This window comes from Atheta coriaria, unplaced genomic scaffold, assembly GCF_025399875.1.
Source record: "Atheta coriaria isolate IRGN ID8LTWV9N9 unplaced genomic scaffold, Caltech_Dcor_3.1 hic_scaffold_10_pilon, whole genome shotgun sequence".
Classification (NCBI taxonomy): domain Eukaryota; kingdom Metazoa; phylum Arthropoda; class Insecta; order Coleoptera; family Staphylinidae; genus Dalotia; species Dalotia coriaria.
In genome coordinates, this window is record NW_027045452.1 from 6,996,029 (window position 1) to 7,140,207 (window position 144,179).

The 144,179-nt window shown below is 35.4% G+C and overlaps 11 protein-coding genes and 4 long non-coding RNA genes across 20 annotated transcripts; 4 read left to right on the top strand and 11 right to left on the bottom strand.

Annotated features, from left to right (window-relative positions):
• Positions 1-10,088: 10,088 nt before the first annotated feature.
• Positions 10,089-13,349, bottom strand: LOC135800471 (protein ovarian tumor locus-like). Of its 2 annotated transcripts, none has more exons than XM_065313713.1 (9): positions 13,094-13,349; positions 12,760-12,947; positions 12,538-12,692; positions 12,102-12,470; positions 11,777-11,999; positions 11,531-11,720; positions 11,228-11,468; positions 10,940-11,166; positions 10,089-10,868 (listed from the first exon to the last, which is right to left on the bottom strand). In XM_065313713.1, exons 1-9 carry the CDS (start codon positions 13,217-13,219, stop codon positions 10,569-10,571), a joined length of 2,019 nt encoding a protein of 672 aa, XP_065169785.1. In that variant the 5' UTR covers positions 13,220-13,349; the 3' UTR covers positions 10,089-10,568. The 2 variants fall into 2 exon arrangements, with proteins under 2 accessions (XP_065169785.1, XP_065169784.1); XM_065313712.1 differs by having other exon boundaries at positions 11,777-12,011.
• Positions 13,350-13,571: 222 nt separating this feature from the next.
• On the bottom strand, positions 13,572-22,639 carry cib (thymosin beta cib). 4 transcript variants are annotated; one of them, XM_065314623.1, is made up of 6 exons: positions 22,451-22,638; positions 16,631-16,766; positions 15,786-15,899; positions 14,945-15,058; positions 14,627-14,740; positions 13,572-14,508 (listed from the first exon to the last, which is right to left on the bottom strand). In XM_065314623.1, the coding sequence occupies exons 2-6, from the start codon at positions 16,764-16,766 to the stop codon at positions 14,369-14,371; spliced, it is 618 nt and encodes a 205-aa protein (XP_065170695.1). In that variant the 5' UTR covers positions 22,451-22,638; the 3' UTR covers positions 13,572-14,368. The 4 variants fall into 4 exon arrangements, with proteins under 4 accessions (XP_065170695.1, XP_065170697.1, XP_065170696.1 ...); XM_065314625.1 differs by lacking the exon at positions 14,627-14,740 and having other exon boundaries at positions 22,451-22,639; XM_065314624.1 differs by lacking the exon at positions 15,786-15,899 and having other exon boundaries at positions 22,451-22,629.
• A 1,425-nt stretch (positions 22,640-24,064) lies between these two features.
• On the bottom strand, positions 24,065-27,575 carry LOC135800826 (uncharacterized). Its single transcript, XM_065314156.1, has 4 exons — positions 27,212-27,575; positions 26,574-26,738; positions 25,804-25,885; positions 24,065-25,383 (listed from the first exon to the last, which is right to left on the bottom strand). Exons 1-4 carry the CDS (start codon positions 27,249-27,251, stop codon positions 24,675-24,677), a joined length of 996 nt encoding a protein of 331 aa, XP_065170228.1. The 5' UTR covers positions 27,252-27,575; the 3' UTR covers positions 24,065-24,674.
• A 293-nt stretch (positions 27,576-27,868) lies between these two features.
• S6kII (Ribosomal protein S6 kinase II) lies at positions 27,869-36,253 on the top strand. Of its 2 annotated transcripts, XM_065314621.1 has the most exons (6): positions 27,870-28,107; positions 31,730-31,764; positions 32,267-32,341; positions 32,402-32,725; positions 32,894-33,097; positions 33,150-36,253. In XM_065314621.1, the coding sequence occupies exons 1-6, from the start codon at positions 28,080-28,082 to the stop codon at positions 34,713-34,715; spliced, it is 2,232 nt and encodes a 743-aa protein (XP_065170693.1). In that variant the 5' UTR covers positions 27,870-28,079; the 3' UTR covers positions 34,716-36,253. The 2 variants fall into 2 exon arrangements, with proteins under 2 accessions (XP_065170694.1, XP_065170693.1); XM_065314622.1 differs by lacking the exon at positions 31,730-31,764 and having other exon boundaries at positions 27,869-28,107.
• On the bottom strand, positions 29,536-45,167 carry LOC135801233 (uncharacterized). The gene is made up of 3 exons (XR_010550336.1): positions 44,679-45,167; positions 29,814-30,812; positions 29,536-29,762 (listed from the first exon to the last, which is right to left on the bottom strand). It is a non-coding gene; the product is annotated as an uncharacterized lncRNA (long non-coding RNA).
• LOC135800468 (uncharacterized) lies at positions 41,860-42,567 on the top strand. The gene is made up of 2 exons (XR_010550163.1): positions 41,860-42,141; positions 42,257-42,567. It is a non-coding gene; the product is annotated as an uncharacterized lncRNA (long non-coding RNA).
• An 11,094-nt stretch (positions 45,168-56,261) lies between the features above and the next one.
• Positions 56,262-57,209, bottom strand: LOC135801101 (uncharacterized). The gene is made up of 2 exons (XM_065314469.1): positions 56,814-57,209; positions 56,262-56,615 (listed from the first exon to the last, which is right to left on the bottom strand). Exons 1-2 carry the CDS (start codon positions 57,123-57,125, stop codon positions 56,376-56,378), a joined length of 552 nt encoding a protein of 183 aa, XP_065170541.1. The 5' UTR covers positions 57,126-57,209; the 3' UTR covers positions 56,262-56,375.
• A 1,883-nt stretch (positions 57,210-59,092) lies between these two features.
• Positions 59,093-59,470, bottom strand: LOC135800764 (uncharacterized). Its single transcript, XR_010550218.1, has 2 exons — positions 59,270-59,470; positions 59,093-59,216 (listed from the first exon to the last, which is right to left on the bottom strand). It is a non-coding gene; the product is annotated as an uncharacterized lncRNA (long non-coding RNA).
• Positions 59,471-66,647: 7,177 nt separating this feature from the next.
• LOC135800521 (venom allergen 5.01-like) lies at positions 66,648-67,614 on the bottom strand. Its single transcript, XM_065313780.1, has 5 exons — positions 67,487-67,614; positions 67,228-67,425; positions 66,999-67,159; positions 66,825-66,934; positions 66,648-66,757 (listed from the first exon to the last, which is right to left on the bottom strand). Exons 2-5 carry the CDS (start codon positions 67,361-67,363, stop codon positions 66,718-66,720), a joined length of 447 nt encoding a protein of 148 aa, XP_065169852.1. The 5' UTR covers positions 67,364-67,425; positions 67,487-67,614; the 3' UTR covers positions 66,648-66,717.
• Positions 67,615-90,070: 22,456 nt separating this feature from the next.
• Positions 90,071-91,044, top strand: LOC135801380 (CRISP/Allergen/PR-1-like). Its single transcript, XM_065314849.1, has 5 exons — positions 90,071-90,210; positions 90,273-90,470; positions 90,539-90,699; positions 90,764-90,873; positions 90,941-91,044. Exons 1-5 carry the CDS (start codon positions 90,123-90,125, stop codon positions 90,978-90,980), a joined length of 597 nt encoding a protein of 198 aa, XP_065170921.1. The 5' UTR covers positions 90,071-90,122; the 3' UTR covers positions 90,981-91,044.
• A 675-nt stretch (positions 91,045-91,719) lies between these two features.
• Positions 91,720-96,525, bottom strand: LOC135800828 (CLIP domain-containing serine protease HP8-like). The gene is made up of 6 exons (XM_065314158.1): positions 95,692-96,525; positions 95,343-95,641; positions 92,808-92,877; positions 92,526-92,757; positions 92,263-92,462; positions 91,720-92,208 (listed from the first exon to the last, which is right to left on the bottom strand). The coding sequence occupies exons 1-6, from the start codon at positions 96,476-96,478 to the stop codon at positions 91,805-91,807; spliced, it is 1,992 nt and encodes a 663-aa protein (XP_065170230.1). The 5' UTR covers positions 96,479-96,525; the 3' UTR covers positions 91,720-91,804.
• On the bottom strand, positions 93,095-95,343 carry LOC135801379 (tubulin polyglutamylase TTLL6-like). The gene has a single exon (XM_065314848.1). It carries the CDS (start codon positions 95,135-95,137, stop codon positions 93,155-93,157), a length of 1,983 nt encoding a protein of 660 aa, XP_065170920.1. The 5' UTR covers positions 95,138-95,343; the 3' UTR covers positions 93,095-93,154.
• Positions 96,526-96,611: 86 nt separating the features above from the next.
• On the bottom strand, positions 96,612-100,555 carry LOC135800829 (uncharacterized). The gene is made up of 10 exons (XM_065314159.1): positions 100,343-100,555; positions 100,087-100,287; positions 99,763-100,033; positions 99,301-99,497; positions 98,793-99,241; positions 98,080-98,296; positions 97,621-97,970; positions 97,372-97,559; positions 97,108-97,307; positions 96,612-97,045 (listed from the first exon to the last, which is right to left on the bottom strand). Exons 1-10 carry the CDS (start codon positions 100,446-100,448, stop codon positions 96,648-96,650), a joined length of 2,577 nt encoding a protein of 858 aa, XP_065170231.1. The 5' UTR covers positions 100,449-100,555; the 3' UTR covers positions 96,612-96,647.
• Positions 100,556-112,878: 12,323 nt separating this feature from the next.
• Positions 112,879-113,254, bottom strand: LOC135801249 (uncharacterized). Its single transcript, XR_010550340.1, has 3 exons — positions 113,205-113,254; positions 113,039-113,094; positions 112,879-112,928 (listed from the first exon to the last, which is right to left on the bottom strand). It is a non-coding gene; the product is annotated as an uncharacterized lncRNA (long non-coding RNA).
• A 7,557-nt stretch (positions 113,255-120,811) lies between these two features.
• Positions 120,812-121,670, top strand: LOC135800830 (dehydrogenase/reductase SDR family member 13-like). Its single transcript, XM_065314160.1, has 4 exons — positions 120,812-120,874; positions 120,929-121,130; positions 121,192-121,261; positions 121,598-121,670. The coding sequence occupies exons 1-4, from the start codon at positions 120,812-120,814 to the stop codon at positions 121,668-121,670; spliced, it is 408 nt and encodes a 135-aa protein (XP_065170232.1).
• The last annotated feature ends 22,509 nt before the right edge of the window (positions 121,671-144,179 follow it).

Consider the following 144,179-nt stretch of genomic DNA (forward strand, 5'->3'; position numbering starts at 1 on the left):
CACTTGTACAAAGCGTACGTGTTTTGTTCGGCAGTCGTTCATCGTGGCAACTTCTCGCTTCTCTTGAGATGTGAATTCGATATTTAGTATTAGAGTTGGTAGGTCGTCTAAGATATTTGGTTATTACAAGTGATTGCGTCGTTCAGTTAATAATTTATCGCGAGTTAACACATAATGGAGTGGATACATACAGTGCACGGGCGTTTTCCGTCGGCAGGCGGATTTCGTTTATGTATTTTATATATAATTGTTTACACAAGGAAATAAAACCTTGTATGTTTACCGTGTTGATTGCAGATCACCCGCGTAGTAGGAATATGGTGAGAACTTTTATTATACGTTCAACTGACAAGTTTTAAGTCTTATGCATAAACCCTCTTCGTTGTAGTTATATCAAAATAAAATATTAATTAATATAACAATTATAAGAATGTTATTGTTTGTATCCTCCTTGCCGTTTCCAGAAATAGTAACAATATTTCATATATTTCGCTGCAGGTGTTTGTATGATGGCTATATAGTGTTGTTGTTTTTAAAAAGGTGAGAAAAACAACAACATTTATACCTGAAACGAATATGTTTAGATAAGTGAGCGTTGTGGCTCAGGTGGCATGTGCATATCCTAGCATGCTGAAGGTTCGTGGATCGAATCTCAGTTGTAGAAGGCAATTTTATTAAATAATAAGAAATTTACGAAATGTGGGTTGCATGCCATAAAAATTCAAGATTCAAATGTTAGAAATAACTTGAAAAGCAGAGTACGACGAAGCAACAGTAAGAATAGTAGAAGAGATGGTGGAGGAGTAAGGAAAAACGAGTAAGTAGAGAGAGCAGCAGCAGGAGAGAATGGGAGAAACAAGAAGAGAAGAGAGAGAGTACAGGAAGAAAAGAGATAGGAGTGACAGAATTTTTAAATTTTTTGGCACGTGTCGTTATAAGACAGTCACAGGTCCACAGGCCCACTGCTTCAGTCCGTCCATTGCTCCCGGCCCATCCTACAGCTACGATGTCTCTGCGCTTCATCCCCGGAATTATCAGGCATATCAACAATTTTTATGGTGGGGGATCATCCCCAGAGAGGGGGAACTCCTTATAAGGACATCCTTTTAAGGACTTGTAAAAATATTTCTAATTTTTAAGTCGCCTCAAGAGAGGGGACCCTTAAAAATATTCTTACAAGTTCTGACCTGTAGCTGAAATGAAAGATGGAGTACACAAATCACACAGGATACCTTAACAATTTTTATAGTGGGGATCATCCCCTGAGAGAGGGAACTCTCTTAGAGACCTGTTCCTGAAATGATAGAAAGGAGGGATGCACAAGTCATAAGACACAGCCATTGCCTTTAACATTTCTTTATTAACAAACTAAATACAATATAACTTTAGAATTTGCAATTTCTATACCTACAAAACACGTGACGTCATTTTAAAACATGTTTATGACCTGCATAGCCGTGCTATGCTAACGGTTGCGAAATTTCAAAAGATAACACTGGAAAAAAGCAAATTGCGTCCTGTTTTCGCGTGACATTAGTGGAAAATTATATACAGGGTGTTACCAAAAGAAAATTTTCAATTCAAAAAGAAAATCACCCCAAAACAATAAATATTGTCAATTTTTGGCTGCGCATAAAGGAAAATTTACATACTGGGTGTTGTCAAAAGAAAATCTTCACTTGAAAAAGAAAATCGCCCCAAAACAATATAATTATGCTCATTTTTCACAGAGCATTAAGAAAATTTATATACAGGGTGATACAAAATCAAAATTAAAAGTGAATGTTTTATTACCTGTTTTCTACTGTTTATCTAGGGGAAGTGATAAGTACGTGAATAGAAACATAATAAATATTACAACAACTAATAATTATAAATTTATTAAACACATTTTAAAGAAATACTAAATTCAGATCTCTTAAACACACAAAATAGCACAGACAGAATTATGAATACAAAAGCAAAAAGAAGGCACGACAAAGTCTCGAATGCGCAGCCGACGGAACGCGACAATATTCCAATACTTGTATTACAAAGGTTATTATATGCAACCATGTGACGACTATGCTATGTATTAAAGTGTTAACTAATTTTTCTGATCGTTTTTCCTTATAAGGTTGGTAATTGTAATAGAATATAGTTTTTATGTTACATACTTTTTACGTTTTCGCAGATGAAATATTCCATACGATGCACAAATGATGTATATTCAAATTAATAATTAAATGGATACACGAAACAAGCCTGAGTATTTCTTAGCCGACGGAAGATATCCGACGGCCGACAGAAAACACGTGGTGCGTACGTTGTAAAACCACGAAATCCTTGGTTCCACGCGCGATAACTCATTAACTTTAGACCGCACTTGTCTGTTAATTCTAAATCTTTTCTTTTGTAACTGATTATAATTCAAGTAACGACTTAAAATCACAAGAAACGCGACAAGTCGCCATGAAGACCGCCGCGCAAGTAAACGAGTGCACACTACGCCGCAGCGCACGATCGACTAAATAAGAAATGGCACAAACACTGCTGAGCGCATCGGATGCGAATCGGATTGCAACGCAATAAAAACAAGTTGTTTGTGCACTAACACCGATAAGAGCCAAGATTGCGAACTACGAGTATAAACTATTCATGTTGTGGATACAGTTCAATGCAATGGATTTTATATTCTGAACGTACCCTCTTATTCACATAAACAATGTATCCTACAATCCGGAATTGAATGCAGTCTATATGAAAAGGCAGTTTAGGAGATAATTGCAATTGAAAAATCTGGGAACAACAAGGCAAATCTCTTATATTAGCTCCTTTAACAACTATTATTGAACTTTTACTTCAGGTAATTAATATATTTCATTATCCCGTGCTATAAAGAATTTTTGGAAGTTTTATAATCTTCAATCACGTGACGAGGGTGACGGTAAAAGTGACTCCCATTCAGGGCATCGAACGAGGGTAGCGGTAGAAGTGACTCGTGTTCAGGGCACCGTACGAGGCTAGCGGTAGCAGTGACTCGATTTAGGGTACCTTACGAGGCTAGCGGTAAAAGTGACTAAACTACAATTCCTAGCACAACGAGTACGGGTGCGTATACACAAAACTTTCAATATAACTCGTGTTACGGAAGTTTCTCGTAATATATTTAAATACAGGGAGATGCAGAATTAAATTCGGCATCTGGAAAAATTATTTCAAACTAATTATGACACCGCCTTCGCGTGTTATAACATAAAAACTGCAATTCCTAGCGCAACGAGTACTACGGCATACACACACAACTTTCAATATAACTCGCGTCACGGAATTGTTTTGCAATAAATGTCAATACAGGGAGATACAGAATTAAATTCTGCACCTGGGAAGAGTATTTCAACCTAATTGTGATACCGCGTTCGCGTGTTCTAACAAGAAAACTACAATTCTTAGCGCTACGAGTACTAGTTAGTGCGTATACACACAACATTCAACATAACTCGTGTCACGGAATTTTCTTGCAATAAATTTCAATACAGGAAGTTACAGAATTAAATTCCGCATCAGAAAAAATGATTTCGAACTTATTTTGAGAACGCGTTCGCGTGTTATAACAAAAAAAACTAGCGCAACAAGTACTACGGCACACAGACACCACTTTCAATATAACTCGCGTCACGAAATTTTCTTGCAATAAATTTCAATACAGGGACATATAGAATTAAATTCTGCACCTGGGAAAATTATTTCAACCTAATTGTGACACCGCGTTCGTGTGTTAAAACATAAGAACTACAATTCCTAGCGCAACGAGTACTACGGCACACACACACAACTTTCAATATAACTCGCGTCACGGAATTTTCCTGCAATAAATTTCTATACAGGAAGATATAGAATTAAATTCTGCACTTGAGAAAATTATTTTAACCTAATTGTGACACCGCGTTCGCGTGTTATAACATAAAAACTACAATTCCTAGCGCAACTAGTACTAGTGCGTATACACATATTCAAAATAACTCGCGTCACGGAATTTTCTTGCAAAAACTTTTAATACAGGGAGATACAGAATCAAATTCCGCATCAGGGAAAACTATTTCAAACTAATTGAGATACCGCGTTCGCGTGTTACGCTAAAAAAACTACAATTCCTAGCGCAACGAGTACTACGGCGCACACACAAAACTTTCAATATAACTCGCGTTACAGAATTTTCTTGCAATTAATTTCTGTACAGGGCGATGCAGAATTAAATTCCGCATCTAGGAAAATTATTCCGAACTTATTGTGACACCGAGTTCGCGTGTTACACTAAAAAAACTACAATTCCTAGCGCAACTAGTACTAGTGCGCACACACAAAACTTTCCATATAACTCGCGTTACGGAGTTTTCTTGCAATAAATTTCTATACAGGAAGATGCAGAATTAAATTCCGCATCAGGGAAAATTATTCCGAACTTATTGTGACACCGCGTTCGCGTGTTACACTAAAAAAACTACAATTCCTAGCGCAACGAGTAGTACGGCGCACACACACAACTTTCAATATAACTCGCGTTACGGAATTTTATTGCAATAAATTTCTATACCAGAAGATGCAGAATTAAATTTCGCATCTGGAAAAATTATTCCGAACTTATTGTGACACCGCGTTCGCGTGTTACACTAAAAAACTACAATTCCTAGCGCAACGTGTACTACAACGCACACACACAACTTTCAATATAACTCGCGTTACGGAATTTTATTGCAATAAATTTCTATACCAGAAGATGCAGAATTAAATTCTGCATCTGGGAAAATTATTCCGAACTTATTGTGACACCGCGTTCGCGTGCTACACTAAAAAAACTACAAGTCCTTGCGCAACGAGTAATACGGCACACACCGTAACCTAATTGTGACACCGCGTTCGCGTGTTACACTAAAAAAACTACAATTCCTAGCGCAACGAGTAGTACGGCGCACACACACAACTTTCAATATAACTCGCGTTACGGAATTTTATTGCAATAAATTTCTATACCAGAAGATGCAGAATTAAATTTCGCATCTGGAAAAATTATTCCGAACTTATTGTGACACCGCGTTCGCGTGTTACACTAAAAAACTACAATTCCTAGCGCAACGTGTACTACAACGCACACACACAACTTTCAATATAACTCGCGTTACGGAATTTTATTGCAATAAATTTCTATACCAGAAGATGCAGAATTAAATTCTGCATCTGGGAAAATTATTCCGAACTTATTGTGACCCCGCGTTCGCGTGCTACACTAAAAAAACTACAAGTCCTTGCGCAACGAGTAATACGGCACACACCGTAACTTAATTGTGACACCGCGTTCGCGTGTTATAACATAAAAACTACAATTCCTAGCGCAACTAGTACTAGTGCTTATACACACAACATTCAAAATAACTCACGTCACGGAATTTTCTTGCAAAAACTTTTAATACAGGAAGATACAGAATTAAATTCCGCATCAGGGAAAATTATTTCAAACTAATTGAGATACCGCGTTAGCGTGTTACGCTAAAAAAACTACAATTCCTAGCGCAACGAGTATTACGGCGCAACGAGTACCATGGCGCACATACACAACTTTCAATATAAGTCGCGTTACAGAATTTTTTTGCAATAAATTTCTATACAGGGAGATGCAGAATTAAATTCCGCATCTGGGAAAATTATTCCGATCTAATTGTGTGTGACACCGCGTTCGCGTCTTATAACAATAAAACTACAATTCCTAGCGCAACGAGTATTACGGCGCAACGAGTACCATGGCGCACACACACAACTTTCAATATAACTCGCGTTACAGAATTTTTTTGCAATAAATTTCTATACAAGGAGATTCAGAATTAAATTTCGCATCTGGACAAATTATTTCAATCTAATGGTGACACCGCGTTCGCGTGTTATACTGAAAAAACTACAATTCCTAGCGGAACGAGTACTACGACGCACACACACAAGTTTCAATATAACTTGCGTTACGGAATTTTCTTGCAATAAAATTCTATACAGGGAGATGCAGAATTAAATTTCGCATCTGGACAAATTATTTCAATCTTATAGTGACACCGCGTTCGCGTGTTACACTGAAAAAACTACAATTCCTAGCGCAACTAGTACTAGTGCGCACACACAAAACTTTCAATATAACTCGCGTTACGGAGTTTTCTTGCAATAAATTTCGATACAGGAAGATGCAGAATTAAATTCCGCATCAGGGAAAATTATTCCGAACTTATTGTGACACCGCGTTCGCGTCTTATAACAATAAAACTACAATTCCGAGCGCAACGAGTACTAGGGCGCACACTCACAACTTTCAATATAATTTGCGTTACGGAATTTTCTTGCAATAAATTTAGAAGTATTCCCAAAATATGTCCCGTTTTCCACCGCATGTTTACGCGATAAAAAGTTTTCTATATACAAACAAATGCGTAACGCGTAAGTGTTAAGGAAATATATAATTGAATTATAAACATACTAATGCAGAATTCATCAGACACCAAAACTGGAAAATTCTCTATCAGATAAAAATATAAAATAATTATATTTCCTACAGTGAAAGGTCGAAAAACGCGACTAAAAGTGCTAAAAAGTGACATTTTTCAATTTTTGCCCATTTTATTCAATCGCGAATATCTCGTAAACTACAAGAGATAAATAGGTACAAATTGCAGAGACTATTCTACGTACTATTCTCTATAAGATAGACTAGTTAAAACCAAAATCTGACCGATGAAATTTTAATTCATAAGAAAAAATTGCCAAGGGGGGGTGCTGATAATTTTTATCGAGGATTTTCGATAATTAATATCTCTTAAACTAAAAGCGATAGCAACCGACGAAATGCTGATTATAAAAGATTGGAAAATTTTCTATCAGATAAAAATATAAAATAATTATATTTCTTACAGAAAAATTAAATTCCGAAAGGTCAAAAAATGCGACTAAAAGTTTCAGTTTGTGAAAGACAAACTATAGTAAAACAAATAAGTTCAAGTCGGTGAGTTGTTTGTATTGGCGGTGCACTTTTGACTGCCAGACAAGACAAAATAAATTTGCGTTGAGGCGAAGGTAAACGTATACTATTGAAACTAAATGCAATACAATGATAAACAAACATACATGCTAAATTCGACACTATGAAATCCATAAATACAAACTTCAATTCGCGAATATTAGTGAAAATTTTTAACACAATTAAAATTAATGATAACTAATTTGATCGAAGCAACGAAGAAACGGGGAATAATAAAATAAATGTAATATGTTTCAAAAGATTTCAAAAATTATTCAGTCATAAATCAATTGTCATTCAATAAATTAGGCTTCATTATTTTAATACTCGACTGTTGCGGTATTTAATACGAATAAAACTATGTAACTACCAAGAAACAAACGCACTGATAAAAATACGGCGGAGCTTGTTGCCGGACGAGCTCACACGGACAAGAGTGTACTCACTACTACATACAAGCAGATAACCGATTGCAACAAAACATGTTTGAACATGTTCCGTGCCGAATTAATCTTAATTTTATATGATAATTAATCAAATCTTAAAGATATATTTAAATTAAATGCATGCTAAGCCTAAGCTCTCATTTATGTTAAAAACAATTATTCAATAATTATATGAATTTACAAATTGCAAAATTACATTAAATCAATTAATTAACAACTGTTTATAATTGATTTAAATTAAATCAAATTGGTCTATTCTTGCGTTTGCACGATATTGTGTTTTCGACTTGATTTTGCTCTTTTTTCACGATAATCAATATGAAAATATTAAATAAAGGGGTAAAACGACCGTTCAGCAAATACCCGATTTCCGAATTATCCGTCGGCAAGTATTCGTCGCCGTACCAAAGTATGGTGTCATTGAAGCGGGATCCATTGTCAATAAAATACAAAATACTTAACATGAATTACCTGCGATTTTACTAATGTAATTAAAATTTTTGGTCATCAGAATGCGAGTACGCATAATGTGCACCATCACATCACACACTAAATAACACCGATTGATTGAATATATACACAATTCACGAAATTTAAAACGGCAAGGAACGTCGCGCGCGGCGAGATGCGCTCGCGTACCCACCGGCGATAAGACTGGAATGTAAGAAACGTAAACAACGCGCTGGCCACCTCTAACAACCAGCGCGCGCAGGCAGGTACCGCACAATAGCACGCAGAAATGCCTCGAAGTATGTGCTAGGCATCACTCGAGAAATGTCACAAAAATGTTGTTTAAACACAAATACTGATAAGCGCATCGCGTATTTGCAGCACTAGAATATTCGATTTTTACTACATTCATTGGAACAAAGTATTTAGGCCTGTTACAGTACAATTTTTAATATTTTAAGGAAAGTAATTGAAATATGTCTTAATCTGAAAAATTGTTTAAACATATTAAATCCCAAAATGACAGACTTTTAGTTAAAAAGAGGGAAGCCGTAGAAGTGACTCGCATTCAGGGCACCGTACAAGGGTAGCGGTAGAAGTGACTCATGTTCAGGGCACCGTACGTTGGTGAATGTATAACTGACTCTCATTCGCCTATTTTTTTAAAAATTATTTTTTAATCTCTTCGATTTTCAATTTTAACTGGCTTATTTTCTAGAGAATTTTTTCGTAGATTAGGAGTTTGAAATCCGGCTTTGTCTATCACTGTAACATTGAAATGAAAGTAAATATAACTTTACTGACATTTAAACATGTTTTATAAAATGTAAAATACGCTTTACACACTTCGTGTGTAAAAAAGTACAAAAAAGTACATCCTATACGACAATTAATAAATCAAGCAAAAATTCGACCAGATTAACTGCAATAAATATGAAATTTTAAATAAATCTAAAAATAAATAAATATTTGTAAGAATTAACCATGAAATCATATTACATGATGTCAAAAGTGCGATTGCAAGTATAAACTTATATGGAGACAATTCGACTTACGCCAGACAAGATAAAATAAACTTGCTTTATACAAACGCAGGTAAATTTGTATTATTGAAGCTAAACCCAATTCAATGATAAACAAACGTACCTACATGCTGAATTCTGCAATATGAAATCAATAAATACAAACTTCAATTCACGAATATTTTTAACACAATTTAAATTAATGTATACTAATTTCACCGAAATTAAAACATGTTAAAACATGGCAAAATAAAAAAAATTTCAATATGTTTCAAGCAGATTTTAAAAATCATTCAATCGGAAATTGTGGTTACTTTATAAATCAGGCTTCATTATATTAATAATCGAATGTGTTGATTTTTAATACGAATAAAACTATGTACTAAGAAACAACTTTTTTAATAATTAAATTTAGTTAGTATTTTCATAACATATAATTTATATCTGCTAAAAAGAAAATAATAAATATAAATAGTCCCTTTGCTTCAGATATACTGTTTATGAAGAATGTTTTTGCACGACATTTAAATTAGTTTTCGACTCGGTTTTGCTCTTTTTTCACGATAATCAAAATATTAAATAATGCGTGAAAACGATCGTTTGCAACTACCCGATCTCCGAGTTGTCCGTCGGCAAATGTCCGTCACGTTATAGTCAAGTACCGAATATGGTGACACGAAATATGGATCCGTCGGCAAGAAAAAAAACAAAATACTAAACAAAGATTACCTGTGATTTTATTTCGGGTAATGTAATTAAACTTGTTGGTCATCTGAATAGGAGGACACATAATGAACACCATCACATCACTCAGTAGATAACACCGATTTTTGATTGAATATATGTACACAATTCCCGAAATTAAAAACGGCAAGGAAAGTCGCGTTCGGCGAGATGCGCTCGCCTACCCACCGGCGATAAGACTGGAATGTAAGAAGTAAGAACGTAAACAACGCGCTAGCCACCTCTAAAAAACCGGCGCGCAACAGGTACCGCAAGAATAGCACGCAGAAATGCCGCTAAGTATGTGTGTGCTAGGCATCACTCCAGAAAGTTGTTTATACACAAATACTGATAAGCCCATCGCGCCGTATACATTTGCAGTACTAGAATATTTTAATTTTACTGCATATACCAATGTTTAGTAGTCAATTATTTATTATTCATCTAGTTAATTCTTTGGCAATAGTTCAACAATATAAAAAGTAATAATAATAACTGGCTTTTGAGTGTCAGCCAAACAAAAAAGTACATTCGATACGACAATTAATATCCAACTCAAGTAGAAATTCGAACAGTTTAAATGAAATAAATATGGAATTCTAAATAAATCTAAGGATAAATAAATATTTGCAAGAATTAACTATGAAAACATATTACATGATGTCAAAAGTGCGATCGCAAGTATAAAACAGCTGCTTGTGGAGACAATCCGACTAATGACAACGCATAACCCATTAAATCTCTTCAGATAATCAACAAGTATTTAACAACAATTAACTAATAATGAAATATTAACTTTAACCATCAATTTTATCTACTTAAACCTACTTGCACGTAAATTGAGATCAGGTAACCAAAGGTTGGTTATGTTGAGATCCTATAAATTTTAAATTGCTATTATTGCGCCACGGGGGCAGGCGATGTTGGCGTTACATTGATAGTGGGAAAAATAAAACCTTGTGAATTTACAGGCGGTGCTTGATACCAGGTGGGTTGTGTAGGCGTAGGCGGAAACATGAACGGACTTGGTGGAGGATAATAAGAGCAAGGCATTTCAATCGCAGGGCTGTACATGGTCACGTGTGATACGTGAGGAAGCGGCGATGGCGTCGGTATAATCTCGGTGGTTGTTGGAGCGATTATCACCGGCGTGCCGATTGTGGACTGATAAACTGGTTGTGGATGGAAAATTTCAAGCTGTAATAAGAAAACATGCTATATTAGCCTGAAATAAAATATATTTTATAAGCATAGATTATACTCTTTACCTGTGGACTATTCAAAGCAGTTTGATATCCTCGATTGTTCGGATAATAATTCGGAGAGTAGTTGCTGCCATCACTGAAGACATAGCTAAAACCATCTGGGGTGATAGGGATCTCAGTTTGGGGACTTTGCGCAATTTGGTTTTGTGTAGGTAATGGCGGCAGGAATTCACCATTTGGCCAGATGTTATATGCTTGGTATTCATTTGGATAATAAGTACCTTGGTGGTCTTTGGAATAATTTAAAATTTAAGTAAATTTAAAAAAAAACTTAAAAAATGTTATACTTACCATGATGATAGACATCCGGTGATGTTGGCACCATTGTATTGTAAGTGAAGACATTTTGAGTGACAGGTGGCGTTGGGGGCCATACAATCGTTTCGTTTCGTTGCCATCCATTTTCATACGTCACCTGGTTTGTTTCCGGAGGCGGTGCTGGTGAATTTTCAACCAATGGCATTGATACTGGAGCTTCGGCAATCTCCAATTTTGGCGTAAGAAGTTGTTGTGGTGGTTGCATTTGTTGATGCTAGGAATGAAACGCACAATATTAAAGCCCAAAGTAGCAAAATATAAAAAAAAATGAGTTACCAGAGGCGCTCCTTCAAAAGTATGCACATTCAGATTATTATTACTCTGATCAGATATGGACACTTCAATGGCAACCTCCGAAGTACTGCTACACTTCGAAATCGTTCGTTTTTTCTCGCGTCGTTTACGAAAACCTTTCCTTTCAGGCAATTCCAACTTCGGTATAGAGATTACAAGATGCTTAGAGAATCTAAATACAGGTAAACATTAAAAATTCCATAAAACAATAAATTACAGATGGCTGACCTGTATGGTAACGGCCACGGCTTGGCGTCAACTTCCGGTCGAAGATCACTTAACCTCACACGTCGTTTCTCACCCATTTTAGTAAGGAAAACAATAGCTGCGTTTTCGTTCTTTAAAATTTCTTGGATATAACAATGATTTTCACTACCGTGTTCGTTCAGAATACATCCTGATCCTTCAATAAGATTGTTATCACCGTAATACCAATCTCCAAGTCGCATTTCTATTAAAACAACTTTAACATTCGTAAAAATAATTTAAACGCAAAACATAAACACTTTATTACTTTAACAAAACACGTAATTAACTTTAATTTAAAACATACCTTTGCGCATCTCTGTCCAGGTATCATACTCAATGTTCCTGTAAATCGAAGGATCCAACGCTTTAGCCACTTTAAACGGAAAAGGCGCGAGATTTGTTTTGAGCATGTACTCATAGTCATTCAACTGTTGTTCTTTATTATCTGCACCTAGGCACTTTTTAAATTCAATTGTACCGTCATATCTGAGCACATTTTCGTTTTGCCTGTAGTAATCTCGTTTGGAACAGCGTTCTTTATTCCCGTTCACATCTTCGGTGTATCCTTTCCCGTTGTAGGTAAGCATTGGTTTGTGATACAACATTGTCTCAACAATTTCGACTATTTTGGGGATGTGGAAGACGTTTTCATATAGTACATTGTAGACAATTGCTATATAAACATTAAAAATCAATAAGAATTAATTAATTATTACTAATTTCAAAAAATCAATACTAACATTGACAAAATCCAGCATCCTGAATATAAGATTTATAGTACACAGCATCATAATGATCCTCACCCATATGACAAATAAATAAGTTCTCTTCAAACTCATTTCCAGTCAACTCTTTGATTTGCAAGTTAACACCATCAAAAAGTACAATTCCTTTACTAATAAAAGCATTGAAATAATCAATTATTAATACTAATTGAATTTAAAATATTTATTTAAACTTACTTGTAAGTTTTTGAAATCAAACTAATTTCGACCCGCCCACAAATAGCCATATGTTTCTCAAGTCGATTCATTCTCACTTCCCAATCCTCTTTACCAGAAATATACTTCGTAAATTCATTGTGATGAGCTCTACCGTACGCAATGCACTCCTTTCTTATCTTTTCGTGAAATAATTGACTAGAAAACAACTGAAAATCATACCGGGTTAGTTCAGTTAGTCCGTTAAAAGTCAAACTGACCGTTAAACTACAGTCATGACAAAAGTAATAAAACAAAGAAAGAACTATAATATATAACAATATTGAAGACTTTATTTAACGTGAATGAGACTTACTTGCTCGCTGATAGATCTAAACAAACACGTTTCGTCGTACGCAACGTTTTTTCTGTAGTATCCCAGCGTCTCCAGCCACTCATCCACAGGGCCAGGATTTCTTCCCTTGCGTGTGAATGGAGCCATCTCGTAGTCGAAACCAAATTACTTGTAGGTGTTAATAATCACAGTAATTACTAAGGCGCCCGCGCCCCTGATGAACGTGCAACGTGGTGAGCACGTTTCGCGAGAATTGTGCACGAAAACAACGCGCACGTGCTCTTCGCGAATGAGAATTTTTTACTCGCCGCAGCGAAGAGGATTCAAAGTTTGATAAGTTTTGTATTCGCGCATGCGCCCCCAATACTTCTTTCCACAAATAATTTTGTGTGCAGGGAGTTAACATAGGCAACCAATATTGCGTTTTAGTTTCGCATTAGTTTTAATTCTAACAGAGAAAATTATACTAAAACTGACTTATAACTAATTAAAACAGGAGTTTTACGCTTTGATACGTTTATTTTAAGCACCGTATTCATGCAAACTCATTAAATAATTCAATAAACATGTTATTTCATAGTATAATAGCTAATAAACGCATAGATTTCTTAAAATAAGTACAAACTATGTATATAAAAATGAAGTGCACTGAAACACTGAAAATAATCTGAACAAACAAACATCCGAAGCGCAAAACTCAAAACGAATCAGACCAAGCAGTTAGATAAGCATTTATTGCCGATTAAGTAAATAAGAAAGTAATCGCACGGTAAAGATTAGACGAGGATAGTGTTGACAAACGTAAAACATCCATACATTGCTAATACTGGATAAGAGAGTTAAAGTAAATTTCAAATTAAATGACATCAGCGCGACACTACAAATACGCATTTATCGACATTTAAGATATCAAGTTATATTCATATCAAAAGTGTAAAGCAATGTTTTCTAAGAAAATTCATTGGCATTTTGTTATCTCAAAGTATCAAAAAGTTGGTAGATTTCTATAAAATGCAAAATTTCTAGTATCAAAATCTCATCCTCCTTAAAATCCCTAAATTTTAGTTTTAAATAATGATGAATGGTAATTCTAATTGTTTTAAATGAGCGTTGTCATATGTTTTCGTTAGTTGACTCCTGGATTGTTTGATTTTGGACATTCGTTGATTCGTTTACATATTTTTCAATGATTTCCCCTGTATATGTAGTCGGTCTACATCTTTACATTTCCACCGATTTGGATTAATAATAAATGCAAGTATTGAAAATTAGAGAGAAATAGACGTGTGGAATGACTTAGGCGGTCTTCTCTTGGTCGATGACTTCTTTCGTCGGCAATGTGTTCTTCTCCTGAGTTTCGGTGTGCTTCAGCTGGTTGGTGTCGAAGTTTTCAATGCCAGAGATCAACTTTTGTTCTCTTTGCTCTTGTTTGATCACTAGAAACACATTCACAGTCAAAATCTAGACATTTTCACACTTATTTTGCACTAAATCAATAAAATAAGTTATATTATATTGGCTAAAGCTCTTTGTGCGCATGCCATACATAAATACCTTGAGGATCAGGCAGGATGACTTTTTCCTGCGTCTCAGCATGTCGCATCGTGGACTTATCGAAGTGCTCCACACCGTTTATCAGGTTCTGGTGGGTTTTTTCATGCTCCAACACTGTTGTCGTTTATATTTACAGCGTTCGAATCATGCAGCGCGCGCATTTTGTCGAGTGCATTTGATTGGCAAGCAAACGGTGGCAAATGCATAGAAAAAATAAAGAACACACATGAATAATCATGCGAATTAATAAACTCAAAGAAATTCAAAGCATATCAAGCGAGATTAAAACACACCAAAATGCAGTATACAAGTACAAACCTTCTTTGTCGGGCAGAGGGTTCTTCTCCTGCGTTTCGGTGTGCTTCAACTTGGTTGCATCAAAGGTCTCGATGCTGTCAATCATCGCTTTCTCTTTCTTCTCAGCGGCAACATCTAAAAATAATGAAAAACACATTAATTTATGCGTAAATAATTAAATTTCAAGTGTAGACACACAATTTTATACTTTTAATCGGTTTAATATTAAAATATCGATTGTTAGATGAAAATAAATTCCCATGCAAATTTATATTTATATTCTGTGGATGATAAACTTTCATGAGCTATTAAGTACGCAACCTGGCAGTTTCGAATTTAACAGTTCATGACTCAACCAGTCCGGATGACATTGTTCATTGTTAGTGGAGAGTAAAGTAAAAGCATTTCGCCGGCGAGACAATGCACGCACAAGCCACCATTAACGTTTCGGTGTGCCTACAATCGCATCGTTAGTCTGCGCCTCTCATAAGTCTAGTAATTTTCGTTTCATTACATTTCATCATTAAATTTAAATACTTTCCTTTCTCATACAACTATGTAGAGTATACACCGAGCATAATTTGAGAAAATGCTGTCATTACACACATAGTAAAAGTAAATGATGTGGTAAATATCCAAGTTCATTATAAATTGTTAAAAGTTTAATGATGCAGCCATGGAGTGAAAGTAACAACCTCACACAACACATCACTCCACACCTGATTATTGCAGTTTATTTGTTATGGAGGGTTAATCATTTAAATGATTAGGTAAATCGTTATTTTTTGGGTTTAAAAAATTAATAAATTGATGTTTTGCATTTTGATTAGCGCGCCCAATGAGTTTATACTCCTAGAACTACCTTGGGCATTGGGCAATACAATCTTCTCTTTTGTGTCGGTGCGTTTTAACGAGGATGGTTTGAAGTTTTCCACGCCAGCAATGAGCGCATTGTGTGTACGCTCCTGTTCTACATCTAAATACACAAACACATAAGAAAGAAAAAAGAAAAACACAAAATACACAAATTACAAATAGAATAAGATTATTTGCAATAAATTCTAATCAACGTAAAGATTAGCATAATTCATAGATTGAACTTAGCATAATATTTTCCTGCACTTGTTCGAGAAGCAAAGAGATCCGTCTCGCGTTCTATGCAAATTCAACATGCTCTACTTTTCATTACGTTAGTTGCGATTATTTCTTCCGATCCTTTTTTGTCTGCTGAACTAATTTACACCTCGATACACTTTTCTAGATTTTCAAGATTTCTACTCAAACTCAATTTAATATTTTATTCTACAGTAGCAGGTAAATGATTACACAAGAAGAAACATTTAAACATTTAAACATTAATCAATTCGCTGCATGTGTTACAAACACAATAAACGGCGGTTAAATGTTTCGTAATATCATAACTTTAATACCTATTGAAGAATCCAAGCGCAGTAATAACTACACAAAGATAATTAGAAATTCAATTGCTTGGAACAACGCTTGAAGAAAAGTTGATGTGTTAATCAGAAATCATATTTACAATTTGAATTGTTTAAGATTTAACGATTCGTCCTACATCTGAATATAATTTCGTAGGAATCAAAGACATAAATTTCACCAATTTGCAAGAAATTAATTTGATTGACTCCCACGTACAAAATTTTTAAAAATAATTTTAAATTAGATTTTTGATTGTGAAATATTTACCTTCGGCAGATGGAAGAATAATTTTCTCCATGGTGTCTGCGTTCTTCAAATTGTCGGTCTTGAAACCCTCCAGTTCAGTCTTGAAATCAACGGCGACGCGTGGCAAATCTTTCAAGGACGGCGCTGGGCAAGACATCTGCAAACAACATTATCACAAGATGAGCATAATTTCGCATCGAGTGCAATTCACACACAAAAAATATATGAGAATAGGAATGATTCAGGCGTAAATTTTGATTAATCACTCATTATTATTTGTCACATGGCCCCGAATTAATCATTTTGTAAACACAATCAGCTTTGTTTCATAAATTATTGATAAGGTAAATATTTTGGTGCGTTCGTTACAATCACAATGTTGCAGAGTTGAAATTCGTGGATGGCGCTTGTGGTATCTTAATTAGGTAATAATAGATTGGTCTGATGACCACGGACGCTAATTAGGTTTAAGTTTTACAGTTTCAAAGTTCCGGACGCTCGCGCGCGTTAGTTACTCTTCGTGGGCGCCGAGTTTAGCATCAGGCGAACGCGTAAACCACCCAACTCTATTGTTTTGTTCTTTATTTAATTATAGAGGTTAATTAAACAACGAAAAAATACAAATTAATGCGTGGACATTAGAAATATCTAAAAATATACTCAGAATTTAATTGTAGCTTGCTAAATAACTTAAATAACTCATCAATCCAATTAAAATTGTTAACAGGTTAAAATCACATCTGACACCTGTGGTAATTGAATCTGTTTTATATTATTATTCAAGAATAATATCGCAAAGTTCAAATGCGTTGGAGATGTTGAACTCAACCTTTTCTTCAAATGCAATCCCGATTTGAAAGTTTCTACTCGGAATTAAACTTTCAGCTGAAAGTTCGCAAACTTTCTGCAAACGCATTCATCAACCTGAATGTAGAATGTGAATCGCAAATTCTCGCCAAAAGTTTCAAAACACGCCGAGAAGAAGAAACTGCTTTGAATGAACATTACTCACAAGTACTTTTCCCTTTTTAAAGTTTCTCTTTCATTCCGCTACAAAACAATAACACTTTGCTATAAAACACCGAAATACCAACAAAAATTAATAAAACGTCTGCTTAAAACCTTTTGAAGTAAAGAAAGTAAAGAACACCCAAGTTATTGCTCCCGTTTATTGCACCCTGGATGGAAATAACTCGAAATATCTTAAAATGAGTATTTCCAAGGGAATGAAGGAATGCAGTTTGCAACGTGCGCGAAAGTGTCAGGCGAGTATGTGCACAGCAGCCATGTGTGCAAGGCGCCTGCGGTAAAAAACTTGTTTTCGTGCTGCTTCCACAACAAAATACGAAAGATGAAAAGTAACGAATAAAAATACGCTGATGCAGATGTGATGTGATCATCATCAGCTACCAAAGCAACCACAAAACAAATTTATGCAGGAAATAAAACCAAACATTGCAAATATTGTTTAAAATTGTAAAATATTTTGCTTATTGAAGGCGTGAGTTGAGTTTTACATACATGCAAAGAACCGTTAGGCCACTAATTAGTTACTCATACGTTAGTTTTCCGAAACAAACTAACGGCGCGCGCGAACAAACGACGCAACGGGCGTAATTACCGAAGCGTCTGTGTACAACAAACCGCAAGTGATAAGAAAACCGCGATTAGCGAACTCAACTAACTAAATATCGGACTTGAACACCATAAAACACTGCAAACTACAACGGTTCGTGGATATTATTTATAATTGTAGTTCAAGACCTCTTAATTTCCGAAAATTTTAGTCATCAACAAAAATATCATGTTGAATTTGTCGACAGACAATTTACACACAATTTAATTACGCTACACGATGTTGTTGGGCGGGGTATGTCTAGCATTAATGTGTAATATCCGCAATTAAATAATTATGGTATGTAATTCCGATATTAATTGCTATCACATGCATAAACGAAGAGTGAATTCCGACTAGCTTGCAATGCTAATGCATTATAGAGTATTTGTGCATCGCCGGCGACCGTCGACAACGAGTTGTGTGTTAAAGTCGGTTCAATGACTTCCTCCATGTTGAATCGTTCTTAATCGTACAAACAGAATGTTTTATAGTATAAAAATCGAGATTTTAAAAGCTACACATCCGTACAATTACAAAAAAATATTTTGCATCAGATTTATGAAAATAAGAGATCAATGATAAATAAACATGATATTTTTATCATCGATACAGATTGACATCAATCTGACTAATGCACCCGTAGGTACTTCAATGGTGATTCATCTAATATATCAGGTGATCATATATGTATTTATTAAATTTCAAAGTAAATAGAAAAAATATTAACTTAATTTTTAAATCAGTGTTCGTATTGATATTTATATGGCTGGTTTAATATTAGTCACGATTAACGGTAACTGTAAACGTAAAATCCAAACTCATGTGAGAATAAAAATAAAAAACCAACTCTGATAAAAGTAAAAACGAGTGCGTCGCATCATCGCATGACCGTATGAAATATAACAACTTTACTGGTCTACCAGCAGCAGCTCATGTCGCGGAATGAAATTAAATTAGTGAAAGTTGATTGAATCAGGATGGTGATGGTACAACATGGTGATGCACTCGTTGTTTTTTAAAATATGCAAATATATTGTATATATTTGTTACTATATCGTAGAAATTGATGTTTTAAAAGAACTTCACATCGTCTCTCGCATGCAGTGGTCCCGGGGCCGTTTGCTAATGCCATTTAAGGGCAATCACCGATCGTCCGATATTGCCATCGACGTCCGTGCGAAGGTAAACGAATGCATAATGCGTAATGCGAATGAATTTCAAATCGCGTCGAATCGAAACCATACCATGAGACGAAGTCGACCATATGTTCGTCAAATATTTTTCTGTTACACCGACTACTTACGTCAACTCAAACCAACTTAGTATTGTTACATGTTCCAACGATATAATCACATTTCTAATTGATTCACTCATGCCACATGGTCTTAATCATAAAAATATAACAAGAGTAGCGAATCAATGTTCTGATTTATTTGATTATTTGATCTGATTTACGCTGTCATATTGCTCCGATATTTTCACGAAAGTAAAAGAGAAATGTAATGCTATAAAAGGTAAAACTTGTTGTTAAGATGGATTAATATTAATAATTCGATAAAAATGTTTCACACTTTTTTGTCATTATTATCGATTGCAATGAGTCACACTCAAATGTTTACGAAAAAAGCATGCAATTAACATTTTTATGGAAGCGTATAATCAACATGTACCTACTACGTGAGCGAAGTTACACACAATTTGAACTATTCATGTTTCTACCAAATAAAAAACAAAAAATTCAAAAATTTACATTTAAAACGTTTTTTATAAAAATTTATTATTTCATTAATTACCTCCATGCATACGCTTACATAGTTAACCACCACGTTAAATTCTAAACTAGTCTCTTGGTATTTGCCTCTTCTGCTTGCGTTTCCTCTGCTTCAATAAACGCCGAATTAACGCTTCGTTTGTCTCGATAATTAAGCATCGCTTCTTTTATTCATTTTGTGGTTGAAACTTCTTCACGTCACGATGAATCACAATCAAACAAGTTCAACTGATTCAACGCGAATGGTAAACACGTTAAATTGCTTAGTCTATACGCAATCAAATTCGCAATTTTTAATTAATCTGCATTATTAATTAGAACACGAGTGTTTTGCATTTGTATCACGAAACAATGCTGGAAAGTTCAATTGTTGGCAGTGCCAGCAGCAAAACAATTTCATTTTTGCATTGTAATCAATCAATCAATCATTGAAATAATACAATTTTTGGTTGAACTAAGCAATAAATATGTTATTGAAATAAAATTTACAAAAAATACACTACAATACATCATGTTAACGCACCGTAAACTCGATGGCAACGCCCACGAATCACACGTACGAGTATATAATCGCATGGTCTACAGGTTCATGCACGACACTTTATTCATATTAACTTCGCGTGATACCACAGGTAGAAACAAAATTGAATGTTTTATGAAGGTATTCAAGCCTGCAGATATATTTTAGCCCCGCCCACCTAAGTCATCTGCAACACGTGCATGCATCTTAAGTGCACGCATGCGCAATAGCTCACACATCACACGACAAGTGAATAAATCGTTAATAGAATTTATTTGTTTACAGGAATTAAATATAGATAAATAGCGACTAGACAGTCCGTATTATATCTGGTTGATGGCTTTATCGTCTCAGTTCCCGAACGCACTCCATGGCCCCAGAAAACATTTCCATGAGTCATTCGTACTCTGCCGGCCCTCTCAAACAACTCATGCACATTCCCGGACAGTGATACTGTGACTTGCACGCAGAGAAAAACAGTTTTTCACGGAGATTTCTGATACATTCTTGGATACTGCAACACTTACTATTTCTTTTTATAGCTTGTAGTACTCATGTAGTACTCTTTTAGTACTACTCAATATATCTAAGTATTTGTGTGTTATGTCTGGTTTTCGGTCGACTGCAAAGTAGCAAATTCCAGCGCGTGAGTTTCGTGTAAACTGCGTAAAGCAAAGAAGAATGCGATTGGCTCTTGCTGTTTTCGCAAAGTGTAAAAACACGAAACGGCAATTGAGACTGTTGACACGTCGCATACGATACGTAGATATTCACGAGACACCCTTTCCCCCCCTATGCACATGTGTGACTTTGACTTTGTCTGCTCCTTGACTCCACTCGAGACACGCCTAATTTCATTCCCTATGTTGCACTTGGTAACAAAATTTTGCAAACAGTAACACATCAAAAAATACAATTTAAAATTTAAGCTCATAAGCTTGGTATATTTTATTTTACGCAGTATGTACCCACACAGAAGCAACGATAAACGGTGATATCACTTAAGTTAAGTCTGATGCATTGTTTTGATGTAGCTGTAACTGTAACAAAACACTACTGTTGTAAGCGATCCCGACTAGAGGATGCCTCACATTATCATTCAGGAATGTCATAAACACATTTTCAACTCAACAAAAAATATTTTCATTCATTTGATGACAATGTGGGCAAACAATTTGAAACTCACGCACCGAAACCTCGCCGATTTTGTGCGTCACATTGTCAAATCTAGGTTGCACGATTCTCAGGCAAAAACTCATTCAAAAGATTCGCAATGTTTCATTGTTCTCCTACTATTTTAATTTGAAAAAATATTTTTGTTTGAATTAAATTTTATATCAACTTGAACTTAACTCAAAGAAGCTCTTGAGTCAAGTGTTGGTCACACAATGCACTAATTTATATGCAGCACCTGTGCATGCTTCATGTTTCCGTTTCCTGTTGTGCTTTTCGTGCGTTTTTGCTTGATGCGCAATATTTTAGCAATTAATTAAATGCGATTCATTGATAAAGAAGCAACAATAACGGGATTGTATCCTTTTCTTTCTAGAAATAATGTGGGCGCAGCGATTGCCCCTCAACTTGACATTCCTATGAATTTCACGACCGGCGTGCAAAATAAACAAAAGTTATTGATTTTATTTTGCCCAGCTGCTGGTGCTGCTGCAAGCACTGCAGTTTGAGGGCAACTGCAACTGCGTCGCCTCTCCGGAGATAATCAAAAAGAAATATTTTTAGTGCACCATGAATGCGCGTATTTAAATATAGGTTGTATTAAGTGCCGCACCCCATATGCAATCGTTCGAAAAAACCGGATGGTACCATCCTTTACAGTTTACATCATGCAAACATTGTTTCAAAATATTTAAATACACATTTAATAAAAATATAAAAGATTTACTAAGGTTTTGAATTTTAAAATGGCGGACGTACCTTGAATTTGTTGTGTTTGTTTGGTTTAAAACAAATGAATCCTCACGAAATGGAATGCCGGCTTAGTGGTTGGCTTGTGTGTGTGTGAGGTAAGTCTTGTGAGAAGAGTGAGTTAACTGCGGATATATTCCGTGTGCGTTAGTTGACGGCGAACGACTGACTGTGCGAGTGTGCACGACTCGCGCAACCAGCAGGCTGAACGTAACCCCCGCTCGGTGCGGTTCGTTCGCCGCTCGGCTGGCATACGTGCCACGCGTACGCAGCTCGTGCAGACTTTCAGACATACTTACTCTTTCCCTCACACTTGATTTCCATAGTTTGTTTCTTTGTTGAGAGCTAGGGGATACGCAACGTAGGCCTTACGTGCCGAGGGAGTTGGTTGTCGGCGTGTCGGTCTTCCCATCGTCGGCGGCCGGCGAGTTTGCGAAGGACGTGAGTCATAGTCATCCACTCGGCCGCAACTGCAAATACAACCAATGCTACACGACTTACCAAAAAATTATTACTTCCAAATAGAAAAAACAAAAGCATCGCAAACCGTTGCCTAGCAACCAGTAAACAACCGATGTTTTTCTCTGACGTTGACTTGATCTAATAGTAGTTTGTTAAAACAAGTCAAGGGGATTGAAACGTGAATTCACGTATTGGATGCTAAAACCCAACCCGAAAAGGGATTGTGTATGCAAATGTGTTTGATTACGTGCGTATATCACGAGTGTTGTGCTCGACTGCGCGGAGGATTAATTTCATTAATTAAACGCAAAGCGGATGGATGAATGAATGGAATGGCTGCCGACATGCGCCATTTTGTTTGCATTATCCCATTCGATTGCCATTGTTTCGCGCAAGCAGGCGGACACGTGTACATCATCGTGAATAAAACCGAGAGGAAATCGATATTTCATGTGCACAAGTACTCTCTATGCTCTCGGTAATTCAATAACTCCATATAAAATTAACATTCGCAGTCCTAAACTTGAAATATTTCGATGCGCGTTCATGCACCTATGATTTAATTACCACAACATATTATACAACAGGTTACGCGAGCAATTAATACAAATCAGTGGTTAAAATTCAAACACATTCGATTTTTAGCTCGATTTTTCGTGTTTGAGCATCGTTTGAGCGTAATAATTGCGCGTGTTCTTCGGGACATTGAACTAATTAATGCAATTAATTCTAAACAACGCGTTAATTAATTTGATTTGCATTTTTGATGGGCAAATATTAATTTAATAGTTTCAAGTCACAAAATTATTTGGTGTAACAAAATAATTGGAATAATTTGAACAGTTGAGCAAATTTAAATATGCACGCGTAATTTAATACGTTTTTCAGAATTTTGTGACTTGAAATTACATAATTTAATATAAATTGTTAATTATTTCAAAATATTTTAAAATATTGCAATGAAATGTGAAGAATATTTGTAAAGTATTATAGGCAACCCGCACGTCAAGAAAATTTCACATTTTTCTACTTTCCTACCACGTGGCTAAACATGTTCCTCGTAATACAATCACAACAAAAATGTTAATTTAATGTGCAATGAATGGACTAGGATGAATATTTGAAAATCTACTGGATAAATATTTACAAAATGCGTCGAAATTTGTGTGAACCTAAGAATTATGTTTATTTTTACGAAAAATATATTAAATTGCACCTTTTTCTTTCGTTTATCTTTTTTAACTGACTTCTTTCTTACCATTTATTAATTCTCTTTGAATCTGCATTTTTAGTTGAAGTATCTTTTCGAAAATCAGTATTATAAATTCACAAGCGAAATTAAAATGTTTCGAAACAAAGTGTTAACAAATAAAAAGCATAAAATAATTCGAATATCCAGAAAATGAACACAAATTCCCTTCGAATCTTAGAAAACTGCAGTTATTGATCAACTCTAAACTTGATATTTAGACGACAAAACTACAAAGCTTTCATCAAAGCAAATAAAATAACTAATTACTGTCAGATGTAATCAGAACTATTTGAAATTAACTAGAGTGATTGTGACTTAGCTTTCCGTCGCTTGCTAATTTTTAAAATTAACAATTCAAAGTCCTGTATATATAAATGAAGTTCCTTAGAATGTACAAACTACGAAATCGTTGCATTTACATTTACAAACGAAAATAAATAACTTTTTCAATTGTTTCTTGTATGTACACCTATTAAACACTAACTAAAAATAGTTTTACCCCCAAAAATTCAACTCGATTCAACTCGTAAAAAGTTTGACGACATTCTTAACCTTGCAGTTGCACACCGGACACCGCTTGCAATTCCTCCAGACGCGCATCGCGCATTTATAGCAGCAACACATGTGCCCGATGCTGCCGTGCAGAAAAATGCCGTTCTTCGGCGCGGTCATACACATGATGCACATATCATCGCGAGTTGCGCGCTGTTCGAATTCCCGATCGAATGCCGCCGCCGCCTCCTCGGTGTGACGCTTTAAATTACTCGCGTTCAACACCAGCGGCTCGCTCTCCGCGCACGAAATACTAGCTTGACTCGCCTGGCTATCGGTCAATTCTTGACTGGATGACATCTTCACAGCGATACCGCTGACCTGACTACTGCTGCACTCGGGCTCGATGGGGATTAAATTATTCTTACTTGTTTCGTCCACGGTATCGATCTTGCAGCGCTTTTTCCGCCGCGATTCAGCGCGCTCATCCTCGTCGAAGATATCATCCGAGTCGCTCACATCATGAATCCTCGTCGAGCCGACATCACGCGTCGACTTGAGATGTTTCTGCGGGACGACAATGTCCTCAAAATTCAAGTTGGGGATGCGTGAGTTGGTCGTGCCTGGTTCGTGTGTGTTGCTAGTCGGTTTGTCCTTCAGCTCCTTGAGGCAACTCTGCAGCGTGTCCAGCTTGACGCGACGGCTTAGGTCTGGGTGGGAAGAAAGTTTTCCGCACCTACAATACAGTATAAAAGTGTTGAGTGCAAAGTGTTCCGGACGAGGTGTTTATACACATCAGCAAGTGCTGCATTAAGTGCAAATGGACGGAGAGGCAGATGATTGGGCAAGTCGCAAAAACTTGTGATCGAAACACAAAGTCTTGAGACGCTGAAGCTAAGTTTTGATTAATGTTGTCGCATACAGAACGAATATGTAATGGTTGTAAACGGTGAATAAAATACAGGATGTGCAATTGTTAAACGTGTGAGTCCCACAACTCACCCATGTGATTTACATGAATATAATTTCATTAAAAAAATAAATATCTAGTAGATTTCTTTGTAAATTTTTAATAAAAATTCACTAGATATTTATTTTGCAATGATGTAAGTTAATTTTGAAGCAAATTTTGTTTCGCATCTGAAATTTTACGCACCTTATAACAACCAATACATAGTGGAAAACCTTTGAACGTCTTCTTCGTCTTTTGCCATTGCCAACATTTCTGCCATTATCAAAACAAATATTAAGTTATTATCAAAACGAAACAGAAACCTGTGCGTGTTTACCTGGACTTTTGACGTATAAGTAAAGAAAAATTGTAAAAGTCTTACCATCCAATGCGAACCAGTTCACATTTTGATTGGATTACCAAACATAAACATTCTTCATAAGAAAGTATTGCTACTTTTAACAACAAAGAGTTCCCTATGATGCCTACATACGTCAACCTTTTGCACTTTACTTTCCGTCATGTTAATTCACTTGTTTTTTTGTTCTACTCAAGTCCAGACAATCAAGTTCATGTGACACACAATGGAAGTGGATGCTGAGTTTCATGTTAATTGAATTGCGGTAGAAAGCACGTACAATAAAAAAATTTAATAAAATATTGCGCAATATTGAAAATTCAAACATGTTCGTTCATGTTCAGATAAGTTCTGAAAAACCGCATGAATCATACTACTATAATCCGCTTAAAAGGGCTTGAGAGGGAGGAATTCTTGGAAGGTTCGATGGAAGGTTTAAGAAAACAGGTGCTTCCTGTTTGATTTGATGCCTCACATCTGCTATCCCCCACTATACGAAGGGCTATAATAAAATATAACCTATGCGTGAAAATCGCCTCTTGAAATCTTCTCGCGTCAACGTGTGTGCAATGTTGGCTGCGGACGATCGAGAGGTGTGTGAAATTATGTGTCCTACCAGTTTCTTTATCCTGTATGCTGTACACGCTCTCGGTGTCGTCTTGTGAGTCCAGGGAACTCTCCGACTCCAAGCGGAAATAGACGCTGACACGCGGACGTTTCGACTCGAGCGTTTGCCCGATCGTTTCTTCTTCGGATATTCTACGTTTTCTTCTTTCTAATCCTGTAATTTAATATTCGAAGTTAACACCAGGGGAATAAACAACTTTTGTTTTTGACGCGCGCAGTAAAGATGGATTCAAATCTGCGGTCACGGCGCGCATGCGTATAGCGTACATCAATGAAGTCGCACTTGTGCATGGAATACTTTTACTTTATTGCTTACACAGCGATTTGTGGACTTAATAAACATTCAATATAGTGATTGTATTTTAAAATTATTCCTACTTGAACAGAAATATTTTCAGACATGCGCAACAAGTGATTATAACGGATGCAAACGACTTTGTTCAAAGATAACGGCCGGTTTTAAAATAAACAAAGATATAAGCCTACTAGATATAAACATAAAAATTATTTTCTTTAGTTTTACTGCAATTCAAAGCAGATGCTTTGCTGCACTAGTCGACTACAACCTAATTACAATATCTACATGCCCATATGCCGCTTGGCTTTTAATGGCCTTCCGAAACTTACCTCGTTCCATGGCGGATGGATACACACTAATTTCGTTCATAATAATCGAAGAAATCACGCGCACTACTGGAAAACTTCACTGTTCCAACAACTACGCTCTTAAAAACGTAAAAACAATCAGAATAGTGACACCGCCTAGGAATAGATAGCGTGCTGACGCCGCACACTACCGCGCGAATTGGCTACACGTACGCACACCGACACCGCACACACCCGCAGCGCTCTGAGCATGCAGCGACTTGCTCAGTTTGCTGATGACGCGCCGCTACGTAGAACGAGCAAGGTTGGTGTGTAGATTGCTTGTAGTGGTGGTGTAGCGAGCTGCGTGCGGCGTGTGCGGGTCGCAACTGACGACGGAAGTATGCGCCGCCATTGGCACGCTGTATATTCGGTAAACGTCGGGCGTCATCGCCAGTAAAGAATGCTACAAGTGTCATATCGACTCGTTTTTAAACCTGCAAGCTGAAACAATGTAAAAATTAATGCTTTCTTGTTTAATTTATTAAAAATATTATATGTATTGGTATTAAAGTGTTTTTAAGTTTATTTTTTATAGATAATGTTTAAATTTTTGTTAATTTTTTCCTAGGCAACCGATTATACTTGCATGTTGTTTGGTCTGACATTTGACAGCGCGCGCGCATCGACCGCCATCTTTGAATCATCCGTCATGATGACAAGGATGACAATTCGCCTCCACAAGTGAAAAACTCATCGCGCTCGCAGTTGCGATCGCCGACGCAGACGCGAAACGTCTCGAGTGTCTGCCCCCGAGCGTGCCCAGTGCGGATCTCGGTGCTTCAGCGAGTGAATGTCTTCTTGTGGCCGCCGCCGTCGACTGTAATATGCCATTAGCCAACTCGGAACTATGGCAAATCCCGCACGCCGTGTTAGAGGTAAACCACACACCGAGCAAACAAACGCCTCACGCATCCAATCAACATTTTGCCATACACACCTCATCCTATGCGTTATTCATTTGTTTCGGATCGAATATCGCGATTATATCGCCTCGCATGTTCAAGTACAAAAGTATAGGATACACAGAGAGACAACGGCGGGCGTGTTGCATTCTGACTCGCGACCACCACGTGCTGATGTCAATTGCTGACGAATTGATTGACGAATCATTAATTATTTACCTTTAATTAACGCAAGAGTCACTTGTCATTCGGCGAGCATAGATACAGACATAGACGTAAATGCAAATTAGTCCACGACATCCAGACAATCCCCAGAGAGGAGCTCTGCGTGCTTTTATTATTTTACGTGCGTATGGTGTATGTATGAAATCGATAATTTAATTTTGTCTCGGTTCGTTAAAAGGGACAAAAACACCCTGGCTCAGGTGGCAGACGAATCAAATAAGTGAACAATGTAAAATTATTTGTTTGAACTTTTCTCTCCGGGTCACAGAAAGACTAATAAACTAATAAAGTATCTTTTTTTAAAAGTCATCTTATTCATAATTTGAATTTTGCCCTTGGAAAACGGTAATTACACAAGTTGTTTGTGTCGACTTTGGAAATTAATTTATTTCAGTCGCGCAGAGTGATTGTGTGCAGTTTAAATATTGTATCAGCGTTTGAAAACGCCCGAAAACAGTTTATAAGTTAAACAAAAGTTCATTGATAACTTGTGGTTTACACAAATTCGCGTTGTGGTTGGCTTTATCGTTTATCGTACCTCCATTCACAACAATATTTGTGTATTTAATACGTATTTATCAAGTTTCTGCTTCAGTTGACTGCATATTTTGTCCGGAATGTCTTTGAATGTGTTATTTTCATTTGTATATTGACTATTTTTTGATTCAACGTCATTTTATAGTATAACTAGGTAAATTTTCTATTAGATAAGTGATTATCTTATCAAAATCAAATATTTTGACGAGTTTAAATCAGGAAATACCTTTCACAGTCATTTTTCCTAACAAAAAACAGAAAATTATCAAGTTTCTGCGCTCCATTTCACCCAATATTTTGTCAGAAATGTCTTTAAATGTGTTAATTTCATCTGTTTCTTGATTGATTGATTGTTATTTCTTGATTTGATGCCATTTTGTAGAAGAATTCAATAAATTTTGAAGAGTTTCAATCAGGAAAAACATTTAAAGCACTTTTTTATATTTAAAATTAAAAATTATCAAGTTTCTGCTCCAGTTGACTAAATATTTTGTCAGAAATATGTTATTTTTGTCTGTATATTGTCTATTTTATGATTTGACGCCATTTTGTAGTAAAACTTAATAAAATTTTGTTGAATTTCAATCAGGAAATCTCTTAAAAAGTAATTTTTCCCACCTTAAACTTAAAAACTCATAATTTAAAAATACAAACGAGTATATTTATCGCAGTTTCAGTATGTTTCTTCCTGTGTGCTAATAAAAATTGCAGCTGTAGTAGACGACGAGTATAAAACAGATTACCCAGCACAAGCCGTTGATGCGATTGATCCACGGAAAGGTATACCTCGGGTTCTCGATAAACCTGCGCAGTTTGCTGAGTTTTTTCGTTGTTTGCCCATTGGGAAGCGTCGACGGCGTATAACCCTACGCAAAACCTCGATTAAAACACAATATTTACACAAAACACAGCCATACCTCGAGATATAGAATATCTCTGATCGGTGCGCGACACAGAGAACACCTTAAAATCCCACCGCAGTGCTGCATATGTCGACAGTAATCAGTAATACACTTCAAACAGTTGACATGCCCGCAGGGCAGGCGTATCGGATCACAAAAGTCCTGGAAACAAATCGGGCACTCCTCCAGGTTGTAGATGTAGTCGCGTCCTTTGAATATCTGCCACCATTCGGGCCAGCGGAGCAAAAAGATGGTCACTAGGTGACGCAGAATCATATAAATGCAGTATACCAGTATATTTACGGCTAGCAGCCAGATGAAAAGACGCGAGAAGAGGGTACCATCATGAAACCATTGTAAAATGATGGTTTGACACCGGGTGTAGAAATGTATGATGAAAGTCATGATGAAAAATAAGATAAAGTCTACCACACTGCATTGAAAAACCGAAAAACTTCAAAAATCTTACTCAGAGGTTGACATTTTCAACCAAAAAAGTCATGATTTTTGCAGTTGCTAGGTGATTTTAATTGGGATATGTGAAAGTTGCTTTTATCTTTTGAGTTTAATGTGACTAGGAACGAATGTATAAAGCAATATACGGGTTCTACTAGTTTTAGCATAATTACCTGTAAAAGTAATTTTATCTTTAATAGGAGAAGACGTTAAGCAGACATCAAAGCAAACATTAAACATGAATCTTTTACTACGTCTTGACTTTGAAGCTGCTTAATTTTATTTTTTATTTTTTGTGTGTTTAAATTGCGTAATTCATTGAATATTCAATATTCGCCGTGTGTTGTTAATCAATATCTGGCAATTTACACAATTCGCACACATGATACATTTATGCAAGTGACAATGGACTCGCTGAAATATAATACAGTACATAATCTCCAGTGACGCACGACGCTCTTCACCATCGCCGCCGCCAGGCAGACAGACATGATCGCCGATGTGGTGTCGACGGCGTCGTTACAAGCCTCGGAAGCTGGTGGCTCTGTATTTTCATCGCTGAAAATAAATACGTGGGCGACGTCCGCCCACAGAATAAATAATTGAGTTGCATAAAAAGTCGTCACAAGGGTCGGATTACTTTCCACCCTCTTCATTATTCATTAAGATTTTTATTTTATCATCATTATTTTCGAGAAAATCCAAAGATTAAATTACAATTATAAACATAAACAAAACAAAAATCTTGTGATTGATGTGATTTTCACTTTGTAATCACGTGATTTGTTGAGAAATCCTGCAAACACTTTGATTAATTGCACAAGTTGACTTTACAAGTCGACAAAAAGCGATTAAAACCTAATTTTCGCGTATTGTTTGTGGTCGAGTTAAATCGATATTGAGGAATTATAAGTAAGCGCGTGTGCGGTACAAATGACCCAAGGATTTGTTTGTGGCGCAGCGCAAATCCGATATCCAATTAATCGAATGCAAATATATCTGCGCACAATTGTGAATATATATTGATTTCGAATCGAATTACGCCGCGAAATATAAATTTTAGTTTATTGGCAATCGTGAAATTGCTCTGCAGTACGTGACCGCCAAGAAGCGCCCGCGAGGCCAGGGTCAGACGCGCGTCAGGAGTGTCGGGACCTTCGCACGCGAAAAACATGAAAACTTGTCGTCGGGCGCCTCCACCAAACAACTTACGAGATTTGTTTTTATAGGCGATTAAACGTGATTATCTCCAAACTTTTCATACTTTTCGAACTTATTTTTTATAATTATTATATTCTCATTTGAGTGTGTAACTTGGCGATGTTTTTTGTTCTTCAATTCTTTGATTCTTCAAATTTTTGGCGTGTTTATTGACTTAATATACATTTACTGCATAATTTGGCGCATTTCTCTAGCTGTTGGTTTATTTGTACTGAGTTGTTTTTACTGTAATCGGTTTGTTATTCATTTTGCAGCCATTGGATTGTCCAGGTCCCTAAGAATAGTGTCTGTACGTAAATCATATTTTTTATTGCATTCACTTCTCTAAGATAAGATTTTTTAAACAAATTAAATAAATTTTGAGCATAAAATACAGTTTGTATGCATTATCATCAGTTTGCACGTTTAGATAATTTAGTTTTAGATAGTTTTCTGCATGTGAATAACAATAATTGATCAGAATATTATGCAAGTGTTGATTTTTGATATTTACTTATAATTACTATAAACTAATAGATAGAAAAAGGGGCACAATCACATGACTTAGCTGCAAATTTAATTAAAATTGACGCTTTTGTATTGCCTTTACTTAAAACTGCTAATTAATAGCTAAGTTAACTTCTAGTTTGGTTATTGTAGCGAATTAGACTAGACAATGGTTCACAAAGGACGCACCAATAAAATAAACGTACACGTGTGTACACGTATGTGACTAATGCTTGTCGATTAGTGTGAATGCACCTTGGAAAGTGACTTAACCTTGCTTGGCTAACCTTTAAAATTGTTTACAGTCTGACAATGGCGATGACAATGCCGGATTGGACGAAGGGCCAGCCGAAGGTGATCATGAAATTGAGCTTGGAGAGGTTAGAAACTTTAAAAAACGCCATTTTGTTTTTTTATGTGCTAATGTCTTAAATTTTTAGGTTGTTAGAGATGGACATGATAAAGCCGACCCATCACAATTCGAACTACTCAAAGTTCTCGGCGAGGGATCCTTTGGCAAGGTATTCCTCGTCCGAAAAGTGGTGGGTAATGATGGCGGCACGCTGTACGCGATGAAGGTGCTGAAGAAAGCGACGCTCAAGGTGCGTGACCGCCATCGCACGAAAATGGAGCGCAATATTCTGGTTGATGTTGAACATCCGTTCATCGTTAAGTTACACTACGCCTTCCAGACGACTGGAAAACTCTACCTCATTCTTGATTTCCTACGCGGTGGGGATTTATTTTCGCGTCTCAGCAAAGAGGTAAAAAACATGTTTATACGCGCCGTAGTATATTTTTCCAGTAAAATGTCATGTTGTTGATGTAAAGTGCACGCGGCGTAATTCAAGCCATGCGTTTACAATAGCCAGTGTGTATACTAAGTGCTCGATTGTTTAATGTTTTCATAATTTGTTATTGTTTGAAACTAGGTTATGTTCACCGAGGAGGACGTGAAGTTCTACTTGGCTGAGTTGGCCTTGGCGCTCAACCATCTGCATTCGCTGGGGATAATCTATCGCGATTTGAAGCCGGAGAATGTTTTGCTTGATTCGGATGGACATATCGCCCTCACTGACTTTGGCCTCTCGAAATTACCTCTTGAAGAAGACAAAGCCTACAGTTTTTGTGGCACTGTAAGTCAATTTTCACATTTTCATAAAAAAAATAAAATATTTATCTTTTAAGATTGAATATATGGCACCGGAAGTAGTCTCCCGCAAAGGCCACTCCTTCGCAGCGGATTGGTGGTCGTTTGGTGTGCTCATGTTCGAAATGCTCACCGGAGGCCTTCCATTCCAAGGCTCCGACCGCAAAGACACCATGACTCAGATCCTCAAAGCCAAACTCGGAATGCCCGCGAATCTTAGCTCGGAAGCTCAAAGTCTCCTCCGAGCGTTATTCAAACGCAATCCTGCGAATCGCCTAGGCGCAGGCCAGGGTGGTGTGGATGATATGAAATCGCATGAGTTCTTCGCTACAATTGATTGGAACGCTCTACTTCAGAAACGAATACGACCTCCGTTCAAACCAGCAGTCTCAGGTCCTGATGACGCATACTTCGATTCAGAATTCACGTGTAAAACTCCCCGAGATTCACCAGGGGTGCCCGCATCTGCGAACGCGCATGAATTGTTCAGAGGGTTCAGTTTCATCGCGCCTTGTTTACTCGAAGGGCCAAACTGTAAACCATCACAGAAACGAGACGAGGTACCAATTCGACCTATGCGGACAAACGCGGCGAATTTCCTGGATGAATATGAAGTCCTCGGGGATGTGGGCCAAGGGAGTTATAGTGTTTGCAAACTGTGCAAACACAAATCCACTGGGCAGCAGTTTGCAGTAAAGATAATCCGAAAAACTAATAATTGCGATTGGCGAGAGGAAGTCGAAGTCCTCTTGAGATACGGACATCATCCGAATATTGTTTCCCTGAAAGGAGTCTATGAAGATTCCACGAAGGTTTACCTAGTTACTGAATACCTCAAAGGCGGTGACTTGATCGATTACATTTTCGCTAAAGTACACGTCAAAGAATCCGAAGCAGCTGCTATTTTACAAACCCTGGCGTTAACTCTGGCATTCCTGCATGAAAACGGCGTGGTTCATCGCGATTTAAAACCCGAGAATATTCTATTCTCATCCGAGGATAGAACACCGGCTAGTATGACCATTTGTGATATGGGATTCGCGAAACAATTGCGTGCGGACAATGGTTTGTTAATGACGCCGTGCTATACAGCGAACTACGTCGCGCCTGAAGTCCTCAAAAGACAAGGATATGACGCTGCGTGTGACATTTGGTCATTAGGCATCATCCTCTACATCCTGCTCTCGGGCAAAAGTCCGTTTAGCACGAAACCCAATGACACGCCGACGCAAATCCTACAACGCATCAGTTGTGGCAAACTCAACTTCAACGATCGAGTTTGGTCAGGTATCTCGCAAGCGGCGAAAGATTTAGTCTCGGATATGTTGCACATATCTCCCCAACGCCGCCCCACGGCCATGCAACTCACTAACAATCCATGGGTGAAAGGTAAACTTTACCATATTCAAGATGCGACTGCGCTTGCCTATCAAAACAACAACGGTAACAGCACGAAAGCTGAATTAAAACAGGCAGTGGCAGCGACTTTCCACGCGATTGCAACATCACCGAAAGTCGCCAATCTTGGACCAGTCGCTGGGTCGGATCTTGCGAAGCGCCGGTTCAAGGACAAAGCGTTGAAACGCGTACAAATTTCATCCTAACACTGGCCGGTCAGGATTTAATCTCTTGATTGCACTGTTGCGGCGTGGACACATTGAGACAGTGTTCATGTCGATGCTGTTGTTTGTTGCATTCAGTCGAGGGGATGTTTGACGCTTTGAAAAACGGAGATGATTGAGTATTGCGAGCATTGCGACGAGTCTAAACTGATATAGTCAATCGTGTAATCCCAGAAATAAATAAAATAACTAACAAACCCGCAAGACAACACAACACAGGTCAATTAATTCTAAACAAATTGTAACAATGGAATTGTAAACAGGTTATTTTGCGTAGTGTGCAATAATTCGTTGAGTTAGCCAGTCTAGAGTCAAATCTTCCATGAAATAGAAGTAGAATCAGTTATTTTACACAGAAAACTTAATTTATTCGTGTTAATCTTGCCAGGAATTCATTTAGATAGTCAATATTTATCACTCCGCACAAAAACAAACACAAAATACAGTAATTAATGCAAGTTGAATGTTAATATTGTTTATAGCGCATATTTTTGTATATATCTTTTTCTAATCGATACTTTTGTTTGAATAATTGAATTAATTATGTGATAAAATTTAAATTTATACGAAAAATGATTCACTTTTATTTGTGTTACTATTTATATTTAGACATGTACGAAATTATGATTAATTTAGTGTAGTTATTATATTATAGTTGCCATTCAATTCCTTCGTGTATGATGGAAGTTAAAAGGGAGTAAAAAATGGGAGAACTGCCTCAAAACATGTGTAAAATGTAAACGGATTTTATGCCAATGTAAATGTACTTGCAATTGCTTTTAATGTGGAGATGTGGAAACGAATTTTAATCAAAACGCTCCGCACAGCTGTGAATTGTGAAGTTGTGAACGTTCGGAGATGCGAAACTTAATGGCCTACAACCAATATTCGAACGCAATCGTTCGAAGTTTGAAATATTACAACCTAAAAAACGATTTATAACAGATAGTAAACTGAAATAGTATTAATTCTAAGCAGCCTTGTTACTACAATTAACTGTTATTGAATATGTAGAGCTCTACAAAGCGTATATATAATATATTTTCCCAATTTTAGATGATGAAGAAGCAGGAGATCAAGTTGAAGTTGATATTCGTAAAAAATGTTCCGTGAGTGAGACAAATGAGATGTTTTAATAATGATGTAATATTGTAAATTCACAAAGAGCGATTTTCCCAGTTGTAGTGTGTAGTTCATGTAAAAAAAAGTATCAATGTGCCATTGTTATACATATAAATTATAAAATTATGAAAGAAATTATCGAAAATCAGGTACAAGAAGTACAAGAAAAGCAGAAAAATGTCACAGAAGCATCATTGCTTTTTGTAAATTGTAATTATCACACTTCCTTGTATTACAAAACAAATGTAATCGATATGTTGTTGAAAATTGAAAGAAAAAAAAACGTGCAAATTATATATAAATATTTAAAATGCACTCTAAAGACAAAAAAAACTGTTATAATATTATGAGAGTATAATATGCAGATGATTATTACAATTATATGTATTTCCATACAAGTAATCGTTGTATTTAAGCACACAAAATGTCCGCCAGGGTGATTTCATCAACGTAATCCCACAGCGAAAGTAAATTTTATGTCCTTGACCGTCAGGTTGATTGCTTAAGCCGACGCGGGCGCAATTAATCTTCTAAATACGAACCATAAAACGATTTTTACGCGCTGGGCTTTCGCTTTTATTTTTATTTCCCCAACATTAAAACCGAAATATTTTGTGCATCGGAAGCATGCTGGTTATTATGTGGCGCGTGACTTGAACAATGCGAGCGTAAAATAAAACTTAGCACCTTTCGCTTGTTGGCAGTAAGATGGCGGCCAACATGGCGCTGTAAACGTGTGGGCGATACACGAACGGAAGCTGAATTATTCTGTCTGGACCCATAAAACCGAGCACGCCGCGCTCGTATAATATAAAATCATGCAGGGAGAGGAGGAGGAGGAGGGTATAAAGGTGGTATGTGCGCTTCGAATCGGCTTAAATCAGGCATAATGCCCGTCTTATAACGTCGCGAGCGTAACGTTTTTATTACGAACGAATAACCCGATCCGATGAAGGCAAACTTTGCGCACAAGAAACCTTCACATACATACAGGAATATACTCGTATATGTATATAGTCACGGTAGTCGTATCGTTATACGACAATAATAACGTTTGACGTTTTTGCGCGAAATCAAATCGTCGAATCGCGACATCTCGTGCAGTTAAACTCGCCGCAGAACGAGCGCATAAATAATATGAAATGTCGTAAAGCACATTCGCAAGCTTTTGCGGACGTGCACGCCGATGGATGCGCCGAATGGCGGAAATGTGATTGGAATTTTTAAACCGCCGAAAATTCAAACTACACTCAAGAATAAAATCAAACAGTTGTGATAAATGTGATTAAAATGTAATTTCACGCTTAGGTGCTCACATGGACAATAAATGTAACTCATCGTTAATGCATCGGTTGCAATTCATTGAATTTCATTTCGTGCTCCGATCGAAGAACAATAAACTTGGCGTCGGGAAAGCAATACAGACAATGAGACAATGTGAATATTTTTCGAAAATTGCGCAGTGGAAGCCGGAAAATGTAGATTTTCCAACGCCTTGCGAGATTCTAACGGCTTTAGAGGAGTACGAGTACATTATTATCTCTGGATATCTTGAAAGTGCTTACGATTGCAGTTTGCAGTCTTAAGCTCACGCTAGTTCAAGCGAAACATAAAGGGTTAAACCAAAAAACCGGCAAAAATGTTTTTAAACGCAAAACTAACGCCATCTACACAAAAAAATAAAATTTATAGGTTATATTAGGATAATATAGGTTATAAAAACATATTTTAATTTTATTATTTGTGAAATAGTGAAAATTCATGTTTATTCCGACAGAAAGAGAAGAGGATTGTTTGTGTGGTCGAGGGACTCGTGGTTGGTGCAGTGCGACATCGTAAACCATACGAGAAGACAAAACCCTTCTTACTTATCACAGCCATAGTGGTAGTGGCTAGTAATTCATACGTATACAGAGTGTTCCCGAAACAAAACTTGGAATAAACACACTTTTAACGCATAAGATCTTCTAAAGTTTGTGTTTCTAACGGTTTACTTGTTCCGCATCTTTATTTAACGCCTTTGGGGATTTTGTCTCGCGTAACTTTCCAACCCTTCGCCGGGCGCGCGTGACTGTGACTGTGTTTCTACGATTCCTCTACTCGCGCCCGAAGTGTGTGCGGATTGAGAGGATGAATGAGAGCGGCGAGAGAAACTTGTTGCTAAGTTGCATTTTCATTTGGGCGTCGCGACGCCGCCACTAAGGAAATTGCTTTTAACTATTTATTATGAGGCGCGCGTCGCGCGATAAGCAAATTGTGGAGACCTGCCAGATGCAAATGGGGAACGCGCGGCGCGATGCCAACATTTGCATATGTTTGTACAAATTGCTTTCATACGTGGCAAGCGACAGAATGCGGAGAGCTGTAAATTTTGGGCGACAAAGTTTAATCTTGAAAGAAAATTTAAAATAAATAAATAAAGTAAAAGGTAAAGTAGTATTATTAGTTTTAGGAGGTGTAAAAGTATTATTAAAACATGCAGCAAGTTTTCAGATATAAATTTACGAAAATAGAACTAAATTTGAACAGAAAAGACAGGAGATACAGGGTGTTTTAAAAATTATACTTTAAAATTACTTTTAAGGGATTTTTTGATGAAATTATGAAAAAATACTAAATTTTGATGAAAAAAGAGCAGAAGATACAGAGTGTTATGCAAAATATACTTAAATTTGCTTAAAATTAATAAAAACATTATTTTAAGTAGTTTCAGAGGGTTTAAAATGACATTTACAGATAAAACACCTTTTTAGCTATAAAATTATGAAAATCCCAGCAAATTTTAACAAAGAAAGAGCAGGAGATACAAGGCGTTTCCCAAAATTAGCCTAAAATTTACTTTTGAGAAGTTTTTAGTCAAAAACTATCTGAAAACTTTTCCTGTGAATATAATTCCTGATAAAACCTAAAACTCATAATCTACAGAGTGTTTTGCTTCAAAAACTATAAAAATTTTATCCTAAATGTTCAAAAATAAACTCTTAATATCCCCACGACGTAATGTACACAGATTAAGGTCATGACAGCGTGACACATGCACGCCCAGGATGAAATCGACGAAATTGTGGAATCATCAATCATTTCAATGATTGTGCTACACTGCTACACGTCCTCCATCTCTCCTATCCTTCGATATGTGACGCCTGCAACGTAACAGTTGTTTGAGCTCAATAGCTCAACCGGCTCAACTGTCAAACACACACATACACTATGTCCACAACCCTCAATCACCACAATTTCCCAGAATAAAAACACAATATTACCCCGATGAAAATGACAAACACACTGTATATGTATAAACATATGATATGTATAGCCTGTTGGTGCGTCGTTGTTTCAATGTGATTTATGACCGATTTATGGCGAGTCCATCAGCGAGTGCGCCATGCATATAATGAGCGTTTAATGCGCACCCACCCCGGGGTGGCGCATGACAGGATGCATTCTAGATTTTACAGTCTAAATATTTATGCATTACTCATACACCCCTATGGATACTTGAGACAAGTTCATTTGTCATGATATTAGAAATATTGCAAGAATTTAATTTTTAATATTTCAAATAGTGACATCTAGCGGTGATTATATTCAACTTGAGTAGGCTAGTATAAAATTTAATATTCTGAGCATACTCGTGAGGAAATCTTCTCGTACGTGACGCGCGTTATATTATTATAGATGATGTGCTTTTAACACTTTTCCGGCCGCCAGTTAGGCGCCCCCATGCGCTTAATTAAATTACACCTCATCGCAATCCGATTAATAAAAACTGCACATCGGGAAAAACCCGGTGTTTTACAATTCCGCGCACGTTTCGCTTCGTTCGTCTTTTTGCGTTTTTGCGTCGTCAGGAACACTTGTAACTACGAAAATAGAAATAAAACTTCAGTCGAAATCAGTGGTGTACACGTTAAAAATACTAATTAATTTCGATGCGCAAATATTCTGTTTTGTAGGTAGAAGTGATTTATATTCGCAGACAATTTTCATTGTTTCATGACGCATCCTAATGAAGTATTATTTTAATAGAAAGCTGAATTGAAAATGTAGTGTTGATCTAGTGATGCGAGACGAGAGACTATGAAGACTGTGCAGTCTGTAGTTTATATCAGTCATCAAATTACTAATTAATTTATAATTAGCATAGTAATTAATAATTACGCCGCGCGGCGAAACTATCTCGACGTAATAAGAAATTTCGCATGGAGGGAAATTTCGACACGGCTGGAAATTAGTGGGGAATTTGTAAGATTTCCGTGTGGCGGAAAGTTTGTACAAACATGGGGTTTAAGTCTTCTGGTTTCATGTCGAAAATATGAATAAATAAGAATGAAAGTTCGTAAGTTTTAACTTTATGAAAAAAAAATGGTTGTTTGTAAAGTAGGTTTACGATCGAGATGTTTACGTGATAACGTCTTATTGGTGATATAAGTTTTTTTTGTTGCAATTGTTGTAACACTCAGCGGCGTAGCGTGCCTTGTCGGGGCCCCGTATAAATTTTTTTTGGAGGCCCTTATATGGAGGTAAAGGTTTTTCTTTACACACTTTGGGGGCCCCCGTGGCCCGGGGGCCCCGTATAATTGATACGGCAAATACGGCGGTAGCTACGCCCCTGGTAACACTTCACTTGCACTTCACATTTTGTTTCACTGTTAAATATTCAACGAAAACTTAACCGCACGAGAAAATCTCCATTCGTTTGTATGCCGCTAGAGTGAGAGAGACGGAAGATCGGTCCACTCACTCGAACGCTATGCCTGCCTCCGCTCGTGTGGATTTCACGGAATGACTGGCAGCGCTCGAGATGAGACGGGAGATCGGTCCGTCTCTCTCTCTCTCGTTATACCTGCGATCGGCCTCGTGACACAAGTTTCTGAACATGTCACCCGACTAAAACGATTTTAAAGACGTTATCACGTCAAAAGATAAAACGGAAAGATTTGTTGAAAAACGAAGTTTTTGTTGGAATTGCTTAAATAATGTGAGTTTTATGAAAGAGTTTAGTTTATTTCCATTTTAATTTTGTGTTGTGTTAGAGTATTAACAGTTTGGAAAATGCCAGTATACTGTTAACCACCTGTTAACCATCACAAAATTAAAATATAAATAATTTTCCCAAAGTAAAACTAAATAAAATTATACATAGTTCTTCGAATTAAACAGAGATGTCCCAGCGATGCACTTATTTGCATTTAATTCTCAGCTCGCAGTTCTCGCAATAAACTGGTTGTTTTTACTGGTCTTTGTTCATGTGTAGGGAGATTAGATTGAGTTCAACGGCAAGAATCGTGTACGTGCGAGATGCAAGATTTATTTGCACGAAATAAACAGCATCGTTCGTTGACGCACTGTCTTCTGATAAGCAGATATACACAATACCTCTAGCGTGTAATAAATAAACAAACTTGTGTTTTACGATTGTGAAGCAAATTTATACTATTATTCATTAATTTCTCTATGAATTATTATTTGGTTCATTACCAGTAAAATTACTTTGAAGATTAATCAGAGTTGCATTTCAATTTAATAGTATGAAATAATTGATTGACTTTGTTTTCGTTTTTGAATTCATAATTCATGTTAACAATATAAATTAAATATTATTAGGTATTAATTGATTAAAGCATAATTTAATGCATTATACACATTCTTAGCTAGTATCACATTGCTTGTTATTATCAACGCTGTGTTTGTTAGAGGAAGAAGAAGTACGACTGGCTTGAGTTAAAAAGAGACCGTATTCCGTATTAAGTTTTTAGGTGTATACGCGCACTTTACTTAAATGTAACTCTTTAGTGTGACGCTAGATGCCGCAGCGATGCACTTATTTGCATTTAATCCCCAACTCTACTCTCGTATCAAACTGGTTGTTTTTGTGGATACGTTGTTTGTGTAGTAGTGACTTTGCAATGAGTTAAACTACAACAGTCGTGTACATGTAGGCACACGCTTCTACCACACGTAAAATTCAACTTCGCTTCGATGTTCTACCTTGTCATATTCAGATAAGCAGATCAACGTAATATATGAGCCGTTTATTTTGAAAGTGACCTAACTCCGTTTTTCAATTTTTTACCGGTTATCATGGTTACATGTACAACTTCATGTTATTTATCAGTGACACACGTCAGATTGCTTATATTCAGAGAAAATACGGTACATTTTTTACACATAGGTTTTCCGAATTAATTGAATAACTGACCCGTGTGGTTTGAAAGTGGCCTAACTCCATTTATAGTTACATCAAGGTATTTACTATTGATAATAACGGAAAGCAGCGATGAAGGTAATTTCAATTAATTAGTATTTACAAGTCCACCTCATTTTTGGGACAATTGCGTTAGTTAATTAACCTGTACGTTTAATTAATATAAAACTTAAAATTTAATATTAAATTATAGAAATTATTGCACCCATGAGGAAGAACCGAAGAAGACCACTTAGTTCAGATAGTGAAAAAGAAATAGTAATAATTAATAATTTAAAAAAAGCGAATAAGAAAAAGAGTTATAAAACAATATTCCTCGTCAGAGGATGAAGATTCAAATAACAATGGAGAAAAGATTGATGCACCATATATCCAAAAAGTGCGAAAGATAAAACGGAATTCAGGAAAAAGATATTGCAGTTAAACCGGAAGTATTGTTCATGAAAAAAATTTCGTAACAAAGATTGTGGTTGTCGGAATGCGTGCACAAAAAATTATAATGAAGAAGAAATAAAGAACAGTTTTGAGAAGTTTTGGGGTTTGGCAGATTTTAACAAACAAAATGTATTACTTCACGAAGCTGTCTGTGAAACGAAGACGTTTTTTTTCTTCAATTTGAAACATCTTAAATTATGTTGAATGGACTTGGGCATCTTCAAATTTTATAATGAATCTGGCTGTTAATTTTGAAAGTGGCCCAACTCCATTCTTGATAAGGAAACGCACGTTATTTACTTAATAATTGCCACTATTTTAACTGGAACTTTAAATTTAACATCCTTAGATACGCTTAAGCAGTATGACTTCTTTGTATCTTATACGTATATTTTTAAATTCATTGAAACGCAAAACTTTCAATATCTCGATTTGAAGATAAATGGAGTTAGGCCACTTTCAAAATAAGCGGCTCATATACATGCAGAATTTCGTATAATAAATGAACACAATTTAATTATACTATTTTATAGGAAGTTAATACAATTATTCCTCAATTATTTTTTATTAAATATTATATATAATTTGGTACATAAATAATACCAATTCTGTGGAAAAAATTATTTGTGTTTTTTTTTAATATGTAATGTAGAAATCCACTAAAGGAAAATCTTACAAATTTTCCACAAATTTCCAAGAGTGTCGAATTTTTCCTCCAATTAATACACGCAATTATTAATTATTTAATTCTAGCATCACTTTGTGTGTAAGAATCAATGAGGTAGTTCTTAGAAGCAGAAGTATAACTGCATTGTGTTAATAAGAGACAACCATATTTAGTATTGTGCATTTATGGAATACATGCATGCGTGCGAGAGAACGCGCAACAAACGCCTTACTCACTGACCCCACTTAAGCTTTACTCTTCAGTAAATCCCTAGATGTCGCAACCATGCACTTATTTGCATTTATTTGTTCCCCGCACTAAACTCGTTGTTTACTAGAGATTTGTTTGTGTAGTAGTGCGATTACATTGAGTTTACATTTATGCACTCGTGTAGGTATAAGAGAGATGTAGCGTCTATTCGCACAAAATAAACCACTACTGATAAGCAGATAAACACAATATTTTTATGGCGTAATAAATAAAAAATGCGTTTTATGATTATGCATGAAAATTAAAATATTATAGGACTTCAATTCGCAATTAATGTATGAGGTATTCCATGCCAAATCAACCACTTTTGAACCCGACCCTTTTTGATTTAACTGAAACTTTTCTATTTTTTTCTACCCTTTGAGAAACGTTTATTAGATTTTTTTTTTTTGAAAGTAGAAAATTGTCATTTGTGGGACGTAATTTTTTTTTATTAAATTTAAAAATATATAAAATAACATTGACTCACTCCGGAATTAGTGGGAGTTGTTGTCAAATTAATTGAAGTTTTTTTTTACACAAGAAAAATATTCATTTAAAATGGCGAACTTCGAAAAAATCACAATTTTAAACTGCAACAGTCGTTTACATGTGAAACGCTTCTATCGCACGTAAAATTCGGCTTCGCTTCGATCTATCCTCTGATACTCAGATAAGCAGCTCAACACAATATTTACATGCTAAATTCAGTATAATAAATAAACACAATTGAATTATTATATTTTATAGAAAATTAATTCAATTATTCTTCAATTTGTTTCTGAATAAATATTATTTCGTCCATAAATAATACCAAAATGCATAAAAATTTTATTTGTATAATATTTATTTAAATTTTACGTTATTGAATTACAATTTTATTTGCGTTAGCGCCTAAAATTTAAATAAATATTAACAATTATTAATAATAAATATATTAACAATGGATTATGAATTCTGCAAAAATGAAAATTATTGGTATTTATTTTAGTATGAGATGTTTGAATTCACCACACGGAAATAATATAAATTCCCCACTAATTTCCAAGAGCATCGAAATTTCCATCCAATTAATGCACAAAATTATGAATGTGATGAGAGTATTAATCTCATCACTTTATGTGTGAAGATCATTGTGGTTGTTCTTAGAAGTAAAAGTACCACTGCATTATGTTAAAAAGAAGCAGCCGTATTTGTGTATTTAAGCAATAAGTGCGAGCGTGCGAGAGAACGCGCAACAATCACCTTACTCTTACTCACTCACCTCACTTAAGTTTGACTCTCCAGTAAATGCCTAGATGTCGCAACGATGCACTTCTTTGCATTAAATTCACATCTGAGTTCTTTGCAGTTAACTCGTTGTTTTTACTAAACAGTTGCTCGTGTAGTGGTGTGGTGAGATTACAATGAGTTCGCATTCATACACTTGTGTATAAGTGAGATGCAGCGTCTATTCGCACGAAATAAACAACTTCGTTCGTTGACGCACTGTCTTCCGATAAGCAAGTAAACACAATATTTCTAACGCGTAATAAATCAAGAAACTTGTGTTTTATGATTATGTATGACAATTAAAATATTATATTTCAATTTACAGTTAATATGAACACTATTTCCAACATAAAATATATCCAAAAATTGATGTAACTTTAAATAAATACAACACTGATGTTGTTCTTCCGTCTACTAATGAGTAATAATTAATTATTGTACATATTCGTGCATTAAATACTTAGTTCAGTTTTCGTTGCATTTTATTTGTTAGAAGCAATGTGGTGTTTGTTATTGCAAGAAGTAAGTGTAAGACCGGTTAAAAAGAAATAGCCATACAGCACAACTCTGGTATGAGCGAGTTCAGCACATCTTACTTAAAAGTAACTCTATGGAGTGACACTGGATGTCGCAGCGATGCACTTATTTGCATTTAATTCTCATCTGAGTTCTTCGCAGTAAACTTGTTGTTTTTCGATAGAGATGTTCGTGTAGTAGTGAGATTACGTTTCGTTCTCATTCATACACTCGTGTATGAGCGTCTATTCGCACGAAATATAAACACAATATTTCTAACGCGTAATAAATAAACTTGTATTTTGTAATTGTGCATGAAAATTAAAATATATACTTCAATTCGCAATTTATAGGTATATCCCTACATTATTACATATATAAAATATATCCAAATATGACGGTACCTTTAAAATTTCACCTGTGTTGTACTTCCGCATAGGAATGATAATTAATAAAAATAATTATTAATTGAACATATTAATGCATTAAATTATCAGTTGAGTTTTCATAGCATTTTATTTGTTAGAATCAATGCGTTGTTTGTTAGAGGAAGAAGTAATATTGCCTTGTGGTAAAAAGAAATACCCGTATTTCATGTCAATCCTATAATTTGTAGTGAATGCATGTTGTGTTTACTGCAGTGTTTTAATGGAAACTTATGTATGTGTGCGTTCATACAAATCTTATTAAAATGAAACACACTTCATAGAATGATACAAGATGTCGCAGCAATGCACTTATTTGCATTTAATTCTCAACTGAGTTCTCTTATCAAACTCGTTGTTTCTACCAGAGAGTTTGTTCTTGTAGTAGTGACATTACATTCAGTTCACATTCATACACTCTTGCATGGGTGAGATGCAGCATGTATTCGCACGAAATAAACAACTTCGTTCGTTGACGCACTATCTTCAAATAAGCAACAAACACAAAATTTCTAACGCGTAATAAATAAAGAAATTTGCGTTTTATGATTATGCATGAAAATTAAATTACACTTCAATTCGCATATTAATATAATTTACATTTAATATACCAAAATATGTATGTAATTTTAAAATTTCAAATGTACTATATTTCTGTAAACTAATACTGACTAATAATATCAATTAATAATTATTCGTTAATTATATATTTGTTAAAGAAAAAGTAAAACTGCGTTGAGGTAATATGATACCCGTTATTACCCGTATTTGATATCGTTTGTTTGTGTGTGGTAAGTGCACGTTGCGTTTATTGCAGTGGTTTATTGGCAACTTATGCATGTGTGTGTTCACGCAGATCTTACTTAAATGTAACTTTCTAGAGTGACACTAGATGTCCCAACAATGCACATATTTGCATTTAATTATCGGCTGAGTTCTTGTATCAAACTGGTTGTTTTTATCAGAGTTCGTATTGTTGAATTTCACAAGTAAGATACATTGAATTCAACGGCGGTACTCGTGTATTTGTGAGATGTAGCGTCTATTCGCATGAAATAAACAACTTCGTTCGTGGATGCACTGTCTTCTGATAAGCAAATAAACACAATATTTCTAGTGTGTATTAAATTAGGAAACTTGAGTTTTATTATTATGTATTAAAATTAAAATAGTGTACTTCATTATGCATTGATGGGCATTATTTTCAACATAAAATATATCAAAAAATGGATATAACTTTAAAATACAACACTGATGTTCTTCCGTATACTAATGTATATTAATTAATTATTGTACACAATAATGCATTAAATACTTAATTGTATTGTATATTTAATTTTTGTTGCGTTTTATTTGATTGATTCAATGTTGTGTTTGCTTAAACTGGCTCAAGAAATAAGTTAAAAAGAGATAGTCGCATTTGTTATTGTTTAGTTGTTAAGTGCAGTGAGTTCACGATGGATTTACTGGCAACTTACGTATATGTGCGTACACGCAGATCTGACTTAAATATAACTATTTAGTGGTACACTAGATGCCGCAACGATGCACTTATTTGCATTTAATTCCCAACTGAGTTCTAACATCAAACTGGTTGTTTTTATCAGGGAATTGTCTATTGCCGTTGTGATTTCGCATTGGGTTAAACTGCAACAATCGTACAGGTAAAATTCTACTTCACGTCGCCTAGTATCTTCTGATAACAAGATAAGCAAGTAAACACAACATTTCTACGCCAAGTTCTCCTATAATACATAAACAAAGATGAATTGAAGAATTGAATTAAAATTGTATAATAAATTAATACTAATCATTTGTACATATATTATTTGTTTCATAAATAAAACTAAATGATTTTTGAAAAAGTTTAAAAATGATTAAAGCGACATTTCTGTATACTAATGTGAAGTAATTCAGTATTGCACATATTATTGCATTAAATAATACTAGACCCTTTGTTTGATAAAATTAATACGCCTTTGCGTGCGTAGTAATACAGTGCACGTTTCATTAAACTGCAACTTATGTACGTGTGAGTTCACGCACAGCACTCTTTACTTAAATATAACTCTTTAGCGTGACGCTAGATGTCAGTGCAATGCACTTATTCGCATTTAATTCCCAACTAGAGTATCAGCATAAAATGTTTGTTTTGATCATAATTTATTTATCAGTAGTAGTGAAACCGCGTGTTCATGTGAACTCATGAATCACTATCAAATAAAATGCATTCAATTGTTAAATATTCCTCGTAACATAATCGAAACTTTATAAATCAAGCAAAAGAAAATGTTAGCACATATTGTACATATATTATTAGCAAACGTAACACAATAAACAACAAATCCAATAACACACTGCACAGAATAACATCTTTGAAGTTGTGACGCGCTGTGTTCCCCGCGGGGAAAATTGACGAAATATGCGAACATGTCGCACTGTCGCAGCATTGGGGATAGTTTGCCGGATATGCGTAGGTAAATCAAGCAAATAGGCATAAACGAATAGAGCACAACGCAAAACATCCAAGAAGAAAAAAATGGAAAACAAAGTGGAAAATAAGACAAGAAGACGCTTTTTATTTTTGCCAAGGCTGAAATCTAATAGAAATAGAAAATGGGATGAAAATTCGAAACAGGCAGGCAGAAAATTGTACGCTTTGAAGTTTACAACTTGATATATACACATACACACATCCTCTCATTGAGAAAATACAATTTCACACACATTTTTCAAATAAACTCAACGAAAAAAAACTGTACTCGTAATGAAATGAAGCAGTAAAGTTTACTCTCATTCCGTTTTTGTTATTTTACTTCAGCTTTGACGAATTTAATATTTGACTAATATATATCTCCGTACTACACATATGATTTGATACGATGATGTGGATGATGAGAAAATGAAAGAAAGCTCGTGACTCGCCCCGATGTGGAATCTCTCTGGAGATTAAATGGCATTGCGAATTAGAAGCGTCCTCGGTCTTTGCGCATCGCCGTCGTGCGTATAAAGAAAACATCAAATGATCATCATCCGCTTTGTGTGCATTCAAATTTGCCGGGGACGGGTCCCCAGCGCAAACAATTTAGACGTTTCGCCGTGCGCAAATATTTCGTCGGGCGGCGAGTTGTGGGGATTTGCGGAAAGACGAAAACGAAAAAAAATACGCGCACAGGACACGAAAAGATCATTATTGACATTTATGTGTTGACTGTTGACTATCTTCAAGGCAAATAGATGAAATAACTGAACATGTATTCAATGAAAAGAGGATTTACTCGTATCTTCATATGATTAATATCAGAATCGTGGAATTAGTTTATAGGGTTTCAATTAATGAAATTATTTTCATCAAGAAACTAGAAAAAAAACTAAATTTTGAGATTTTTCGTGGATTGGCATCTGTTTAATTTTTTGTTGCGCTGATTATAAACTCAATTACTCTTATAAATATGCCGGTGAATATTTCCTGAAATATAAATATGAATTCCGCGTCGCTCAGTTGTATTCACTTGTGTTATGTTTAAATGATTTTGTTGTAACGTAACGTGTACCCCAACAAATTAACTGAAAAAACGTGCTTAAGGTATAGAAATTGGCATTGAAATTTGTAGGGATGTTGGGATCATAATTACAACAATATTTCAAATGTTATCATCGATGCCATGTTTTTGAAAAAATATTCTAGCTCATAATTGCTAGAAATAAAAATATTTTTCGTCATTATGCAATGAAACTGTCACGCTACAACAGGGAAATTAATATTAACCAAGCAAATTTGTATTAAAAACGAGAATAGCTTTTAATATAGGCAACCAAATGCACAATTTTTATTGTGCGGATTAACAAGTATCCTGCAACTGCTGGAAAAGCTTGCAAAACTAGGTCACTCGGTGCAACCGTCAGCGTAAAATCCAGCTGCATTCAGTTGCACTCCACTGTGCATCGAGTTCTCATCGGAAACTCTTTAACAACTCTAACTCCAAACGTGGTGTGATACGAGTAAACTTTTGTTTTAAAAACTTTGAGTGTTTGAGTGATGCTTCAGGCCAAATAAATACACATTTTTGGATATATAAAAACGAGGTAAAATAAGATAAAATAAAATAAAATAAAACATCATGAATACAAGAGCATCGAGGGTAGCATGAAGAATAATGAACATGAGGGATGTACGAGTACGAGTAAAGACGTTTTGTGTTCCGAGGCGCATTGTGACGCATTCGGGAAATCTAATATCCGTATATCCGGCGATTCGGTCTAATGGAATAGGTAAGACGGTTATACCCTTAAGGATGAAGTACAAAAGGCGCGCGGATTCCACGTACACACGTTTAACGCGCTTAATTTGCATAAAACTCGCTGTTGTACACCACCTCTGCGTTAAAATCTTATTGTATTTTACGTTTACGACATCATTTGAACATGAACACTCTGTATATGCTTCGATTGGTAAATTCCTGCCTTCGGGGCGTCTTTATTCATTACACTCTCACTTTCACATTTATATTCCTACTTTCGGGGGGTTAGCAGTTGGAGATGCAGGAATCTCTGTGCGGAGCACATGTTTCTTTGCATTCTACTTCATTGTGCTTTATTTTCTGCTCATGCATTACATTAGGATTTCTTTAAAAACCACCCTAAGAGGAAAATACATGCGTAAGAATATAGGGATGTGAAATTTGAGTTCAATACCGGTATTTTGAGATAGATACCGTATTTTTTAAAGTAAAATATCGGTATACCGGTGTTTATAAAATTTTTATTTTATATTTTACCCGGTTTTTTAAATATGTATCAATTCTTGAACAGAAAAAATACCGGTATACCGATATTAATACCGGTTTTCAGTATACCGGCATTTATACAATTATTTCATTATTTATCAGAAAAAATTACATATTAAAAAATACCGGTATTTGAACAAAAAATACCGGTATACCGGTATTAATACCGGTATTTCTCACCTCTAAAGATAAAATTACTTTTTTTTCCTTAAAGTATTAAAAAAAAATTTCAAATTTCTATAAAATCTTTTCAAATTTTTCCAAATTTCTTCAAAATATTCAAAAATATCAAATTTTCAACCTTTACATTTAATCTATCCGAATTTCCTGAATACTCTGAGTGAATTGTGTGTCAGATGAACTACTAAACCGTCCCCAAACTACCCTCGCCATAATAAAACACATAAAAAGAAGTGTGTGCATGTGCGCTCTCCGCATATCCATCCGGAGATGTTCCGAAGGGCGTCCAGGGTGTGGTACGCAGCCAAATTTAAGTGAATTTAGATTGTGGCATCTGTATACAAATTGAATGCGTTCGGGATGGAGTGCGTAGGTTACACACATACTCACATCGAGCGTCTCTCCGGTGCTTTTAAATCTCGCGTAAGTCGTGGGGATTTGGGATTTATTTTATGAACTTTTGCGCGCGGAGCATCAGATGGCTCCCGAGGAGTACATTTTATAGGTTACGCTAGCGTAAAACAATTGAAACGCTCTCGAGATGCAAATTTTAATTGTGTACTAAAGTTTTCTTTCACACATGGGGGAATTATCGAGTTATAGTTTTTGAAACAAATAAAAAAATGTTTTTGACACTTTGTGACTTTGTAAATTGAAGTAAAATTGATCCAAGTGCGTATATTGGTTGTGATCTAATTTATTTCCAATTTCGTGACGAATTCGACAATTTTAACCCAATGGACAACTTCAAACGACCCTCCTGGAAGCTCAACTTGTCCAAATTTTTGCAACACTCATGTTTTAGCGCTATAATTATATCAATACACGTTTGACGAAAAACGAAATAAAAAAGAGTTTAATTAAAAAACGTTCCTCGTGAGGGCTGCAACCCTTTTCCGTGGCGGTGGCGATGGTGGAGGCGCATATGTTCCACCACTTGCGCTCGCAAACGTTTGCATTGCAGTGTGTGCTCTCAAACGTGATATCAATCTAAAACTGTACGCACCGAAGCCCTATATCTATTAACTTGTGCGAGCGCCGAATTTCCATTTTCAATCATCGCTTATATGCGGACGGAGTTTTATTTCAATGGAAACAAACCACTGAGGTCCACTAAACGTATTGGACATGTGAATATACCCGACGATGGAGAATCAGGGGAATTACGCGAAGTACCAGTAGCTGCGGCAGTTGGTAAGCTTGCGATGCTTTTATTTTTACAAGTATTGAAGGTTATGTTACAGACAGAGTTTCAAGATGTCTCTAGGGGACTTTAAACAAACTTTCGGAGTGCAAAAAATAAATACAAAATTCAATTTAATATTTTTGGGAATTGGGGATGGAAAATTTTAGATTAATACCGGTTTTTCGGTGATACCGGTATTTATATAGTTAATTATCTGTTCAATCAGTAATTAAATTGAATTATGGAAGTATTAAAACCAAAAAATACCGGTATTTGAAACCAAAAATACCGGTATACCGGTATTGATACCGGTATTTCACATCCCGAATCAAAATTTTCTCCTATTGAAGCAGCATCGTATTAAAAAATATCGGTATTTGAAATATACCGGTTAAATACCGGTATTTCACACCCCTATAACAGATATAACCTCAAAATACAAAGAGAAACATAAATATTTAAATTTTACTTGTTGAAAACAACCCTTTGAGGTCTTAAAATTACAACGCACAAGTGTCGAACATATGATTTTAGCATTTTCAACCCTCAGACCAAAGACAAAAGGGTGAATTTAATAAAGATATCGCTTTCGCATCTTCATCTCACATCTTGCACTTATTCATTATGCATTATTCAAACCGATGCCGCCTTTATACACGATGTCGAAATTCAAAGTACAGATAAAACGCTTAGAGATCGCAAGGAAGAGTTGAAGAAATCCGCGAGTGGCGCGCAGTAATTAAATCCTGAATCTTGATGGATGTCTGAAATGCAGAAATGCAGATCAGTGTCTATTGAACCGCCACGAGTTGAGTATCGCACGCCCTGCAAAGATGCAAATGACGACGGCATATCCGGCTTTTAATTTTAATTCAAACAAAATGTTACGCTCAGAGTTGGAATTTAGACGAGTAGTGTCTTCACTTGAGAGAAGAAGATCATGCATATGCATTGTGCATTGATTACAAATCGCAATTAAATTAAATTAAATTTAATTTAAAGGAAACAGATGTACTTGTATTCTGTGAAAGTTGTATGCAACCTAGTATTATGTAGTAATGTAAAATTGGTTGCCTATGTTACACATTTTTTAATTCGTGCGTTTGCGGTTTGATTTAAAGGAAAGTTATATGTATCTTATTATTTTGTGATGTAAAGTTGGTTGCCTATGTTAAATATTTTTTAGTTCGTGCGTTTGCCGTGTGTACACACATCAAAGCAAACTCACGTAAATAGAAGGTGATAATCTATTTATGCAAACGCATTTCACATGATTATCATCACTCATGGAGTCACATGACGGCACCACCAAGGCGTCGAAGCCCAGGAGAACGCGTTTCGCTCACAGGTTGATTTAAAAGCTTTTCCCCGGCGGCACGCGTGCATTTTACATCCCCTTTGGCGCTGTGTTCACCAACTTCACCTATATATACGTGCGTGATGTGATCATGACACAACTTTCAACCCGTAAACGTTCTCAAACGTTCGCGCGAGCGTTCATTAGTCGTTTGCCGGATTACGAATGTAAAATCGCGTCATTGCGTCATCACGTCACTCGCTAGTGAGTGTTGATTCTACCAGCAACCAGCCGCTAATACTCTCTACCACCCTCTGTCACTGTCGTCTGACGTGTAAATGCAAATGCGAATGTAGTGGATGTAGATGTTGATGCGGACTTGAATGTTTCATTGCGGGGCGGATGCGAAAAGCTTGTTAGTGCCTTTTTAGCATTTACATAACTATTACATCGTTTGCGTTAAAGCGCGCGCACCGCCGTCGACCTCCTCATCAAATCGCATACAAAATATTCCCTTGGCGTTATTATCGCCACATAAACGTAAAGCGCGCGGGAACCGCGCAGCAACTTTCAAAGGCGGCGGGAAATTTTGCTAATTTACGTTGTGGTAATAGCACATACCACAATTCATCACAATACTCTTGTTAATTTTAGCACATGCGCATTGTACTGTAAAATACCGGTATAAATATCGGTATACCGGTAATTTTTTTAAACCGATATTTGTCAATACGATATTGATACCGATATTCAGATATTTTGATTAGAGGTGAGAAATACCGGTATCAAAACCGGTATACCGGTATTTTTGTATTCACATACCGGTATTTTTTGTGTTTAAATCAATTAATTAATTAATTTTCTTGTTGATTGAAAATATAATTAATTTATAAATACCGGTATACCGATATTTTGATAACAAAAAATACCGGTATTTCGGTATACCGGTATTAACCTCAATACTTCACATCTAAAATATATAGTAATATCCGGTAGTGCGAATATTTTTAATTAAGTTGACACCGTTCATTTCGATGATATTCCAATATTTACATTTTGACATCCTGACTGCGTGCGCAAAGAGTTAAAGGAAGCGAAAGCCGAAATCAAGGAAGCGAAGCACATCCCCCGGAAGTCGCAGCGCGAAATACCTTCAGTCGCGGTGTGTAAACACGCATAACTCATCGCTCAAATAAACTCACGCTTGACGCAACCCTCAACGCACAGCGCGAAATTTATATTTAAATCTCCATCTGTGATTGGTAGCCGAAAATGAAATGGCAGAGGAAACAAAGTGGAAAACATGAAGACGTGCGAAATTAATTAATTTGCGAATATGCAATTAGGACGAGTGTTCCGCAGCGAGGACGTTGATTGAAGCCGAAAACTGAAAGTAAGACAAACATTCCTAAATAAACGTAATATCATAAATTGCCAGCCGGGCGATAGCGATACAGGCCGGTGGAGCGTGTTGAAAGTTAGAAAAGTTTTTTAAAAATATTCAACTTCATCGCACGCAACTCACTATCTCTCACATTACCGAAAGACAAATATTCGCTCTGAATCTCGAACCAACTATGGTCGGGGTAGTTTGCGATGGAATGTTTGCACACATGACGATGACGCCGTACACGTACTCGCACTTAATTCATTTAATTCACTGATTAGTGTTTGGCTCGACGGGCGCCATGTTTGTTTAGTCGTGAATGCATGCCAAGTAAAACATACTCACGGTTTCGAATAATATCACGCAAATTATACACCAGAACCTAAAACAGATTGAAATTGAAACATTTGTAATAAATTTATTTGATTTTACTTACTTTTTTGATGAAAAAATGTGAAATGTTAAGTTTTTAGGTTAGGATTTTGATTTTGATGCGTTGTGATGCGTAGTGCAATTAATCCTAAACAAATACTTCATCTGCGACTTCATCTTGGAGGGTGGAGTACTTGTGTGGGTCCTTTCACACTCGAAAGACATTCTCCCAGCTCAATTTCTCGATTAAACTGCGATGAAGCCGCGATGATTGCGTCGCTATATTGAAAACCTTCACCACTTCGGCGTCCCTCGGCTCTAAACATCCTCGGGTCACTCGGGCCGATTCTTATCGAAAGACGAAGTTTCGAGCCGAGCAAGCAATTTTCGTGAGCACAATGGTCAACATTCAAACATTGACCGAGCAACTGGCAAATGAAGACCGGAATTAATAATTGCACACGCTGAGAAATTCACTCGTCTTGAACACGTCAGCAGAAAATACAAAAATTCTAAGGTTAACTTTTTAAATCGTAATGTGGTGTGTGTAAACTATAGGCAACCAAGTATACACCAAAACATATACAACCATTTTGAGTTTTGTGTAATACGGAACTTACAGAGCGTGTTTATTGTGTCCGATTATTGCATTACGATTGTTGCGATTTAGACACGTAGCTCTGACGACCATCGATGCGGACGTGAGCGATTCGAAGCGTGTCCCCGATTGCATCCCTCGCGGCGCGCCACTTTCCGCCCGGCAATCACGTTGGGCTAACGTGCGGAAAAACCACGTTCTTGATTCAATTACGATCTTTTATCTATTTTTCTCGCTGTGCAGGCGGACGCACGTAATATTTTCCGATGGGACGTTTATCCTCTTCGAACTCTTCGAACAATATTCGCTTGCTTCATCGAATTTCATTATTTTCTTTGATTGTAAAAATCTGAAGCGGATTGCAACCTGAAAATGAAGGTAAAGTTAAATTTTATCATATTTTATCTCCAAAAATCTTAAATTTACTAATTTCAGTGTTTATTTTGTAGAGAAACTTTCTTTAACCCTTTTAGAAGTAAATCCGTGATGCAATCCGCGTCGATTGAGTTTGTTCGCGCACGCAGAACGAAAATTAACTCATTGTCATCGAGTTAGTTACTTGTTAAGACGTTAAGAATAAGAAGTCAATAAAACTGATTGCGAAGGGAGTCTTTAAAGCATTAAAGAATTAGACGAATTAAACCGGGCGGTGATAAATGCGAAGAACTACGCGTAGATAGCTGGAAGCAACCCTCAGTTGGTCGAAAACCTTAAAGGTTGAGACGCACCCCTTTTACGCGCATCGTGACCGGATAAAAGGATTAAAGGAAGCAGAAAATCCGCACCCGAAATCAAACAATGAAATAAATTGTAAGTAAACTTTGGAATTGTTTAGAGTTGATCTTAATTTTAAAATTTCACAATTTTACAAAGTGATTTATTAAATTAAATGAATACAAATCATTGAAAAAAGTGTTAATAAGTTGAATATAGTGATGAATTTATTTATCTGGTGAGTTTAAGTCCAAAGGACGATTCATAGCCTCGCCTAATTCAAGTGGTGCATCAGCAGACATGCAAAACTTGAATTGTCCCACGTTGCAGACAGCTGCGACGATTGGGATGACAGTTTTTAACATTTTGCATAACTTCTCGATGACTCCGGCAACCCGCATTGCAGATCCGCCTAGACTGTTGCTTACTCTTGATGTTATATCACCGAAACGCATTAGTTGAGTTTTCTGCAACCAGATATACACATTTTATTAAAAAAATACAAAAATTAAGTAAAAATATGAAATAATTATTAATTAATATGTTACAACCGGTTATTTATGTATTAATTATTAATTATTTTTACTACTTACAATTTTATGAAGTTTTTTTAATTAATTATTGGTTTGTTAAAGTTTTATTGTTGAAAAGAATATTTGTCTTACTTTCTGGTTTGCATTTTGATCAATTTCATCGCTACTTATTTCCGTTTCCGGTGTTTCTATGTGTTTGGGGCGTTTAAAAACATTTGTGAATTTTCTGTAAGTTCTCACCATCCATCCAGGTTTCTTCGCGTTGGCGATATCATCGTTAACGTCGAAGGAATCTTGTCCTTGGATATTTTTTGTTTCTGACGGGTCAGGCACGTATTTAGTTTCAATGACATCGCTGCGTATGCCATCAAAAGATCGTGCGTTTGTATGAACACACGAAACAATTAATAAAACAGTGAGAAATGTTAATTCTCGTAGGACCATCTTGAATAGTAGTGAAATAATTATTAAGATGTTTATTTACTGACGATTAAATGTAGAATGGAGGAAAATTGGTGATGAAGTGTTGATTTATTAAGTTTTATGTTGTTTTTTCATTGTGATTTACTGAACGGATGTGGTCAGACTGGAATAAATCATTAAAATTAGTGCAATTTTATTATCAGCTTTGCAAATGATAAGAAAAACAGAGTTTTAGTTGCAGTAAAAATAGAAATAGCAAAAAATTAAAAATTATTTATTATTTTACTTGATTTAGACAATTTATTATTATTAATTTACTTTAAGAATGTGAATTTTGAGTTTAATACCGGTATTTTGATTAAAAAATAATTATAATAAAAAATTATAATAAAAAAAATATACTACCGGTATACCGGTATTACCGGTATTTATAAATTTTTTAAAATTTTATTTTATATCGGTATGTATTGAAAATAAAATCGCACCAAAAAATATTTTTATTGAAAAAAAAAACCGGTATACCGGTATTGATACCGGTCTTTTTTTAAACCCAAATTGCGATTATACCGGTAAATTTCCTTAGTATATTGAAAAAATGAATACTTGAACAAAAATACCGGTATACCGATATTAATACCGGTATTTCTCACCCCTAAACCACGTCATATCAAATTATCTCAATAAAATTTTCTTGCGTAATTTTCTTGTGTTTATGACTGGTTCCCATTCATTCCACACTCTTCCCATCGCCGACCCCATTCGCATGTTGTGTGTGAGTTATTATGACATTCATTTCGCTTTTATATCGCGCCGCGGTGCTCATTACAATCATAAAAAGGTCGAATTAGCGGAAAGCTCAACAATGCGCGCGTTTCAAAGCGGAAAGAAAGCTGAAAGACAGCTTCGGGTCTGCGCACGATAGGGATGAATATGCTCCACGTGCGCTACTATTGAAATTTTCGGCTATTAATTTACTTTGCTTACTGTGTTTACTAATGCTTAGTGTTTATTTAATGCGCACATTGTGAAAAACACGTGCGAGTTATACGAAAATGTAAAATACATCTTGCATTATTTAATATTATTTACACAATGATAATTTTTAAGATTTTTGATAATATTTACACTAAAATTAGAGAATGTGTCACTGGAAATGTAAACATTAAACATTTATTCTGTGGTTAATTTTTTTTGACATTGAAAAATGACTCAGAATATTTATTTAGAGTTTATTTATTAATACTTTAATAATATTACTTAAAACATTGTCAAAATGTGATTTTTTTTTAATTAAAAAATGTTTTTTTACTTTTATCTATAAAACGTCAGTTTTTCCATGGTTTAGAGATCCAGAAAGTCGTATTTTATACACGGACGGTCAAGGCAGTGACTAAAATACTTTAGTCACGGGTTTTAGTCACGGAGAGTTTTAGTCACGCCTGGAACTAAAGTGAAAGTAGAACAAACAGCGTAATCATCACGTTGCTAGTATTTAATAAATCTTTTTAAAACTTTATCAAAATTTTTATTATACAAAAATGATTTTTTTTAATAATGTAATTTGAAACATAATTACTATCGACAGGAAACCACTTGACATGTACGCAATTCGACAGCAATTAGCGAGACACTTAAGCGTCTTAAAATAAACTAATGCCCAAACTCACGCAGCACCCCCATTCGCAAGCATAACTGCGATGATTTGAATTTGGATGTTAGAATATTGAACGCGGAATTAATTAGGATAGGGATGGTAATTAGAGAGGAGTCTGCGCAAGCAAGATAGAAAGATGAGTTTTTGGCAGGTCATCAAGAAAATAACCACTTAGTGAGCTTGCTCTGTGTATATATAGAAAATTTTAATTATTTTCCTTGTTAATTCTTTCACGTCATCTTGAAATTTATTTCTTAATTATGTGAAAATCACATTTGAACATTATTACAGCATAGAATCTTGATTTTTTAGGGAATAATTAAAATACTCAAAATTAATTAAAATAATTTTATTTTTTTATTTTTTTATTTTTTTCCGAGTGAGGAAACCGCAGCGATAGTTCCAGCAACAGGCGCGACTTCTTTTACAACTTTCCATCCCTTTTTAGCTTTGTTTTCCTGTAATTTAACCAAAATAAGCAAATTTTTATGTTAAAAAATAAAATACTTACTATTTTCTTCCATGCTTTCCATCGTCCTTCGCATTGTCCAGTAAGCACAGCCAAAACAATCAAAACAAGCGCAAAAATCAACGTAAATTTCATTTTTCTTCAAAAACACAAAAATCTCAAGTGTTATCGACGTGAACTTGATGTTATACTGTAATAACAAAGCGCACCGTCGTTTTATACTGAATTCACGCGTGAAAACATGAAAATACATTAGGATTATCCTGGATTTACTAAATATATAATTCCAAGAAGTATTAAATTATTTAACACCTAAGAAAACACTCAGATACTCAGATAATATTAATATTTTGTTTCTTAAAGATTATTATCTTTAAGGTTATGTTATTGTGACTATTATGTCTGTAAATGATGAAATTATGTTGTGCACATGCAGATTACAAACAAGAAACTTGGAAATTCAGTGACTTACTAGTTGCTACGTACGTGTTTAACCCTCACAGGATGAATTGTGAGTCTTGCAAATGTTGTGAATCCTTGTTAATGCTTTAATCTTAACAAAGCGCCGCGTGTCTTCACGTTGGTGCGTCCGCGCGTCCTTGCGACCACTTTCCGACAAGCGGGACAAGCAGAGCGACTTGTTAAGACGTTACAGTATTACCCGGGCCAGGATGCGGGGTAATCCGTTACAATGGACCGCTTACTAATCAACGGGGTGGGTTATACCAAGGTCCTTGCAGGTTTACATCTTGGAAGTTGTTTAAAGTGTAGAGGAGAATGTTTTAAGGTTGGGAACAGTTTGTTCATGTGTTTGTGTGGTATGCAACCCACCTTACACATAAATTAAAAATAAATTTTCATAAAATTAACGGGATTAGTGATTATATATTGATAGTAATTGCAAAAACATTAAATAAATGTATTATTAACAATAATAAGTAATATTTATTCATAAAACGTTGAAATTTTTGATTTTTGTTTTAAAGTGTATGAATGGTTGCCTATAGTACAACAAACCATCTTAAACATAAATTAAAATAAAATTATCATAAAATTAACAATAATACTGATTATACATTGAAAATAACTTAAGAAAATGCTTAAGAAATGTATTAATAATAATAATACGTTCAATTTATTTGTAAAACGCTTGAATTTTTGTTTTATTTTTGTTTAATGTGTATGAATGGTTGCCTATAGTACGGCAAATCACCTTGAACACAAATTAAAGTAAAATTATATTAAAATTAACAAAATTACTAATTAAACATTAATAATAACTATAAATAATACTTTAAAAACATATCATAAACAATAATAACTCTTATTTATTCATAAAACATCAAAATTTCAATTTTTTCAATTTTTTACTTTAAAGTGTATGATGTGTTGCCTACATGATGATTACCAGTATAGTTGTGCAATGAAGCAATGAATCTTAGTTGTTTCATAATTTAAACGCGTTTTAACTAAGTTGTAGCGTTGTAGTTTGCCATGTGAGGGGTGGCGAACGCGCATAGATTGGCCCTAAGTAACTACCGAACGTACGACGCTCGCCGCCGCCGTGTCGTGTGAGTAACGACGCCTCGGCCAGTAATTGTTATACGGAGAGGTGCGGCTAGTTACGAGCGGCAGGCGGCTGTGGAGACGCGCGCATTAAGAAGCGAGGGTGGAATAAATTTGTTTGCCGGCGTTAAGACCTTGATTAACCCGCGATGCATGTTACGAACACATTTGCCACGTCCACATGGTATTCACACTTCATACACAGGCACATATCTAGGGAAATACAGTATGTTTAGTTGAAAATTTAATTTTTATTTATTTTTAGAGATTTTTGGGGTATTAAAGTGAATTTTTAATTTATTTTGTGATTGGTGGATGTGAACACTCTGTATATAATTTATGTAGTCGGTTAGTAAGGTGGGAAAAGTGCGCGCCGCGAGATTTTGCGAATTTACGACGCACGTACGGATTTAATTCATTTCGCAAATTGCCCCTCACGCGCCCGCGACGACTACTTAGCTAATTAAATACTTAATTAATTTCGAGCTGCACGGCCACGACGATTGTCGTATTTGCACAATATCGCTTAACAGCTTAACGTTTTAATTTACAGCGAGAGGTGCATTTTCATGAAAACAAAGTTTAAACTTATAAAAAGAAGAAAATCCACTATAGGCAACCAATTAAACATTAAAATCTATGTTTTTAAAAAGAAAACTAATTAATTGTGTAGTTTTTAAACACAGAACTTACAAAACAAAATTTACTATAGGCAACCAATTAAACATTTATGTATGCTTGTATACATTTTGCTTTGTTACATGAAAAAATTAAAAATTGTACATTTTCCCATAAACAAAATTAAAATTACTGAAAAGAATATGAAAATGAACTGTAGGCAACCAATTGAACACTAAAAATGCATGTACGCTTATATAACTAGTGTTTTCTCACAAGGAAACTTAAAAGAATGAGAATTTTCTCAAAAACAAAACTTAAAATCCTAAAACTGACAAAATCTACTATAGGCAACCAATTAAACATTTATATATGCTTGTATACGTTGTGCTTTTTGACAAGAAAAAACTGAATTTTCTCATAAACAAAAACTGAATTTTCTCATAAACAAAACTTAAATTACTAAAAGTATAATAAAATTACTATAGGCAACCAATAATACATTAAAAATGTACTCATGCTTGAATAACTTGTTTGTTTATTCTTGTTTTTACAAGAAAACTAAAAGAATGTATAGAAATTGTTGGCGGATGAATCTTTTGTGATTCCCCAACTCATTTTTTGTTTGTCGTCGTCTCGTTGCGCGCAATTCGGCGCTTATTAAATATTTAGCACTCTCCGCCTTTATTCCATCGCGCTTGTATAATAATATAAGTCTATATTTTATTCTTTATGCCGTTCATTCAAGCAGCAGGGTGCCGGAACGCATACCTGCTCTTATAATATGTGTGCAGTAACAAAAGCTTCTCCAGAAGAAGCAAAAAAGAAAAAGAAAGCAGAAAAGTTGGCACGTTATTGGTAGCAATGGCAGCGATTATTACATTCAAGATGGCCGGGCATGAATGAGCTGCAATACATTCACGAGGGTGCGAACAAGAGAAATTTGGTGAATGCGCAGAAACTACACAAGCAACAAAAAAGAAAAGTGTGACAAAGTGATGTGAAGTGTGTTGCCTACATCGCACGCCACTGCCATTGAAAACACTTGTTATCAGTGAATATTGCTGATATTGCTTAGCGAGGAAGTTTCTTACGTCGTAAAAACTCACATGCATATGTGCCATCTTAATATTATACAGTGTGTTCAAAATAATTTCATTGATGTCTTATTTTCCAAGTGTTTTCAATGTCAAATGTCATTTGCAAACGAAATTGAATCATTGTCACCCCTGAGACTATAAAAATATGAGGGGAGGGATGCAATTGACACCCTGATTCAACTCCAACCAAGGGTGTTCGGAAAACAAAAAATAAAAAAAAATTGTTTTTATTTCAGCCGAAACTTTAACTTTTGGCAACTCACTAATGATAATCTAACGATGCAGAAGATCAAGACGTAACTTAATACATAATAATTGAACTTTAATGATTATACATTGTTCCGCTTCTTGTATTCGCCGTCCAGAGCAATTTAAACTTTCGGCCACAACGTCTCGGTGTATTAAATTGCCGTTGGATTTAATATCGCAAAGTTATTTATCAAAACAAAGTAAATCCTCAGCATAAAACCCAAAAAAATAAAAAATAAAAATCTATGAGGTTAAGATGTAAGCTTATGAGTGTATACTTGGTTGCCTATAGTTTTAATAAAGCTACATTTACTTCGGTCAACATTTATCATTATTATTTTCATCAAGCGTTATTATTTCCACGAGAATTAATGCGTTGCTCTGCGCTGGCATTGCTGCAATTACTCTACACACTATAAATTCGGCATTAGGCGATTTTAAGGACGACGCTCGTTAGATCGGCGGATACGGTCGAGTAAATCTTTATAAATTCCCCATAATTATAACGCAGATAGATATAATGCGCGCATCCGTGAGCTCTCACAGTCCATTCCATACTCCTTGCTGCTTCTCCTGCTCTGGAGGAGCAGAGAGTTACAGAATGGAATGAGCTTTCGAAGGGCTACGCGTATATAGTAGCAGCGGCTGTAATTAAATTGCCGTCTCCGGCCAAAACCAGAGGGAGGGTGGGTGCGTGTGGCTGGTTGGCGGCGTGCGGCGACTTCGTGTGTGCTCCAAGAACCTCGAAGCTCAACGAAAACGTATTGCCCATAAAGGGCGCCAAACCGAGCGTGAGAATTGCCGCTCTTGCTGGTTTCGCTTCGTGCTGATAAATTACGTACTACTGCTGCATCTTGGGAGATTCTTCGTTCTTAAATACTAAATCCGTGGAAAAATTGATATCGGACACGGTTGAGATATTGTCAAACAGATGGCGCTACTTAAACTGTCAATTTTACATAAAAAATCTTAAAATTTATAGGAAAGTGTTTATAGAGATGAAAAATACCGGTATTTTAAAAATATATACCGGTATTACCGGTATTGTGACAATTTTACAAAAATAATACAGATAAACCGGTATTTGACTCAAAATTTACATTTTTAAATAGAAAATCCAAAATAATTAATTTTATACAAGTTAAGACATATTAAAATAGATGGCGTTACTTATTCTGCCAGTTTAACATAAAATAACCTTAAAATCCGTGTAGTTACATCAAAACAGAAAATAACAAGTTAAATCACTGTATAACACATGGCACTACTTAAATTGACAGTTTAACTTATTCTAACCTTAAAATTCTTTCAAAATATTCCTAGATTTATCATAAAATAAATAAATAGAGAATAATGTACGTCAACATGCGTGTTTCTATTTATTTATTTTTTGTTTTTGTTTTTTTACTTTATTTATGTTTTTGTGAATCCATACATTTGGCTGTTGCTTCACCGGTTGTAAACAGACAAGGCTTTCACCTCGCGTTTCAACTCTCACCTAATCGATACGTTTCAATCGCGCGACGCCGAAGCGAAGGCGCTTCGACACAATGCCCACCCACGCCACACCGAACGAAATACAATATTGAATATATACACAGCATATGAACACAATCACGCGCGCATACAAATGTAGATATAGTTGTTGTAGGGTTTGCGCAGACATGCCGCCATTGTGCTTGTTCGCAAAGTGCAAAAACGACAAAAGCGATGCGTCGAATTGAATCAGACATCATTGTTGCCCCAAGAATCTCTATTTCTATGCGTTAATAGTTTAGAAATCTATTATATAAAAATGAATTGCTGAATATGTTGGTAAGCGCATAACTCAACAACGCCTTGACTAATTTGGTCAATTCTTTTTTATAATGTTTGTTAAAGTCCAAGGATGGTTTTACAGCGAGGAACATTTGAATAATTGCCGGGAAAACCCTAAAACAGCTTTTTTCTATATGATAAAAGTTGGCATTGAGATTAAATCATAGTTATAGTTAAATAGTTAAATCCGAGATGGCGCTGAAGTGCATTCTTAGCAATTCTTTATATAATTAATTTCTTTAAAATAAAATTGCGAATTTTATTGATAGAATTGACATATACTATGTCTAGAACAAGAGAGTAAAAACAAATTACATTTTTATTAAACACTACCAAGACAAAGTCGTGGGCAAAAGCTAGTAAATTTATATTTATTTTATTTTATGTTATCTGCATGTTTGTATATTGCTAAGTGAAAAGTTAAATGTGCTTTTGTTTTGAAATTAAAACACCTTTCATGATTTTCTATAAATATTTCAAGTCTGCGTGGATTTTAATTGAAATTTATGAAAGGCGTGCGACGCTCGGGGTGAAACTTTGTTACACTCAGCGCACTATGCGGAAAGTTGCTGAAAATTCGCAAGTTTTAAGTGTTTTTAATGGCAAACTTAGTTGTGCTTTCTAATGGATGCGGTTCGCCAATTCCGACATGCTCCCGACAGTCATCAGCAACTTTTGAGGTTAAGTATTGTACACTACAACATCAGAAAACAAAAAAATTTCATCTCCGCCATTTGTAAAACGTCAAAAACTCATTTCCGGCTTTAATCTTTTTAGTTTTTCTTTGCCGGTGACAGTGACAGACCGGATAAGCATCAGCTATGGGAAGTTAGCCATCAATAAAAGGAAAAGAACTTGATTGAAAGAAATAAAAAGAAAAAAAGAGAAGAAAAAAGTGATTGCTAAAGGTTATGTGGTGTGACGATCACACAAATCTATATAAATATACTTTTGACGTTTGGGTAATCGTGTCTATTTTATCCCTGATTGTTTCATGATGTTCTGTGTCACTGAGTATCCTCACTTCCGTTTCCGTAGGTATTAAAACTAATGAAGTTAATTTCTTATAAAAACTTGTCATTTGGGTTGCATACAGTTGTTGACGCCGAGAGTAAACTTAATTTGTCCATTAGATAAGTAAAATATATAGTGGTGCGAGTGTATTCCTGCAGGACCTTCGTGCGGCAGGACGAGATCCTTATAATTGCCTAATTAATTTCGTCGGGCATGTGCGTCGCGTGCACTCGAGCAGCGCCCCCACGGCTCGTAATTTGCCAACGTTGCAAGTCTATTCCGATTGCTCCTGGCACGCTCCCTGGTCTATAACTTAACCGGATATAACGGGAAGATGCCCTATGAATTTCCTAGCTTAATAGTAATCGATAGAAAAAGCGAATCAAGTAAATTGACCTGAAATTACACACATACGCAACTGAAATGTGATTTATTCACTATAGGCAACCAATTTTACACGTTAATGGTGTTATTGTATTGACTGGGCTGTTTTTATAATAAAAATGAATGAAAAAACGTTGTTTTGGGCTTGGAAAAACTAACAACAACATAAAATATTAGCGTGGCTGGTTGGCCATAACCATAACTTTTTATTTATCGACGCGACAAAATGAAAACTCACTGGTGAACATATTGGACCGCATATTGTCCACGCCGTCGCCATTCTATTTTTTTATTGCGTATTGTAGACTTATTAAAATTCAACACTGCCGACAGAGGAGTGACCGGATGCGTGCGAGTGAGAATAGAATGCAGGAATGCGAAAAATATGGAAAACCGTGTGAAACACGCACATAATCATAAAAATGTCCAATGGTCCGCGCGATCCGCGTCCATTGTGCGATGACCGACGAGCGCAATAAAACGCCATGCCGAAGAGCACACACGACATACGAACGGCGGGCTGGAGGATGGAATTATTCACTCCCCAAATAGAAAATAAAGAGGCGCGCACGAAATATGGCCGAACAAGTTTCGAAATAAAAGTTTATTTTGGGGATTTATTTTATGGCCGTTATGCGTGGATTATTTCCACAACAAACATAATATATATAAAAAGTGTAATTGATTTATTTTTTTATTTTTTAGATAATATAATTTTAAAACAAATTATTATGATGTAATTTAAGCGCGTTCATAAGGTGCTTCATTATTGTAGTTGCCACTGTAATCAATTAGTAATCAAATTAGTTTACTTTAAATTTATGATTAAATTTAGTTAATTAACTCACCCTGGTCCATAATTGCAAGTGTACAACTTGGCGTATGGATAAGAAGGCTGGGTGGTGTTGTAGAACGAAATAAAGTCACAACCCACCAATTCAGATTTGCCCCAGATCAGCTATCAACCAAAATCACCAACATTATTATGATATTCATATAAATATTAAAAGTATATAATGTACCTGAGTGTAATGACCAGTAACACCACCATTGGATTGATTTGGATAAATGAAGTTCTCGTGTTCGTTGTACCAGGATCTGCAAGCCGCCGCCCAGTCTTGACCATCGGAAGGAGCACTACTCCAGCTGATGTACAGATTTTGACCCACCCAACTCCAACGATCTTTAATATACAAAACAAATGCATTAATAAACTATTTAATTATATTTAGCATAAAATATTAATCATACCATCGGATGCAATCACGTGGTTCATCACACAGTTCTCAGAGACTTTCCTGCCTTCCCATGCCAAGTTGTCGTCAAAGCTGACCATGTGGATGTTCTTGCCGCGGGGTTGGTTGGGTACGGTGCCATTGAGGATCATCTGACGGTATTTGTTGTGTTCGTTGATGACGTCTCTCTTGCCTTGTTCGGAAATGCCCCATTCTATGCAATAAATTAAACAAATCAGAAAAATATTAACAATTAGTGGATGTGGAGGGTTTACCGTAGATGTCTCCACCTGTGGGTCATTGGTCTGCTGAGACATTTACTGCGGCAAGAGCGCAGAGGACCAAGATGGCGAGTACTTTCATTGTGATGATTGTTTTGTTGTTGGTGTGTTGACAAGGTATGATTTATCATTGAGTATCAATCGCTTTATATACTCAAATTTGAAGTGGTTGTAAAGATATTATCATGTTTTAGGTACTTAATAGTTTGTTGATCGTTTTATCAGGTTTTGATAAGTGAATTGTTATTTAATTAATTATTTTGTAATAATTCAATTTAAAATTAAATATTTATAAATTTTATTTGAATAATTTATAAATTTCCTCATATTTCGTAATTATTTTTGTTTAATTAACTTTAAACACATTTAGAATCATTTTCAATTAATTTCTATTCATAGTAATATTTAATTCAAATCTACAGTACATAAGTACTCAAATTACTAATAAGTGTTTATTAATCCTTATCGTTCACACAATTAACGTCAAACACGAGTTCAAAGTAAAAAAAAAAGATTTGACACACGACTTAATTCATATATCAAGTGTTTTCAGAATTAACAATAACAAAAAATCAATTTCAATGCCCATAATTAATAAAATTAAACTTTTAAACACCTCTAATAAATCTTTAAGTACAAATCGTGCGCAAAAACAAATTTCAAGTTTAATTCTTAAAAATCCTCGTAGTAAACACCTAATTTTTAAATCTTGAGTATTTTACTCCAAACAGTTCAAAGATTACAGACAAAACACTTCTCAAAACACAATTCCTATAAATAAATCTTTGGAGTGTTTTCATACGTCTGATTCACTCGGCAACACAACTAAAAATAGCATATGTTACAAGCTATAATCTATCTCGTATAATATAAAAATGAATTGTAAAATTTGTTAGTAAGCGCATAACTCAACAACGCCAAGCCCAATTTGGCCAATTCTGCTTTTAAAATGTTTGTTAAAGTCCAAGGATGGTTTTTACGGCAAGAAACATTTGAATAATTACATTTGAATAGGAAAACCCTAAAGACAGCCCTTTTCCTAAAGGATAAAAGTTGGCATTGAGATTCAATCATAGTAATAGTTATATAGTTAAATCCGAGATGGCGCGCTGAAGTGCATTAATAGCAATTCTTTAAATAATTAATTTCTTTAAAATAAATTTGCGAATTTTATTGATAGAATTGACACATACTATGTCTAGAACAAGCGAGTAAAAACAAATTATATTTTTATTAAACACTACCCGTTCGAACTCGCGGGCAAAAGCTAGTATTATAATAATATAATATTATATTATAGAAAGAGTGAAAGATGAAACGTTTTTGACAATGTCCAATAACATATGCTGCATGCTTAGATCATATTACATGATATTACATCCTATTATCCTCTATTAGGCGACTTTGTGTACGTATAAAACCTGCCTTGTTAGCGTGTATCTTTTGAGGGTTTGCATCGCAAATCTGGGAATTGTGTACTCTCCACTCACTGCTTCCCAAGGATGACCGACATATTATACTTGAGCTGCCAGCGCTTATTAGGATTTCAGCAAATCCCCTACAGAATATCCCAACATAGGCAACTTGTATAACATCAACCTTAGTTGCCTATATTAACATAATATATATTCATGTATGTGGTGGGATGTAACTAGCGTGATAATAAAAGAAAATTTAGTAGCTATTACCGATTATATCGAAGATCCAAAATGCAATCTCGCTCGGTTAACCCTCGCATAATATCACTGGCTGCCTATAAGAAAGTGATCTAAACGTCTGTCGGTCCTTCTTGCGAATGCAAGCGGAGCGCTTAGGAAGCAGTTAAAAAACATATTCGCTCGTCCCTCGCCGGCAAACTGTTGATTAAGTTGCATAAATCGCGGGAGCGCCCTCCGACTTAATCTATAACCCAATAAAGCGCGCGGAAGACGCGCCGGAAACAAGCCACTAAAACATGATCTATTGCTAATACGAATCGTCGTGTGGCGGCGGTTTATGCGGCGGTGGCATTATGACATCATGCGGTACAAGGCGATTTGTTATGCGAACGACGTAATAGATCAGCGCCCATTCAGCCCATCGCTGTAATTCCCCGGGATTTATCTTTTAAATGTGCGCCGATAATAAAAAATAAAATATTCGCCATTTTTGTTTTTTCTAAATTTTGAAAAATCAAAGTGATAGAGTTACTCATAAAAGAGAACAAAGACTTTTTTGATGTTGTTGAAGTCAAAAAGCTTCTAATTCCCTCTAATACCACGGCTAATTGGGCTCGGACCTGTACTACGTCATCATCATCATTGGACACAACCCCAGGAAGGATTTTCGGCCGAGCGCCAAAGTCCACTGAAATTACAGGCCATGTGAGAGGATTAGAACCGCCCTAAATAACACACAACATATTTTACATCATACTGTGTTTTATTCGGACTGGTGAAAGAAATTCATCATTAGCGAAACGTCAAATCTGGTTTTTATCTTGATAAACAAGCTTAGGATGGATTTTAGTAGGTTTTTAGGTTATAAATTGCAATTAAATGGAATAATATAGACAACCAATGTAACAAAATATGAATTTTGGGTTGCCTATGTTGAATTTTATTAATATTACTGTTATTATCATGTAAAACAAGTTTAGAATAAGTTTTAGAAGGTTTTTAAGTTGTAACACATATTTAAATTGAAAAATATAGACAACCAGTGCGGCATTATATATATTTTGGGTTGCCTATATTAAATTTAATAATATTGCACTTTTAAAACCTTAAAAAACAACATTAAAAAGGATTTTAGTTGATTTTAAGGCAATAATTGGCAATTAATTGCAATAATATAGACAACCAATGCTACAAAACTCAAAATAATGGGTTGCCTATATTAAATTTAATATTATAACAGTTTTTCTCTTAAAAAACAAGTTTACAAAGCATTTTAACACGTTTTTAAATAAAAACATACAATAAAATACCATAATATAGGCAACCAATCATACAAAATATAAAAACATTCATTTGCCTATATTAAATTGAATAATGCACCAAATGAAGCATGAAAAATGAGTTCTTGAGCCTTTCCGCAGATTTTCACGCACGTGTCCTTGAGATTTTCGCAATTTTTTCCTCATATTATTGAATTTTAGATATTCATATTCATATACACAAATACCTACGTATAGATTGCGCAAAGTGCGTAACATGTGCAACTTGTTTGCGTGTATAATATCCATGGGGTGGAAAGTGCACCGAGGGTGAAAGTCGAGAATAATGCAACACGCTACCCTTAATACAGATCGCACACAGCTTCGATGATTGCGAATAAAATAGCGAATTGTATATTTCCGCGTACTTGAGCTCGCGTCGAAGCTGGAAACCTAACCTCACAATCTGCACTTGAATTTTACGTACGTGCGCGTTGAGCAAATCAATCACGCATGAATTCATTTATTATTTTATGATATATTGAATAATTTTCATGTTTTTTTGATAATAATTTTGAACGCATTGAAGCAGAAGCAGAAACCACAATAGAATTTTTACGACTTTTATATTACTCAACTACGACGATTCCCACGTTTTTATTTGCTATGATATTAAATATCAAACATGGCGTAATAAATCATAATTAAAGAAGCACGTCGTTAAAATAGTCGTGACTTTTATAGCTGTTTTTTTTTATTGTGTGACATTGTCATTGTGTCATCATGTAATACGCACAAAGTAAATTGGGTTGCCTAGTGTACAATCTGAAAAATTCAATGTCGTTTGTTCAAAATCATTATTTACACTTTTTTCCAAGTTTCAATTTGCTTGTTGAAGAACTGTAAGGATCTTCGGTGGACGATGTTGAAATGATGGCCGCGGGCAGTGTGCGGAGTGTGCTTTGTGTGCACTGGCGACACACAAAAATCTTTCGAACCGAAATCCGGACAAAGACTTTGTGATTATGTTTGACGTGTAATGGGCGCTTCGAGATTTTAATTTTCCTGTCTAAACACTCGCTTGATTCACAATGAATGATAAAAACACCAAAAAATGAAAATGAAAAAAATCGTTTTTTTCAACCTTAAAAACTGTTTAACAACGCTTCTAAGCTAGTTTTTCATGATAATAACTTTAATATTATTAAATTCAACATAGGCAACCCAAAATTCATATTTTGTTACATTGGCTGCCTATATTATTCTATTTAATTTCCTGTTCCGGTTCACAATGAATGATAAAAACACAAAAAATCCCAAAAAATATTTTTTTCATTTTAAAGTAAAATATTCACATTTTATGATTAATTTTTGTTTTATTATATTTTATGTTAGAATGTAGATATTTTGTTTCACATTGTGAGGTTATGTGTGTATGGGTAGAAAGCAACTTCCGTTCGGTTTATGCGTTTTCGAGTTTATGGCGTCGATATTTCAGCGCCGATGCCCCGAAACTTTCCATCTCATCATCTCAATAAAACCAAAGAAGCGTGAATACATAAAACGCACACGCGCACGACCGCCGCCAGCGCGCAAATGTATTCACGCCACCCACAACGCAAACACAACACGCGCAGCCAGCAGACGCGGTGGCGGCGACGGCGTGGCAAAAACTAACGGCAAACAATGAACGCGTGCTGAATACGCCTGCTACCACACCGGAAGTTAACCCAAAAACACAACATCTTCCCCTTTTACCAAACCTACAGTACAGCATATGGAGGTTAAGAAACCCGTTTTGTATATTGGGTTGCATACATTAAAAATAAACATTGTATAATACAAATGATTGGCATTGCTTTTGTTCGATTTTCGATAACTGAGCGGAAAATGATGCGTTGTTATGATTCACGCGCACGCGCCGTATCTAATTACATCACCAGCACCCTAATTTTACATTTTACGTCTTGGCCTGTCGGTTTTGACGTTAATTCATGTTGATTTTAAAAGATTTCGCGTTTGAGGAGTTTTCCTGACAGCTTATCATCGAAATTATTTACTTTTGAGGTTATGTTAAACATGGGTTAACGAAAGGAATATATTTCAATGTGTAAAAGTTTTTAAAACCTCGAGGGGTGAAAATATTGGGAATTGATTTACAATTCAAGATTTTTTTTTTCACGGAAAAAAAGTTTAAGAAGTGTGAGACCCAAGATTAAGGCGATCGCTTGGAAAAATCCCGAATTTAGAGCAGGAAGTTAAAGAAAAAGATGTAAGAAAAGGAAATATGGTGTGAATAACTAATGAGGGTTAAAAATACAGCCTACAGAGCAAAAATTTAAATATTTTACATTTTTTTATAAAAAAAAAACTAGCGCCATCTATTTACCAAGTTTTGAATTAAATTGTTTTGAAAGTTGTAATCGAAATGTCACTTAACTCTCAACTAATTTGTTCTAATTGCGTCCGACGTACTTATCACACTTATCAGCCCAGCGAAATCAGTTTTCCGACTTGTTGGCCAAGACGTGCACGCTGAAGTGGCGCACAACTGTGCTAACAAGGGGATGTTTATAAAGAGTGTGTCGATGACGAGCGCGCAGCGCGACACTAATTGCAAGCGCTGCTTTTGACACACGCCACCCTAGATTTCGCTTTCACTTCGGCGACTGCAACCAACTATACACAATTAATCCAAGGCGTGTGCCACATCTAGAAACAACAGAATTAACGCACAAAAAACACTCGGATGATTTAAATTAAATGTTTTACTTCATAAAATATCGGGGCCTCTTCAAGGGAGAGATATTTGGATATTTTTCGTATTTCTATGCATCCTTTGTTTTAGTTGTTAGGGGAGCAGTCTGTTGGTGCCCCCAATGAGGCCTCGCACTTTGGGGTGAGTAACTGACGCGGAGCGAAGGAAAACCGCGTCAGTGGAGCACTCTAGATGTGCTCCCCCCATTTGTGTTAGTTGTGCTGCGCACAAATAGGGGCCCAGTTTGGGTTTGAATATCAAGATATCGAAAAATAAAAGTGAATTTATACTTTTCACTCGCCGCTCGCCCTAGATAACCAAAAACCGCTTATTAGTTACGCGCGTATGGAGATGTTGATCTGATGGGATCGGTTTTTCTACCTACTTGGATCTACAACACAAACACAAACACAAATACAGGTTTTCTAAATTCTAAAGAAGGGTGAGATGAATAGAATCGTGTGAATATTTTTTTTGATACTACATAGAAAGATTTAATAAAATTGTATTGTTTGTGTATGTGTGTTATTTGGGTTGCATATATTAAGTTTTTTTTAAAAACTCTTTTGATGTCGATTTTTATATACATTTGTGTTTTTTAATATGAAAATTCATTAATTTCGCATTGTTCGAATGCAAACGCTCAGTTTGTCGAGTGTGCAAACATTGCGTTTGCGTTTTCTTCGCTCCAAGTGACGCGACTTGGGTGGCGGCGGCACTGGCGGCGGCGGATGCGCTAATTTGAAGTGCGCCGCTTTGAGGTGCACTCATGAGTGACTTATTGGCTTTTATTATGCCGCCATCTTCGCGCACCATGGCTTCGAAACGCTGAAAGTTACGCACAACTCTCACAAGTCAAGCAAAAGCTTTATAACCTCAAAAACAACAAAACTACTTACAGATCATATATAGTAAAATTTAATATTGTATAATTAGTCGGACATCATCATAAAACCTAATACTCTGAATTAATATACTTACACGTGACCATTTTGAGTGTCAAATGTCCAATGTCCAGTGTCCAATGTCCTTAAGAGCCCTTTGAAACTCCTGTTGCTGGACCCTTTTATTAGCCGTATTAAAACCCAATATGTCCATTAGAAATTTACATTTTACAGGATTAAATAACGAGCGCGTCGAAAATTTGAATGAGACTTAATTTACGTCGGCCATTTTGTGATCGTAGATACACGCAGCAACAAAAGGGTGAAAAGGAAAGCGAAAGTATCAATTGAAATATGCGCCAGGGGTGAAATGTGAAATATATGAAGCTTTGGAGACGAACAAGCCGGGATTAGTTACTGGGCGGAATAATTCTCCGTACATTTCATATTTCATATTCGTGAAGGGGGCGCTCCGGGACGCGTCGTAAAACACGCTTGACCAAAAACTATTCGTCGCGATGATGCGCGGTTTTGAATCGACTGTACTCACTTTACGAGTATGAATATAGCACTAAAACCAGTAAAACGTAATGTGATCATATATCATTATATATTATGCGTTTTGTATTAAAAACATACTCGGTGTAATGTTGGTTGCCTACGTTATGCATAACACCACTTCAAGTTAACTTTACTTTCACTTTCACTCCGAATGTGTTTTTAATTGAATTCTGTGCTGCAGTAATAATTCCACCCTTCGCAAAGCGTGGATATCATCCCCTATCAATCCATGGAAACTAATAGCTGTGTTAATGTATCGCAGACGAGGACATTCTACAAATAGTTGTCGTCCTCGCAGCGCAGAAAACAATCTCGACAGGCAGGAATTGTGAGGTTAGTGGTGAAGTTGGGTGTGTGTAGAGGAAGGACAGGACACGAGATGGCGACGTTTCGACATAAACACCGGGGTTGCATCGGACAGCACGAAGGACAATACTCGTGCCAGGGTATGATTTTTATTGGCGCAAGTGAATTTATGGCTTCCGTTTACCGAACTGAAGAGATTTATATCCATGCAAGGATTTATTAAGATTGCTACAGTTTATTTATGTTCAATACGAGCATACATTTAATTTTATTCAACTACACCGAAACAATTTAATTTTTTTGACCAAAAATTTTAATTAAACCTTTGATATTCGCCCTTTCTAGTTAATTATTTCGTCGGTATTTGTTCGGACGAAATTTCCGAAACTAATAAAGTGACTTCCTGTTTGTGGTCACCTTTAATACACCAGGTGTATAAATAAAATCTAAAAATAGTTATAAATTGAGGTTATGTAACTGTATATATTCATATGTAAAGGAAATGAATGATTAGCTTTAGCTTTAGCTTGAGCTTTCAAATTAAAATATAAAAAGCAAAAGCCGCAAAGTAAACTCAGTGGCGGCGGCATCGTTATCGTTATCGTTGAGGGGTTGGAAGAATCCTCTCGCGAGAGTAGCAGCTTTGCTTTCAAAAACGCTGGAATCCACATATATAGCATTTCTAGGGGAGAATGTGTTACCTTTTGCATTTTTCCTTCATCCGCTTCCCGACGTGTGCGTGTTTACACGTTTTATTATTCCTCCGCCCGGTCACTTATGAAATTGCCCGCCGTCGAGTGGGGAAACGAGATAATACACTTTTTTACGTACACGTGAAAGTAATCTTTCAAAATACATTGCGTATACGAAAAATACAAAACCTTAAAATGTGTATATTTGGTTGCATATATAACACACTGTATACGTATTCACTTAATAAGTAATATATAACTTTATATATTTGATGGATGGATTGTTGGAAGCGTTAGAAGTTATTTGGGCGGATGTCCTTTTTGGAACCTTCACATCCCTTCCAATTTCGACCATCACACACGTGCGCTTTTATCTTTCACGTTTATGTTTTTTCAACTTCAACGGCATCATAATAAATTGGACGAAATTAAATTCGTCAGTGGAGAGAGAGGACAAAGCCGACTGACCCTTTTAGCATCTTTTCATTTCCCCAAAGCGTTGACCACGCTCCGTGCGCACTTCATCAAAAACACTAAAATGGCGGCCGTGACTGTCAATTTTTTGACATTTTACTAAGCTCCAAGTACTTGAAAGCGTAATTTTCATACACGCATAACTCTAGAATATTCATACAGAAGAGAATAGAATACAAAGCCAGAGGGTAAAGGGTTTACAAAAGGGGTTGAACTGAACTGAACTCAACTATTGGTGCTCTTGACGCACTCAACTTCTTAGTTCAAGACGCGCCACGCTTGTTACACTTACTACTTATTAGTTATATGTAGCTTATACCTTCGAACCTCCTCGCAACCTTGGAAGAGGTATTAACTGTAATTCCCGCACGTGGGGACTACTCTTACGCTAATTGCTAACACAATAACTTATGCTAACGTTCCAGCCAACATCAGATACTTGTACATTGTTTCAAACTTAGACTTTGAACCTAACTTCATCCAAAAAATATTCTAAATTAACTATACAAGTATAACCTTGTAATCATGATCATTTTCTCATTTAGGTTATGTCCGTTGATAGCTTCCGGTCATTTGATCTAACAATGTAATTGGTAATTGTTTGCGTCGTCTTTGACCGGCGGGTAACAAAGCAAAACGAAATTGCTAGTCAGGTATATCGTGGTTTCGTCTTACGTGTGTCTTGGGTTGCGTTGACAACCCCTTAGAAGTTCAAATCCCCTCGTTCACAAACTGACCTATAAGAGGAAGCGTGGGTTGCATTAGAATGCAATGTGCGAGACCTGCCCACGTCATTAACTGACCGTAACGTGCGGAACCTTTTGAGACCCTGGAGGAGGACCTCTGTAACCAACGATTTGTTAATGCCTTCGGACGTGCACGGTGGTCATCTAAGATGGTCTCAAAGGGGGAGTAGGGCTAATATGTTCACTTTGATTATTATCATCAATTTTGAACATTTGTGTTGAGCAGGGGAGAAGAAAATAAAAAATACCGGTATTTATATCGGTATACCGGTATTTTTATTTTTTTAATATCATTTTTTCTTTCAATAAAATTTTCTTTTGATAATAAAAAAATAATTTTATTAATACCGGTATACCGAAAACCGGTATTTATATCGGTATACCGCTATTTTTATTTTTTAATATCTTTTTTTTTCAATAGAATATTCTTTTGATAATAAAAAAATAATTTTATTAATACCGGTTTACCGAAAATACCGGTTTACCGAAAACCGGTATTAATACCGGTATACCGTTATTTTTAGTTTTTAATATCTATATTTTTTAATTAAAACATTGTTTTAGATATATGTTAGAATTACGAAATGTTGTTTCGGTTTTACTACTTTTATTCAATAATACAGAGCGATCGGATCTTAATTGCGAACAGTTTACAACGAATGCCGGAGCACGAGTCTGAGTTATTTCTTAGGAGACGCATGCACAGCGACGCAAGTCGCTGACATAAACAGAAAAACCCCCCATCAGTGATGTGACTCCATATCCACTGGGTGTTCTGCATGTTGCTGGTGCATGGTCATATACGCAACCTTACATATATAATAAATAATTTTTTAAATACCGCTATTTTAAAATATCGGTACATTAAAATACCGGTATTTTTTCGGTTAACCGGTATTTTTTTAAAATACCGAAATACCTCTGTTAAGCTCAAATTTTATAAGTAATACTTAATTAGTATGAATTTGATGATTGTGGACTTGTTTTTCCCAATGTATACTTTTTATCCTTCTCCAGTGCAATGTGGGAAGTCTAATTTGGCATGTTGGTTGTTTTGCTTGTGGTTTAATGCAGGCAATACTAGCACCGAGGTAATTTTGGCCATTGTTATTTTTCCGGCGCTTTTAATTAAAACCATCGCCACATCGTTGCCGCCGCCGCGTGCGCCTGCTTTTTCTTATTGTTAATCAACACTCGTGCATATTCCATACCGCGCATACCGTGCAACAAACAAAACAAATCGCAAAATTTCCGTTATGTTATAGGGGCGGCGGTCGTTGACTATGCGCGCCGATTGCAATTCGCCCGACATCGATACCCGGAGGCATCCAGACGCGCATTTCTACGAAAACAATACTTGAAAAACGCAAAACGCAAAAAATTATCATTTTTTAGCATTCCGCACCGCCCCCGGATATTAATTGTGATTTTACTAGAGAGATTTTTCAAGTATTGTGTTTAGGTATATTTGGTGAGTGGCGGTAATTAAACCCGGGTGCAAACAGCCCAATAAAGTTGTAAATACACCGCCACCGCCGCCGCCGCCACGCCGCTTCCAATGTCGACGTGTTACGTGTTTCTGCGGTGCCGGCGCGCACATTAACAAGGCAGATACGATTCTACACTCACACGCATACACATATTCTGTTTTTCTTGCCGCCCCCCGAGTAGTAGTAGGTCCTAAACTAGTTGCGGCACGCGGCGCCATGCCGACGAACATTAAACGAACGCGGTGGAGGCTGAATTATATTTTATTGTAATTAAATTCACATTGCACCCTCGGATGTCTTCGCACTTCACACATTGGTGGTCAAAAAGGGATGAAAGCAAAATATTGCATCGCCAACACATTTTATTGTTCCACTGTGACCAACATAACCACAATTTAACATTAAAATCATCAATTCGCATTTTGACGTCTTTCTAGTAGCTTAAAACCTGTTTTGTTAGTTACAACTCTTATAACTCAAAAACGGCTTGATAGATTTTGTTGATTTAATTTTTATTGTATTTATCTTTTTCGGGAATAAACTAATAACTATTAAAATTTTAAAAATTATTACATACAGGGTGTTACATAAATGTTAAAAGTTGATTTTTCAAAAATTACGTGTTTTATTGAAGGAATCAACGCATACTTGGTTTTGGAGATCCGTAAATTAATATTAATGATTTCGCATTGATGGAAAACGAAAAAAAATCAACGGAACAATGGTGATTAATGAAAAATGCTTCGCTGGTGATATAATTGCGAGCGGGTGCCTCCCTCTCATTTAGAAACTCGACTCCTTCGAGTTCCTGCACATTGCACACGCTCACTTAACGAATGCCGAGGCACTTCCGATATTGAGGTCGAAATACGACTAGGAAAAAAACGAGGGAGAGAGGATAAATCATCGAGTATTTGCATGGAAACTCGATACGTCCTGATTTTTCCCCGTAACAAACAAATCAAATCAAATTACGAATTAGAATTAAGGATTTCACGAATTAAGGACTTTAGGCTGGATTAGACTTTCTTTTATACTTCTTTTAATTGCTTTTTAAAACGATTTTCAACCAAATTTAAATAAAAACGTAAAAATTTTTTTTTGTAGAAAATTTAAGTTATACCACCCAACAAACAGCGAGTGTGCGTTGGAGGTTGAATAATACGAGTAATGTGAATAATGTGAATAGTGTGGATGAGTTCAACCGTGCACGCCGTATAATCTAATTAGTTGTCTGTTTCCACCGCTTTTACTATTTCCCTTCAGCTTCCCGAGTGATTCACATGCATGTATTAAACAGATAGTGCTGTTCTACCCCTTGAATTACAGCAACACAACATACTCATATATTATACCAAGATGGATGACTACAGTTACACAACATAACCTAATAGGCACTAATTTGTAATATCAGTAATTACAATAGTGGTAAATATAAACACACTGTATGTCTATTTATTTTTTATTTTTTGTAAATTTCCGTCACTTTGGCGCAATTTCGATACAAATTCGTTGACGTTGCAAAACACTGAATGCGTGGACGCCAACCGAATACGAAATGCAATTTAAACTGAAAACTATTGTGTGACAAACAATGCGAGTGTATCGGGACTAATGAAGTGACTAGACGACACTTAACCTAATAAAACATAACCTAACCTAAGTATAAATACATAAAAAGTAAAAATATGTTATAAAAACTTGCTGGGAGTTATTTAATTAATGATAGGAAGTCTTTTCATCTATTTTCTTTCATTTCTGATTGGTTGACTGGTTGACATTTGGTTGGTCTTAATCTACGCACATCCGCACACTTAATCCGCTTACATTTCAGTCACAAATCAGTTTCACTCATCATCTACAGAGTGTTTTAGAAATTATTCTATGTATTTTTTGGTAATATAATTTTTTTGTTTCCGAAACACTTTGTATGTTGCCACTGAGCACAAAACAAGCATACATTTCGAATTAACTTTTGGGCTGCGTATTTTTTTGCCTGGCTTGAAGGATATTAGCAAAGTGTGTATTTAATACTTATCTTTTTCGGCTTCCTTTTTCCCCGTCCATGGCGCGCGTTTTTTTTCCTCCTGTGGCGGCAATCTGGCTGGCGTCCCCCAGCATTAGATCCATTAGCGGTAATAAATGATGTAACGAGAGATCTATTTGTTTATTCCCCAATCGGGCCTGCACCACCGCTGTGTTTTCTAATAATGCTCGTGTTCGTTTTCTTTTACACACGTAGGCAACATGTTAAACACATTATTCTTTATTCCAAGTAAATTATTAACGTATGCAACCAATGTAACACTACGTTCATGGTGTGTTGCATATAATAAAATATAATTAAAAGTTTTCAGTGTTTTTTTTCTTCTTAATTTTAAAAGAATTCAATTTAAAAATATTCCACAAAAGAAACGGCACTTTATTCATCACGTCTGGTGTTTCATGAATACAAGGTACAAAGTGAAACGTCTATTTACACTCTGCGCGCGAGTAATTCTAATTAAAACCAATAAGTAACTGAGTGTTTTCTCGTTTTCTCTCCGCGCTCATTCCGGGCGGTTTTTATTTCTTACATTAAACGTGAAAAACGACTGCGCACAACATTCTCTCGGCAAACTTTTATTCCATTACACGTTTTGTACGTTTTCGGACAGACTCAAAGAAAGTGGAAATAACTTAAAGTCAAACATCAACAAATAAAGAATACAAAAAGTAAAAAATATCGAATATAAAAGAAAACGCGGTTGTTTTGTATGTTTTAACCTCAAAATTCGAGTGAAAACGTATTTAGCTTCGTGATTAAGTTAGTCATGGAGATTTCTTCTCGTTAGCGTCGTTGAGAGTTGATAAAAACGCCGGCAAGACTTTGCAAAAGTTTGTTTTACAGGCGGACGTGCTTTTTTTTCCAGCGACGCACAAAGTGCAAACACGAGTAGGATATCAAAGCTCAAAGCGACGCGCATAAATAAGCATAAAACACGCGCGTGCAAAACTTTTTTGCAAGTTTTTAATTAGATACAAACGTTAAACAACGAATGCAATTAGTGAAAGTTTTCTTTATTTTTACGTTCCCTGTACTGTTTTTTAAATAAATCTACAAACGTGTTCATCTACTCTCCAAGTTTTAACGAGATACATATAATTTTTAACATAGGCAACCAGATATACATTTATATTGTAAAATGTGTTGCATATATGAATACATACGGAAGTAAACGGAAGTGATTTAAATGAAAAATGACTTTTGCACCTTGAAAAACGATTTAACCTATAAAAGACTATTTTTATCTACACAACCTTAGTAGAAATATAAATCATGTTGTCGGCGGTGACAGCGAAAACTGAAACTTTCCCCATTTCTTGAAATGACTGCTGATTCTTGTCTGCGCTGAGCAAACGTGTCGGAAAATGTAAATGAATAAAATGAACACATTGAAATCGAAGAGGAAAAAAAGCTCGACGTCGTCACGACTGAAACATTTGCGAACATTTGGCGAGCGTTTGCCGCACGTCGCGATCATTTAGACCGCAGGAAAATACATCGCAGACATTTCGTGCAAATCGAGACACTGAGACACTGAGATGAGATCCGCGTCGATTTAAATAATGCTACGTGTAAATTTCTTTCTTTTTTCAGGAGAAAACGTGAGGATTTACAAAGTCATACGTAAATCTAAAAATAAAAATAAAACTAAAGAAAAATGTTTGAATTAAATTTAAACTTTTTTCTTTTTTCTTATTTTTTTTTTTTTAGATAAAATACAAAGCGCATTCCTAACCCTAAAACCCTAAAATCCGTTTCATCTCTCTTCATCAATCCGTGTGATGTAGTGAGGAAGCTGAGCATAAGTCATCGGCGGGAGACCGTCAAACAATATGATACCACAGCCAGATTATTGAGGTATAAAGACGTCGGGTAGGCGACGAATGCGAAAGGGACGCGCCACCGCTGGAATTCCACAATATCGATGCGTAGTGCTCGTATTTATCACGAGCACTTAACCGGCACACACATATGACGGGCACAAAGCTGTGTCTTCCGCTGTGGAAATCATGATGAGCGCGGCTTAGAAACGAGGAATGTTTATGTCTTCATGAATACGGAAGGCCTCGCTAGTTGCGAGTAATTAAATTTTGTGTAATTTAATCAAATCGTTCGGCTGATGAAAATTAATTCCGAGCGTAATGAATTAGATTATATCGGGTTGGTCTCATCTTCATCTTCAAAATCTTATCCATAATTGTAAATATATGAATTGTGTATATTTGGTTGCATACCATCACAAAAAATACAATTTTTATTAAAAAAACTAACTTTTGCCCGCGAGTGTTTAATAAAAATGTAATTTATTTTTATTCACTTGTTCTAGACATAGTATGTGTCAATTCCATCAATAAGATTGGCAATTTTATTTTAAAGAAATTAATTATATAAAGAATAGCTAATAACGCACTTCAGCGCGCCATCTCGGATTCAACTATTTAACTATAACTGTGATTGAATCTCAATGCCAACTTTTATCCTATAGAAAAGGGCTGTCTTTAAGGTTTTCCCGGCAATTATTCAAATTTTCCTCGCCGTAAAAACCATCCTTGGACTTTAACGAACATATTAAAAAAAAAATTGGCCAAATTGGTACTGGCGTTGTTGAGTTATGCGCTTACCCACAATTTTTGCGATTCATCTTTTTATTATAGATTTTTTTAATTTTTTTATACAGAGTGTTTGAATAGTTTTTAAGTTGATATTAAGGTCCATTAGGGTTGGACATTATCCACATGATTAAATACCTACAAAGCCGATTAGAAACCTTTCTAAATGACTCCTTTTCCCAGCGATTAGTTAATGCAAATGGACCGAAAGCTCAAAAGCAACCCGAGAGCTGACCATCGGTCAGTTTCATCCAGTTTCATCCTTTTATCTAATCTAGCCCTCAACACTTTTTGTTTCTCTATAAAATCTCTATAAAAGTTCGTTAACATCTTATTCTTTAACATAACCTAAATATGTATTGTATAAATCATCCATCCCCTTAACTCAATACTCGTTGACCTCAATTTTTTTCTTTTTCTTTCTTTCTTTTTTTATTCTTAGTCACCATCAGTGGAGGTTGTTCTGTATTTGCTTCCCTTTTTATCCACCCTTAAGCTTAGCAACGCACGTTCGTAACTTTGGACATATTGCATTCGGACCGTGTCGAGTGCGTAGTGGCTTGTTCCAGTTTGCTCCCCTCCGGAGTACAGATTGCGAACGTCGAAGAGGGTCCGAGACACGAACTGATCATCCCCTGCAGCGAATTTATCAAGAGGCTCAAAACGGGAGCTGGAATATTTAACAAGACACATATTCTAACCTCAAAAATCCCAAAAAAACTTTAAATTTCCTCTAAATGTCAAAATTTATATTTTAATTAAGTGCCAACCCCATTTCATCCCCTAAACTCATATTGTAAATGTAGATTCCTTTCATGCTTTGTTTTATACCATCCACCATCCCTTATTTTATGTTTTACACTTGCTTTTAATTTCCTTTGGCGCTTTCAATGGCACGTCGTAAATAAATTAGGCCAAAATAGTAAAAAGCACATTTTCAGCTTTCACCCCTTTATATATAGTTAAAGCGTGTCATAAAGCAGTGCACCCTTTTGATTTTAATAAGAGCGATTGCGTGCTGAGTAAATAAAAGGGTGCCAAACTAAAATTTTAAGGTTATAAATATAAAAACTGTCATCCAGCGCCAAGCGCCATCTATGTGAGTAAAAACAATATTTACGTTATATATGCGTAAAGGGTGTGTTATTAAGGGTTGGCAAATTGTTATCACACTTCTTCTTGTTTGGCAAATTGCCTATCACATCCATTTGAGCGCCAAAATATCCAAAATTAGGCTATTTATGTGCCACAATGTGCCATCGCAAGCACCCGTCTCCTGGCTCTCACCCCTTACGTCATAATAGTTATTATAATGCGATGCGTGCGTAGCGAAAGGGTCGCGCGATAGCAACAAACCGCCTCACCCCACAACGCAAACGCGTATAGTACTCCAGATGGAGATGAGAAAACACAACGTCATAGAACCCTAAACCGGCGTATAACGAGAACGCAAACAAGCAAACAATATAATAACTAATAAAGGCGCTGATGAAGCAGAAACGTCACTTTAATAACGCCGCCGAAACTCAATCTTTCCTATTTCGACACGCGTCTACTGCCTAAGATGGCGTTCAACCCCTGGAAGCAATCACGGTGGGACACCCTTTACGCAAAGCAAATAACCCTTTCTAATAACATCACTATTAACATTTTCCAATGTGACACGTGACAGGTTTAGCATATGTGTGTGAGGATAGGCAACCAAACATACAGAAATACAGTTTTAGGTTAAAATATAGACTTTTTATTGTTTTACAAGCTTTAGTAACATTTTCTTATGTGAAATTTGATAGATTTAACATATGTGAGTTATGATAGGCAACCAAATGTACAGAAATACAGTTTTAGGTTAAAATATAGACTTTTTATTGTTTTGCAAGCTTTAGTAATATTTTCTTATGTGAAATTTGATAGATTTAACATATGTGAGTTTTTATAGGCAACCAAATATACAGAAATAAGTTTTTAACGTAAAACATCCAGTTTTTATCGTTTTACAAGCGTTAGTAATGTTTTCCAATATGACACTTGACTGATTTAATAGATGTGTGTAACTCTAGGCAACCGAACATACAGAAATACATTTTTAGGTTAATATATAGACTTTTTATGGTTTTTCAAGTAGGTATTAGTAACATTTTCCAGTGTAACACATAACAGCTTTAACACATGTGAACGACGTTGGGCAACCAAACATACACAAAAACATTTTTAACTTAAAAATAGACTTTTTATTGTTTTACAAGCGTTAATAATGTTTTCCAATATGAAACTTAACAGATTTAACACATCTGAGTAACGCTAGGCAACCAAACATACAAAAAAACATTTTTAACTTTAATTATCGACTTTTTATCGTTTATTATGATGTTGGAGGCAATAGCAATAGCAATAGACATTACGTGCGTTGGCAAATAATTAAACGCCATTGTCCAATTTGCAATTTGCAATAAAAGCGACGCCGGACGTTATCATCGGCGGCAATCGGCGTCCATCCACCAACACGTAACCCTTCCGCGAGCGAACGCGCTGGCGTTCCCAGCGGGATACTCTTCAAATAGTGTTTTATTATTGCAGATAACGCGATTATACGCGTACGAACGACACGAAACGATTTCGCAAAGTATTAAACGGTCGCGCTCGATATCGTTTGTTTTGCGATGCGTGGCACCCGCTGTTTTTTCTGTTTTTAATTCGGTGCCCCAGCCGCCATTAATATGTGTCGTATGACGCCTGCCAGCGGCGCGTCCATCGGGGCGCAAAGCTCAAAAGCCCAAAAGCACGCCTAATTTCCAATTGCTGGACGTGTAATTTAAACCCATGGCGATTATCTCGTCTGGAAAATAAAAATAAAAATTCTAACCTTAAAATGTTTATTTTTTTCGTGTTTTATTGATGTGTAATGGAAATAAAACTTTTTTCTTATTTTTAAATTTTTTGTCCTTTGCGATCGACGAGAGGACATTTCGTATTCGCGATGGTCGCCAGAGCGCTTTCCTGCGGTGCCGGTCAATCAGGCATTGTCTCGACGCCATTGTCCTTTTAATCACGTACGATTCGTAAATTCGGGGCTCCGGACGCGACCGAATAAAACGCAAAGCAAAGCGAGAAGCGCACGTCCCGAACACGGCCACTACCCACTCGACAAACAATATTCGCGTCGTACTCGTATTTGCACTCACGTCGGATCGCGAAATGAATCGAAGGGGAGAGTTATATTTGTATTTTTATTTTAATGCCCCAACCCCCAACTCCCGGCGCATCCACCAAATTTTTTTCTGCGTCTGCACCTGAAAACTGAAATTTAAAATTTTAATTTAGTTAATTGTATTTAAAACACAGATTAATTGGATTTACAAATCAATGTCCACGTAATTTATTGCGGATTATCCGTGGACCGTGGATTAACAAGGAATTTACGTTGGAAAGTATTTTGAGGTTAGGTTTGTGTCCAAATCTAATTTCTTTCATTGTTGCAATTGTTCAAAGTTCCAATAGAAGTAAATAACAAGCAAGTGGAAGCACACAGAGTTCAAGTTAAATTAAAGACTTGAACACAAGAGCTACATACGAGTTTACGACCGCGAAATAAGAAACACCGGAGAGGCTGGGCCCTGGAAAAGCTCTGGAAAGCTCACAATGGCGGAATTGCCGCAAGTGGAAAATGAAAGGATGTCGAATTGGGAATACTTTCATTGCATCCAAACTATGCTGCAATTGCAAATAACTACATTACTTTAACTTTAATATACAGGGTGTTTAAAATTTAGTTTTTAGGTTTTTTGAATTTATTTGTAAAAAATTCATTGATTTGGGTTTTTGGGGTGGGCGTAAAGTGCGGATGTTCCAATCAAGAGAACAATGCGACTGTTATAACGATGATTGTCCGAAAAACGAAGGCTGGTTCATCATGGGTGAAGTGAGGCGCGCAGGCCTTCAGCCTCGAGGGGTTTGCAGAGTGTTCGGACTTTTCGAGCCCGGGAGCTTGGGACTTCTTCATGTCCAGTTGAATAGACCCACGGTCTCAAGTGCTCAGCGCTCGGACGAAGGCGAGCCGCCGTTAATCGAACGTTTTCCACGTCCGCGTTTACCGTTAATGACCGTCGAGTGCGATTGCGAAATAATGACGTTAGCGACGCGCAATTAGTCAGGAACTATAATAACAACGCCTGCAATTGTACTCGACAAACTTCTAACAACTAGGGACATGCTTTGGTCAAGGAGGAATGGAGAAAATGCTTTGTAATGTTACAAATGGGAAAAAGTGAGGGAAAATATTTTTTTGTTAATTTTTGTCAATTACGGAAAAACTATTTTTTGGAACACCTTGAAATTTTTGATGACGGTTTTATATTAAATTATCTTTCGTTTGATATATAATTCAATATTTTACGGTTTTTATATCAAAAGATACAATGTTTTAAAAAAGAAGTCAGAGAAAAAGAACACAAAAATGGTTTTTCGTTAATTTTTGGTAATATTTTAAAAACTAATTTTTAAATATATTTGAAATTAATACCACAAATTCTACAATAAATTCTCTTTTAAATAATGTATAATTTAATATTATACGACTTTTCGATCAAAAGTTATAATCTGTTTAAAAATACCTAAACTAAAAAAATAGTTTTGCCAAAGTTTTGTAAATTTCTCAAAAATTACTTTTTATATAATTCTACAATTCAGTTTGGTGAATCTACAATAAATCCTCTTTCCAATGATGTATAATTTACCGTTTTACGATTTCAATGTCAAAAGTTATAACGTTATAAAAACAAACATGACAAGATAAACATTTTTTTCCTCATTTTCTATTTCCTCCCAAATGTTTACGGAATGACAATGGCTAAAACAATATCACTACCCAGCATGTCCATAAAAACAACAGCGACTGTCACCGATACAATGGAAGCGGAGTTTTCTTGCCGTCAGAGAAAGTTTTTCCCGGTCTGCGTCCGCCTCCCACGCAAAACGAAAGCAAAACGCGCAATCAAAGGCAATGAAAGACATATTTCGGATTTATGCCTCTCCATAATGCGCGCAGCCACGCCGACGACAATAACAGTAAGTGAAAACGTCGTCGGCCGGATATCGAGATTGAAGATTGCCACACACAAAGCCACACAGCGCAACAAGAAACTCGGCTGAGACAAAAGCCAGCGCAGACGGAGGACAAGACAGATGAACGGATGACATCGAGTGTGTTCTTATAAGATGGGATGAGATGAGATGTAATGACATGGGACGAGAGGGCAGAACCACCCCTCAAGTTGGCAGAAGTTAAGAATTCCATGACATGTGTGTAATATTTGTGTGTATTTTTATTGAAACACCTTGTATAACCATCAAAATTTTCATAATCATTGTCATTTGATGATTCTGAACAATATGAACATCTCAGAGATTAGTACAAGACTAGCAGTGTAACGAATCACTTTTATTTCCGGTTTTATCTTCTCATAACCTCACAATATCAATCTGTCACAGAAGCAAACAAAAGAACAACATTCCATAGTCCCCTTATTATTTTATTCTTTTTTTCTTGTTGAAATGTATCACATAACCTCAATTGTTATCATAACCTCAATTCATAACCTTCTATAACCTCAAAAAAATTAATTATTATTAGTTTCAAGATAAAGTAATCCTAATAAATTTATTTTTGTGGTTTGTAGAATTTAAGCATACAAGTTGTGTGCGTATATTTGAATATTTGCATATTTGTACAGGCTTAGAGAACATTCTTAAAACTTTAGGGTGATTCGACGCCGAGCGACTTGGGAAAATCCTATTTTTAATGCGGCGCGCACTCGTTTAGCCAAACATGCAGAACGCGAGCTTTCCCGATGCCCGGCATATAAATATGCTTAAATCTAGTCGAGCGTATATCGGGGGATGGTAATTGTGAGGATGAGGATACTCGAATGCTGTAGAACGAGGAAGATAATCTGGAATTATTGTTAAAGTTTTGAGGCGGAAAATTACGACTGAAAACGAAAACCTAAAATGTGTACAATAAATGTATTAATAAATAAATAAATAAATATTTTACTTTGCGCACTTAATTTATTATTGTATTTGCACCCTCGTTAAACTATAATTCACCCTTATTGCTTTTTATGCGTTTGCGGGTGTTTTTTCTTTTTATTTTTCTTCGCTTGGTGGTTGCGTGTCTAAAAAGTTGTACTTGTGGTTTTCCCGCAGCTTTGCCGACACCATGTCCGACTAATTGGAGCTTATTATTTTCGCTCCGGTGAAAAATAAGGGCGCGGGCGCGCTTAAAATGCGGTCTCGCGTCGAGGTCGCGCTTAATTGCCGACGATAAAATTTTATTGTTTCGCTTTAATGATCATAAACACCCGGCGGCGGCGAGCACGACTTTTCTATAATTTATACTTCCTAAGTGTTTTTCGGCGCGGGTGCTGCGGGAAAAAACACTACAGCGGAAGAGTGGGAAGCGTTTGCGAGCAGGAAATGTCGGAGAAAGGTCTTTAAAGGTATTAAAATTTTGTGTGTTATCTTAAAATCAAACAATAAGAGAAGACAAAGGCTGGAGGGTTTCGGGAAAAACAGCGACTGGGATTTTAATTGGTGGCAGAGAGTCAAGTGGTCGTTAATGTTTAAAAATAAAATGAATTTATTAAAATGTGAAATTGTTTTATTTATATTTTTGTTTGTATTTGGTAAACACTTGATTATTAATTAAAATTGCAACTCGTGCGTAATTTTATTTTAATTTATAAAATATATACACGTGTGGAGTGTTTTAAGTATTATTTACGTACTTGTGTTGATACTAATTATAAAAAAATGATTAAAATCAATAAACACTTATGAGTAATTTCATTTTTTGGCAACGCGTTTCAAGTGGGTATTTGGTCTGTGAAATTCAATAAGTACCCACTTTAGAATTAACAAAAATAATGCTAAAAATACAAAAATTTTAATTTTATCATACAATTGAGTTTAAAATGAACCAGAATAGAAATAAATGATTAAATAATTGATTAAACAATCAACAAACTATTAAGTACCTAAAATATGATAAAATCTCTACAACCACTTCAAATTTGAGTATATAAAGCCTTTGAAACTCACTGATAAATCATACCTTGTCAACACACCAACAACAAAACAATCATCACAATGAAAGTATTCGCCATCTTGGTCCTCTGCGCTCTTGCCGTAGTAAATGTCTCAGCAGACCAATGTCCCACAGGTGGAGACATCTACGGTAAACCCTCTACATCCACTAATTTTCTAATATTTTACTAATTTGTTAAATTTATTGCACAGAATGGGGCATTTCCGAACAAGGCAAGAGAGACGTCATCAACGAACACAACAAATACCGTCAGATGATCCTCAATGGCACCGTTCCCAACCAACCCCGCGGCAAGAACATCCACATGGTCAGCTTTGACGACAATTTGGCATGGGAAGGCAGGAAAGTCTCCGAGAACTGTGTGATGAACCACGTGATTGCATCCGATGGTAATATTAATATTTTATACTAAATATAATTAAATCATTTATTAATGTTATTGTTTTGTATATTAAAGATCGTTGGAGTTGGGTGGGTCAAAATCTGTACATCAGCTGGAGTAGTGCTCCTTCCGATGGTCAAGATTGGGCAGCGGCTTGCAGATCCTGGTACAACGAACACGAGAACTTCATTTATCCAAATCAATCCAATGGTGGTGTTACTGGTCATTACACTCAGGTACATTTTATACTTTCAATATTTATATTAATATCATAATAATGTTGATGATTTTGGTTGATAGCTGATCTGGGGCAAATCTGAATTGGTGGGTTGTGACTTTATTTCGTTCTACGACACCACCCAGCCTTCTTATCCATACGCCAAGTTGTACACTTGCAATTATGGACCAGGGTGAGTTAACTAACAAAATTTAATCATAAATTTAAATTAAACTAATTTGATTACTAATTGATTACAGTGGTAACTACAACAATGAAGCACCTTATGAACGAGCATAAATTACATCAAAATAATTTGTTTTAAAATTATATTTTCTTATAAATAAAAAAATTGTTTATTAAATTTTGCTTTTTTTGCTTCTAAAATATCCTAAACGAAATCCGTTAACCTTAAACATAACCTATAACTCAAAATGTTATGATTCGTCACACAATAGTCCATAAACTGCGCGTCGTAAACATTTCGCAAATATTGTTCGACATTAAACTAAATATTACGCATTTTTAACCATCGCGAAAGCGGCGATTCACATTCGACGCGACGTGTGCACGCATAACGTATAAATTTCGCATATATCACTCGCTTCCTTCGCCGGTATCGAACTGTCAAAAGCGAATTTATCACCCATGATACGCGTCACTTTTTATTGTCCGCGTGTTCACATGGCGCGCATTTTTTTACTAGCCATAGCGGCGAGAAATATAAAACGCATCACAAAGCAAAGAAAAGAGCGTAAGACCATAAGAAATACGAATGAACAAGGGGTCCAACCGTAGGCACACCCCATCGCAGGAGAGGAAAAGGAAAAAAGGCGTAAAAACCGCATAAACGCTTCTCTGCACTATGTCAAATCACGAATATTAAACACGAGGCTTAAACTTAAACTCCCCGGCCATTCCCTATTGTGCACTAGGCCCAAAATTGGGGTGAGGACAGTTAAGGCGCCCTTAAACTAGAACATTAAACGTTTTGTATTTTAATACCCTGTTGGCTCGCAATATGAGCAAGCATAAAACGTAAAATATTACACTTTATTCTGTTCTCCGATTGTTCTCATTCACATATCCAGTTACACTAGATTTTAGAGGTTAGAATGCCCAAGTTAGGGTTTGATATTTTTTACGATCCAATCGTAATACGTTGCGACGTTGGTATAAACTGACGGGATACCAGCGCCGCACATCTTACTTCCAAATGAGATAATCCCAGTTGCATAATAGATAAGATCATCTTCCTCAGAGTGTAGACCCATTAAGGGTCCACCGGAATCACCTGAGCAGGTATCCTGTAATCCTCCACCAGCGCATATTTGAGATTCGGCGATTTTATATGTTCGATTTTGGGAACAAATTTCGTTTTCTATTCGTGGTACCACGGCTTTCCTTTTGACTTTGTTTAGTGGGTTGTGTTTGGTACGGCCCCAACCGGCGATATCCAACTTGTTAGCTGATTTGAAGATGTCTTTTTGGATGTTTTCATTGGGGACACAAATTGGTTTAACAAAATCTAAAAATATTAAAATTTAATTTTTTTCTTTTTAAATTTTAAAACTTTACTTACCACTAAATGTTGGTTCTGATTTTAAGCGTATCAAAGCAATATCATGAAGTTTTTGAGGAGAATCCTTGACATAATCAGGGTGTTTTATAACTTCTTCAATTGCTATGAATTGTGGAGGATCCGCACATACAGGGGTTTTTGGTTTTGGCTCACAGTCAATTTTTGAATCTACATCGGTCTCACCAAGTGTAACCTCAACACTAAAATTCAAAATTTTTATTTTTTAATTTTTTCGAAATTTTTTTTGGAGAAAATTAACTTACGGTGCACCAAACTTCCCAACAACACAATGCGCAGCAGTTAAAACATATCTCTTATTAATTAACGCACCACCACAGCCATAACCAGCCCCACCTTCAGTTTGGAATTTCAACAGGGCCATCCATGGATACTCATCAATCTTAGCTAAATCCCCATGGATTATTTTATCTTCAAACGCTTGTATTCCACATTTTTTTGGAAAAGGAAAATCTTCATCACTTGATACTACACTTTCTAAAAATTTTCATTTTTTACATTTTATGGTTAATAAAATATATATTTACCTAGGCATGTAGCAAACAGCAAGACCAAAATGAAACTACAACACATTTTGCGACAGAGCCCGCTAGTTAACTGTTGTGTTCACGTATTTTACTGTTTTTTGCCCGGATCTGCTACCAGTAAACTAGTCAACCTTGAATTCCAAACGAGCAATGTACTTTGCACAACGTGAGATAAACCTAATAACAGCATACACGATTCTGCAAAGATTATCATGTTAACATGCTCATCTTGAACCTCAATGTCACGTTCGGTAAACAAAATTATTACGAATCGAGTGAAACTAAAATTAAACGCAAGACTATTTATTTTGACTTTAATACTGATGGTATGGACAAGCACAATGTTATTATTTCGTGAATTTATGTGATTTTCTTGCTTGTGGAGCATCACCTTTTTCACCTTTATCCACTGATTTGGATTTAGCTGCTACGGTAGCTCCGGAACAACGTATACCTTCAAGTAGATCAGAAATAGCAGGACCTTTCATCATTTGATCACCTGATGTTCTCATTTTATCAAAAATCGCATACTTTTTCTCGTCTTGACTACGCAGGGTACCATTAACTTTCATAGAGAAGTAAATATGTTCCAGGAGACCATTATTCCTCACCAGGAAGTCTCTCTGAGTTAATCTTTGTAATCTTTCGTTTTCTTCTGCTTCGACTATGACCTGAGGTTCGAAAGAATTCAAACCTACACCCGATGTGTAAGGTCTTATCCGGATCATCTTACTGGTGTCGGATACATGTGATGATATGGCATTAGGCAGAGGAGGTGATCCCCCTCGGTAGGGTTTTGTAGGTGGGCGAAGGTTAACCATTCGTTTCTCTGCTTCCAACTTAGCTTTTGTTAACATTTCTTCCCGCATGAGATTCTGGGCTGTAATTCTAGCTTTAGTTGCTTGTGTGGTTGCATAAATACTACTAACACCTTGATGGTAGAATTTATCATAGGTATGGTCATTAGTAGGAAACACAAGCCGGAAATCCCCGCGGTTGATCATCTCGTGTTTATAATATTCACTAAAGTTTGGTAGACCTAGTGATGGGTTATTAGAAAGACCATCTTTGCTTGTGCTTAAACCCTGGAGGCGTTCCCGGATCTTCTTCCGGTCTTCCCGGATGATTTTCTTTTTATCACACCGTTCTAAATTCATCATGGCAAACATATCCGTCAATAAAGACTCTTTAACCTCACAATCTAGTTCAGTATCAGTATGAAAACTTGGTGAGTGGTTAACCTCTAATAATTGCGGGTTTAACTTCCGGTCCAAAATGATATCCACTCCCAGAAGTTCACAACAAGCAGGGATTACATCATGATTAGGAAAACATGCGACATAACTATGTTTCAAGATAGGATACGCACTGATGACTGTCTTAATAATAACCTCATCAATACTCCTCCATAGCTTATCAACATCATAACCTAAATTCTTGAGGAAAGCGTTCAACCAAGTCAACTTCCGTTTACTACCTGCTTCTGTATCTTGATTGTAGGTACGGCTATGTTTGTTTACTGCGTAATTGGTGAGATGCATGAATATATTGGATACATTCACACTAGTGGGTTCCTTGTACCTTGAGGTTGCGAAACGGACCAAACCCTCACGATACACGTAGATTCTTAAGGGATCACAGGAAGATATCAAAGTATAAACTCGTAGATCAAATTTATATCCATCAATAAGAAAAGGACGTGAGAGGTAAACTTGACAGATGCTTCTTTCAGTAGGGTTCACGTCTTTGAGACACTTGGTTAGGACAATACCTTTACCTTGACTTCCTGCATCTGGTTTTATGATATAGGTTTTGTTTTTTCTGCTTCTGTTGTAAGCTAAAGCATCACCTAAATCTGCTGGTAAACACCAGGTTTTGGGGAAGAAGTTGTAGTCTTTTGGGAATAACCTTTGCATGCGGTTGAGGTTCCTGGCAAGTAGGTCTTTCCGACAGATTTCTAACATACCAGGAAAATGGTTGATTTTTTGATAACGTTTCATATCCTTACATCTTTCTACGGATATAGACCAATCTGTCCAGTATAGATTCCAGTTGTCTGCGTCTCCAGAGTCTTTGTACCCAAACTGGGCGGTGATTTTACGTATGACGTCATAACGGCAGTTTGCCAAATTTACGCTTATAGACCGTTTCTTCTTCTTCTTTTGTGCGGAATCAGTGTGGTCATCACCATGTCTCCGCGCAACCATACGTGCATATGGTGTGCACTCATGATTAGTTGACTTAGTAGTATTGGTAAGAGATGGTTTCAAAGAGGGTTTCTCTTCTGATGATGAGGATCCGCTCGAGCTGGACGAGTCACTAACCATCATTTAATTTATTAATTTATGATCTTGTGCGTTTATGTACGAATTTATGTTTTTGGGGAATGATATTACTAGTTGAAAGGAAATATGTTGGAAATTTACGCTTGCAATTTCGGTTGAAATTTTGACACGTTTATGTCAGAAAAATTTCTTTGTCAAAAGTAAAAAACGTCATTTAATTATATTCTATTTTAAAACATTTATAATATTAGTATACGGTTTTATAAATCCAGTCGATATAAGGTGGTACCCATGTGTAAACACCTGGTATACCAGCGTTACCACAGCCGTTCTTCAAAGACCAACTCACAACACCCACCAATTTCCAATGTTCAGCTTGTATGTCAAGATAAAACAAAGGACCTCCTGAATCGCCGAAACATGCATCTTTTCCTGGTACACCACCAGCACAGATCATTTTGTTGGTTATTTTCTTTCCTTGGGCGATAGAACAATTATCTCTGCTTACAATTGGTAAAAAAACATCTCTCTTCAAAGGAGATTCTGATTCTAAAAAAATAAAATAATAAAAATCAATTTTTAAGGTTATAATAACTTACCTTCTTCAGTTCGACCCCATCCGGTAACAACAACCTTAGTACCAACTTCTAAATCTTTCATATTTTTTGGTGGAAGACAAATAGGCGCCACATAATCATTAAATTCTACATCCCGGTCTAATCTCAAGAGAGCAATATCATCCTCTCGATTTGCCGCGTGCCATTCACTTGGTAAACTTATTTTCTCAATTTTTATCTTCAAAGGTTTCGGAGCACATTCTATGTGCTTCTCATCATAATACTCACAATCTGTATCATTCCTAGTATCATACTCTCCAAGCACTACATAATCCAAACTCTTCAATATGCAATGTGCTGCTGTAAGGACATACCTCTTACTTATCAAGCTACCACCACATTTGGAAACCCATGTGTTTCCTTTCCGGTAATAAAGTAATGCAGTCCATGGATATTCATCTATATTAGTAACAACACCTCCATATAATCTTCGTTCAATTCCAGTGTCACATTCAGTGGCATTCGGGAATAATTTTTGTTTAGATAATAATTCATGATGATTAGAAGCATCTCTAGTTTCAATCTCGGATGTTTCATCATTAGGTAACTCCACAGTAATAGGACACCACACCTTCTCAATCATATGGTCAAACCCACAATGCGCAGCACGTACGGCATCATACTCACTGTGACTCGGACGTGATTGAAGTAGTTTATCATAAATTGGACATTCAGTCACGCGAATACACTCAATACGTTGAACGTGGTATTTACACTCGACATGGTACGTCACCAACGACAACACCACCACCACAAGCAGCGAGTACATTCCGACGGCAAGGTCTGCGACTATCTAACTGTAGACAACCGAATACGAATGCTTATAACTAATGATGAGGTCGTAATTCGTTGAGAGATTATAGACTACGAGCATCAAATGAATGGGAAGCACGCTATGCAAATGAGACAATGAATCATTTATTTCTGTATACATTAATTTATAAATTCTCATTGATCCAGTCGAGGTATGCGTTCACTTTGGTGTAAACACCCGGCCAGCCTTTTGTGCCGCAGGTGGTGCCGAAACTAACAATACCTTCGATGTACCATTGTTCTGAGTTGTCGTTGTAGACTGTCATTAGTGGTCCACCACTATCTCCAGTGCAGGAATCTCGGCCTTGAACTCCACCAGCGCAGATTTGGGTATCGCGGATGTTTGCACCTGCTTTACGGAATACCTGACGACAGTATCTTTTTGTGGTCATGGGTACCCGGAGTTTTAGTTTTACAGCGCTGGCGCTTGCTGATTCGGTACGTCCCCAACCTGCGACGGTTAGGTGTTTACCAACTGGTGTTGTGTCGTAAATAGATGGCAGGCAAATTGGTCTGATGTAAACTGTAATTAAGATTATGTTATGTTTAAATATAGGTTATGGGTAATTAGTGTTTAGTAGTTACCGGTGTAGGAAATGTCTCGATCAAGACGTAGTAAAGCAATGTCATTGGGTTTCTCTTTGCGTGTTTCGTCGAATTGCGCATGAGCTGTAGCTCTTTCTATTCCTACATCCAGGGGTGGATCAGTACATTCCACATAGTTCCCGTAACGGAAACAGTCTCTTTCTTCTAGGATATTGTATTCTCCTAACCTCACTCCAGTTCTATTTTTAAAGAAATAAATCAAATTAATTTAATAAATATTTTTTGAAAGTGAACATAACCTACAATCTATGCGTTTTTTCAATTTCTCCAACAACACAATGTGCAGCTGTTAGAACATATCTGTTTCCGATGAGACTACCTCCACAGAGGAATTTTTTAGAACCATCTGATCTTCTTTTGTATTGGAGTAAAGCCATCCAAGGAAATTCATCCATATTCGCCACGATTCCATTGAGGATTTTGTCTTGATCCTATCAAAAATATGATAAAAATAAGATTACATTTTTTTAACCTCAAAAAGCTAAATATTACCATATATCCACATTCATGTCTTCCTGCAAGTTGGGATCTGCTTCCATATATTCTACCATCATCTCCTCCACCAAATCTTGAACCAAGATGAATTTCTGTATCTTCTCCTGTACGAGTGGAAATGTTAACTGTACGATTCCTCTGTTCAATAGGTTGATGTTCAGCATCATAATCAGCATCTTCACCACAACAAACAAGTGGAATCTCTTCATGTACACCACAATCAGAAGCACGCAGAAAATCAATTGTCGATTGTTTCGAACTCGTCAACTGGTCATATAAAACGCGGCAGTCGTAAATCGAAATACATCGCGCTGATTTATCATTCGGGGTTTTACATGACGCATTAGCTATATTAACAAATGATAAACAAAGTGATAAATTTTATAAAGTGGTATAATTTATATAATTTATATAATTTAAAACACATTGTTTCTTTTAATCGTAAAATCTACTCACGTTCTAATGCACTTTCCGTTTCATCACTCTCCGAGTAACAACCAACAACGCAAATTATGTATACAAGTAAAAACGCGTTTACTTTCATGATTAAAATTCTTGTTCTGCAGGTTTTGATGTCTGAAGTGCGTCTGAGTTTTCGATCGACTTTACTTACAACCGACAGCTTTGCCACATCCTCTCCAAGAATTGTATTATTTGTTGTTTTAGTGCTTATTTAGTGGTTTTATAGTTTTGGTCAAACCAGTTTCCGCTCGGAATGAGTGTAATAAATCAGGCTATGATCTAATTACATAAAAAAATCAAAAAAATATAAAATTTCCATTCAAAACTTAAATATTTCAAGTTAAAACATTGCGAATATTTAATTTAAATAGAAAATATTCTCTTTTAAATAAAATAATTTTAATTTTAAAATATTTTTATTTATAATATTAAATCCGGTCCTGAACAATTTGTAACTTATATTAGAATTACTGGGAATTACCATCAACAGCGTATAATCCTGTTAATTAACGATAATGTGATATTAATTGACGCAAATCAAGTAGCACAGTTAAATCTGGTCTAATCGTTTGCAATACATTTACAAAAACAATCAATTATTGATATTAATTCATAGAAACTATTTATTAAACATATATAATCATATTTGTTCGTTTCACGTGCGTACCCTACTCTTTTATATCTTTGGCATTTTATAGGTTATGTTACATTCTAAGATCCTGTGGATTTCTTGTTTTCTTGATTAATTTGTTTTTGGCTTGTGTTAGTCTCTTCACAATGGCCTTTTTGATCCATGGCACATACGTAGGAATATTTGTATAAACTCCTGGTACACCTTCCTGACCACACCCAATACCAAAACTGACAATACCCTCCGCATACCAAGTGTTGTTACTTTCCACCATTAATGGCCCACCGGAATCTCCAGTGCATGTGTCTTTATTCTTCAATCCACCAGCGCACAGCTGGTTTTTCTTCTTTAGCAACACTCCACGTTTCTTGTAAACATTCACGCATTGGTTCAGTGGGAAGCGGTCAAGGTCTAGTTTCATTTTTATGTTGCTTTCTTCGAGTGTTTCCGTGCGTCCCCAGCCTGAGACAGTGAAGAGATCGATTTCGCTGGGTTTATGCATGAGACAAATCGGAGCAACAAAATCTAGAAATATTAATTTATTAAATTTTATAGTAATTATGTGATTATATAAATACTCGTACTTGTAAATTCCGCTGGGGTTTGAAGTTGAATCAATGCTATATCATTGTTGTGATTTCCAGTGGTTGTGTCATATCCGGTATAAACCATTGGTTTTGTAACGCGGTGTTTTTGTGGTTGTGGTGCGCATCTTTTCTTTGCACGATCGGAGCAATCAATTTCAGTGGAACTATCGTGATCACCAAGAACTATTTCGAAACTAAACACACAATAATTATTTAATTAATTCTAGTAAATTTAATTTTTTTACTTCCACTTTTCATGCGCTAGTTTTTTTTACTGTTTTGGAACACAAAAAGTGGTACTTTAAACACGGAAAGCCAAACCTGTGACTAAAGTACTTTAGTCACGGACTTTAGCCACGGAGTGGAGCGTAACCGTTACGTGGTTAAAATTCGCTCTTAATAAATCTCATGACTAAATCTCCCGTTTAACCACTTGGTACTATATCTTATTTTACTTACATAGGTCCTAAAATTCTTAATAACTTTTCATTCATACAATGTGCAGCAGTGAGAGCAAAACGTTCGTGGATCAAAAAAGCTGAACATCCATAAGATACTGCACCATGTGAATCACGATGGATCAATCGACCCATCCAAGGAAATTCACCAATGGCGGCGTTTACTCCCCCGAAAATTCTTTGACTAAACGAAAGAAGTTTTTGTTTACCACAATTTGATGGTAATGGGTATGTGGCAGAAAATTCTTCTTCAATGTTATGTTGTTGTTTAGCTGAAATTTAAGACTAAATCATGTTTTTTTCTAAATATAAAAAAAAAACTTACGAATCTGCGAATTAAAATTTAGTTTTGATCCACAACACACTTTAATGAATTTAGCATTTCTTGGTGTACAATTGGAAGCTTTGAAGAAATCATACGCAGAATGTTGTGGAGTGATATTTTCTTTCGCAAAAATTGGACATTTTGCTAATTCCAGACACATTCCTCTTTCTCCATTAGGCGTTATGCATTCTGTTGCAAATCCTGCGATTATTTTTAGTTTCAAAAATGATTTAAATTAATTATATTTTTTACTTACGTGCTGTTACCGTTGCATTTTCAGTTAAATGTGTCAAGTCCAACGCATGTGTTTGCAAACAAAAATATATTAAACAAAGAAACGTTGCATGCTTTAAGTTGTACATGTTGAGTCTGAGAATTCTGAAACTATGTTGGTGTTTTCATGCGAAATGCTCGTGGACTGAGCTTCGATGGTGTTTACTTGTCACGGCTATCAGCGTCAACTGACCTCGGTCCTACGAGTTCTCACTTTACAAAATTCTCTGCCCCACACGGTCGTAATCAGTAAGTAATCGGAAACAGTTTATGTAAACGTAGAAATAGAAATAAATTTAATTAAAAAAAATTAAAAATTAAAATAAAAATTTTAAAAAATTAATAAAAAGAAAAAAGAGAATAATTTGGGTATTTAGCGATATTTAATGTTTAAAAAACTTTAAATAGTAATTTAATCAGTTGTTTTTAACATTGAACAAGAGCCAAGGTCAATAAATCGATAAAATGCGGTTTAAATGAACTCCAACAAAATATTTCCATCATAAACACAAAAATATTACATATTTTACACATTTTACATATTTTAGAGAAAGTTACATTGTATTTACACTGAACAAACATCATAACCTCATTCATAACCTATCATTACACAATTGCACGAGTCACGCGTAATGCGTGAATCATTGCCTGCGCGTTACACCTAAATTTGCTATAATTATAGGTTATGTATGAACATAGATACAAAAGACGGGTTGAATCAGATAATTGCACAAATTATGTATGATTGCAATGCTTGCACGAAACTGCGTATAAATTAAATCGTGTTTTTGTTGATATTTTGATCCAGATGGTCAAGAATCATAGTTTTTGTAAGCTATGATTAGCAGCAGTAGGCGCAATAAATATGTAAATGAGTAGTGCACGCATGAACATAGGAAACAAAAGATAGTGGACGAGTGAACGAGTTGGATCAGGGCATGATAATTCTAACGCAAATTGCGCAATTACATAATTATTGTGTGTTTTGGTATTCATGTCATTGAAATGTAATTAGATCATGGTTTAGTCATTTAATTTATGAGTTTACGATAAGCATCTGGTGTAGTGATAAGTTAATTTAATGTTTTTATTGTAATTTACGCTCGTGTATAAATAATTTTCATGTTATTAGTCATTTTATGAGTAAGGTTATTAAATTATTAAGTTGGATTTTTGTGGTTTGAATAAAATTCCCGAGTTTTCTTTCACAAAAATAATATATTAAGAATCAAGTGACTAAACTGGAGATTGATTGGATATTTAATCGAGTGTTTAACAACGTTTAGCCACGTGATTCATGCGCTATTTTTTCTGGTTCCACCGAATCCTCACGTTTATTTTTGTATTTGAATTTTTTATTTTTAATACAGGGAAATTTAAGGTTATAATTGCTTCACCCCATGACTAAAGCCCGTGACTAAAGTATTTTTGTCATAACTTTGGGTAGTCCATGTTTAAAGTATCACTTTTTGTGTCTAAAAACCGTGAAAAATTTAGCGCTTTAAGGTGGAAGTAAAAAAAAATAATATTCGTGTTATTCATCATATTATGAGTCAAGTTATTAAATTATTAATTTGGATTTTTGTGGTTTGAATGAAATTCCCATTTTTTGCTTTATTTAACAGAAAAAAATAAAAATAAAACTTTTTACACTTGATTTACATTTACGTTTAGATTTGCAAGGTGAAGGCAATGTGAAACCTTTCGATTTGTTGTCGATTACAGCAGCTTTCACTATTCACACATTTTCGCATGTAAGTGACATGTAATATATTTACACACTACGTTTCTCTGTAAACTTTGCAAGTTGGTCAATAATGGAATTTCGTACACAATCGCACGAAATATTTTCTCTGCAAACACTCTGTGATTGACATAAATACAAAGTAGTAGAGTTAAAATCATTTTTTTCATTTTCTTGAAAAATAAATTTCGGTTTTAAATATATTTTAAAATAGCTGGGTTGTAGTATTTGGGTTGTTCAAGTGGGAGCACAATCGGGGCGTTTATGGTGCGTAATATTTGCGGATGGATTAAACTTTTGAATAAAATCCAAATAAAATTACTTCCTCTCTGCTGATTGCGGAGATTCTGCCCGCCGCTCTTGTTCCTGTTTCTCCTGGCATGACGCACGTGCAAACCCTACAATCTGTGCGAGGACTACGGGGAATAAGGGTAGAAAATTCGGGTGTTTTCAGAACGAGCCGTCGAGCACGTGTTTCTAACTTTTTGAAGCTTTCAACTTAAAATAAAATAAAATAATTTAATATAAATTTATTTAAATAATGGTATTTTGAGTATCAAGCGGTTAAACATTTTTTTGTCACAAGATTGATGGAAAGCGAGCGTAGCGAGTGTTTAATCCACCCCCGTGACTAAAGTACTTTAGTCACGGCCTGTTCTGTGTTGTATGCGAAAGACGAAAAAAAATGTTTTTTACGTTTTCTCCGAAATTTTTCTTTAATTTTGTGATTGTTAACACAGTGTATTATTCCAACGTATCAAAAACTACCCTAACTTGAGTATGCCAATGCCAATGTCATTCGATTTCCGATTGGCACGCAGATTGCCCTCCTCGCATTTCTGATTCAGACGCACCGCATGAAGAAAGAAGATGAGAACGTGCTGGAACGTGGATGTGAATAATAAACGCAATAATAATACATGAAAATCACGAAAATCACCGCGGAATCAAATATCAACTCAATTTATATTCAGAACATGAAGTCGATTCGCTTGAATATCGAATCAAATCAAACCTGCTTACAATATCTCAATTACTCAATTATTTTGTATTAAAAAATCATAATTTACCAAAACTTTAAATTGCCAAGTATTACTTCTTCAATATTGATTTTCCAAGAGAATAAAAGACGCTGTAATGCTATAAACATCATTTGCGAAATTGAAACGTCTGCTTTTATGCGATGTCTATCGCCAAACAAACCAAACACCGTCGTCTTGAATTCTAGTTTCTACATTTATTTCTCCTTCAATACTTTCTATCTCTACCTGATACCAGATACCATGCGAATGTTCAAGAGAAAATAATAGAAAAGCTTTCGACTGCAATTTCTATTGTGCTTTGTGATACAATATAATAGCAAAAGTAAAAAACGTTACAAATATTTATTTGCTTTGCTCATATTTTTACATTAAAATATTCGTAGGGCTGCTGAATGTGGTCTTAAATTTGAATATGAATATCAATATGAATATATGAATATTACTTGCGAAGCAATCAGCAATAACCATGGCAGGTAATATAAATTGAATCCGTTTAGTATTCGCAGACGTTCACAGCTAGTGGAATCAAGGAAACGTCGATAATAGACATATTCAGAATTCAGAGATATTCACAAGGTCCTATCCCGAAATAATCGTTACAAGGGGTTGAAAAGTGTATTTTATTTCCGTTACTGTCACTTTCATGTCTAAAAAACTATATGCAACCACATATACGTATTTATATTGTACTTGTTATTTTTAACATAGGCAACTAAATACACATTTTAAAAAGAAATTTATTTATGTTTTTACGTTAATATGTATGCTTTTAAGTTAAAAATTATTTTTATTTGATAAATATTATATACAACCAAACATACTCATTTATATTTCTGTGCGATTCGTTCCTTTCTATCTCTTTTAGTTTACGAGATATTCGCAATTGAAATAATTTTTTCAGCACTTTCTCTTCCCCTTCCTTCTTTTCAAAAATGAGCAATTTCAGGAAAATTTAAAAACATGATGTGAAAAACACCCTGTATCTAGCGAATTAATTGACTTTCCTCGAGTTTCTTTACGCCAGAATAGAGATAAAGAGTTCCCCTATAAGATGCCTATCTTCCATCCTCTAAGCGTTTTTGTAAGTGCACTAAAATGCCCTTCAAATATGAGCAATTTTAAGAAAATTTGAAAACATGGTGTGGACAACAGCCTGTATCTATTGAACTAATTAATTTTCTTAAAATTTCTTCATACCAAAATAAATAAATTATCTATCAGGTTTTCGATTTAAAATTTAATCCAAATTAATAGTTCCATGCATACTTGTACTATGCATACGAGAACAATTCTATTCATGTTCTGTACTACCACACTGAAAGTGTCCGTGTTTACAAACAAACATGTTTTCTTATCTCGTGCAATTTTTGTGCGATCGCCACGCGGTTGGCTTGTGTATCACGCTAGTCTCATTTTGGTCGTCAGGTGATATTCACGCACATTTTCTTCATTATTCTTGAGTTGCTAAATGCTTCTTCGATTGTGCGCGAGTGATGTGCGGGGTTCGTACCACGCGGATTGTACATACTCAGAGGTAAGGCGTGAGTCGGCCGTCGTATTCTTTTGTATTATACGCGTATTTTATCGGTTCTACAATGTGCGTAATTAAGGTCCATACAACTTATTGGATATACCAAAACGCACAACTTTATTTTGCATCAAGGTAAGTTCTCGCATTTCTTCAGCCATTTAAAAATCAAATCCATTATTGACTTTACTTGTTTGCGCTTTTCCAATTGTTTTACATGATTCAAAATAAAATTCTGATTTGTGCTTTAATTTTTAATAGAGTCCGACCGAAACTGGATTTTAGCCGAAACCGAAATTTCGGCCCTGCAATCAGTTTCGGCCGAAACCGAAACTAATTTACATAAACATATTTTTCTACTTTTACCTACACATCGCCAGTTTTTCCACATTTTTTAGACACAAAATCCATTTTGGGAGTAAAGTCCCCGTTTAGTCACTTGATACTTAATATAATATTAATTTAAGTTTCTATGAGCGAACTGAGATGGCAAGTAATGACCGCCATTAGCCGCGAAGTTAGCCGAGCGACGCACGACAATTCACGAAAAGTGAGTTTCGGTGCGGCCGAAAGTTTCGGCCATATTTGGCCGAAACCGAAACTGAAGCCGAAACTCGAATTCTTGGCCGAAACTGGCCGAAACCGAAACCGAAATTTCGGTCGGTCTCTAATTTTAAATTTTGTTTTGGATTCCGAAAGTAAATTAAATTCTGAATGCAGTAACACAATTACATATTAAGGCCCTAAACACAAATTTTTGTATTAAATATGCAAATTGTCTCAAACTAATTGACATTGATATACCAATCATAAATTATAAAAGTAGGTATACAATACTGGTTTTGCTTAGTCGGTCGTGCGCGGTGATGTCGTGAGCACGTGTTTTGTTGGTGAGTCTCTCTGCATAGTGATCGCGTTTCTTGAGATTATGATAGTGACATGGATGACAATGAATTTCAGCCAGTGTGGCATACAGTTATTATATTGTCGCTTATGGAATCTGATATTGAGTTACTTTGCTAACATTAGTGGCTGCCGTTGGATACCGTCCGCTTGCTAATATGTTGAATTGGTATTATTATTTATTTATTCAACCGTTAAAATAAGTAGATAAAATAAGTATCAATTCTTACTATTGTGAAATGTCTGTTGTTAACGGAAGATCAATTAAGTGAGTGGCGGCAAAGCAAATTAAAATTAAGGTATTCATTAATTTTAATATGTATTTGTTTTTATTTATAAATGGATTTTTAACTGAGAGAATTTTAGTCTATTTGCGCTGTCAGGACAGTCCTGACGATGCCCTCACCGCGGAAACAATTGTCAATTTTCAATAAACCAGTGCAAATGGACTAAAACACTTCATTAAAACTCTCCGTTAAAATCCATCCATCCATTTATGTTGCACAATATTATCACCACAACCCAAGTACTCTTGTATTATACTCGATCCGCAAACCACTATTTAATTTAATTAACAGATTGGTTGTTTTTCCCGTTGTGTGATTATAATATTACTAAATAATATGAAATATTTTTGTTTTGACTTATGCTTTCTTTTTATATTTACAGTGCTCGCCGTTCCTTGGAGTCCGATGAGTTCTGCATTGGTAAGAATTAACAGTTTAGCCTTTCCTTGGATAACAAAAGCGCAATAGTTTTTCACTTGATTTTTCATTTTTGACAACACGCGGTGGAAAACAGGCGTATATCTCGTAAACTAAAAGCGATAGAAAGGAACGAATTGCAGAGTCTTAAAATACGGACAATTCTTTATAAGATAAGTAAAATTAAGATAGGTTAAATTAGAAAAATAAATAATAAAATTTTAATTCCTAAGACAAAATGATCAAGGGGTGCTTGATAATTTTTTTAACGATTTTGACAGTGAATATCTTTTAAGCTAAAAGAGATAGCAACCAGAAAATTGAAGATTATAGAAGATTAAAAAATCTCTATTCAATAAAATAATAGACTAATTAAAATTTGAGGGGTTAAAAGTCTAAAAACGTGGTTAAATGTGCCGAAAAGTGACAATTTTTGCCTATTTTTTCAATTGCGAATATCTCGTAAACTAAAAGAGATAAAAGAAACGAATCGCAGATCTTAATCAACGGATCATTCTCTATGAGATAGACTACTTATAGCGGAAATCTAAAAAAGTATCAAGCACTTTTTTCGACAATTTTGATAATTAATATCTCTTAAACTAAGAGCGATAGCATCAACGAATTGCTGATTATGAAAGATTGGAAAATTCTCTATCAGATAAAAATACAAAATAATTATATTTCCAATAGTAAAAGGTACAAAAACGCGACTAAAAGTGCTAAAAGTGACATTTTTCAATTTTTGCCAATTTTTCAATCGCGAATATCTCGTAAACTAAACGAGATACATAGGTACAAATCGCAGAGACTACTATTCGAACTATTTTCTATTAGATAGACTAGTTAAATCGGAAATCTAAGAGATGAAATTGCTTGATTCTTTTTTGACGATTTTCGATAATTAATATCTCTTAAACTAAGAGCGATAGCAACCAACCAATTGCTGATTATGAAAGATTGGAAAATGCTCTAATAGATAAAAATATAACATAATTATATTTCCAACAGTAAAAGGTCAAAAACGCGACTAAAAGTGCTAAAAGTGACATTTTTCAATTTTTGTTGCCCGTTGCCCTCGTACGGTGCCTTGAATAGGAGTCACTTCTACCGCTACTCTCATACGGTGCCCTGAATCGAGTCACTTTTACCGCTACCTTCATACGGTGCCCTGAAGACGAGTCACTTCTGCCGCTGCCCTTGTACGATGCCCTGAATGGGCGTCATTTTTATCGTCACCCTCGTCACGTAAAGATTAGAACTTCCAAAAATTTTTTATAGAACCGGATAATGAAATATATTAATTACTTGAAGTAAAAGTTCAAAAATAGTCGCTAAATGTGCCAAGATGAGTGATTTTTGGGGTTGTTCCCAGATTTTTCAATTGCAATTATCTCCTAAACTGCCTTTTCATATAGACAATTCCGGATTGTAGGATACATTGTTTATGTGAATAAGAGGGTACGTTCAGAATATAAAATCTTTCCATTGCATTGGACTGTATCCACAACATGAATTGTTTATACTCGTAGTTCGCACTCTTGGTTCTTATAGGTGTTAGTGCCCAAACAATTTGTTTTTATTGCGTTGCAGCGCATCCGATGCGCCCAGCAGTGTTTGTTCCATTTCTTACTTAGTCGATCGTGCGCTGCGGTGTGATGTGCAAGCGTTTACTTGCGCGGCGGTCTTGGTGGCGGTGTTATCGCGTTTCTTGTGATTTTAAGTTGGTAGTTGAATTACAATCAGTCACCACAGATAAGATTTAGAATTAACAGACAAGTGCGGCCTAGAGTTAATGAGTTAATGAGTTATAGCGCATGGAACCAAGAATTTCGTGGTTTTACAAAGTACGCAACACGTGTTTACCGTCGGTCGTCTGATATCTTCCATCGGCAAAGATTTTCTAGTGGTTTTGCTTGGTGTGTCCAATTGATTATTAATTTGAATAAAACTCCTTTGTGCACCGTATGGAATATTTCACCTGCGAAAAAGTAAAAAATATGTAAAATAAATACTATATTCTATCTGCCCCCTGTAACTCGCGAAAATTGGCATAAAACTGTAATTCGGCATTGTTTTATTGAGTTTTCACGCGATCTAGGCGTCGTACTAACTTCAGCATGGCATCAAAAGATGCAGAATTAAATTCTCCGTCGGGTGGTAGTAGTTTGTTGCAGGAACTCCCCTGTAACCTGCGAGAATTTGCTTAAAATTGTATTTTTTATGCTTTTTTTGGTTTGCGCGCGATTTAGGCCGCTCACTATCTTTAGCGCAGCATCAAAACATACGGAATTAAATTCTCCGTCGGGTGGTAATAGTTTGTTGCAGGAACTCCCCCTGTAACCTGCAAGAATTTGCTTAAAATTGTATTTTTTCATTGTTTTATTGGGTTTGCGCGCGATCTAGGCATCTCACTAACTTTAGCGCGCAATCAAAAGATGCAGAATTAAATTCTCCGTCGGGTGGAAATAGTTTGTTGCCGAAACTCCCCCTGTAACCTGCAAAAACTTGCATAAAAATGTATTTTTTAATTGTTTTATTGGGTTTGCGCGCGATCTAGGCGTCTCACTATCTTCAGCATAGCATCAAAAGATGCGGAATTAAATTCTCCGTCGGGGGGTAATAATTTGTTGCAGGAACTCTCCTTGTAACCTGCGAAAATTTGCATAAAACTGTAATTCATTGTTTTTTCGGGTTTGTGCGCAATCTAGACGTCTCAGTAACTTTAGAGTGGTGTCAAAAGATGCGGAATTAAATTCTCCGTTGGGTGGTTACAGTTTGTTGCAGGAGCTCCCCCTGTAATCCGCAAAAATTTGCATAAAACTATAATATTTCAATGTTTTTTTGGGTTTGCGTGCAATCTATGCGTCTCAGTAACTTCAGCGAGGCATCAAAAGATGCGGAATTCAATTCTCCATTGGGCGGTTATAGTTTGTTGCAGGAACTCCCCTTGTACTAATTTGTTTTTTTTGTAATAGTTTAAAATCTAAACGAAATGCAAGATATCTCAATTTAAGACCGTGGTTCCTCTCATAGTGATTATTCCATATACTTCACTGTATATATATTGTGCACAATGAGAAAATTCTTAAATATTTCTTAAAAATAGGTATAGCAAAATTTATCTATTTTTGAGCATTTAAAAGGCAGTTTTGGCCTTTGTTTGATTTCAACTATAAAACACGCCTAAATATACTGCAATTTTAACTGCGATTTACTTATTTTTTGTCGCAAAATGTCCATATAAAATCATTATGTAAGCAGTAGCGGTCTAAATATAGAAAAATATTGTTTTTTTGCGGTTTTTTATTAATAACCTAAAAAACTATGATAGGTAAACTAATAAATTATAGATTAGTGAATACTACATTAAATTCTGCATCGAAGCACGAAAAGAAGTGACAAGAAGTATGACTGACAAAGAAGTTACAGGGTGTTCAAAATTATGTTTGTTAAATTTTGCAAATAATGAATTAATTGCTTATAATTGGCAACAAAATGTTATGAAGAACAATGTTTTGATTCAGTCAGGCACAGAATTTAATTCTGCATCAATATGTGAAAAAATCAACTTGATATGATAATTAGTTTTCTTGTAATCAATTAAAAACTAAACAAAATGCAAGATTTCTTAATTTAAGACCGTGATTCCTCACATAGTGATTATTCCATATACTGCACTGATCCTATATTGTGCACAATGAGATAATTGTTAAATGTTTCTGTAAAACATAGCAAAATTTATCTATTCTTGAGTATTTAACACACATTATTATTAATTTGAATAAACATCATTTGTGCATCGTATGGAATATTTCATCTGCGGAAACGTAAAAAAGTATGTAACATAAATAATAATATAAAAACTATATTCTATTACAATTACCAACTTGGAAAAACGATCGGAAAAATTTGCTATCGCTTTAATACATAGCATTCACTCCCGTTAGATTCAGTTTTTTTTATGTGCCCGATTGCTGCTTTTGTATCTTTATTCTGCCTCTAATCGGCTTTAAGTGTTTGCTAATTTGTGTGTTCAAGAAATCTTACCATAGTATTGCTTTAAAAGATATCAAATAAAATTAAAATTATTAGTAAATGTATTATTTATTATGTTTCTCTCCCTGCACATAGTACTTCTAGATATCCAGGAGAAAATAGGTAATAATACTTGTATTTTTGATTTTCTTTATGTATCACCCTGAAAATAAATTTTCTTTACTGACCAGTGAAAAATGAGAAATCCTTATTGTTTTGAGGAGATTTTCTTTTTTAATTGAAAATTTTCTTTTGATAACACCCTGTATATACTTTTCCACTGATGTCACGCAAAAACAGGGCGCAATTTGCTATTTTCCAGTGTTATCTTGTGTAATTTCGCAGCTCTGCAGGTCATAAACATGTTTTAAAATGACGTCATATGTCTTGTAACAATTGAACATACTAGTTATGAACTTATATTGTATTTAGTTTGTTAATAAAGAAATGTTAAAAACAATGGCTGTGTCTTATGATTTGTGCACCCCTTCCTTCATTCATTTCAGGTACAGGTCACAACGCGTAAAGTATTTCTCAGTGTTGTGGGCAGCTCTGAAATCGGCGACACTTAGAAATATCTCTACAAGTCCTTATAAGGAGTTCTCCCACTCGGGGGATGATCCCCACTATAAAAATTGTTAAGGTATCTTGTATGATTTGTGTACTCCATCTTTCATTTCAGCTACAGGTAAGAACTTGTAAGAATATTTTTAAGTGTCCCCTCTCTTGAGGCGACTTAAAAATTAGAAATATTTTTACAAGTTCTTAAAAGGATGTCCTTATAAGGAGTTCCCTCTCTCTGGGGATGATCCCCCACCATAAAAATTGTTGATATGCCTGATAATTCCGGGGATGAAGCGCAGAGACATCGTAGCTGTAGGATGGGCCGGGAGCAATGGACGGATCGAAGCAGTGGGCGATCGACCAGAGCGCGAGGCGCTCTGGGAGATCGACCGCAGACTGTCTTATAACGACACGTGCCAAAAAATTTAAAAATTCTATCACCCCTATTCTCTTTTCTTCCTGTACTCTCTCTCTCTCTCTTCTCTATTCTCTTCTTATTTCTCCTATTTCTTCCTGCTGCTGCTCTCTTCTTACTCTTTTCCTTACTCCTCCACCATCTCTACTTATTCTTACTGTTGCTTCGTCGTACTCTGCTTTTCAAGTTATTTCTAACATTTGAATCTTGAATTTTTGTGGTATGCAACCCACATTTCGTAAATTTCTTATTATTTAATAAAATTGCCTTCTACAACTGAGATTCGATCCTCGAACCTCCAGCATGCTAGCATATGCACATGCCACCTGAGCCATAACGCTCACTTATCAAGACATATTCGTTTCAGGTATAAATGTTGATGTATTTCTCACCTTTTTAAAAACAACAACACTTGTATAGCCTTCATACAAACGCCATCATACAAAAATAACTTTTATATATATTTCTGGAAACGATAAAGAGAATACAAAAATAAATATGCTTGATAGTATTATGTCAACTATTATTTTATTTCAATAAAAATGCCAATCAAAATATAATAAATTTGAAAAGTATTAAGTGAAATTAAATTATGATTTCAACGTATCACCTTATTTATTTCGTTACAATGACTGAAGATGCTACACAGCCGAAACGTGTCTAACGAATCATGACATAATAAATCCAATGGAAATTCAATATCACCGAAAGATATCCGACAGAAGACACGCGCGCAGCTAAATCTTAATCCTGAGTTTTACGCGCAATAATTATCACATTATCCCGTAATTACCACACGCCGTCGACGATCGCCCGAATGTAAAGCAAGCACCGAATGTCGGCACCGAATGCCACGAATGTCGACCGACGAATAAAACACGTGCGCATCGAGCAACAACGCACGGCCGACTAAGTAGGGAAGAGAGTTGAGAGACAAGATGAACAAAGCAAATAGTAAACAAACAAAAAGTTCAGTTTCGCGGCTGCCTAGAACTACTCACAAAATAATTTTATTTTGCAACCTAAGTCAATTTTAACATTAATTTAATAAATTATTTGAAACAAAAGGAACACACTGACAAGATTATTGTCAGTCTGGAATAAGTACTTACAATATTCAGTTGCTAGATGCCTAAATCAAACAAAAATCAGCATTAGCAAAATACTAAAATGGCGTTTTTGTGGCTTTCCCGTGAGTTTTTCGGAAAAGTTGCAAATGAAAAATGTAAAGAATTTTAATACCTACAATTTGGCGCCAAAATAAAGACGCTATGACAACGGGTTCAACCGCTAGACGTCTAAAACAAACAAAAATCAGCACCAGCAAAACCATAAAATGGCGTTTTTGTAGCTTTTCCGTGAGTTTTTCGGAAAAGTTGTATATGAAAATTGTAAAGAATTTTAATACCTATAATATGATGTCAAAATGAAGACGCTGTGACAACGGGTTCAGCTGCTAGACGCCAAAAACAAACAAAAATCAGCACCAGCAAAACAGTAAAATGGCGTTTTTGTGGCTTTTACGAGAGTTTTTTGGAAAAGTTGTATATGAAAATTATAAAGAATTTTATTACCTACAATTTGACGCCAAAATGAAGAGGCTGTGACAACGGGTTCAGCTGCTAGACGCCTAAAACAAACAAAAATCAGCACTAGCAAAACAGTCAAATGGCGTTTTTGTGGCTTTCTCGAGAGTTTTTCGAAAAAGTTGTATATGAAAATTATAAAGAATTTTAATACCTACAATTTGACGCCAAAATGAAGAGGCTGTGACAACGGGTTCAGCTGCTAGACGCCTAAAACAAACAAAAATCAGCACTAGCAAAACAGTCAAATGGCGTTTTTGTGGCTTTCTCGAGAGTTTTTCGAAAAAGTTGTATATGAAAATTATAAAGAATTTTAATACCTACAATTTGACGCCAAAATGAAGAGGCTGTGACAACGGGTTCAGCTGCTAGACGCCTAAAACAAACAAAAATCAGCACTAGCAAAACAGTAAAATGGCGTTTTTGTGGCTTTCTCGAGAGTTTTTCGGAAAAGTTGTATATGAAAATTATAAAGAATTTTAATACCTACAATTTGATGCCAACATGAAGAGGCTGTGACAACGGGTTCAGCTGCTAGACGCCTAAAACCAACAAAAATCAGCACTTGCAAAACAGTCAAATGGCGTTTTTGTGGCTTTCTCGAGAGTTTTTCGAAAAAGTTGTATATGAAAATTATAAAGAATTTTAATACCTACAATTTGACGCCAAAATGAAGAGGCTGTGACAACGGGTTCAGCTGCTAGACGCCTAAAACAAACAAAAATCAGCACTAGCAAAACAGTAAAATGGCGTTTTTGTGGCTTTCTCGAGAGTTTTTCGGAAAAGTTGTATATGAAAATTATAAAGAATTTTAATACCTACAATTTGATGCCAACATGAAGAGGCTGTGACAACGGGTTCAGCTGCTAGACGCCTAAAACCAACAAAAATCAGCACTAGCAAAACAGTCAAATGGCGTTTTTGTGGCTTTCTCGAGAGTTTTTCGAAAAAGTTGTATATGAAAATTATAAAGAATTTTAATACCTACAATTTGACGCCAAAATGAAGAGGCTGTGACAACGGGTTCAGCTGCTAGACGCCAAAAACAAACAAAAATCAGCACCAGCAAAACAGTAAAATGGCGTTTTTGTGGCTTTCCCGAGAGTTTTTCGCAAAAGTTGTATATAAAGAATTTTAATACCTATAATTTGACGCCAAAATGAAGAGGCTGTCATAACGGGTTCAACTGCTAGACGCTTAAAAGAAACAAAAATCAGCACCTGATTTCTTTCTTTCTCTCTTTCTTTCTCTATCATACAACGAATTAATAGCTAAAAGATTGTGAAGGGTTTGCGAGATATGAGCCGTGTTCCATCGTAAGTTTTGAAAAATGCAAAAATAGAGCAAACTTTCGCTGCCATTTTGAGACAGATTGGAATGAAATTCGCAAGGTTTCAAGGGTGCATCTTGAAAATGGACTCTTTCTCTATCATATAACGAATAAATAACTAAAAGATTGTGAAGGGTTCGCGAGATATGAGCCGTTTTCCACCGTAAGTTTTGAAAAATGCGAAAAGAGAGGAAATTTTCGCTGCCATTTTGAGATAGTTTGGACTGAAATTCGTAAGGTTTCAAAGGTGCACCTTGCAAAAGGACTCCTTCTCTATCATATAAGGCATAAATAACTAAAATATTGTGAAGGGTTCGCAAGATATGTGACGTTTTCCATCGTAATTTTTGAAAAAGCTAAAAAAAGAGCAAACTTTCGCGTCCATTCTGAGACAGTTTGGACTAATATTTGCAAGGTTTCAAGGGTGCATCTTAAGAAAGGACTCTTTCCCTATCATAAAACGAATAAATATATAAAATATTATAATGGGTTCGCGAGATAGAGCCGTTTTCCACCATAAGTTTTGAAAAATGCTAAAAAAGGCAAATTTTTGTAGCCATTTTGAGACAGTTCGGACTGAAATTCGCAAGGTTTCAGAGTGCATCTTGAAAAAGTACTCTTTCTCTATCATATAAAGAGAAATTAGCTAAAATATTATGTAAGGTTCGAGAGAAACAAGCCGTTTTCTATCGTAAGTTTTGAAAAATGCTAAAAAAGAGCAAACCTTTGCGGCCATTTTGAGGCAGATCGGACTGAAATTCGCAAGGTTTCAAGGGTGCATTTTGATAAAGGACTCTTTCTTTATCATGAAAAGAAGAAATAACCAAATATTGTGAAAGGTCCGCGAGATATGAGCCGTTTTCCATCGTAAGTTTTCAAAATGCCAAAAAAGAGCAAACACTCGCGGCCATTTTGAGACAGTTCGGACTGCAATTCGCAAGGTTTCAGGGATGCATCTTGAAAAACAACTCTTTCTCTATCATAAAAAAAAAGAAATAGCGAAAACATTGTGAAAGGTTCGCGAGATATGAGCCGTTTTCCACCGTAAGTTTTAAAAAATGCTAAAAAAAAGCAAACTTTCGCGGCCATGTTGTAACAGTTCGGACCGAAATTAGCAAGGATTCAAGGGTGAATCTTGAAAAAGGACTATTTCTCTATCATGTAACAAATAAATAACTAAAATATTGTGAAAGGTTTTCGAGATATGAGCCGTTTTCCATCGTAAGTTTTCAAAATGCCAAAAAGAGCAAACTTTCACGGCCATTTTGAGACAGTTCGGACTGAAATTCGCAAGCTTTCAGGGATGCTTCTTGAAAAAAAACTCTTTCTCTATCATAAAAAGAAGAAATAACTAAAATATTGTGAAAGGTTCGCGAGATATGAGCCGTTTTCCACCCTAAGTTTTGAAAAATGCTAAAAAAAGAGCAAACTTTCGTGCCCATTTTGTGACAGTTAGGGCTGAAATTCGCGAGGTTTTAAGGGTGCATCATGAAAAAGGACTCTTGCACTATCATATAAATAAAAAAAACTAAAAGGTCATAAAAGGTTTGCGAGATACGACCCTGTTTTCTACCGCATGTTTTGAAAAATGCAAAAAAAATAGCAAATATTGCGAGGTGTTCGTGAGATTTAAGCCCTTTTCCAACGTAAGTTTTGAATAATGCTAAAAAAGAGCAAACTTTCACGGCCATTTTGACTCAGATCGGACTGAAATTCGCAAGGTTTCAAGGGTGCATTTTGATAAAGGACTCTTTCTCTATCATACAACAAATTAATAGCTAAAAGATTATGAAGGGTTTGCGAGATATGAGCCGTTTTCCATCGTAAGTTTTGAAAAATGCAAAAATAGAGCAAACTTTCGCAGCCATTTTGAGACAGATCGGAAAGAAATTTGCAAGGTTTCAAGGGTGCATCTTGAAAATGGACTCTTTCTCTATCATATAACGAATAAATAACTAAAAGATTGTGGAGGGTTCGCGAGATATGAGCCGTTTTCCATCGTAAGTTTTGAAAAATGCTAAAAAATAGCAAACTTTCGCGGCCATTTTGAGACAGTTCGGACTGAAATTCGCAAGGTTTCAAGGGTGCATCTTGAAAAAGGACTCTTTCTCTATCATATAACGAATAAATAACTCAAATATTATGAAGGGTTCGCAAGATATGAGCCGTTTTCCATCGTAAATTTTGAACAATGCCAAAAAAGAGCAAACTTTCACGGCCATTTTGAGACAGTTCATACTGAAATTCGCAAGGTGTCAAAGGTGCGTTTTGAAAATAGACTCTTTCTCTATCATATAACAAATAAATAACTAAAATATGGCCAAGGGTTCGCGAGATATGAGCCGTTTTCCATCGTGAGTTTTGTAAAATGCTAAAAAGAAGCAAGATTTCGCGGTCATTTTGAGACAGTTTGGACTGAAATTCGCAAGGTTTCAAGGGTGATTCTTGAAAAAGGACTCTTGCACTATCATATAAACAAAAAACAACTAAAATGTCATAAAGGGTTTACGAGATACGACCTGTTTTCCACCGCATGTTATGAAAAATGCTAAAAAGCAAGGGCGAGCAAGGGGTGCTTCATCCAAAACCTTTCTTGCTCTATAATAATTCAAAGAAAAAATAAAATTTTCACGATGGATTTGCGAGATATGACCCATTTTCAACTAAAAGTTTTAAAAAATTCATAAAAGGTGGCAAACTTTCGCAAGGTACGTAATGAAGCAAGAAATATTTGTCGTGTAAATTAGAATGAAAAAGATGATTGCATTATAAACTTACCAATTGTTGTACGCATCAGTCACGAGGGTTCAGCAAGTGCTGGAATTAAAAGAAAAGAAGGTGAAACATTTCATAAGAACTAAAAATGATATATTCATACATCATAGAAAAGATACAATTTTTGTTGTTGAATTAAAAGTTACTTACGCATGGATAATAACGAATACATCTACATGGAGGCCATCCAACATCCGACCGACACCGAACCATGCAACTAGCATAAGTATGCACCCGAAACGCGATCAAGTACCTACCACTTTTGTACAATAATGTATATTAAACGCGCGAATAATAAATAACATTAATATAGTAGTTACAATTAAATAATCGATTGATGATCGAATATAATGCAAATTTAGAAAACAGAAGTCCGAACAAACAATATGTCGATCAAAACTCGTGTAGATCAACCAACGATCGGCACAAAACTGGCTGCAATCCTGCAATAACGCATGCCGTAGCCGAGCTAGCAACGTAGCGAGAGTTTATGATAAGACTACCTGCTGCCCAAACCGCGCCGGCACAAGCAATAGATGCGCAAAGCCGGCGCGTCGATTGCACGCGACCTTGTGCGCGAATTGCAATAGATGCGCAAAGCTAGCGGCGCGTCGACGGCACGCGACTTTGTGCGCGAATTGCAATACCTGCAATCTAAAGTAAACTAGAATATACTGCAAGCGGGGTGAGGGGATCTCAACCACGACAATCGAGAATCTCGTGCGCTGCATTCCACGCGGCGGAAGCGATAAGATAAACAAACACAATTCTTGTACCGTTTGCCGATAAATGTAGAAATAAACAATACAATTCAATACACAATATACTATTTTAAATTAATTATATTATTTTCATGTAAAAAATATAATAGGCAACCAAATATACATACTTATATGTCTTATTTTCAACGTATGCAACTAAATACACATTATAAGGATAAATGAACTTGTCTCATATGAATATGTATGTTTTAGAATTCGTAAAATTGAAAATGCTAAATTTTCCGATGGGGAAAACTGGAAAACAATGAATAAATTATATGAGCACACGTTTACGCGTCACACACAAGTTGAGCGCTTCGTTTTCTTGCTGCGTTTTAATTTCGGACACTCTTCCACCCTTTGCAACAGCGTGGACTGTCGGAATCGGCTTGGTTAGCTAGCGATGCGTGTGATTGGCGGGGGGCATCAAGTTTAACCCTTTTCTGAATTAGTTAATTAATTTATCTTCAGTGGATATGTAAAGTTACACATTTTACTCTACTAAATAAAAGTATGTATTATTTTTTTATATTTAATTTGAATTATGAATGAAATATTGTTTTGTATTTTATTTTTTATTTTTGATTTTGTAATCCCCAAAGGCAGATTAACTTTGTCGCTAGTTACCGAAATAAATTAAACGAAACATTGTCTACGTCTGCGTCTAGCCGTGGCTCAATTAAAAAGTTTAATTACAAGCAGTCTTCATACGTTGCCTTTCTATTTCGAACTTTCTGCACACTTGTACGTAATCATTTTATTGATTTACATGCTCAAGTATATTTTATTTCAAAGGTGTAAAATCGCAGCCTCAGAGAGAATTTACATTTCACATAATCAAAAATTTGATGTTTATGTTACGTGTAGATTATTTTGACTTTTATTCTCATGCATACTTAACTCCGCAATTTAATATCGTTCTTTTTTTGCACCCTTTGGCACATCTAAAAATCTAAAAATCTAAAACCCACGCGGCGCAGGATGCGCAATTTGCGCAAAAAGCCTCGAAGGCTTTAAAAATGTATGAATTCCACCCGCAAATTGCATGAAAAACGACGCGCCACCCTTTCGCCAGAAATCACGCACACGCTCTTCGGGCACTTCAACTGCGCGACCAAAAAAAGGGGTGTCAATGGACACACAGGCAAAAAACGAGAACGAGGGAGTGGAAAATGTGTGGCGAGCATCATCATTTTAAAGTCGGCCGCGCAAATTGCTAGGGTTAACGCCGTCAGAGGGGCGAAAAAAGGATCTCAACCACCCGACGTATTCGTAGGATGCTTACGAATACGATCTCTGGAGGGGTGAAATTAAGGAATTAGCAAAAATGCAATATTTTGTGTGTTATCAAGGTCGTTATCGAAATTACCGCCGGCTTTCCAGTCTCTTACTACTCTTACCCTTTTGCATTTTGCATCAAAAACACAATTCAGTCGAAATCTGAACGAAAATCTTCTGATCGTTAGTACCTCGTTACTATATACAATGTGTTTTAATATAATAAAATAAATTTAGTTAATTATCTTCGTTTTTTCGGCCAGAAAAGTTTGTAAAAAGTTAAAATTACAATTAACACCGGTTATCTGGCACACGTTGCATGTGTCTTTATTGGTAACCAGGGAATCCGCGCAATTTTACCCCCGACTCCGCCAACTTTAAATTACCGGCATCCTTTTCTGCCGGCCGAAAAGTAGGAAGCACTTCATTGCCTCGTTACTTCATTAGGAAATGAGGGTGGAAAGGCGCTCAATGAATTACTGCGGCTGTGGTAAAAGTGGTAAAATCGCGGTCAAAAACCCACCCTCCAGCCCGGCAGTCAGGTCAGAAAACGAAAAGTTTAAATTATTCCCAAATTGCTTCAAAACGCTTCAATTTACATACATACAGGAAAATTACTTGTTTCCATACATCATCTACATTAACTTTGAGGTTATGAAAGGAAAAAGTCAGGTATAACACGCAATTAAAAGTTTTTAATTAATTATTACCTTCAACTTCTTTTTTTTTGTATGCATGTTTCAGTGTATATATATTCAGATTCAGATTCTTTGTGTATACTTGGTTGTCTACTTTTATTTTTTAACACATATTATGTTAGATTTAAAAAAGAAAAGAGTTATTAATATTTCAGGATAAATGTCGATGTAGATGTTGATGTGGAAATCAAGATATGAACGAATTTTTGACATACTGACATCTGCCTGTAATCGAGGCGTTGAATGCTGAAAACGCGCAAGCGGACGCAGACAGGAAGACAGATGGTGCGGAAAAAATTAATAAAGGCTCGACGTTTCAATAAATCAACTCGTTCGTGCACCCGCGCATTACACCCACGACTCGCCACTCGACTCGAGGGCGCAACATTCATTCACATTTCGGCGGACTTCATATATGCGCCTGGATATTTTTATTCATATTCGTATACGCATTCATATTCATTCATTTCGAAAACTATATTTTCATTCATCACTGGTATGAGTTAATGAATAAAAGAAGGGTTTTCGTAGTTTTTTTTTTATTGTTGGATATGTTTAATTGACGTTTGAGTGATGGCATTGAAAGCATGTCAAAAATATAACCTTAGTTTTATTAAAATTTGTTTTTATGAATTATTTAGCCATCTATTGATGAATAATTGAATTAATTTACTAAAACAGTTTGATTTTACTTATCTGCGTATAATTTTTATGATTGTAATGAAAGTTATGCACTTTCATAAGAAATTACGTAATTAATGACTATGTGAGTAAAGTGAGAGTGAAAGTTTTTGCTTTGCGATGCATTCCGATTACTTACTACCGGTTTGTGTTCATTTTGCAACGTATTGTCGTTGAGGTTAAACCATAAAACACAAAAACACTTAAAAATGATATATTTTATATTGTGTTGTATATTGGGTTGCGTTATAACCTTAAAATTGTTTTTGGTACTTACAAAAGGTTATTTTAAAACAAATGTATGTCTTACCGGCAAAACCGCGCTTGTTACAGGTGGAAATTCAGGTAATTAATGAATAAAAACTTTTTAAATGATAAATTAATTAATTTTTGATATTTTAGGAATGGGTTATGAAGTATCACTATTTTTAGCATCACGTGGTTGTAGAGTAATAATAGCTGACGTTGTAAACGCATCCAAAACAGTAGAAAACATAATTTCCACAACAAAAAATCCACAGGTAACATACCAATACTTAGATTTAGCTAGTTTGACTTCCGTGCGAAAGTGTGCCGCCATTTTGTTGTTTAATGAGCCACGATTGGATATTATCATCAATAACGCGGGATGTGCTGGGTTTAAACACAAAACTGAAGATGATATATACAAAGTGCTACAGGTTAATTATATTGGACACTTCTTATTGACACATTTATTAACACGTGAGTATTTATTAAAAAAAATTGCATTTTAAATTATAGTGCAATAATTTATATGTTTTAGCTTTGTTAATTAAAACAAAACATTCACGTGTTGTATTTGTTACTTCACTGCTTGCTTTCACAAATAATTTGTGGAATAAAAATAATATTAATTTTATTACAAGATGGCGGCTTCCGCTGCTGGATGTAATATTTGATTATGGCAATTCAAAAGCTTGTGTTTTAGCAGGCACAGAAATATTTGCACAAAAATTAAGCAAGCATGATGTTATTGTGTCTTCCTGTCATCCTGGTTTAGTAAAAACACAAATTTTTAGAAAATGTTTCGATAATTACACTGAAAAACAAAACATTCTCACATTATTTGTAAGTTTGGTGGTATATATTGTTGTGGCTATGTTTGGAAAGGTATGCAACCATACAAACACATTATTTACATTTTAATTACTTCTTTTTTTAAATTTTAGACACCTAGAGAAGGAATACAAAGTACTCTATACTGTGCATTATCAGAAAACGTACAATCTGGTGACTTCATAGTAGATTGTCACAAATTTCCCAAACCTTTTACTAATAAATTTTGTAAAAACATTTGGCAGGAAAGCATAAGATTAACAGATATTGAAAACGAAGAAATATTAAGCTGAACATTTGCTTTGTTTTCCTCGCACACATGTTGCATTTACCGTGCAACATAAATCTGAAGGGGTGAAACAAATGATGAACATAGCAAAACGCTCAAACGCTCAACAACAAACGAGCTTGCATGAAGGCAAAAAAATACAAACACGAATAAAAAAATCCACGCGAATGAGGCGAATGACTAATGAGTCAAAGCTACCCTCATCTAGAACGTCCGGGAAAAGTGCCTGCACCCTGTCGAATACATGTGACGCACTTATTCTTATTTATAACCTGTTTATTTCAATATTTCATACAAAATTAAATAAAAACAATTTTTGTGTGGTAGGCAACCCAACATACTCATAATATAACCTATAACTCTTTCCATTTATGATTTAATACTATAATTCGTACATATTGTGAAATTACAGATACAACGGAATCCTGTCAATGCACATCACGTTTCATTAGGTTACAGGAAGGGTGATGCGTGTGCACATTGTCTTATTAGCGCAAAATACGCGTAGATAGGAGTAAAGACGTATTAGACATAAGCTCTGATGAACAAGATGGCATACGAGTACCCGTCATGCACATGGGGTTCGCACTTTGTACTTCAGAAGTTCTGAAATTCCAATCTGGATCTTCAAATCCCCGAACGCTTCATCAAGACTTCCCCTGTCACTTTTAACCATCGGAGTCCATATGAGTCTCTATACTCATACGATATCTTCATCACCAGTGGTATTATGCAAATATAAATCCAATTTGTTTTTCTTTTTTTTTTTTTTTCGCAAAAATTTTTTTTTTCCTGCTTTAATAATTAAATACTAACCAAATATTAAACCCGCTGAGACTAAAAAAATAAAATATAAAGTTAATGCCCCGCACAGGATATACCGGATATAAAAACCAGTTTTCCTGTTTCCAGACGCACTCCCGGTCCAAGAGCAACGGAACTGGCGCGCTTCCTTTCTGACCAATGGCCATAAACGTATTATAAAAATGTTTCCAAAGCGGTTTATTACTTATCTCGCAAATGAAATTATCCCTTATCTGAAATTCTACGGCGCGACTCGCGGCGCTCATAAAAATCGTTTTAATGCATCCCGCGTGCCCTTTGGGCAACTTCGGCAGTTGGGGCCAACTAAAACAAACCCCATACGCACCCCACTTTTGACCAGGACGTCCAGGATGTTAAAAATACATCATAAACGTGAAAAAATATCGAAAGCGAAATGAAGCTTACGAAATAAAACAAAATAGAGATATACAAAGTGTTTCAGAAAGAAAAAACGATGAAAATAATCCACTAGTGGTGATGTTTTGATAAAAGTTTGAAATGCAACGTGAAATGGGAAGAATAAAAATTTGTATCTTTTATGACGTTCGTAAACGTTAAAATAACGTCTTTTAACGACCCTTATATCACTCGTTCGTGTAAAAATGATATAAAAACTCAATTTTCTATTTTATTTTTCATACACTGCAGTCTCACCCCCTTTATGCCTCATCTCGTGATAGGATTAATCGTTTTTTTATACAGAGAGTTTTATATAAATTTTAAAACTAAAAAATAAAATACAATAAATGATTTATATAATTAATTAAGAAGAAGACGTTGTAAATTTTATTTCTAGAAGGGTGAAAAGGGTGAGACCACAAATTATCAGCGCAAGACGCTCGTAAATCAGTGATAAATTGTAGAAAATGTAGTGTCGCAAAGAATAATGATTAGAATGCGTGACGCTCTGCTGGGAAACCACTAATTACAACTTTTAATTAACATTCTTGTATTTCTATATTTCTCCCTGAAGTGTGATATTTTATTATGTTGTGTTTTATTTTATTTTTAAGTGTATATCACTTTGTATATTTTTAAGACGACACATGGTAGCTGTTTTTCTATTGATGATTTAATAATTAAGGGTTTTAATTAAGAAGGAAATTAGTATTTAATTGGTACGGGGCACACGACTAAGGAGGAACATTTCTTATGTTTTTACTAAGAAAACACTCTATATATTCGGTAAAACTTAGTTTTAGTAATGAATAAAAAAAGTTTGTGCTATTTTACATAGGCAACACTGAAAGCACTACAGAATTGAATGTTGTAGAGGTTAAATACACTTAAGTATGTTACACTTAAGTTTGTTTGTATTTGCTAGTGATACAGGGTGTTTTCTGCGCAAAAAAAAATTATAAACATAAAAAAAATATATTTCAGGATAATTTTTTGGCATTTTCGAAGAATTTAAAAAGTAAAAAAGACATGTAATTGATTTAGAAGGTCTTTAGATGGAAGATAAACACAAGAAACTTTAAATTGTTTCAGTTTTCCGAGAGATATGAGGTATTTTCTGTTGTCACTTTAAAACAATGAATAGTTTTACTGAATCACCATTATAATAAAACTTCTTGTGCTTATAATATAATCCCAACCGATAAATATTCACATATGCAATATACATAACACACTCCGTGACATTTATAGGTTAAACCGCGACCCGGGTGCGAAAATCTGAAATAAAACCACGCGCTGTGTTTAATTACGACACGGTGCGTAGAATGGTCGCCGCAGGACGCTCTTAATCATAATGCAAATCGTAAAAATTTCATTTCAATTAAGCCAGCGACGCGCTGAGAACCATAAAACGATTGCACCCCTTTATTCATCATCCCTTCATTCACAATTCACCTCGTGGTCATTCCAGGCCCAAGGTCTTAAAACGTGTGAAAGGATAATAAAACTAAACAATAAAATAATTAATGTATGCATTCTCAAAACCACCCCAAGGTGGTTCCCATTCATTTAAATCCTATTTAAACAAAAAAGCAAAATAAAACCAAAATAAAATAATCTCATCCGTGCAAGAATCCGAAATTGAAATTGAAATATCCACTGCTCGGACAACAATATGATAAATATCAGCGACGTTGTTATCCTGGCCTTTGATCCTGCCCGCAGGATATAGACATTTCGATCAAAGTCGGCGGTCTGTAAAGCCACGCTTATGCTCTCCTGCGTCCATTCACATACTCTTCTTATTCTTCGTATTGTCTGATAACATACATATCATACGTTTACTTCCCTTACATTAAAAATCTCTAAAAATATACTTTTCAATGCAATATGGGAAATAATCTTATTGGTACACTCAGTATATTAGGTTTTAACACATGCGTGGCACGTCCGAGATTCAAAATTGATATTGGATATCCGGTCTTCTGACCATGACGCCATTATGTTTGTGTGGGTGGACGGGGTGCGGTGGCAACACCCCGATATGCGATATGTAACGCGCATTGTCCGCGTTTGCCTTTGATGTTTTTTATTATTTGCAGGTGACCCGTTTCAAAGGCTCACAGGATTCAGCTGGATTCAGAGGAGTTCTGTCAGCGCCATCCAAAGTGGTATCATATTCTTGTTATGTCATGACAACAAAATTATCTGTATTTGACAGGTCAGAAAATATGTAATATTGGATAAAAGAGGAGTTTTCTTAAGATAAAGTTGTGTTTGTTCAATTTAACATAGGCAACATTTTATACATGGGTGTAGTAAGTTGTATAGGTTAAATACACTTAAGTAACATTTATTTTGCTTAACTCGTTCGAGTTTCGAAGAAAATTAAACTTATTTACTCTGAAATCGACGTTTTGTGTTTTATTTTAGAGTATAATTATTTTAATGTGATATTATATTGTTGTTGTTTTATTATAACAAAATTATGTGCATTTAAAACATCAAAAAACACTAATAATATCAATTAAAAGAAGAGTTTTCTTTAAAAAATTAAATTCAACTAAGTTTTGTTCAATTTAACATAGGCAACACTTTATACACTCTTGCATTGTAAGTTCCATAGGTTAAATACACTTAAGTAACATTTATATCACTTCACTCCTTCCAATCTCTGAGTAAAACAAACTTATTTACTCCACCATCAACGTTTCGTGTTTTATTTGACACTAAACGTGCTCCATAACTTTTTCTCCTTTGTTTTTATTATACGTCGCGAGTAAAAATATGTCTTAACACGTGACGTGGTGCTAGGTAATAAGGATGTGTGTCCTGTGTGCACAGCGTATGAGTGTCACGCGTTGATAAGGATAACAATGTTATTTTTTAATTTATTGCCTCGGTATAAATATCTATGGCGTGTTTGTTTTGTATGTTGCTGCAAGTAGTTCTTGTGCGTGGATTTATGTCGTCGATTGATTGGCGATAGGGGCACAAGGAGGCACTCCTTCCGATTGGCAAGTTTTTACGCGGCCATAACGAGCGCTAACGGTTTCACGACCTGAGAGCAAGCCCAACATGCTCGCAAATTGCAACTAGTACTTGTACTAGACGCGCGTTTATAACAATCATGGCGAAAATACCTACATAAACATACAATGTGTAGATATAAATAGAGAATGATATAAAAAGGTTTTTTCAACTTTTATTCATAAAGAGTCAATTTTCAACGGTTTTAAGATATAAAAAATGGTATTTTAAGCTAGCAGGGCTAATACCGTGAGAAAAGTACTTTAGTCACGGGTTTTAGTCACGGGGTGGAGCTTGCGCCTGCGCATTTGCCTACGATGCAGCATGGTTTTCAAATTTTGAAGATTTAAAAGACAAAAGTTGAAATACAAAAACTTTAACATGAAATTCGAGTGGAAATGAAAAAAATAGCGAAAGCATCTCGTGACTAAAAGATATTAAACACTCGATTGATTAAATCTCATGACTAAAACTCCCATTTAGCCACTTGATACGGAATATACTATTACAAATGCTTATTCTAACCTTATTTATGTTTGTTTCTGAACACACTGTATGAAAACCGTCGCCGCTCGTCCAAAATGAAGTTACATGCAACATTTATAGTTGGCGTTAAAGAGACGCCGGTTTCGGAGCGCTCCGGGAGCATTACAATAAAGCATAAAATAAAATAAACTAGAATAACGCCGATGCGTCAATGGCGGCTATAAAATAACTAGACGGAATGGACACAGCAACCAGGAAGTCTTGCAAAACCTACGCGACTTTATTTACTGTGTCTTTTATGCGCTGCTATGACCTAAAAACAATAAAGTTATAATGAGAAAATCATTGTTTCAGATTCCATACAAAATTCTACTCTACTTTTTATATTTTCGATTGCTTTTGATTTGTTTCAAGCGCCGTCAAACAGGTTGTGATTAATTTATAACTTGTTGCTTGTTTTGCGTGTTTATCAGAGACGTGCATTTTTCATTGTGCAATGCATTCGTAATTAATTAGTTCTGCATGCAAAAGCTCAATGCCATCGACTATCGGGATCTTAATCGCCATTTTAAACGCGTACGCACATTAATCATCGGATTACCATATTACAATGTTGCACTGCGTAGCAAGTCTTGATTTTGATTCGTTTTTTTTTCGTTGGTTGGATGTGTGTGTTGTGACGATCGAAATGAAAAAATACCTGCGCTGCACGCACAAAAAGCTGCTTCCTCTTGAAAGCTGCGTAGTCGGGGTGACGGTGCGCGTAACAATGAATTACATGAATAGGTGTAACCCCGCCGGAAGGCCGGGGAAGGTGGCTCGCACACAAAAGTGGCGCCATTCAGAAAAATCCTATTGATGGCGTTTGATCAAACGCCGAATTAACAAGTTATCTGCGCGCGCGTGCCATCGTTATCAATTGGAATTGGAATTGCTAAACCACCCTTCATGTTATTATGTTACTATGAGGGATGAATTCTCCAAAAAAACGAATTTAATGAATTTTTACGTTTTTTAAGTGAAAATTTTTGTTTATTTACATTTTTGTGAAAAAAATATAAATTTATTATTTATATGAATGAAGAATAATAAAAACATGCCTTGTTTTTTTTACATCCCTTTGGTTATTTGTATATTTCAACCCTTTTTTCGTTTTTTTTTGTCCTCCACATGGGATTTCCTTCGTATTATCTTTTCCTTGAAGCTCGGATTGCTTGTTGCTTGTTATACTTCATAAAAATTTTAAATTAAAAATGAACCCTTCTTTTTTACGTCTCTGATTTGTAGATCATAACTAAATCAAATGATGGAAGGTGTACGCAAAGAAAAAATAAGGGCGTAAAGAGTAAAAAGGAAGAGGTCGGATGTCCTAATTGAAGACGCAACCCCATTTTTCATTTGACATCCTAATAAATAATGAAAACTCGCGGAAGACGCAAAAAATTAATAAAAGGGTTGAAGGTAAAAAATAAAGGGTAAAAAATACTTAAATAATTTTTGAAAACAAATTTTTGATAATATTTATTATTCCACCCCCTAATATAAAGAACTTCTGTATTTACTCGTAAGGGATGTTTCTCAATCCAAGCGAAATGAACGATTTCATTTTTTATATTTATGTGGTTTATGCGTGCGTCGATATTTCAACCGAAAATCTCTCTATAAATATAGATATCTGCAATGTACGAAAATGTGCACGATATATTTTGCATCGTTGCTTTCAATAAATAGCGTCTAACCCATGCTGCACCCCGTTAGTATGTGATAAAAAATTTCGCTCATATTTCACGCGCTGGCAAATCGCTGGAAAATAAAGACAAAGCATCGCGCATAAAAACGAAGACATAGTACATCTTATTTTCGGAAAGCATGCAACCAATAACACATTATAGCTGTATAGAAAATTGCCTACGTTAATTGCATCCACATCTACATCGACATCGGCTGGGATAAGCATAAATAATCATAGTCCGCAATAAAACCACGAAGAAACTAATTGATTATTGTGAGTAAACATCGAGCGCAGAAACGTTTAGCACTCCATCGGACAAATTACACTCATTAAATTCATTACGCTACGAGTTGCGATCGTTACAAGCGCTAAAACGTGGCATTATGCACTTGAGATTAACTCAAAACGCAAAAAACGAAAAAACGCATCAATACGTCATAATTCTTCACAAAACATAACTTTATATACAATATGTTCAAAGTTAAACATTAAACATTTATAATTTTGATGTTTTAAGAAGACACACTGTATATTAAAAAGTAATTTAATCACAGGATGCTATGTGAGTAATAAACGAAACCAATAATTACAAGATAACTATCGAAACAACGCAAATATTCGGTAAACTTAGGTTATATTCTCGTTTGAGTAGTAGTCGTATTGAAAAGATCTCAAGAAAGAAATAAAACCCACAGAGCTGTACTCGTTCCGATGATAATGAATAGGTTTCGATCGCAGTGTGGATAGTGTGTTTCTTCACTTTATATCCACGCCGTGAACGCGTTCGCTGCACTACTCATTATAATGGTTATGTTGGCCATAAAGGCTTCCAGATAATTATGCGTTTCTTGCTACGGCACACTTGCTTAGCTTCTGTACTTACGCATTTTACTTCTAGTCTTATTATTATCTTATAATCTACATTCACACATTTAAAGGTTTTTTAAAAAGTTTTGTGATTGTATATTTGGTTGCATACATTAAAAAATAAAAATTATTTTTAATTTTTTTTTTATTTGAGTTTAAAAGTTTAAAAACACGTCATCAATCTATATTTATGATGTTTGAGTAGTACATTTCATGAATTTATTTCATCTGAGGTCAATCCAATGATATTTCATGAATTTATGTTGTGTCTACAGAGATTTCACATCTGCAATAGTATTTTTTTTATTTTGTGTAATATTTTGATTGAATTGGATTAATGTGATTGCTTTGCGTTGGAAAATTATACATTTGGCTCATCAATAAGTCAGCGATAATTATGTTACAAATGTTATGGATTTGTTTCTGATTGTAATGCGTTTTGTGATGAGTATTGCGTGCGGAAAGTTTGTCAGGTCATCAGGTGATTACGGTCTGATGGGGTGCGAACGGATGAGCGTTTGATCGTGATTACAACGCACTTTGATGATCCACAAGACATTAATTCATTATTGAATACTCCCGTACAACTGAGGTACAACTGATGTGATTGTTGGGTGGTCAAACAAAGGACGATAAAAAATAATTACCTTGTCTTGTCATTACTTCGTTATGGTCATTAGTGAATAATAGATTTACAAAGCAAATTTAATTAATTTAATTTTGGATTAAAAAAATGGTTTATGTTGTATTTTAGGTTAATGCGCAGGCGCAATCTCCACCCCGTGACTAAAACTCGTTATTAAAGTACTTTAGTCACGACCGTGTTTAAAATACCACTTTTTGTGTCTAAAAACCATAAAAAACGAGGACTTGAAATGTGGAAGTAAAAAAAAAGTTTACGTCCGTTGTGCATAAACAGCAAATAAAGAATTCCAGGACCCTTTCCGTTGTCCGATGAGGCGAAACAAAAACGATGCGAAGGTTGACAAAAACCTTCGGTGGCAAAAACGACGACAAAACATGAAAAACCCAACAAAACCCAACAAAACACGCAAAAAATAAAAACGAAAGAAAGAAAGATACGAGTATAAGCATTGCCCGCTCGAAGCTGAAGGAGGTAAAGAGGTTTCGGAGGTTACGGAGGTAAAGACTGCAGACTGATGCGTTCCGGGAGCGCGCCGGGAAGCGTCCGCCGGGACGCGCGAATATAAATAACTTTGATCTATGGATTCGATGGCGAATCGAGCTCGTCTTTGGCGTGCGAAGTGTACGAGCGAGTGTCATATCCGACTTCGTTATTGGGTTATTTTCGGGGCAACGGAGGCGAAAAAGGGAGCAAATCGCACTGCGTCCATTTACCGACATCGCCAAGCATATGGAACGCATAAAAACGAAACAAGAACAGTTCGAGTATCACTTTTAGCATTTGACATGTCACAAATCACATTCATCAACATACAATCATTAAAAATTATACTATGTGTGCACAAAAATATTTATTTTTAATATTTAAGGTTTTAAGAGTAACATTTGAATATTTTGGAACGCACCTCGTATTTTATTATTATCACATTCGAGTTATGTCTGCTAATGAGATGTCTTTTTGGATGACATAAAATTTAAGTGACAGATCAAAAGCGTTTCTGCTTATGTTTTGCATGTTGCGAGCACATTGCGTGAGAAAACGATGCTTTGTCTTGTTCAACGCCTTTCTTTTGCTTTTGTTCGTGATTTTTCGACGCGTTCTTGTTCATTTCGCTCAGATGTCACACATTGATGATGTCATTGAGGCCATGCTACTCAAATTTCATCTTGTAATGTTTTCAATGTTTTTAAACTTATCGCAAACTTAAAAACTTTTTTTTAATTTTTAAATTTATTAAATTTTTTTGTTTAAATCACGTATTACTATTCCAATTTCACATAGAATTTCGAGTGACCCTTTACTTATTCACACTAGAATCTAGATACATGTAGAAATACCAAATGTATCAAAATTCGCAAATACCGAATGCACTTCAATCAAAATTTGAGCTCTCCAATGCTGGAAGGGTTGTCTGGTCGACGGATTCTCGGCGCGTCTGGTTGCCTACACTCCACGCGCACTTCATGATTTTGTTTGTCTGCTACCCGCCGCGTTTCCGGTTGCTTCCATATCACGATTTGTGTTTGCACTTTGTACATTTCGTTATCTGCATCTCCCATCTCGCATCGTATCTTGATTCACTACATTCACCCCTTTCCAATCAGAATCCAGCGGATTTTTTTGCCGTCGTGCGCCAGTTTATTTTTTATATGTGTTTGTTTTCGCAACGTTGTGTTTGTTTGTGTTTGTCAAATCGAAACGAGGGATTCCCCTTCATGCATTGAAGTTTGGACATTGGACATTGGACATCGGACATTCATTCAATCACTATCACCGCAAACGCGTATAAATACGAATTGGGAGCGGCGAATGTTTTCCAACCCGGGTTACTCGTTAGAATGTGTCGTTATGCATGCGAGGGGGTGGTCAATTTGCCCAGAGGGGTGCATTTTTACACCTAAATACGGTTTTAAGTTTGTCAAAGCAATAAATTTAGAAATTAATTCACTGCGGCGACGATAGATGGCGCTAGGTGTATGTTTGCCGTTAAATATTATTAAAAATATTGCGTGTCACGTGCGCGTTGTCTACATTTGTTGATTATGTTCATAGCTTATCGTAGCAGAGTGAAATTGTTCGCGAGTGGAGATTAAACGTCTGTTTTTCTTTCTATTTGCTATTTTTTGCATGTTTGAAGCGAAGTTGAGTTCCTAACACATTATTAAATACTTTTTGCGCTGGCGTGTTCTTTGCGGATGCCAATTATATTGAAATGATGTGAAAATTACTTCAACAGCAAACACTAAACAGACGCAGCGCGAAAAAAACGAAATAAAATGCCAACAAAACAGCCAAACAACCAAAAAAGTACGCGTAATTTTCCCTGATGGAATTAGGTAGCAAAGAAAATCTTATCTTGACATGCAAATCTTATAAACGTCATTTATTTCATATTTTTATTTCATTTTTTGCGCCATGTCAACTTGTCGACGTTTTCCTGTTTGTAATAATCCAATTATATTTAATCTAGTAAAATGTTAATTTGGTTGCATAGCTTAAACATAACCAAGTTTTTTAGTTTTATTTTTATTACGAGTAAAAGTAAAGGTAAAAAAATCGAAACGATGTGTCATGTTCAGTTGAGTTTCGGCTCAGGTTTGGAAGAAGTGTGTGCGAAATGTGCTCGCATTTCGTTCTCGTGCGTTTTGCAGCGTTGCGCTTGACGTCTGCCGTCCGCCAACCGCCCCCTTGAAACTCCACCACTTTTCGAGGTTGAGTGTGAGGCGAAAGCATTTAGCAAATTGAAAAATGCTTTTTCTCATTCATTTCTATCACATACCACATACGATGTGTACTTAAACATTTGATATAAAAAATTAAACAAAAAAGAATAAAAGAAATAAATAAAAATAACCTAAAAAAGTTTTTGTGGTGTGAGATGTAATACAACACGAAACATTCATATCAGAAACAAAAAAATAATTGCAAATCAATATACAATGTGTTTTTATAAAAAATAAAATTAATTTAGACATTCCTGGATCTTTATTTGTCCACAGCCATTGAACCGCCATGTTTGATGACTGGATATCACCTCCACAGGATGGTGGATCCATTGGTAAATATTAGAAAACCGAAAATACCTTTCTCGTCCTTTTCATCTCATTGTACAATTTTTTTCCTTTTTTTCTTTCTTCTTCGAAGACGCAGACGAAATTTAATAAAATATATAAAGCCATAAAGACTCACAAACACGAAACACAAATGACTACCCCGAAAAAAAAATCATAACTCTAACCTAAAAATAAAATATGTCGTAAAGTCGCAGGATATAGCTGCGCCCTGGTAAAACAAACGAAAGTAAAAATATTAAAAGCTTGTAATTTTTGTACGTGTCCACTGGTTTTGTTTTATTTGCTCCAACAACATAACCTCCGAATACAAGAAAAGTATTACGAGTGCATGCAGAAGACGCCAAGTAGAAGATAAAGATGCGAATGGTTATTTAGCCAAGAGACGGTTTTGTTTTAGCCGAAAAAGTAACCGAAACAACATCGTACGTGAGCTTACCGAGCGGGAAAATTGCGATAGCGGGTGAAAAATCGCATGGAAAACAACGGATGTAGACGAGTCGCGAATAACTAAGCAAGCAAACACAAAATATACGTAAAAACAACTAAAAATAAATAAAAAATTATAAATTATAAAGTTTATAGTGAAATTTCGCAATTTACGACTGCAAACTGTCATTTTCGCCGACAATTTGAAAAGTTCAGAGAACAAAAGCATCCATTGAACAAAAGTGGACATTTATGGCGTACATCAAGAGTGGTCGTGTGCGTGTGTGTGAGAGGCGTAATGAAATTTGCGCGCAAATTTAGCTCCACGTCGATATAATGCGAGATGAATAACGAATAACGCGACGGCGGACGAATCGCACTTGAAATTTATTCGACATGTATGAATATGACCACGCTAGTCAACATACCATGTGTTCAAACACACATAAATTGATATTTATGTCCTCATCATGGATGTAATGTGAAACATTTTGTATGCAAATGAATAAATTTAAATTTCCGAGCCGACCGGATGCGCACGGCGACAAAGTTTCGAAAGTTTATCGCAATGCAGTTATGGAGTTGAACTTTTATGCGTAGGTACCCAACATATATGCAAATCCGCATGCATTGTGCACTCTTCAAACAATAAAATTATTATTATCATCAGAAACACTTGGTATAAAAATGTCTGCGTATTTTAAACCGAATTAATCATGAATTTCACCGAAACCGAATAAAAAACGTAATTATTCAATTTTAATTCAAATTCTCGTGATAATTAATCATTTGCTCATTTTCTCATGCTTCGAAAATTAAAAATCAAATGCAAAAGACACTGAGGAATCAATTACCTCGCGTCTTTCTTTTAATTTCTTGAAAAATTCGCCGCCGAGCATTAATTATATCCAATCCTTTCTCCCCGCTTCGTCTTCGGCTGCTCCTTCATCAGCACCACTTTGTCGTGGCGTGCGCGCGCGATTTTTTTCGGCCACCCTCGAGAGATTTTCCGGTGGTTACCGCTTTCTGCAGCGCCGTAGTCTTTTTCATTTAATTACGTTTTTTAACGACGCCGCTTAGAGGACTGCGTTTCATTTCGTTTCATTAAGGACGTCGCAGTGGAATTTCGTACGCTTGTCAATCTACTCACTTGAGAATCTCTTCAATCTGCTTGATTCCATTAAAGATTGGAGATTAAGATTTAAAGAAAAAAATATGGCGTAATAGGTTATGTTTTATTCTGAGCTATTGGTTAATAGATGGCGCTAGTTGATAATGTTTTATTTTTTTGTTTTTTGTGTGAAAATATAAACATTTATGGATGAAATGAGGTAGTATGGTTCATGGGGGATGAAATAGGGGAAGTTGTGAAAGTTGAGCGGACCTCCGAGCTTCCAAAATTCGATTTGGGCGCAATTTTTAATTGAATTACCATTTGGCACGTACAAAAGCGGCGCAAAACTCCCGACCGCATAGTTATCTGCATACGAGGGCGCTACACATATCATAGCTATTTTAGCAACATACAGTGTGTTCACAAACAATAATATTAAAAAATATTTTTAAAATATTTCATTTTAATTTTTTGTTTTTTCAATATTTTTTGATATGATAACGAATTTTAATAGACACGTGTTACATTGGCTGCGCGGGTTGAAGGGGGAAATCAATCAAAATTTTATTAAGAATTCATGAGTCAGACGAAATCAATTTTTATTGGAAAAATACACAAAAGTGGCGCCCATTTTCCCTGCGCAAGCAATGTCATAATAGTAAAATGGAAAACAATCAAACTTAATCAGCCGGAGCGGGCGGCGACCGTCGATTCATTTGTGTTTGGATGGGAAACTCGATTTGTTGGAACAATTTCATTCTAAACTATTCAAACAGTTGATAAATACAGTATTGTCGCGGTGCGCTCACGCGGAAATAATATGAAAGATGAATAATCGCAGTTTTTTGCTAATAATTCATAAACTATTTGATATAAAACTATTATTCTTTCAAATATAGTTAAATAGTTAAATTATGCATCAAATTGCCAAATATTGTTTGAATTAAATTGTTTTATAAAAAGTTATAACAAATTAAAATAAATGTTTACCTAAAATTATTAATGTGGTACTAAAATTCATCTGTAACTATTCTTTAAAAGTTTTAAAAAGTAAAGTTTATAGAAAAATATATTAACAATTTAATACTAAACTAATTACTGACAAAATAATACAAATATCTCAATTAGTTATTGAGTAATTAATAAATAACTAAGAAAAATCTGAAACAACGCTGATGTTAATAAAAACGCTGAATAATCACAGTTTTTTGCTAATAATTCATAAACTATTGAATTTAAAATTATGATTCTTTCAAATATAGATTTCTAATTAAATTCTACATCTATCAACAAAATATTGTTCCGATTAAGTTTATAGGAAAAAAGTTATAACAAATTGAAATTAAATTTTGCATAAAATTATTAAAATTCTATTAAAATTGGTCTGTAACTTTCTCTAAAAACGTTTGGAAAGAAAAATTTTTAAGTAAATATATTACCAATTTAATACTAAATGAACTACTAAAAGGATATTGTAAATATCTCAATTAGTTCTTGAGTAATTAAGAAATAACTACCGCAAAGCATAAATTCTTTAAAAAACTGTCGCAGGTGTCAGTCGCAATTGGAGGATTTACACAAGAATGACTTAATTTCGCGATACAAAGCATTTCCGTGAGACTGACAAACGTCGAGACAATTGAAAGTAGCATGTGCGATTTGAAATTGTCGTATCAAAGGATTAAGACAGGGAAATGATTTGCATGACGCCAATTCGTCACATTACATTGTCTTTGAAATTTAATTTCCTCACAACTTTCAACGAATTTAATTCCTTTCTAAAATAAACGCAAAACTTAACAATTCTTTAACCGTTAACTTCAACACTAAGTGCTATAGCCACAAATGGCACGAAGTGAACAAAGAAATTAAGAAAAACATTAATTATAATTGACGAAAGTCGAACCGCAGCGAAATTTATGAACGCGTTTAAAAATAGCCACACAACTGGCTCACTTAAAACGTACTTAAGTGTTGATCTCAACTTTAATACTTAACGCGGGTTCAGTCACAGTCTGGCAACAATAGGAAAATACATAAAAACGAACAAAAATGGTGATAATAAAAATATGAATAGGAAAATGTTTGGTAATTAACATAAATTATGAAGAATAAATGAAATTATGTTTAAAATCGTTAAAAACGATTTATTTTTGGTTATGTTTTGTATAGGCAACTAAAATTGCATTCTGTATGATAAAATATTTTTAAATTATTAAATTTTGTATAAATATGTTTGTTATTTCGATTTCAATTGAAATGCACATTTTTGATTATTTGCATTGAATAAATGTTTACGCGGTTAAAATTGTATAAATTTACATTAATGAGTAATGTGGGATGTATATAGTCGCGGCATAGGAACAAAATTGAAGTTTTTTGCCTATAACTTCAAAACTATTAATAATAAAACAAAAATTTTAACAAAAACATAAAATTTATGAAATTTTACATCAATTCCATTCAAAAAAATTAAGTTTTTGTTTATTTATAAGTAAATAATGGTAAATAATTAATATTTTATAGTTAAATAAAGTAGCCGTGACTATATTCATCATATCATGCGTGATTTGTAATGAAATCAAACTTTGACAACTGGTGTGTGTGCAAGCGCAGCCAAAATTGCCAAAATTGTAATTTTAATTAAACGCCGCCGCATCATAAACATCATCCGAATGCGCACAGCACTGAATTTAATTAATTTCGGCTGTTCAAAGCAATGCAGAATATAATTTCCTCATGATATCCCATACTCATATTCATATTCAATACCCAGGAAATTATTTACTTTATAAAAATTTTTAAAAACATGAAAAATATACTCACTATAGGCAACCAAATATTCATTACGCATGTTTGTGGTCATTAGAGGTTATTTCATGTAGAAAAATGACTTTGCCCTTCCCAACACATCATTTTCAATGCTTTTTCACGTCGTAATTCCGCGATGTAGAAAAAGGGGTTGTACGTTCAAAAGCAACCCTTACAACCCTTGACAACTCTTTACATCTCTTCACCAATGGACCACCTACTGCCCTACATACAGACACATTCAACCTAGCGCCCTAAAAGTGCAAAAAACCCACAGAAGAATCTCGGGGTGATTTTTCTTTGTGAAGGCGCGCGAGCGCGTCGTGAATATTCATGCAGCGCCACATGAGAACACAACCCTTTCGCGTTGCGTTGCGTTGGGGTTTAAAGAAGGGCGGTGGAGTACTTTGTGTTGCATACCCAATACATAACCTTTATATATGTGTGTATATGGTTGCTTTCTAATACTTTGATGCATGACAAGCAAAAGGGTTACTAAAGCATGCCCTAGATTACTTTTTTTTACAAAAATTTTAAATTTAGAAAAATAAGAGGTTATGTTACATTTACTCTAGTTATTTTATATCCTGCGCTACCATAAAGTGTATAATAATAAATTTTGACATTTGACATTCTGAAATTCTGATCGAATCAGATCAATATCAACTGTTTAATATCCCGCACGCTGTTGCTCGTACAAATAGCGAACATAAAACCAGTATGCGGTGTAGTTATTCAACATAACCTATATTCCGATATCAATAATATCTTAAATGTTAATCTATTTGAAACATTGCAAGTATGTTGCATTTGTGCTATTCGAGCATCCCATAAATGGAAAATCGATCTAGTCAAGGAGTTCAAACTGTAACAGTAAATTGTATATACAATTGTAAAATGAAAATCTATAGATTTGATAAAGTTAGCATAAAGTATGCAACATGATTAGAAATGTTGATATCTTAATAATTTATTGTGTTTCAAACAGAATTAAGTCATATTACGACATGAATTAAGGTTTTTGTTTATTATTTGCAAAATTGCGTGAATAATGTATAGTATTGTGTTGTATTATGTAAAATATGTGATTAATATGATTGATAGGAAAATTAATGATGCGAGTTATTTGTATTTTCTATCAATATGGCATGACAATGCGTAAAAATGCGTGTACAAAGAGAAATCTTGAGTCTGACATGAAATATTAAATACTTGTAATAAATATAAGCATTTAATGCAATGCGTATCTATTAGATAATTGCATCTTGCACTTTTTGTGTTTTGCAATCATTGGAATGTTATATTATTGATATTTGTATACACAAAGTTTAAATAAATTTAATATAAACTTAATTTATTAAAATATAATTTATTTTCTATAACACGGACACATTGTATATTTTGCATTGAAATTAAAGCGTGATATTCACCTGTAAATTCAATGCAATAACCTTAAGAATAACTATTTCAATAGATGTCTAAGAATATAATATATAATTAAAAGTTATGCAACCAAATGTACAAAAAATAAAAATGTTTTGTATGACTGGTTGTCTACATTGTATCAACGAGTATTTTAAGTGTAGGATATGTAAATTGTAATTTCGTGATGATTTCTAAGTGGTGCGCACGAATTTCGCACCCCGCTAATCATGAAATATTAGTTTTGAGCGCGCGCGCGTTTTATGGCTTTTTAATTTGCACGCATGCCTCTCGCGGATGATTAACGATCCCTTCTTTGTGCGCTCTTTATTGAAACACAAACGCACAAACGCGCAAACGAGCGTTTTCTATTTCGCGTGTCCGTATATCACAATAAATCTAATGATAGGAAGAGGCCGGTCGGAGGGTGCGGAGATGAAAATTGCGCCGACACGGAATCGTGTAGGAAGGAAGCGCTAAACGCTCAACGCTAAAACGCAAAAAGCCAAATTGTAAATGCCAAAATGAGCGGAGAACACCGAAATAAAAAAAAACGCGTAAAATGAATTGAAACCGGGGGAGAATATCAAGAAATATCTAAACGCACGCAGTAAATTACTAATTTACGCATTATTCATTATATTCTCAACCATTTCCTTTGTAGATTTATTATTACGTCGAAATTTTTGAAATTTTAATTTTTTTAATGTAGGCAACCAAATGTACACTCACACTATGTCTTATAATTCATGCTGTACTGGTGCAATTTATGTGACTTTGTGTTTGCTCATTGACCATGCCAAATTCACCCTCTTCGAAAATTTCGATTTCGACGCCGTTGGAGAGGAAACCAGCGTCAGCTTGAGTTGAGCTTGACCAGTCCGGTGTAATGACGACACGCATTCGAACGTAATCATTCGTTTTGCGAAATTGCCGAGTTCGACACACACACGGACGGATGCCTTTTTGACGCGCTGCCACCACGGGGTGCCAGGGATGCAAATCGCATTAGGCAACTACGCATACGTCAAACATATGCGTCGAACGGTCAAAACTGTCAGCCGGGACAAGATTATTGAAATAATCGAATTAATTCGTTCGGCAAACAGAAAACTAATTAAGTTTCAACTTCCTCAAAGGGCGAGTAAAGTAAAAATCCATAAAAATTGTATTTAAAAATAACATAAACATGTATAACTGGTTGCATACATTAAAGCTATTGTATTTCTGTCATACAAGCCGCAATTTATGTTTATTGTTAAATATGAGACTGAAATACGTAATATTTCGAAGTGTGGAACATGTAACTTGAGATTTTCTTTTATGTACACCGCACGGACGATAATTTTTATTATTTTATGATTTAATCTTTTGTAAACGTAATTTTCTAAATTTTAACGCGTGTTTAATGCCAGATAAAACAAGTTTAGTCATGTGTCTGATTTTTGGTGGCTGTTGGTTATGATTCTGGAACACCTGGTTTGTGTTTGCACCGCGGTCCGCCATGTTTGCTAAGCGCGATAGTGAAATCAACGAGAAGATGTCGATAGAGTCATAAGAATAGAGGGCATTTATTCACGTCCTACTTGTTTGTTTGCACTATGCGCGATTGCAGCCTGTTTGTGTGCGATGGGCAAATATTACGCGAATTTGGCAAATATTTGTTTATAATACCATCAAACGTAATTGTTTGGCCAAGAGTTAAAAGTAGTCTCTATTGTTAAGTCATCTTAAAACTAAAATTAAATAAAAACATGAAAAAATCATATTGACATTGATTTAACCTCAAATTTTTAATTTTTTGTTGTTTTGATACTTTAAACACATTGTATGGAATGAAATTTAATCCTTTCTGCAGCTGATGAATGAAGCTCACATGAGCTTTTGTCGATGTGAGTTCACGAGTTCAGTGAATTGAATGATTTGAATCTCAATAAAAAAATGTCAAGGACAAGTTGTATTTGTAAGACATTCAAAGAAAAAGAAGGGCCAATGGTCATAATTCACGATCCCTTGCTAAAGAATTAGGTCATACACGTTCCACATATTTATTACGTCTTAAATTAATTTTTTTTTTCAATTTTTACATACAATATGTCCAAAAAAACCAAAAATAAAAAGAATTTAATTTAAAAACAATAATTTTTTGTGATGACAAATAATCCATTCATAAATAAAATTGATTTATTTATATACAAATTGCATAATAGCAATACATTTTCGGCGACCCACTCAGAACCGCATTGTTTTGAATAAAATTGACGTCATCACATAAATCACACACAAAACAGCTATATAATTACAAACACATTGTATATTTATAGTTATTACAGTTGAAAATCAAGGATGACACAATTATAATGCGAAACAAATTGGATTTCGAGACAATTGTTTGACCGGCCGAAATTTAATGCATATTTAAGTTCGGTTTGAACTCGCGTCTAATTCGACGTGATTAGAACATCAGACAGTCGATTAAAATGGCGACCACATTAACATCCGCTGCTAAATATTACACACATATACAGGGCGTTCAAACAATCATTTCTATTATACTAAAACTAGTAATAAAATTTTAAAAAACAACAAAAGTGTATTTAATATGCTAATACTCGTTGATTTATTCCATACACTTGCACAACGACAAAGTGTTTTGATTTTCGCGTTCAAGGTCTTTTTTGTTTTTGGTGATTTTCGCCGTTAAAAAACGCGCATCTGGCATCGCGACTTCACCGCCATCAAAATATCGAATAAACAACGCATAAATTCCATAAATATCCGAGTCAAGTCGCTATAATCTGTAAATTTAATATTTTTACTTAAAATATTATACAGAGTGTTTCAAAAACATTCTAAACACTTTTTATTTATTTTACACATATTTTGACCATAATAACACATTGTATATACTTAATATTCTATCATGGTAAACACCGTAGAGATTAGCACCGTCCCATCGAATAAATTTCGTAGTCGCGTCGAATATCCGCCATGATTCGTATCTAATTGAAGTTGCAACCATCATCAACATTTTTTCATTTATTTTTATTTATTTCATTTATTTCCATTGTATTTCGCTGCACAATTTGTTTATGTGTATTACTTATTCATCACAGCGTTTATTTATGTTGTTGTTAAATAATTCGCGTGAGAAATCCGCCACATTAACGTAAATAATGCGGTGCATTTCTCGAATAATGTCTGGATCGCACTTTTTTATCGATTGCTGTTTGCTGAACTGTTAATGCCGTTGTTCTTTTGCGCGCGCGGTCCGTAGCCGTTGCCGACTTTTTTGTTTTCGTTGCGGCGATGTCGTGTATTCAACGTTTTGCTGAAATAAGCAGGAAATAAATATTCGCGCGCACGTAGTGCACATATTGCAAAGCTGTAAACTTATAAATCCCAAATTTTTTACTACCTGCATCATTATTCCGACATTTTTCATTTTTTTCTTCCTAAACTCTAAAATATATTCATAAAATTTTAATGTATGCAACCAATAGTACATAATATGTTTTATTATGTCATTTTAACACATTATGAGATTAATATTGATGAAATTATGCATTTGAGATGTTTGTAAATAGTTTAATTGAGCGTAATGAAGTGTAAACATACATATGAAACGTGTGATTGGTTGCATATTGCATGCTGCTCTTGAGTGAACAAAAAAATTAAAAGAAAGCGCATATGTAATAAGCCAGAACAAAACCGTGCAAACAGAATGTGTAATTAATTGCATAAGACAACGATTTTCACTTTATCGCTGCTCAGGTGTTATCGCACAGTGAATTTCATTGTGTAATTGCGTCTATAGGCAACCAAAATTACAAAATCTATAAACTTAGTTTTTATTATTGATTTTCGTTCTTAATTTGTACGCACATTGTGTTTTAATACGAAAACGCCAAGTTTTAACAGCGCAATGAATGTTTCGGTTTGGAAATAACACGTTTTGCTCTCGTTTTCGCACGTTCGACACGCCAAACTCGTAAAATCTCGCATTCAAAACATACGCACCGAACCAAAAACAACGCCGCATGCTTTTTGAAAAAGTTCAAAGTCATAAAATGCAACGCATTCGTTTGCACGCATTCGACGCGGTCCTAAAGTGTAAATAATGAACCAAAAAAATCAAAAAATAAAAAATAAAAACTCAGCGACGCCATTTTGGATGTGGCGATTGCCGAAAATAACGTGTGAGTGTGCAACAGAAGCAAGCGTAGTTTGATGTGGAAAGGGAAGAGAAGCGAGTCGCGAAACAAATGCACACACATTCGGCGATTTTTATTCGGCCTCAAGGCCAAGGTCAGAACACTTAGCGCGTTGACAAAAAACACAAGCGGGGGCCACTCGAACACGAAACCGAAACAAACTTTCAGTTTCATTTCAAGTCTACTACTTACAAAATAACACTTCAAAACAACATAACCAAACATAAACAACTTATTACTATTAATAACCAGATGGCGACACTTATACTCACATAAAAACTTGAAAATTTAAAAAATTGATAAAAACACTCATAACAAAGAAGAATGTGTTTTGTTCGTTTGATATTTACTTAAATTATCAACAAAACAAACAAAACTCGCATATTAACACCTCAGCGTGTCTTTTTTCACTCAAATATGCGGCGTAGGTTGATTTTAGTGATTACACCGACACAAACAGCGCTTAAAAAACATCTAATACACAAATAATTGAATATTATGAGCATTGATAACACTGGAGTGCGGTTTATCAAGCGAGTATGTTTGTAGCATTAACATTGACAATGAAATAAAGGTTAAACGAGTTTCATTGCTTTTTCGGTGGGTCGCTTGTCTATTTTTAGCGTCGGGCGCGCGCGCGATGCTTTTTATTATTCACTGCGACGAGCATGGTTTTTGTTTTGTGATTACGAACGCGTTCATTTGTAACAATACGTCATCGGATATCATCAGAAATATTGCAACACACCAGATACATAATAAAATGTAATTAAATCACGAATTGTGACATCTGGCGGTGAATTATTGAACTTATTTAACCTTAAATTCATGTGATTTGTAGCATTTGTCTAAATCCCTACAAATACGTGTGTTGTGTGGGTTGCCGGCAGCGAAGTTTGTTTTTATTAAGTCTGGGGACGTATGATGCATGCGAGCATCATCTACATATTTATGCAAAGGGGATATCTTATAGAAAAATTGACTTATTGAGTGGCAATGATAAATCGATGGCATTAGATGGCGAAATAAGCTAAACCCTCCGCCGCGCCAAGCGTGAATTTGTGTTTTTTCCACGCACACATGATGTGAATATCGGCATTTCGTATGCAACACTTCACACTTCCACACACACACACACACACACATCCAACACGAAAAGTTTAGAGCGCGCGCTGAGCTTCAAGCTTGACACGAATAAATTCGCGCATGAATATTCGAATTCCGGCGTGTGCGCATCATATCGGCAAACTTCATGAATATCGAATGGCTTATTTATATCCAGCAAGTGTATACGAAGTGTAAATTTGGTTGCCTAGCTTAGGATTTTCGTTAATTTAAATTTTATGCTTTTTATTCGTTG

Coding starts and splice junctions, on each gene's coding strand:
- LOC135800826 (XM_065314156.1), bottom strand. CDS start 27,251: ATGAACGAAATTAGTGTGTATCCATCCGCCATGGAACGAG. Junction 25,886..26,573: donor CATACAGGATAAAGAAACTG/GTAGGACACATA, acceptor TTAATATTTGTT/TTGATAATGGCAGAAATGTT. Junction 25,384..25,803: donor TATGTATTGGTTGTTATAAG/GTGCGTAAAATT, acceptor ACTGTATTGTAG/GTGCGGAAAACTTTCTTCCC.
- LOC135800521 (XM_065313780.1), bottom strand. CDS start 67,363: ATGATCCTCAATGGCACCGTACCCAACCAACCCCGCGGCAAGAACATC. Junction 67,160..67,227: donor CCACGTGATTGCATCCGATG/GTATGATTAATA, acceptor TGTATATTAAAG/ATCGTTGGAGTTGGGTGGGT. Junction 66,935..66,998: donor TTACTGGTCATTACACTCAG/GTACATTATATA, acceptor TTTGGTTGATAG/CTGATCTGGGGCAAATCTGA.
- LOC135801380 (XM_065314849.1), top strand. CDS start 90,123: ATGAAAGTATTCGCCATCTTGGTCCTCTGCGCTCTTGCCGTAGTAAAT. Junction 90,211..90,272: donor CACAGGTGGAGACATCTACG/GTAAACCCTCTA, acceptor TTTATTGCACAG/AATGGGGCATTTCCGAACAA. Junction 90,874..90,940: donor ACTTGCAATTATGGACCAGG/GTGAGTTAACTA, acceptor AATTGATTACAG/TGGTAACTACAACAATGAAG.
- LOC135801379 (XM_065314848.1), bottom strand. CDS start 95,137: ATGATGGTTAGTGACTCGTCCAGCTCGAGCGGATCCTCATCATCAGAA.
- S6kII (XM_065314621.1), top strand. CDS start 28,080: ATGGCAAATCCCGCACGCCGTGTTAGAG. Junction 28,108..31,729: donor TCCCGCACGCCGTGTTAGAG/GTAAACCACACA, acceptor TTCATTTTGCAG/CCATTGGATTGTCCAGGTCC. Junction 33,098..33,149: donor CCTACAGTTTTTGTGGCACT/GTAAGTCAATTT, acceptor TTATCTTTTAAG/ATTGAATATATGGCACCGGA.
- LOC135800829 (XM_065314159.1), bottom strand. CDS start 100,448: ATGTACAACTTAAAGCATGCAACGTTTCTTTGTTTAATATATTTTTGT. Junction 100,288..100,342: donor AAATGCAACGGTAACAGCAC/GTAAGTAAAAAA, acceptor AAATAATCGCAG/GATTTGCAACAGAATGCATA. Junction 100,034..100,086: donor AAATTTTAATTCGCAGATTC/GTAAGTTTTTTT, acceptor CTTAAATTTCAG/CTAAACAACAACATAACATT.
- cib (XM_065314623.1), bottom strand. CDS start 16,766: ATGTCTTGCCCAGCGCCGTCCTTGAAAGATTTGCCACGCGTCGCCGTT. Junction 14,741..14,944: donor CCCTCTGCCCGACAAAGAAG/GTTTGTACTTGT, acceptor AAACGACAACAG/TGTTGGAGCATGAAAAAACC. Junction 14,509..14,626: donor CATCCTGCCTGATCCTCAAG/GTATTTATGTAT, acceptor ATGTGTTTCTAG/TGATCAAACAAGAGCAAAGA.
- LOC135800830 (XM_065314160.1), top strand. CDS start 120,812: ATGGGTTATGAAGTATCACTATTTTTAGCATCACGTGGTTGTAGAGTA. Junction 121,131..121,191: donor ATTGACACATTTATTAACAC/GTGAGTATTTAT, acceptor TATATGTTTTAG/CTTTGTTAATTAAAACAAAA. Junction 121,262..121,597: donor CTTGCTTTCACAAATAATTT/GTGGAATAAAAA, acceptor TTTAAATTTTAG/ACACCTAGAGAAGGAATACA.
- LOC135800471 (XM_065313712.1), bottom strand. CDS start 13,219: ATGGCTCCATTCACACGCAAGGGAAGAAATCCTGGCCCTGTGGATGAG. Junction 12,693..12,759: donor TTGATTTCAAAAACTTACAA/GTAAGTTTAAAT, acceptor TGCTTTTATTAG/TAAAGGAATTGTACTTTTTG. Junction 12,471..12,537: donor GGATGCTGGATTTTGTCAAT/GTTAGTATTGAT, acceptor ATGTTTATATAG/CAATTGTCTACAATGTACTA.
- LOC135800828 (XM_065314158.1), bottom strand. CDS start 96,478: ATGTACTCGCTGCTTGTGGTGGTGGTGTTGTCGTTGGTGACGTACCAT. Junction 95,642..95,691: donor ATGGGGTCGAACTGAAGAAG/GTAAGTTATTAT, acceptor TTATTTTTTTAG/AATCAGAATCTCCTTTGAAG. Junction 92,209..92,262: donor ATCAGAACCAACATTTAGTG/GTAAGTAAAGTT, acceptor TAATATTTTTAG/ATTTTGTTAAACCAATTTGT.
- LOC135801101 (XM_065314469.1), bottom strand. CDS start 57,125: ATGGTCCTACGAGAATTAACATTTCTCACTGTTTTATTAATTGTTTCG. Junction 56,616..56,813: donor ATCAAAATGCAAACCAGAAA/GTAAGACAAATA, acceptor ATCTGGTTGCAG/AAAACTCAACTAATGCGTTT.